This window comes from Cetorhinus maximus, chromosome 2 (genome assembly GCF_964194155.1).
Source record: "Cetorhinus maximus chromosome 2, sCetMax3.hap1.1, whole genome shotgun sequence".
In the NCBI taxonomy this organism is placed as follows: Eukaryota; Metazoa; Chordata; class Chondrichthyes; order Lamniformes; family Cetorhinidae; genus Cetorhinus; species Cetorhinus maximus.
Genome location: NC_135880.1, coordinates 44,286,463 through 44,430,641, shown reverse-complemented (window position 1 = coordinate 44,430,641; position 144,179 = coordinate 44,286,463). Strand labels below are relative to the sequence as shown.

General features: G+C 44.4%; 1 protein-coding gene across 1 annotated transcript; it reads right to left on the bottom strand.

The window, feature by feature from the left end:
- Window positions 1-23,784: 23,784 nt before the first annotated feature.
- On the bottom strand, window positions 23,785-97,012 carry znf366 (zinc finger protein 366). Its single transcript, XM_078564136.1, has 5 exons — window positions 96,892-97,012; window positions 67,290-68,589; window positions 48,039-48,230; window positions 34,090-34,264; window positions 23,785-26,015 (listed from the first exon to the last, which is right to left on the bottom strand). The coding sequence occupies exons 2-5, from the start codon at window positions 68,565-68,567 to the stop codon at window positions 25,549-25,551; spliced, it is 2,112 nt and encodes a 703-aa protein (XP_078420262.1). The 5' UTR covers window positions 68,568-68,589; window positions 96,892-97,012; the 3' UTR covers window positions 23,785-25,548.
- Between the last annotated feature and the right edge of the window lie 47,167 nt (window positions 97,013-144,179).

The window sequence follows — 144,179 nt, the reverse complement described above, 5'->3', positions numbered from 1 at the left end:
GCCTTGTGTCCAGCTTCCCTCAGGGTAGGCAGTGATCCTCGAGATAAGCCCATTTTCTGCTTTTGGGACATGGAGCCAGGGATCAGCTGGAGGATTTGATTATTGTTTTTGGACAGCAGCCAGAACCCACAGTTGCTGCAGCACTGGCTGAGTTTTTCCTCCCTGCTTCCAAATACATGCCCTTCCAGGGAATGGGCTTACACCAGAGGTATGATCAAACCATTCAAATGATTGGGTTCACCAAATTCATCCATGCTCAGGTTTGAACAGGCAGATTGACCACATATTTTGTGTGTGTGTTTATGTTTGTGTGTTTGTGAGTGTATGTGTGTTTGAGTGTATGTAGATGTGTGTTTATGTGGGTGTGGGTTTGCGTGTGTATCTGGGTTTGGGTGTGCATGTGGGTGTGGGTTTGTGTGGGTGTGGGCTTGCACGTGTGAGTGTGTATATGCATGAGTGAGTGTGTGTTTGTGTGGTGGTTTACTGCGTGTGGATGTGTAAGTAGGTGCAGGTGTGGTTGTGGGTTTGCTCATGTGAGTGTATAAATGTGTGTTTGTGGGTGTGGATGTGTGTGTGTGTGGGTGGGTTTGTACGTGTGAGTTTGTGTGTGTATATGTATTTGTGTGGATGGGAGTGTCTGTGTGTGTATGTGGGTATGTGTATATACATGGGTTTGTGTGTGTGAGTTTGTGCGGGTTTGCATTTCCGTGTATGTGCGGGTATGTGTGTTTGAGTGTGTGTGTATTTGGGTTTATGTGGGTGCGGGTTTGTGCATGTGAGTGTGTGTGTGTGTGTGTGTGTGGGTTTGGGTGTGTGGATGTGTGCGTGTATGAGAGTGTGGGTATGAGTTTGTGCATGTGAGTGTCTGGGTGTGTGTGTGGAGATGTATCTGTGTGGGTATGTATGGGCATGTGTGTGTGTCATTTGTGCATGAATGTTGATTCTGGAAATATTTAATTAAAATTTCACCTTGTACACAAACTTTCTGTGAGCAGGTCAGCAGAACTGAAACATCTAATTTTTGCAGCTTGTATCTGTGATTTGAGCAATTGCTGTGCCATGTCCCATTGTATTCTTATAATCCCTCTTTTTCCATGTCGGTCATTCTTGTGTGAACTCAGTCCCTCGGGGAAACGAGGGTAGAGTTTTCAATTCCGCTTCCTTTCCTTTGTTTGAAGAAATAAGGGAACTCAGCTGCAAGTTGCGCAGAGAAAAAGGAATTTAAAAAGTCCAGAAAATGGTCAATCTCCTTGTTTCACATTGTGCATGTAGCAAAGAGGAAATAGTGAGGAGTGCTGATACAGAGCCTCGTGGGATTGAATCCGGTCACTCCCAGTTAACAAAGAGGCGTATCTTCCTCCTCACATGCTCCAATCTTCTCTTTGTCAGATTACAAACACTGCTATGTCTATTATTTGTTGATGAATCTGGTTCTGCTATTTTTTCAACAGCAGTGATTCTTTTATAAAAATAAAAATACCTGGAAAAACTCAGCAGGTCTGACAGCATCTGCGGAGAGGAACACAGTTAACGTTTCGAGTTCGCATGACTCTTCAACAGAACTAAGGAAAAATAGAAATGAGGTGAAATATAAGATGGTTTAAGGGGGGGGGGGTGGGACAGGTAGAGCGGGATAGAGGGCCAGTGATAGGTGGAGATAGCCAAAAGCTGTCATAGGCAAAAGGCCAAAGAGGTGTTGAAGGTGGTGATATTATCTAAGGAATGTGATAATAGGTGACATTAAGGGTAGAAAGCAGGATGAGCAAGGTACAGATAGCCTTAGTGGGGGTGGGGTGGGGGGAAGGGATTGAAATAGGCTAAAAGGTAGAGATAAAACAATGGATGGAAATACATTTAAAAATAATGGAAATAGGTGGGAAAAGAAAAATCTATATAAATTATTGGAAAAAAGGGGGATCAGAAAGGGGGTGGGGATGGAAGAGAGAGCTCATGATCTAAAATTGTTGAACTCAATATTCAGTCCGGAAGGCTGTAAAGTGCCAAGTCGGTAGATGAGGTGCTGTTCCTCCAGTTTGTGCTGAGCTTCACTGGAACAATGCAGCAGGTCAAGGATGCACATGTGGGCATGAGAGCAGGGTGGAGTGTTGAAATGGCAAGCGACAGGGAGGTCTGGGTCAAGCTTGCGGACAGACCAAAAGTGTTCTGCAAAGCGGTCACCCAGTCTGCGTTTGGTCTCTCCAATGTAGAGGAAACCGCATTGGGAGCAGCAAATGCAGTAGACTAAATTGAGGGAAGTACAAGTGAAGCGCTGCTTCACTTGAAAGGAGTGTTTGGGCCCTTGGATGGTGAGGAGAGGGGAAGTAAAGGGGCAGGTGTTGCACCTTCTGCGGTTGCATGGGAAGGTGCTGTGGGAGGGGGTTGAGGTGTAGGGGGTGCTGGAGGAGTGGACCAGGGTGTCCCGAAGGGAACGATCCCTGCGGAATGCCACCGGGGTGGGGGGGGGGTGAAGGGAAGATGTGTTTGGTGGTGGCATCATGCTGGAGTTGGCGGAAATGGCAGAGGATGATCCTTGAATGCGGAGGCTGGTGGGGTGATAAGTGAGGACAAGCGGGACCCTATCATGGTTCTGGGAGGGAGAGGAAGGTGTGAGGGCGGATGCGCAGGAGATGGGCCGGACACGGTTGAGGGCCCTGTCAACCACCGTGAATGGAAAACCTCGGTTAAGGAAGAAGGAGGACATGTCAGAGGAACTGTTTTTGAAAGTGGCATCATCAGAACAGATGCGATGGAGGCGAAGGAACTGAGAGAATGGGATGGAGTCCTTACAGGAAGCGGAGTGTCAGACCTGCTGAGTTTTTCCAGGTATTTTTGTTTTTGTTTTGGATTTCCAGCATCCGCAGTTTTTTGCTTTTATCTTAGTGATTCTTCTATATTGTTGTCAGCTTCACAATGCTGCAATAGAAATAGTTTTGTCAGCAGCAAGTATTAATAAATGACCCCTTAGAAAGAATGATAATTAATGGGAAAGGTCTGAAACAGAAATAGGTGGCCATTTTGGATCTGACCTTTCAATAGTTGCTGACCTGCAGAGAGCATCCTAACTTCCTTTCAGATACGAATCAGCCAGCTGTTTGTTTTTAGTTCATGTTTTCATATTCATGTCTTTCCTTTGTATTTTTGTATGCAAAGGAGATTTGTGCTGAGATAACTTGCTGTGTACAGTTGGCTCTGCTTATAATGATGTACACTTAATGAACTAAATCTAGAAATCAAAATCACTGCCTATTGTTTTAGGGTTAAAACAGGCAAATTCTTAAGTGGAAGCAACTGCAGTCACCATGATTGCACCTCTTTACACCTCCAGCTGTTCTTTCACGGTCTCACTGCTCCTTTTCCCCACAACTCTTCTTCCTCGTGATGGTGTCTATACAGTTAAAGGTGTTAATTATTAACTTATTACTCTCTCTTATGCTTTAAATTGATTGTTCGAAGCAACCTTAGCCATTGTGTGTAAAATTCCTCTGCAGCTTCTTACAAAATCCTAATCCAGTAACAACAGCCATGATATTTATTAGAGTGGGAGTTCTAATTGGGAAGCAGGGCTCAGATGTGATGGGGTGGGGGGAGGTGAAAGAGTTTCTGTTCACCAAAAGTTGTTGAGTTTTAACTCCATAGTGTGCACATTTTTTTTTAACAGGTTCCAGGCCCAGTGCCAAAAAGGCGTGGCCCCCTATCGGCAGGCAACAATGTACAGGAAACCAGAGCCCAGGAGCAAGCGTTTGAGGCAGAGATTGCAAGCAGGGGGTGGGTGCAGTGTGGCGTGGAGAGTCGGGGCAGGGGGTGGTTATGGCGGAGAATCAGAGAGCAGGGAGAAGTCGGGGATAATCATGGGGTTGGGGGGTTCGCTGATTGTGGGAGGGATCAATGATCGTGGGGAGGCATCGGCAATTGTGGGGAGTTAATGATTGTGAGTGAGGGGTTGTCTGATCATGAGTTAGGGTCAATTGCAGAGATTCACAACCCACTGAGAGAAGAATTCCTCCTCATCTCCATCTTAAATGGGTGACCTCTTTTCTCAAACTATGCCCCTTATTCTAGATTCGCACATGAGAGGAAACATCCTCTCAGGATCTACCCTGTCAAGGCCCCTCTGAATCTTATATGTTTCAATACAATCATCTCTCATCCTTCTAAACTCCAATGAGCATAGGCCCAACCTGCTCAACCTTTCCTCATAAGACAACCCCTTCATCATACGAATCAATCTAGTGAACATTCTCTGAATTGCCTTCAATAAGTAAGGAGACTAAAGTTGTACAGCGTACTCCAGGTGTGGTCTCATCAATGCCCAGTACAGTTCTCGTCTGCCTTTCAGGTTTCACTGAGACCTTGGGAAACCCAGGCAGGAAATGTTGAAGCTGGAAGAGGAATAAAATCTGAGGCACATAAACTTATTAAAATATTGAAATGAGCATCCACCTCCTGAGAGTGAGTTGATCATCCCCAATTCCCACCCTGTTCTGTCTCTGTTAAAACTGGAAGTGGACAGGTTCGAGGAGGGTTTCATTCGGATTTGAGAATTTTTACATTTAAACATCCCCCCTGACCCAAGCCAAGTGGGATTTAAAATTGCCTCCCCACCACCACCACGGACATGGTTAACTGCAGCTGAACATTATCCAATGCCCCTCTTTGGAAGTGGGGGTTATAATTCTACTCCCCCTACCACCCAGCCCCACCCCCAATGCTCCCCACCTCCACAACAAATCTATTGAGTGCAGACATTGTTCATTGCCAATTGCTTACTGATCCTCTGGTCTTTGCATAGATTCATACAATGATACAGAAAGAAAGAGACTATTTGGCCCATTGTGCCTGTGCTATCTCTCTGAAAGAACCACCAGTTAGTCCCACTCTCCTGCTCTTTCCCCATAATCAAAGTTATCCTTTTCCAGTTTACTTTACAATCTTAAATTGTATCAAGGAAGAGACCTGTCCACACACCAGTGTCTTTCCACTGCTCTTGTTCATGCATTTAAATGGCAGATTTGGGAGTAGAGTTTAACCTTTGCCAATGAGCAGAGAACTGGCAGCAGTGGATGGGCCGCCATTATACTCCCTGTTGGATTTTGTTTTGTATTTGATTTATTTGGAGTAAAATTGGGCAGGGTGTAGAATGTGCAGACCATCCACTATCACCAATTTACCACCTGGCAGTGAAGATTCAAATTTACCCCTTTGTGTTGATTCCTGATTTGACGTGATGGGGAAATGTCTCTTGCCGGACTTCCCTAAAGCAGCAGCTTTAATGCGCAAAACATGGCAGCACAAAGTGACTATAGACAACTCAGTTCTGACATTTCTTACTGTGGGCAAAATCAGTACAATATACTTCCCCTTTAAACAGAGCACAGTTCCCTTTTAATTCCTATATCCCACAAAAAATTGCTCCACAATTGTTTCACTGGTTTGACAATAGTCCTTCATTTCAAATGAGCAAACACAGGATACATTTAAAATGTAGTTAACAATGAGCTTTATCATTGATTTTATGTGCACAGAAGAATGTAAGATTAAGCAAAGATAACTCAACCCCAGCCGGTTTGCCCTGCCATTCTTTCACTGACCACATGTCATCTCCCTCCTTCCTCTGCTTCCTTCAACGAAAGAACTGATTATTTAACCTTTTCAATGCAAGCCTTGCAGTGCATCAACAAGTTTAGAAGGCAGAAATGCTTGTATTTACATAGTAACTTTCAGGACCTCAGTACATCCCAAAGGCTTCACAGTCTTCATTGACTGAAGTACCTTTGTATATGGATGACGGGGGCCTCGCCCACTGGTTAGAAAACTGGTTGGAACCCTGTGCCGCTTCCATGGGGGAGGCCTGATAAAATCAAGTGCCTGTCAGGCACTTAACTGGCCAGTGTCAGTCCTTTGCTGGTATTTAGGGCCCCGGGGGGGTCGGGGGTCGGGGGTGGGGGGTGTGTGGCTGCGGATTGCCTTAGCCAATACTAATTCTGAATAAATTGCTTGACTTTCAAGACAGTGAATGTTATTTAGTTTGATAGGGTGGAAGATGGAGAAAATATTTCTATTTGCGGGGGAGACCAAAATGAAAGGAAAACATGAATATAAGATAATCACTGATCACTTCAGTAGGGAATCTAGGAGAAAGTTATTTAGCCAAAGAATGGTTAGAATGTGGAACTTGCTACCAGAAGGAGTAGTTGAGATAATAGCATGGATGCATTTAAGGGTAAGTTAGATAAGCACATGAGGGAGGAAAGAATAGAAAGATATGTTGACAGGTGTTGAAGGGTGCTGGACACCATTTGGTAGGTCTTAATGAAGCCTTTGTAGTCTTAAGTAGGTTAGCTGTATGTATGTATTAACTACAAGAACAGTAAAGGGTTCAAACTAGGAGCTGTCTCCATGTTTGCTTGTGCACAAGGCTCCGTCCAAAGCTAGACTGACCCCTAGGTGCAGGTCATGTAGTCTCTTACATCACTGTATGGGCAATACTTTAGTCAGTCCCACGTTAACCCTATATGTGCCAGATCCTTATACTACAATAGGAAGGGAAGCTGTGGCATAGCGGTATTGTCACTGGACTAGTATTCCAGAGTCTCTGGGGGCCCAGGTTTGAATCCCACCACCACGGCAGAAATAAAAATCTGGAATTAAAAGTCTAATGATGACCATGAAACCATTGCCAATTGTTGTAAAAACCCATCTGGTTCACTAATGTCCATTAGGGAAGGAAATCTGCCGGTCTGGCCTACATGAGATCCCAGACCCAAAGCAATGTGGTTGACTCTTAAGTGCCCTCTGAACAAGGGCAATTAGGGATGGGCAAAAAATGCTGGCCTAGCCAGTGACGCCCGCATCCAATGAATAAAAAAGGTTGAAGAATGGCGGAAGGAGACTCAACATAAATGCTGGCATGGGCCAAATGTCCAGTTGCTGAGCTGTAGATTCAATGTAACTCGATGTAAGAGATGGATTTTTCTCCATCTTGCTGGATTTGGTGCAGATTGCGCAACAAATTTCTGCCAACTGCCCAGAAGCTTTTCATGTGCAGCTGCATCTTTATTAATAATGAATGAGGAACTTTAGTATTTGACATGCTCGTTACAAATCAAAGTGCTGAGATAGACATTGCGCAGTCTTTTGGTTTTATAAAGTCTAAAGAACTGACTTTTTTTTGAGTAGTCTGATAAAATTTATAAAATGTACTAAACAGGGTGCAGTCACTGTGTACCTTAACATATAAGTATCAAAATCCTTTGCCCATTTATTTAAAAAATTGCATGTAAACAAAAATAGGTTATTAAATATGCCAAAGGGACATTACAAAAAGGATTAAAGAGTGGTATAGCAGCAAGAGTAAAGCTTTTCCAAGTTAGAAGCCAGAAACTGATTAAAGGTCACCCAGAGAGATTCAGCAGGTCAGGTTAAGTCTGAGGGTCAGGATATGACTGAAATAGCAAATAGATGCTTTTGTTGGAAATTTCCTTAGAGGCTCGCCCAATTGGCTGCCGTTGGGCTTAAGATCAACAGAAGCCATGTTTACTTGTGTATCCAGGAATTTAGCCGATTGTCCATCACAATTATTTCCAGGGCAAGGGGAAAGAAAAGAACTTTAATTCAATTCCAAGTCTCAGCCTGAATGGCAGGAGAGATGCCACAATTGGCCTCAGTACTCGGAGCTCAGGAAGTGAAAGCTGACCAGAGTTCCAATTCTGGTTATTATCTAGCAGCTCTTAATGAAAGTGCAGCTTGACATTCTGCAAGGGCAGGAGCTAATTAATTCCCTTGTGATGCCTCTGTGTTCAAATAGATCGGTGTTACCAAATGTCAAGGCTTAACTCAAATTTCATACTGGAATAATGGTTACTTGGATGCCATTCTGAAGGTTCCCAGCATAGGGATCGAAATAATCTCAGGGATACAATTGCCTACGTACGGGTCAGAGGTGTGGGCACCTGCCTCATCAGCCTGGACCAGGAGAAGGCCTTTAACAGAATATCGCCACCTACCTGATGGATGTGCTCTCCAATATGAGAATTGGGGAAGGGATCCAACTGCTCCACAGAAACATCAGTAGCACAGTTTCGATCAACGGGTGGGAATTAGAAAGCTTTCCAATTAAATCTGGAGTCAGGCAGGGCTGCCCTCTCTCCCATGTCCTGTTTGTGTGTTGCATAGAGCCCTTTGCTAAATCCATCAAGAAGGATTTGAGCATAAGGGGAGTGATGATCTCAGGCATTGGAGGCACTCAGGTCAAAGCCCCCCTGTACATGGGCGACATCACTGTTCTCTGCCCGGATCTACTGTCGGTGCGCAGACTGATGAACATCAGTGACCAGTTCGAACTGGCCTCGGGAGCCAAGGTAAATTACAGCAAGAGCGAAGCCATGTTCTTTGGAAACTGGGCTGACTGTTCCTTTGTCCCCTTCAATGTCAGGCCAGATTGCCTGAAATTTCTGGGAATATGGTTTGGAGAGGCCAGGGCATGTGCTAGAAACTGGAAGGAGCGATTAGCTCTGGTCAAACAAAAACTGGGCATGTGGTAGCGACGTTCCCTCTCCATCGCAGATAAGAACCTGGTCACCAGGTGTGAAGCACTCTCGGTGTTGCTGTGCGTGGCGCAGGTCTGGCCCATTCCTTACTCCTTCTCCGTGTCGATCACCCAATCCATGTTTTGTTTTATCTGGAGGTCAAAAATGGACCGTGTTCGCAGGGTACCATGTACAAACCTCTAGATAAAGGGAGGGAAAAAAATGCCCAACATCGGCTTCACCCTAATGGCTACCTTTGTGTGTGGCTGCATCAAGCTGTGCGTAGACCCCTAGTATGCAAACACTAAGTATCACTACGTGCTGAGGTCTACCTGTACCCAGCGTTGTGAAGAATACCTGCCGTGGAACGCTCCAAGTAGTTGGACTGTGCCGTACCACATGCCCCTCATGGAAAGATTTATGCAGAGAAACACCTTTGACCACAAATTCATCAGGCAGTGACTACATCTGCACGTAACGTCCTAGAGGCCCTGCGAGAAAAGGAGATGGTGGATCCTGTCGCACAGTTCCCTGAGCAGACTGTCAAAGTCATTTGGCAGAATGCCTCATCGTCAGAATTTTCAAACAAGCACAAAGATTTAGCTTGGTGGTAGCAAGTAAGGCCCTCCCTCTCAGATCCTTCCTACACATTTGGAGTCTCACCCCCTCTGCACGTTGCCCTCAAGGTGGCTGTGGTGAGGAAGATACCATTGTCCACCTCCTCCTGAAGTGTGCCTTTGCAGAGAAGGTCTGGAGAGAGATGCAATGGTTTTTGTTGAGGTTTATCCTGAGCAGCTCCATGATGCAGGACTCTGTACTCAACGGGCTGTTCCCAACGAGACAAACATCAACTGCGGATGGAGGATCATCAACTCACAGTATCACAGTATTTTCATAATGCAGAAGGAGGCCATTTGGCCCATTGAATCTGTACTGGCTCTTTGAAAGAGCATTCTACCTAGTCCCACTCTCTGGCCTTATCCCCGTAACCATTTTCTCTTTTCAGGTAGCAATCCAATTCCCTTTTGAATACCTCAATCGAACCTGCCTCCACCACCCTTTCAGGAAGTTTGTTCCAGACTCCAAACAAAAAAATTTTCCTCACATCACATTTACTCCTTTTGCCAATTATTTTGAATCTGTGCCCTCTAGTTCTTGATGTTCTCTTGAGTGGGACCAATTTCTCACTATTTACCCTGTCCATACCCCTCAGGATCGTAAATACCTCTATCAAGTCTCCTCTCAGCCTTCTTTTCTCCGAGGAAAACAGTCCCAACCTCTCCAATCTATCCTCACAGCTACAGTCTTCATCCCGGGAGTCATTCTTGTGAATCTCCTCTGTACTCTCTCCAATGTCTTCACATCCTTCCTTAAGTATGGCACCTAGAACTAGACGCATTACTACAGATTTGGCCTAACTAGTGTCTTATTGAAGTTTAACATGACCTCCTTACTCTTGTACTCAATGCCCCTATTAATAAAGCCTAAGATACTATGGGCTGCATCTTCCGGTTGGCGAGCAGAGGGCGGGGCCCGCTCGCCGACATGCAAAATGATGCAGGGTGACGTCGGGCGTCTGTCCCGACATCACCCCACGTCACTTAGATTTCGGGTTCGGCAGGCGTGCAGCTGACTCGGTGGCGTGCCTGCTGAACTGTCAATGGCCACTTAAGGCCTTTAAACGGGTAATTAAGCTAATTAAAGGACCTGCTCGTCCAACCTTAAGGTTGGTGGTCAGGCGAGGAGGCCAGGCAGCCTTTAGAAAAAACAGGAAACCTCATCCACGGGCGGGATGAGGTTTCATGTAGGCTTTAAAATGTTTATGAAATATTGAAATCAAAGAAATTGACATGTCCCAGCTCATGTGACAGTGTCACATGAGGGGACATGTCAAGAATTTCTTTTCCACATTTCCACAAATTTTTAAAGCTTCCAGCAATCCCTCTGAGGCGGCACTTTGCCTCAGGGGGATCTGTGCGCTCCTTTGCGCTCATGCGTGAAAGAGCACACTCCTGGCTCAGGGAATCCCCCCGCCGCCCGCACAGAGAGCACACAGTCCTTAATTGGCCCGCCCACGTAAAATGGTGGCGTGCCCCCTACTGGGGGCACCAATCGGGAACCCGCCCACCCACGCCCGCTCCTGCACATCCCCCCCGATGGGGGGAAAATGTTGCCCTATATGCTTTATTAACTGCTATCTCAACATGCCCTGCCACCTTTCATGACCTATGTACATATACACCGAGGTCCCTCTGTTCTTACACCTCCTTTAGAGTTTCTCCCTTTATTTTATACTGTCTCATTATATTTTTCCTACCAAAATGAATCACCTCACACTTCTCTGCTTTGAACTTCACCTGCCACTTGTCTGCCCAATCCACCAACATGTCTGTGTCCTTTTGAAGTTCAAGACTATCCCCATCACAGTTGACAACATTTCCAATCTTCGTATCATCTGCAAATTTTGAAAACATGCCTTGCACATCACAGCCTAGGTCATTAATTTATATCAGGAAGAGCAAAGGTCCCAACACTCATCCCTTGGGAGCTCCACTACAAATTTTCCTCCAACCTGAAAAACATCATTTATCACTACTCTCTGTTTCCTGTCACTCAGCCAATTTCTTATCCAAGTACCTACTTTCCCTTTTATTCCATGAGGTAGAATTTTGCTCACAAGTCTGTCATGTGGCACTGTTTCATATGCCTTTTGAAAATCCAGATACACCACAGCAAGTGTTTCCCTTATCAACCTTCTCTGTTACCTCCTCAAAAAACTCCGAGTTAGTTAAACGTGATTTTCCCTTGATGAACCCATGCTGGCTTTCCTTAATGATCCTGCACTTGTCTAAGTGATTATTGATTTTATCCTGTATTATAGTTTCCAGGGGTCTCTTTGCCACTGAAGCCAAACTGACTGACTTGTGGTTGCCAGCTTTATTCTTGCACCTCTTTTTGAACAAGGTGTAACATTCGCAGTTCTCCAGTCCTCTGGCACCTCCCCTGTGTCTAAGGAAGACTGGAAGATTATCACAGGTGTCTCTGAAATTTCCACACTCGCTTCCCTCAGTACCGTTGGATGCATCTCATCCGGTCCTGGTACCTTACCTATTTTAAGTAAAGATAGCCTTTCCAATTGTCACGATTCACTGGGGATAGTGCGCTTAATATCAAGCCCCACTGTTCCCTGAGCCATGACAAATATGAAATGTTTGATCAAACCAGCAGATTGCGCCAATTCTACCTAACTGTTTAATTTAGGTTAACAGAATAGGAGCACCAGGGTTGTAAACTTAATAAGTAAATAACTGTTTATTGAAAAAACTTGTTAACCAGTGGTAAAAGAAAGAAATATGAACTGCTAATTTCTAACTCTATAACCTAAACTCTTCTTAAATCCCTATACACACACACACACAAGACACATAAGACACACAAAAACATGGATTTTAAGGGTGGGATAAAATAGTTCAATCACACCAATTCCGGAGTGCAGGATTCGATGGGTTGATTTTGATCGATGTCTTCCAAATTCCATTCGGTTCTTGTTGATGACATGAGGTGGTCTTCCAGCACTTTCATTATTTAGTTCACTGGTTGAGCACTTGCCTTTCAATGTCTCTAACAGTGATTTTCCCCTTTGTCTCTTGACAGGGGTTTTCAGAGAGAGAGCAAATTATAGAGTTATGAGAAGCAAAAGCCAGCTAGTTATTATTGTGGAATTACTGGAATCTTCCACACACAGGAGAAAGAGGTTTTAGGCCTTGATACTTTCAGGCTAGGAGCTTTCCTGCTGCACTGCTTCTCGCACAAAACCTGGTCACCTGGTTCGGAGCCAATTAAAACGTTGTTGCCAGGCAGCTCCCTTGGTCCAGGGTTCCTTTCCAGCACCAACCTGTCTTTCAAGGCACACTCTGTTCCAGGACTGCAACATTGTATATATCTCTCATCCCGTTCCCATGGACATGTCTTTCAACCTGCAGCCACTGTAATTTTAATCCCCAGTCCAACAGAAAATAAAAAGATATCTTCTTTATAACAGTCCAACAGAAATAACAAGATATGTTCCTTATGCAACACCTCCTCCTTCTCCATTGTAAGTTTTTCTATTGTACCAGTAACCTCCTCTTTCACCTCCGTCTGGGTAGCAAGTTTTTCCTTTGTTAAGACAGATGCAAAGTACTCATTCAACACTCTGCTATTTCTCCAGACTCAACATGCAAGTCCCCTTTTTTGTCCCTAATTGGCACTACTCTTTCTTTTACCACCCTTTTATCATTTACATGCTTATATTGGGATTCCCTTTTATGTTCGCTGCCAGCCTCTTTTCATGCCCTCTCCTTGCTATTCTTATTTAGTTTCTTCACTTCCCCTCTGGTCCTTCTATATTCAGCCTGTTTCTCCATTGTATTTTCTACCTGACATCTGTCATACGCGCAGTTCTTCCTTTTCACCTTTACCTCTATCTCTCTCGTCATCCAGGGCACTCTGGATTTATTTGTCCTATCTTTCCCCTTGAAGGGAATATACCTTAACATTGCCTGCAATACTTTTTCTTTGAAGGTGGCCCATTCTTCAGCCACTGTCTTTTCTGCCAACATTTGATTCCAACTCTCTTGAATCAGATGCATTCTCATCCCATTGAAGTTGGCTTTCCCCCAATTAATTATTACCTGGAAAAACTCAGCAAGTCTGGCAGCATCGGTGGAGAAGAAATCAGTCAACGTTTCGAGCCCTCATGGCCCTTCAGCAGAACTGAAGCATAGTTTCAACAAGGGAGAAATATAAATTGGTTTAAGGTGGGTGGGGGGGAAGAGACACATTGAGGGTGTGGTGTGAGCAGATAATCAAAAGATGTCAGAGACAAAAGGGTCAAAGAGGTGTTGAAGGTGGTGGTCTTTGTCTGAGAAAAGTGCTAATTAAGAATGCAAGACAGGATATTCAAAGTACAGCTCTAGTGGGGGTGGGGTGGAAAGACTAAAGGTTTTAGTTTTAGATTTAAAAATAATGGAAATAGGTGCGGAAAGAAGAATCTATATAAATTATTGAAAAAAAAGGCGGGTGGGGGGGGGAAAAGAAACGGGGTGGGGATGGGGGGAGGGGGAGTTTAAGATCTAAAGTTGTTGAATTCAATATTCAGCCCAGAAGGCTGTAAAGTGCCTAGTCGGAAGATGAGGTGCTGTTCCTCCAGTTTGCGTTGGGCTTCACTGGAACAATGCAGCAAGCCAAGGACAGACATGTGGGCAAGAGAACAGGGTGGAGTGTTAAAATGGCAAGCGACAGGGAGGTTTGGGTCTTTCTTGCGGACAGACCGCAGGTGTTCCGCAAAACGGTCGCCCAGTTTGCGTTTGGTCTCTCCAATGTAGAGGAGACCGCATTGGGAGCAACGAATGCAGTAGACTAAGTTAGGGGAAATGCAAGTGAAATGCTGCTTCACTTGAAAGGAATGTTTGGGCCCTTGGACGGTGAGGAGAGAGGAAGTGAAGGGGCAGGTGTTGCATCTTCTGCGTGGGCATGGGGAGGTGCCATAAGTGGGGGTTGAGGAGTAGGGAGTGATGGAGGAGTGGACCAGGGTGTCCCGGAGGGAACGATCCCTACGGAATGCCGTCAAGGGGGGTGAAGGGAAGATGTGTTTGGTGGTGGCATCATGCTGGAGTTGGCGGAAATGGCGGAGGATGATCCTTTGAATGCGGAGGCTGGTGGGGTGATAAGTGAGGACAAGGGGGACCCTATCATGTTTCTGGGAAGGAGGAGAAGGCGTGAGGGAGGATGCGCGGGATATGGGCCGGACACGGTTGAGGGCCCTGTCAACGACCGTGGATGGAAAACCTCGGTTAAGGAAGAAGGAGGACATGTCAGAGGAGCTGTTTTTGAAGGTAGCGTCATCAGAACAGATGCGACGGAGGCGAAGGAACTGAGAGAATGGGATGGAGTCTTTACAGGAAGCGGGGTGTGAGGAGCTGTAGTCGAGGTAGCTGTGGGAGTCGGTAGGCTTGTAATGGATATTGGTGGACAGTCTATCATCAGAAATTGAGACAGAGAGGTCAAGGAAGGGAAGAGAAGTGTCAGAGATGGACCATGTGAAGATGATGGAGGGGTGGAGATTGGAAGCAAAATTAATAAATTTTTCCAGGTCCCGACGAGAGCATGAAGCAGCACCGAAGTAATCATCGATGTACCGGAGAAAGAGTTGTGGGAGGGGGCCGGAGTAGGACTGGAACAAGGAATGTTCCACATACCCCATAAAGAGACAGGCATAGCTGGGGCCAGGATCACCTATGGATCGGGGCTTCTTCACCAGGAGGATCCTGTTGAAGGCGTGCGGCTTCCAAGCTACGGAGATCTTCACCCTGCACGACTCCCGCAAAGGCGGTTATTTTGACGTCACGTTCAAGCGGGTGGCAGACTGCGTCCGGCTCCTGAGGGTGTTCGAGGAGAAGAGAGACCTGCCGGAGATGAAGATCCTGACGGCGGAGCCGCACTTCTCTCTGCCGTTGCAACGGGAACGTGAGGTGATGGTGCATGTGTACAACCCCTTCGTCCCTGTCGCCGACGTGGTCACCTTCCTCACCAGGTACTTCGATAAGGTGGGGAGCGGCACCGAGATTCGAGACGACTTGGGGATCTGGACAGGCAAACGCCTGTTTAAGGTCACGCTAAAGACCGATGGTAAGGGAGCCATTTTCCACCCTCCCTCCAGTTTCGCTATCGGGGGAAACCGTGGCTACCTGGTCTACGCTGGGCAACCCAAGCATTGTCGCTCATGCGGCAAGGCTGGTCATGTGGCGGCCAACTGCAGCGCCTCCCTCTGCAAGATCTGCAAACAGGAAGGGCACCAGACAAAAGACTGCAAACAGGCCAAGTGCTGCAACCTGTGTGGCGAGGCAAGTCACCTCTACAGGACCTGCCCCAAACGCTGCCGTACTTACGCACAGGCAGCCAAAGCCGACCAGGGGGAAGCAGAAGAAAGGTTCCGTGTCACTCCAACCACCAAGGCCCCCAGGGAGCTCAACGGGACAAAGGAGGACACAGAGAGAGACAAGGTGGAGAAAGAGATTGAGGCAACAGAGAGCCAATCAACAGCACTACCCCCTGAACCTCCCAGTCCTCAGGACAGCGAATCAATGGAGGAGGAGGCAGCAGTGGAAAAGCAGCAGGGGGAGTGGCGGACGGTGAAGAACAAGAAAAGTAAGAGGGAGCGAAGAAGAAGCAAAGGCGTTTCCCAGAGAAGCGGCAAGAGGCGTCTCCCATCCGACACGGATGACAAGGGCAGCAGCTCTTCGGATGATGAAGTGCCAGAGCGGCACCGACAGAAGAGGCGGCAAAGCTCCAGGGCGTTGGAGGACGAGACACCCGAGCTCCAGAAAATTGGAGACAACAAGGAGACCAGCGCACCCCAACTTTGCCTGCAACCTGAGGAGGCCAGTGCACCACAGCCCCTGGAATCTGGGAGCAGTGAGGCAATCATCGCACCCCAGCTCCAGGAAGCCGGGAACAGCGACACCCCAGAGGGGGTGAGTTTTGGAGAAGCTTCTCCAGCAAAGGTCATCTCAAAACCCGCTCTCTACGTGAACCTCCAGATGCCACCGGAGCAGAACACGGCCAAGGAGATCTACCTCAGCCCATCCAAAGTGAAGGAATTTGAGCTCACTACGGGTATGAAGGAGCAGACTAAAGGTCTGGGACTCTCAGAGACAGTGGGTTTGGTAGGAGAATAAATGCTTTAAAATGGGTTTAAAGATTGTATCCATAAATGTGCGTAGCATTAAATCTACTACGCGATGTGTTGCGACCTTGGACTACCTAGCCAAGGTCAAAGCTGACCTGTTGTTTCTGCAGGAGTGTGCGATACCGCACCTCAGCTCCTACAGGCAATGGTCACGATGGTGGTCCCACGGGCCATCGATCTGGTCGGGCGGAAACGACTCTCGTTCCTCCGGCCTGGGTATTCTGCTGCGGGGAGGCAACTTCACCGTCTCCGAGGTCAAGGAGGTGGTGGGCGGGCGACTCCTCGTAGCAGACGTAATGTACAAGAACGCTCCACTCCGGTTAATTAACGTGTATGGCCCGGCACAAGGGGCTGAGCGGCTGGAGGTTTTTCAGCAGCTCCCACTGCTGCTGGCGACCTCCAGGCCGGTCATTCTGGGCGGGGACTTCAACTGCATCATCGATGCGGCTGGACGATCCGGCAGGGCCGGAAGCAGATTGGACGCTACGTCCAGATCCCTGATGGAAACAGTTAAGGATGCCAAGCTGCACGACGTCTTCAGCAACCCTGCAGACGGAGCGCAGCGTAGATACACCTGGTCGCGGCCAGACGGGTCCATTCGTTCCAGGATAGACTTCCTGTTTGTGTCCCGTGCATTCACAGTCAGATCCACCGAGGTCAAGCCGGTGTTCTTCTCTGACCACTGCCTCCTACTGGCGGACTGCCACTTGGAGAAGGACCTGAGGGTGGGCAGGGGGGCATGGAAGCTAAATGTGCAACTGCTGACCCCAGAGAACATTGAGGAGCTCAAGAGGGATTACAAAGGTTGGAGAACCGTGAAACCCCTCTTTGAGTCCCTGACACACTGGTGGGAAGTGATCAAGGGAAGCATCAAGAGGTTTTTCATCCGCAAAGGCACCCAGAAAGCTAGAAAGGAACAGAGGGAAATGTCCCGACTCCAGAAAAAGATGCAGAATCTGCTCCGGCTGCAGTCGATGGGGGTCGATGTCAAGGAGGAGCTCCAAGAGGTGAAGGGCCAGCAAGCCTCGCACTTTGCCTCGGAGGCCTCCAAGATCATCTTCCGTTCCAGGGTCCGCTCCGTGGAGCAGGATGAGACGTGCTCACGTTTCTTCTTCCAAAAGGTACACAGAGAGCGCTCTGTGATCAGCAGCCTGAAGGCTATGCCTGTCTCTTTATGGGGTATGTGGAACATTCCTTGTTCCAGTCCTACTCCGGCCCCCTCCCACAACTCTTTCTCCGGTACATCGATGATTACTTCGGTGCTGCTTCATGCTCTCGTCGGGACCTGGAAAAATTTATTAATTTTGCTTCCAATCTCCACCCCTCCATCATCTTCACATGGTCCATCTCTGACACTTCTCTTCCCTTCCTTGACCTCTCTGTCTCAATTTCTGATGATAGACTGTCCACCAATATCCATTACAAGCCTACCGACTCCCACAGCTACCTCGACTACAGCTCCTCACACCCCGCTTCCTGTAAAGACTCCATCCCATTCTCTCAGTTCCTTCGCCTCCGTCGCATCTGTTCTGATGACGCTACCTTCAAAAACAGCTCCTCTGACATGTCCTCCTTCTTCCTTAACCGAGGTTTTCCATCCACGGTCGTTGACAGGGCCCTCAACCGTGTCCGGCCCATATCCCGCGCATCCTCCCTCACGCCTTCTCCTCCTTCCCAGAAACATGATAGGGTCCCCCTTGTCCTCACTTATCACCCCACCAGCCTCCGCATTCAAAGGATCATCCTCCGCCATTTCCGCCAACTCCAGCATGATGCCACCACCAAACACATCTTCCCTTCACCCCCCTTGACGGCATTCCGTAGGGATCGTTCCCTCCGGGACACCCTGGTCCACTCCTCCATCACCCCCTACTCCTCAACCCCCACTTATGGCACCTCCCCATGCCCACGCAGAAGATGCAACACCTGCCCCTTCACTTCCTCTCTCCTCACCGTCCAAGGGCCCAAACATTCCTTTCAAGTGAAGCAGCATTTCACTTGCATTTCCCCTAACTTAGTCTACTGCATTCGTTGCTCCCAATGCGGTCTCCTCTACATTGGAGAGACCAAACGCAAACTGGGCGACCGTTTTGCGGAACACCTGCGGTCTGTCCGCAAGAAAGACCCAAACCTCCCTGTCGCTTGCCATTTTAACACTCCACCCTGTTCTCTTGCCCACATGTCTGTCCTTGGCTTGCTGCATTGTTCCAGTGAAGCCCAACGCAAACTGGAGGAACAGCACCTCATCTTCCGACTAGGCACTTTACAGCCTTCTGGGCTGAATATTGAATTCAACAACTTTAGATCTTAAACTCCCCCTCCCCCCATCCCCACCCCGTTTCTTTTCCCCCCCCCACCCGCCTTTTTTTTCAATAATTTACATAGATTCTTCTTTCCGCACCTATTTCCATTATTTTTAAATCTAAAACTAAAACCTTTAGTCTTTCCACCCCACCCCCACTAGAGCTGTACTTTGAATATCCTGTCTTGCATTCTTAATTAGCACTTTTCTCAGACAAAGACCACCACCTTCAACACCTCTTTGACCCTTTTGTCTCTGACATCTTTTGATTATCTGCTCACACCACACCCTCAATGTGTCTCTTCCCCCCCACCCACCTTAAACCAATTTATATTTCTCCCTTGTTGAAACTATGCTTCAGTTCTGCTGAAGGGCCATGAGGGCTCGAAACGTTGACTGATTTCTTCTCCACCGATGCTGCCAGACTTGCTGAGTTTTTCCAGGTAATTCTGTTTTTATTTTGTTTTGGATTTCCAGCATCCGCAGTAGCTTTTAGCTTTTTGTTTTTACCCCAATTAATTATCCCTGGTCTGGATTGTTCTCTGTCCTTTTCCCTGATTAACCTAAACTTTATGATACAATGGTCACTGGACCCTAGAGGCTCGCCCACTGATATTTGATCCACTTGGGCCAACTCACTCCCCAGAACCAGGTCCAAAACTGCATGTCCTCTTGTTGGACTGGAAACATAGGGCAGAATTTTCCTCTTGGCGTGCAGGGGTGGGCCCTGCACGCCGACATGTAAAATGATGCGTGGTGATGTCAGGCGAGTGTACCGATGTCACTGTGTGCCATCGCAATATTTTGATGGGCGGGCACGCGATGATCTCTGATGCGCGCCCGCCATTAATTAACCAGCCACTTAAGAACCTTGAGGCATCAATTGACGGCGATTTTTCGGGGCCCATACGATCTTCAGGTCATCGCATGGGTGCAACGGGCAGGCGGGTAGGACACATTTGTATAAACCTCATCCACGGGCAGGATTAGAGGGGTCAGAGGGGTTGTGAATACGCTCAGTCAGATATTTAATTTGGCAAGTTACTTATACTTGCCCATGTGATCAGAAATACTTCAAAACTCATGCCAGCTGCTTGGACAGGACGCAAAACCTTCAGGTCAGCCCTCTACAGTGAAGATCCTTTTTGGGGCCTGCATGTTTCAGGAAGCCTTCACTTAGCCTGGGAATGGGAGTTGTGCTGTCCACTGGAGGCACTTCCTCTGAGGAAGAAGGGAGGGCCAGAAAGGGGAAGAGGCCAGGATTGCACATTCATCCTCCAGGGGAGCCACCTTTGGGAGGACAGGCGCAGGCACAAGGATGCACGGCCAAGAGGTAGACCAAAGCGGAAGGGGCCGCAGAAGATGCCACTATCCTGCTGCCAGGGTATACAGGCAGCTAAGCAGCTACCTCAAATTTGTCTGAGTTGCAGTGCCAAAGGAGGCTCCATCTCTCAAGGGAGACAGTCAACTCTATCTGTCAGATGTTAGGCTCTGAGATCTCTGCTAACTGTATAGGCATGCCTGTGGTTCTGAAGGTCACAGCTGCCCTCAACTTCTATGCCTCTGGCTCCTACCAGGGGTCGGTGGGTGATCTTTGCGGTGTCTCCCAATCAGCTGTCTAGCAGGTTACAGATGCTCTATTCAGATGTGCATTGACCTTCATCCTCTACCGGGGTGAGCCCGGTGCCTTCGTCAATAGGAAGAGCTTCCACTCCATGAACGTGCAGATAGTGTGTGATCACAGGATGCAGATTCTGCAAATCTGTGCAAGGTACCCAGGCAGCTCCCACAACACCTACATCCTCAGACACTTCCAGGTACGGGGGCTCTTCAGTGCTCCAGCCCGGCTGGATGGATGGCTGTTGGGTGACAAGGGCTATCCCCTCAGAAGGTGACTCATGACGCCTCTTCACCATCCAAGAACAGAAGCTGAGCAGCGCTACAATAGGAGCCATGTCTCCACAAGGGCAGTGGTGAAGAGAACCATCGGTCATCTCAAGATGCGCTTCTGATACCTGGACCGCTCAGGCGTTGCACTCCAGTACCCCCCAGATCATGTGTCGCTGATAGTGGTTGCATGCTGCACTCTCCACAATCTTGCACTGGAAAGGGGCGACACTGGAGAAGAAGGTGTAAGACACAGTGGCTGCGGCTGCACACGATGAATCCAGCAGTGAGTCTGAGGATGAGCACGCACAGGAAAATGCTGAGGGGGTAGACACTGACCCGGGCATACTCCAGGGAGGCAGGGACACCTGGGAGGCTTTAGTCCAATGAACCTTCAGCTAAAACACCACAGATGAACCTCCAACAAAAGCCTGTGCTGCAAGCTCCATACTCGATAAGTGAGTGCTAAATCTGCCTGGATAGGAACATTAACTAACGGCCTTGTCAATAAAGCTCAGTGTGACACAACTCCCTCATAACATCATGGGTAACCATCCACCTGCAGAGGAAAAGAGTCACCCTCAGCCATGGTCACATGTCTAAATTTAATGATATAACAAAATGAACTTAAGGAAACAAAATGACAAAGGTGTTAAACAGCACACCAACTAATCATGATCTTATTGCGGGGCAACACAAAAGCAACAGTGAGAAACCCGTGGTGTGCCTAAGGTGCCTTAAATTTACACTTTCAGGTGCTATGTCTAGGTGCTCTCCCCTTGCTGGCACTGGCACCTGAGACAGCCTGCTCACTGCGCTGCCCTGTTGGCCTCGATGACCTTGGCGGTCGTCCTCTAGCCCTTGGAGCCTGTGCTGGCCCCGCCTGGGAGGGAGTGGCCAGTCCCAGAACTGGCACCTCCCCAGTTGTCGCAGCCTCATTGGATGCAACGGTCACTGGCAGAGGGGTGGAGGAGCTGCTGCCCTCATCCAGAGCGCCCTGAGAGGAGCTTGCAGAGACGATAGGCAGCTGCTGCGCCGACGTGAGGTAAAGACGGCAGATTCCCTTCCCTAAAGGACATTGGTGAATCAGATGGGTTTTTACAACAAATGACAATGGTTTCATCATTAGACTTTTAATTCTAGTTTTTTTATTGAGCTCAAATTCTACCATCTTTGAACCTGGGTCCGCAGAGCATTACCCTGGCTCTCTGGGTTACCAGTCCAATGACAATACCACTACACCACTGCCTCCCCTTAGTGCCCCTGCTAGCAAAGATCTATCAACGTCAGATTTAAAATTACGCAAGCATCTACTGCTTTTTATGCCAGAGAATTCTACATTTTTACAACCCTTTGTGTGAAGTGCTTCTAACTTCTCTCTTGAATTGCCTAGTTCCGGTTTTAAGTTATGTCACCTCATCCTAGACTCCCAAATCAGCAGAAAAAGTTTATCCTTCCAAAGTCCTAAAAGCCTCTATCAATCACCCAGTAACCATCTATATCCTAGGGAATTCAAGGCTAGTTTATGTGCTCTCTCCTCATAATTTAATCCTTGGAACTATGTTTTAGCTGAACCCCAGGTACTAGCTTGACTCAGTTGGTAGTACTCTTATTTCTGAATGTGGATTTAAGTACAATTCTGAAGACTTGAGCACATTAAGTAGGTTGGCAATGTGTACAGTAGCGAGAAAGTGCTGCATCTTGGGGCTCTGTTCTTTGAATGAGATGTTAAGCAGTCTGCTTATGTATGTGGAAGTCTAGGCAGCCCAGCCTCAAACTCCCTTGCTGGCCACTATCAAAGGTTGAACTAGACTGCTGGCAACCTCCTAACTGACCCAAAGCTGAGCTCTTTACTCCATACCTTCTCTGTGTCAAAGACTGCCTACATCCACCTTTATAATATCAGCCATATCCAGGATGAAGGTATTCAATATGGTCAATGTAGAGAAATTATTTCCTCGAGGGGGTGAGTCCATAACAAGGAGGAGCTAAACCATTTAAGGAGTGAAATCAGGAGGCATTTTTTCACACAAAGTAGCAAAATTAATTAACTCTCTTCCCCAAAAGTCTGTGGGGAGTTAAATTCTCGAGACTGAGACTGACAGATTTTTGTTTAATAAGTTATCAAGGAATATAGAGCAAGGGCAGGTAAATGGAATTGAGGTACAAGTCAACCATGATCTAATTGAATGGTGGAACAGACTTAAGGGGCTGAATGGCCCACTGCTGTTCCTGTTTTCCTTTGTTCTAGAAAGAACATTTGAACCATCTTCGCGCAAACCCATTAAAGATGCAAGTTTGTACATTCCACCTCAGAAACCGTGAAGCCAAATGCCAGCTTAAAATAACCTGGTGTGGAGCAACACTGACGCATTGCGAGCACCCTATCTACTTTGGAGTCACCCTTGACAGATGCCTCACCTTCAAGAACCACATCGAAAAGACAAAGGCAAAAGTGAGCGCATAAAACAACATCCTGACTAAGCCCACTAACACTAAATGGGGAGCAAGCTCGAAAACATTGCGAACCAGTGCACTTGCTCTTTGTTATTCCACTGCCGAATACGCCTGCCCTACATGGGAAAGATCTACTCGTGCTAAGAAGATGGATGCCGTTCTGAATGCAAGCTGCCGACTTATCACAGGTTGTTTAAAACCAACAAACGCCAACAGCCTATATATCCTGGCGGGTATCGCTCCCCCTGATATAAGAAGAACGGTAGCCAGCAAGAAAGAGCGACTCCGTCAAACATCAGATAAGAGGCATCCTCTACATGGTCATACACCTACACCCAGCCGCCTAAAGTCAAGGAAGAGCTTCATGAACAGTGTTGTTCCATTACAATCAACCCCATCTGAAGCCCGCATCGCCTTGTGGAAAGACTGGCTCGCCAGTCTCGAACAACCCCCAGCGATGGAAATTCTACTGGATGAAAGCCTTCCCCCAGGAGCTAATTGCAACTGGGCAACCTGGAAGTACCTTAACAGACTTAGGACTGGTGTAGGTCGTTCAAAGGCGTCACTAAGCAAATGGGGATATACAACCAGCCCGACAACTTGTGAATGTGGAACTGAGCCACAGACTATGCAACATCTCCTGCAATGTCTATCGCTAGGGGAACCCTGCACTGTTGCAGATCTTGCCGAATTCAACAACAAGGTGCAAAAATGTGTCCAGTTCTGGCTGGGCCATGTATAGACTGTCCGTGGACATGATAAGAAGAAGAAGAAGAACTGGAAACAATTAAAGCTATTGAATAAGTCCACTGAATTGCTGCTCCTTTATTTTACAATGTAGCACATTACTTTCTGCTTAGCAAGATATTCAGGAACACACGATGCATCTTGCATATTTTTATTGGGTATCTATTATGAATATTATGAAACAGAGTACATGTAACAATTAGGAATATAGATCATAATTATTTTATTAATTAACTTGAAAACGTGCTGGAAATGTTAGTCTTACCAAAATTGAAAAATGAGTGCAAAGGGGAGGGTACAATTTTGTAGCATTGATATGCACATCAATTGTTGATGAAAAATTAATACAAGCAGTTGGTCAACGCTCAACACTACATGTATTCCATATTGGTCCTTTACTATATGTACTTTAAACTTTAGAATAACACTGGATAACAATGATTTCCAACACATATAACCAGTATTTTTAAAAGAATTTTATGAATGAGTGCATGATTAAATGACAGAATATTGTGCTAATACTCTGTGAGCAAATGCTTTATATTTACATTTCTACCTAATTTTCTATACCCTTTTCTACCATTTCAATCATGATTGTTATCTTTTAATCATCTTTTTAAAGCTCTGAATTTATGTTAACAGGCGTCAGCATGATCTCCTACACCAGTAGATTCAAGCAATGGATGTGCTTTCATTAGAGAAGTACACACATTTTCCCCACCCCCTCCCAAAATGGATCTCTTCAGTATTATGAGGTACGGCTAAAAAGCAACTAATTTTATTTCATGTCGAAATGGCAGATTTCAAGCACAAGCCAGCACCGGAACTCAGATATTCAGCTGTGATGTGAGGCCGTCATTCCTGAGAATCTAAGTCAGTGTTTACTCCAGGATGACTTGAATTATATGTAGGAGTTTAAACAAGTGGTCTTCAAGTCTTCACAAGGACTAAATAAAAAGACAAACCGCAAGACATTCATGTATCTCACAAAAGAGCATTCTTTTGTTTCTTTATCTTACTTCAGATCAGACACAGATGACAAGCATATGAGATTTTCTATTTCATTGAAAACCCACGATTACTTTATTATTACATATTTTCTCCATTTGTAGTTGGTTTGTAATAGTTCCGGCATTGCCTCATACTTCAGCAAATGTATTTTATTACTTAAAAAAACTTTGCATGCATTGGATAAATACCAAGGAAGGTTTTCACTGGAGGACACAATTTAAATTTAAACTTCAAATCTAGAAAATATACCAGAGAAATATACCAAAATGTGTCTTGCTAATATCTGATTAGTAATTACAACGACAAGTATATTTAAAATAAGCACTTGAAATTATATCTGGAGAAATAGTAATAATAATTTGCATATTTAACATTGGACAAACTTGCAGCAAACCTGCACATTTTCTATCCTTATTGACACGGCAAACAAAGTGCTCTCTTCATATCCCTGTAGTGACACAGGCTAGATACAATCTTCATAAACGTGCAGTGAATAGAATCAGTTGTTTTATTCAAGTCCCACTGTTCAACAGACAAGAATTGAGGATGGCATATTCTTCCTTACGCTTGCCAAGCAGATAGTTTGACTATTGATGATACACCAAAATATGCAGCTTTGTGTAGTTGTGAGGGCTTTATATGAGTTGTCAGTTCCACTGGTTGCAATTTGACAGAAGGGCAAGTTGAGAAGATGTGGCACTGTGATCAGAGAGGGTCCAAGCCAATGGACCGCATAATCTAAATAAATATTAATTTTGCAAGCTAAAGCTACTATGCAGCTCATATTTCTGATGTCCCAAATCAATAATCCACACTCTGTTTACAGCATTCCTATTTCTTTCAGAATTTTAAATCAATATAGTGGTTGCATTTTATCACCCTTGAGTTTTTCACACTGGGCTACACCTCCTGTCAAGACAAAAGTCCTTGTAGTTTTCATTCATATCAAATAGATAGTGCAGAGCAGCAGTGCTATGTTTGTCAGTTACAGTTCCATTCTGTAGAAATTTTCCATGAGCCATCAAGTCTTCATCTTCGTCATTTATCACTCCCTCTTTGTCCTGCTCTTCATTGTCTGAGTCTCTGAAGTCTTGAATCAGTCTTCCTGGTTTCTGGGATAGGTCTTCTGGCATATATATTTTGTCTGCTCTGCAATACATATCAGGGCTGTATTGGTCTATTGTGTAGTAATTGTCATCGTCTTCTTCTTGACAAGAGCTCCCCTTGGCACTCTCCCCATCAGACTGGGATGATGTTTTTATTCTGCTCTTTTGGGAAAGGTCAAAGGGCTCTTCCTGCTCAAAATTGCTCATTAGATTATTCTGTACAATTCCGATCCGCCCTCTCCGCCTGAAGCCTAAAATTTAGGTACAGCAACATGATCATCAGTCAAGACATCCCACAAAATGTTTTATATGGTTCTGTTAAACATGGTAGATAATAATTATACTCTAATATTGAATTAAATATTTATGTCTTTTAAGTATTTAAAATTAATGCTTCAGATTGCCACTTGTTAAAATTTTGAAACACAAAATAATTATTGTACATAATACATCATAGTGTATTATTAGGGTGACCCTCATTGACTATATTTTCTATGTCTCTTTTTATTAATTTTCCTAAGGCCCCAGATCATTGTTGTAGGGGCAGAGCAGGGATGATGGGATGGGTGGGGTGTAGAGATAGGGAGGCAGCTGACAGCGAGGAGACACAAGGCTGCCTTTTGTAGTCTAGAAGCATCTTTTCTCCTCCTGGCCCTCAAGATGCCAAAAGTTAAAAAATAAAACGATTATAGGTTTATAAACCATGAACACTGGAAACCTGAATTTAAAGACTGTCCGTTAGTCACCACCTGACAGAAAAAAAAGTTAGGATAATGTTTCAGATGCAGATTCTTCCCCACCTGAAACATTAATGGAAAAAAGGTTAACCTAGTTTAAATTTCTGTTTTCTGCTCATCATTCACTATGTGGGGGAAGCAAAGCAGAGAAGCATATCAAAAACAAATAGCAATACATTTAGCAGGTTTCGATTGAACGAACGTTAAAGGTTTTTTTATTTACGCCCATTGTTTCAAAATGTTTTTGCCCTTGTGACCTACTCTTTGAGTACAGGATTTGATTGTTTTATTTACCTATCTCAGGGTCACAGCTAGTACAAATATATTCATTCACAACTGGAACAAAAGGGAATAAAGTGCTATAAATAATAGGGCACATGAGCTTGAGTGTTTGATGTTAATCTCTCTTTGTCGTGACACTACAGGCCTGCTGGAAATAGTTTAACCTGTCAAATTATTTCATCCCCTCTGGTCTATATTCTGAGTAGAATGCAGTTTTGATTTATTTATTGCTCTGACTTATTTAGTCGGCCAGGATAATTGTATTTTATAATGTTTTATTCCAAAAGATGCCAACAGATTATTGATAAGAAAGTAACAGCCAACTTTGTTCTGGTCAGGGTCAGTACATGGTTTATACTGCCAGGGTCAATATTAGTTACCGACACTTTCTAATTCACAGCATAGGCACTCTTAATAGTCAGGAGCTTTGGAGAATAAGAAAGAAAAAGGCAGACAAGTGGTAATATTTTATATGTAGATATTAATTAACTAACCAACCATTAATCAGATTTAAGTATTCACTATTTAATTGTCAGCAACAAATCTTATGAAGTTACTTACACAAAATTTTGCTGATAAATAAGTAATTGCAGCCAATATGTGCCACCTTTCTATATCTCCATTACCTGGCACCTTTCCTTTCTCTATCTTCCCATTTTTGTGTACCTATTCATTCCTTTTTGTTAAAATTTTAGCAATGTTAACATGGAAACTGCTCTATGCTTTATTCATTCCTGCAAGGAGGTTATATACCAAGAGGACCAAATATTCCACATCATACAATGGTCCTCTGTAGCAGGTATGTCGGGAAGATGTAATCCATGGAAGGAAGTAGGCTAGGCTTAAATAGCAAAGATGTGAGGGTAAATTTTACAGGATAACCTTTGAGCATTTGAAAATATTTACACAGAAAGCTTCCTCAGGAGAATAAATGGGTGGACTAGACTACACCATGAGATAAGTTGCATGTTATGAAAGGAGTGTCTTTTCTTAATGAAACCTTTTTGCATGTGTTATCTAGATTTCACTGAAGACTTTTCCCATTCAGGTTTCTTGCTTTATCAGTCTCCAGTCTGTTGCCACCTAAGTATGCTTCATGTCAACTTTTTAAAATGTATTCTTTTATGAGATGTGGGTATTGCTGGCAAGGCCAGCATTTGCTGCCTATCCCTAAATGGCCTTGATTTGAGTGGCTTGCTAGGCCATTTCATTAAACCGGTCACATGTAGGCCAGACAAGGATAGCAGATTTCCTTCCCTAAGGGGCATTAGTGAACCAGATGGATTCTTATGACAGTTGACAATAATTTCATAGTCAGCCATTATTAATAAGACTAGCTTTTAATTCCAGAATTTATTAATTGAAGTTGAATTCCACCAGCTGTTGTTGTGGGATTTGAACCCATGTTCCCAGAGCATTAGCCTGGACCCCTGTATTACTAGCCCAGTAACACCACTACATCACTGTCTTCCCCCATGTTCCTCCCTATCTCAAGTTGGTTTGTCCTTTTTGACTACTGGCTAACTTTTGGACATTTTGGCCTATTTTCTCACTTCTACAACTGATTTCTGACTTCTGTTTTCATCTGAATTTTTCTACAGTAATGAGTGGTCTGGCTGGGGTTACTTTTGAGGTGGAAGTAACAAAGAAGATAGGAGAGAAAGAGGAACAACTGGGACAAGACGGAGGAGGAGTGCATTGCACAGGAGGTCATATTAGGTAGGCAACCTTTCAGGATTGGCTGGGAGTCTCCAGGAATTGAAAATCAATCTCCAAGTGTCCAATCCTGGAGAAAAATCATAGGGACATTAAAAAAGATTTTTTTTGTCATTTTCTTTGAACATTTCTCTTCACCAGATATAAAAAATATTGAAAATTGCGGGGGGAAAGGCTGTTTGGTTGACAGTCAAGCACCATCCAATTGAGTATTAAGTCTTTCTGTTTTCTAATTGATGTAGAAATTATGTACATCACAGGATTGATGTGCTGGAGACTATTGGCTGGAGCATGGGGGCAAGTCATGTGATGAAACCTCCAGGAATACATTTAATCACAGTTGGCAACCCTAGGTCATATCCACAGAAGGTCTTTTGCTATCTGAAATTCACTGAAGAGCAATGTCTCAGGCACCTTTGCTTTGTTATTCCTGAGCTATATCAGTTACTGTAGTCTCAATCTGAGCCTCAAACCAGGACACTCATCGACACACAATGCTTCTGCTGCCTGGACCATTTGGCAGAGGCTTTGCAGTACAGTCCTGATCTAGATTTGTGGTTGTCTGTTGCATGTTGCATAGCTTTGCTGTCATGAGGGGCCAGCCGATTCTAGCATCTAGGCAACAGGATGTGCAGCAGGAGGAGGAATAGGAGCAGGAGATGGAGGGGGAGAATGAGCAGCAGCTTGAAGAGCAGGAGCAACATTGATCATTGTGTGCCTAGCTCTCAGAGAGAAGTGCACACTGGACCATTTCATTTCAACCATCTCTTCCATTACCAACACGCTAAAAGTCCATAATCCTTACTCATCCTGCTGCCCTTAAAGCCACCATCCAATTGCCCTCCTTCAGCTCAACCTTTAGGAGCTTGGCCTCACTTCACTACAAACGAAAGCATCAACACCGAATTCAGAACAAAAAACAAATTTATCCAACATCTCAATTCCATCTGTGTAGTTAATGGAAATGCAACCCTTTAGTGCCTGTTTTTCATTTTCATTTACGTACCCTAGTGCCCCTAGAACCAACATTATGTTCAGATTCTGCATTTCTTGGGCAACCCCAGTTATAGTAAGTTCAATAAACTTCCATTGTGATTATACTTCTGTTCACTTATTTTCATAGCATTTTCAGTGGTTGTTTATAGCATAATCCTGGAATTATATTTGCACCCATTACATTACATTTCCAAAACAAAAATAAAAATATCTGGAAAAACTCAGCAGGTCTGGCAGCATCTGCGGAGAGGAACACAGTTAACGTTTCGAGTCCGTATGACTCTTCTACAGAACTAAGTAAAAATAGAAAAGAGGTGAAATATAAGCTGGTTGGGGGTGGGGGGGAGGGTGGGGGGGTGGGACAGGTAGAGCTGGATAGAGGGCCAGTGATAGGTGGAGATAGCCAAAAGATGTCAGAGACAAAAGGACAAAGAGGTGTTGAAGGTGGTGATATTAGCTAAGGAATGTGATAATTAAGGGTAGAAAGCAGGACGAGCAAGGTACAGATAGCCTTAGTGGGGGTGGGGTGAAGGGAAGGGATCGAAATAGGCTAAAAGGTAGAGATAAAACAATGGATGGAAATACATTTAAAAATAATGGAAATAGGTGGGAAAAGAAAAATCTATATAAATTATTGGAAAAAAAAGGGGGGATCAGAAAGGGGGTGGGGAAGGAGGAGAGAGTTTATGATCTAAAATTGTTGAACTCAATATTCAGTCTGGAAGGCTGTAAAGTGCCTAGTCGGAAGTTGAGGTGCTGTTCCTCCAGTTTGCGCTGAGCTTCACTGGAACAATGCAGCAGGCCAAGGACGGACATGTGGGCATGAGAGCAGGGTGGAGGGTTGAAATGGCAAGCGACAGGGAGGTCTGGGTCATGCTTGCGGACATACCAAAGGTGTTCCGCAAAGTGGTCACCCAGTCTGCATTTGGTCTCTCCAATGTAGAGGAATCCGCATTGGGAGCAACGAATGCAGTAGACTAAATTGAGGGAAGTGCAAGTGAAATGCTGCTTCACTTGAAAGGAGTGTTTGGGTCTTTGAACGGTGAGGAGAGGGGAAGTAAAGGGGCAGGTGTTGCACCTTCTGCGGTTGCATGGGAAGGTGCCGTGGGAGGGGGTTGAGGTGTAGAGGATGATGGAGGAGTGGACCAGGGTGTCCCGGAGGGAATGATCCCTGCGGAATGCTGCTGGGGGGGGTGAAGGTAAGATGTGTTTGGTGGTGGTGGCATCATGCTGGAGTTGGTGGAAATGGCGAAGGATGATCCTTTGAATGCGGAGGCTGGTGGGGTGATAAGTGAGGACAAGGGGGACCATATCATGGTTCCGGGAGGGAGAGGAAGGTGTGAAGGCGGATGCGTGGGAGATGGGCCGGACACGGTTGAGGGCCCTGTCAACCACTGTGGGTGGAAAACCTCGGTTAAGGAAGAAGGAAGACATGTCAGAGGAACTGTTTTTGAAAGTGGCATCATCAGAACAGATGCGACGGAGGCGAAAGAACTGAGAGAATGGGATGGAGTCCTTACAGGAAGCAGGGTGTGAGGAGCTGTAGTCGAGGTAGCTGTGGGAGTTGGTAGGCTTGTAATGAATATTGGTGGACAGTCTATCACCAGAAATTGAGACAGAGAGGTCAAGGAAGGGAAGGGAACTGTCAGAGATGGACCATGTGAAAATGATGGAGGGGTGGAAATTGGAAGCAAAATTAATAAATTTTTCCAGGTCCCGACGAGAGCATGAAGCAGCACCGAAGTAATCATCGATGTACCGGAGAAAGAGTTGTGGGAGGGGGCTGGAGTAGGACTGGAACAAGGAATGTTCCACATACCCCATAAAGAGACAGGCATAACTGGGGCCCATGCGGGTACCCATAGCCACACCTTTTATTTGGAGGAAGTGAGAGGAGTTTAAGGAGATATTGTTCAGTGTGAGAACAAGTTCAGCCAGACGGAGGAGAGTAGTGGTGGATGGGGATTCCATCCTCAGTCTCCCAACCTCGGATGGCCCACTTCTACCTCCTACCCAAAATCCACAAACAGGACTGTCCCGGCAGACCGATCATGTCAGCCTGTTCTGCCCCACGAAACTCATTTCTTGCTATCTTGACTCCATTCTCTCTCCAGTTGTCCAGTCCCTTCCCACCTACATCCGTGATTCCTCTGACACCCTACATCATATCAACAATTTCCAGTTCCCTGGCCCCAATCGCCTCCCCTTCACCATGGACGTCCAATCCCTCTACACCTCCATCCCTCACCGCTTCATCCTCGAACAGAGGCCCGAACAATCCCCATCCACCACTGCTCTCCTCCGTCTGGCTGAACTTGTTCTCACACTGAACAATTTCTCCTTAAACTCCTCTCACTTCCTCCAAATAAAAGGTGTGGCTATGGGTACCCACATGGGCCCCAGCTATGCCTGTCTCTTTATGGGGTATGTGGAACATTCCTTGTTCCAGTCCTACTCCAGCCCCCTCCCACAACTCTTTCTCCGGTACATCGATGATTACTTCGGTGCTGCTTCGCGCTCTCGTCTGGACCTGGAAAAATTAATTAAATTTGTTTCCAATTTCCACTCCTCCATCATTTTCACATGGTCCATCTCTGACAGTTCCCTTCCCTTCCTTGACCTCTCTGTCTCAATTTCTGGTGATAGACTATCCACCAATATTCATTACAGGCCGGCCGACTCCCACAGCTACCTCGCCTACAGCTCCTCACACCCCGCTTCCTGTAAGGACTCCATCCCATTCTCTCAGTTCCTTCGCCTCCGTCGCATCTGTTCTGATGATGCCACTTTCAAAAACAGTTCCTCTGACATATCTTCCTTCTTCCTTAACCGAGGTTTTCCACCCATGGTCATTGACAGGGCCCTCAACCGTGTCCGGCTCATCTCCTGCGCATCCACCCTCACACCTTCCTCTCCCTCCCAGAACCATGATGTGGTCCCCCTTGTCCTTGCTTATCACCCCACCAACCTCCGCATTCAAAGGATCATCCTCCGCCATTTCCACCAACTCCAGCATGATGCCAACACCAAACACATCTTCCCTTCACCCCCCCAGCGGCATTCCGCAGGGATCATTCCCTCCAGGACACCCTGGTCCACTCCTCCATCAGCTCCTACACCTCAACCCCCTCCCATGGCATCTTCCCATGTAACCGCAGAAGGTGCAACATCTGCCCCTTTACTTCCCCTCTTCTCACTGTTCAAGGGCCCAAACACTCCTTTCAAGTGAAGCAGCATTTCACTTGCACTTCCCTCAATTTAGTCTACTGCATTTGTTGCTTCCAATGCGGTTTCCTCTACATTGGAGAGACAAAACGCAGATTGGGTGACCGCTTTGCAGAACACCTTCGGTCTGTCCGCAAGCATGACCCAGACCTCCCTGTCGCTTGCCATTTCAACACTCCACCCTGCTCTCATGCCCACATGTCCGTCCTTGGCCTGCTGCATTGTTCCAGTGAAGCTCAGCGCACACTGGAGGAACAGCACCTCATCTTCCGACTAGGCACTTTACAACCTTCCGGACTGAATATTGAGTTCAACAATTTTAGATCATGAACTCTGTCCTCCATCCCCACCCCCTTTCTGATCCCCCTTTTTTTTCCCCAATAATTTATATAGATATTTCTTTTCCCACCTATTTCCATTATTTTTAAATGTATTTCCATCCATTGTTTTATCTCTACCTTTTAGCCTATTTCGATCCCTTCCCTTCACCCCACCCCACCTTCATTAGGGCTATCTGTACCTTGCTTGTCCTGCTTTCTACCCTTAATTAGCACATTCCTTAGCTAATATCACCACCTTCAACACCTCTTTGTCCTTTTGTCTATGACATCTTTTGGCTATCTCCACCTATCACTGGCCCTCTATCCTGCTCTACCTGTCCCCCCCACCCCCCCACCCCCCCAACCAGCTTATATTTCACCTCTTTTCTATTTTTACTTAGTTCTGTAGAAGAGTCATACGGACTCGAAACGTTAACTGTGTTCCTCTCCGCAGATGCTGCCAGACCTGCTGAGTTTTTCCAGGTATTTTTATTTTTGTTTTGGATTTCCAGCATCTGCAGTTTTTTGCTTTTACATTACATTTCCAGCCAGACTATCTGACTGAAAGGCTTAACTTGTAGGGTTTTCTCCTTTTACCTCCCAGGCGCCCGTGGCGTATAGAAATAATAGGATAGAAAAGAAGTATAGAAAGATTTTTAAAAATTCTTTCCAACTGCTTCAGTAATGAAAGAGCTCATTAGGTAGCATGGCAACCCTTCAGTTCATTGTGGAATCTTCAGATAGCTGGAGGGAAAAGAGAAAAAAGGAGGAGACGAGGAAAAGAACGAAACAGAGAGAGGCGTAGAGAGACAAAGGGAAGAGAAACAAAGCAGGAGAAAGAGGAAAAAGAGGGAAGGGAAAAGAGGGAAGAAACGGGAACTAAAAAAGGAGAGAAAACACAGAAGGGAAGAGACAATACAAGGAAGCAGAGAGGAGAGAGCTTCAAAATATTCAATGCACCGAATCATTCAGATCAAAACCTTTTTCTGATATGAGGTTACCACATTCTGAAAAGAAAAATCTTTATTTCATTAAAACTGCGTTCTTACTTTGTGAATCATGCCCTCCATCCATGACTCCATGTTTAACCTTCATATGACGGGTAAGATTTCCCTTCAGGGTAAATTTGCTGGGACAATATAGACATTTGAATGGTTTGCTGTCAGAGTGCAGGTGCATGTGTCCCATCAAATTGTGCATCCGGTTGAACTCCTTCCCACACAACTGTCGATAAAGATGAAAAACAATTTTAATTAGATTGAATTATTAATATCTAAGAAAGCAGAATTCTATTGAGATGTTAAACAAGATGTGAACAGATTTAGGACTGGAGAATGCCACAAAAAAATTTGCTATGGCTTAATTAAAACGCCAAGTTTTTTTGCAACAAGTGTTGCTGTCGCTACACCTCAATATTTTCAAAAGAATTTGTAAACTGTCAGCAGTAAAGCGTTACACTAGACCTGTGGAACTCTCTCCCAGATAGATTTGTTGCCTGGTATTCTGAACTGTGTACACAATAAGTTAAATGCTTTCTACTACAGCAGAATTGATTCCAAGCTACCGGGCCCCCAAGAAACACGAAAAGTAAAAAGGATTTCTGAACTATGCAGTGGAAAATCTAATGAGGAACTGAATGTGCCTTTCATGGAAGAAAGAAAAATGAAGGCTTGTCTGAGAATTTGCCCAAATAATGTAGCAATGGGCGGAATTTGCCCTCTCCCGTGATGGGTTTGCTGGTGGGGGGGCATTCAATTGGGCAGGAGGGTGACTGGGTGGGGACCCAGCCATCTTCCCATCTCCACCCCGAATAAGTCCGTGCCAGAAAGGCTTGTGGACGGTCTTCCAGCCCTGCCCCCAATTGAGGCCCTCAAGTGGCTATGAATGCCCACTTAAGAGGTTGATCCAGCCATCGCTGGTATTCATCCAGCATGGAGAGGGTAGCCACCATGTGGGCAAGCCCAACATGCAAACACACTTCCAGGCTTCAGGGGTGAGGTCCCTCGTTCAAAGGCACTGAGTGCCTAATTGAGGGACTGGGCATTGGGAAGTGGTGGGGAGGGGGACTCTGAAAGCCAACCCCTTGCCCTTGCTGCCAACCCCCATCCTCATCCCCACCTTGCGACCTCCATTCTGCTATCCCTCACCTGTGGCCTGGGTCTGGGAGGTGTCATACCAGCAGCAGTCACTGCCTTCTTAGCGGTGCTGCTGTTCAATAGAGCTGCTGAACTCTGATTGGCTGGCAGCTCTTGACGGGCGGGACTTCTGACCTTGGGTCCTAGATCCCAGGGAAGGCCTGCTGCTGTCTAATTAAGTGCCTGAGTGGCACTTGATGCAGTGGGCTTTCTCGAAAATAGGTGACATGGGGCTCTTGTTGGCTTTCCAACTGGTGAGCAAGACCCCTGTCACCTCCATTAAATTCAGCCCAATATGGGCTGGGATTTTCTGGCCCTGTCACAGGCGGGACCTGCCATGGGTGAGGTGGCGCCCCAGCCAGAAGTCCTTTGCATTGGGGCAGGACTGGACAATCCCAGTGGTGGGCGGGTGCAGAAAATCCCGCCCATGATGTCTGAATGATGGTGTAAACAAGTAATTGGTGACTAATTTCTGGCTTTTCCATAAGCTTCACACTGACACATGTTAAAACTCCTGGATATATCTATCTATTTATCTACATATCTAACAGGTGATCTATTAATTTATATATCCTTATAATATCTATCAATACATCTGTATGTCTGTTGATCTATCTTTGCCTGTCTTCCTATTTCTCTCCCTATTAGGCTGAACGTAGGCTGCACCATAAATGAAGGAAAATGTGGCGGGGAAACTGACTGCCAAATGCCTCTCCCTCAGAGTGCCATCAAGAATTTCCCTCCCTTGCAGGAAGGAACTTGGTTGTCCAACACTTGACCACTCCACTGCTTTTAAAGAACATTGATGGTGGGTGGGCAGACAAATAATCAAATTTCTTTGCCATAAGACTATAAGACGTAGGAGCAGAGGTAGGCCATTCAGCCCATCAAGTCTGCTCTGCCATTCAATGAGATCATGGCTGATCTGATAATCCTCAACTCCACTTTCCTGCCTTTTCCTCATAACCCTTGATTCCCTTACTAATTAAAAATCTTTCTATCTCAGTCTTGAATATATTTAACAACCCAGCCTCTACAGCCCCCTGTGGTAAAGAATTCCACAGATTAACTACCCTCTGAGAGAAGAAATTCCTCCTCGTCTCTGTCTTAAATGGGCGACCCCTTACTCTGAGATTGTCCTCTGGTCCCAGACTCTCCCGCAAGGGGAAACAACCTCTCAGCATTTACCCTGTCAAGACCCCTAAGAATCTTGTATGTTTCAATAAGGTCCCCTCTCATTCTTCTAAATTCCAATGAGTACAGGCCCAACTTTACCCAACCTCTCCTCATAAGAAAATCCCTCCATTCCCAGGATCAACCTAGTGAACCTTCTCTGGACTGCCTCCAATGCCAGTATATCTTTTCTTAGATAAGGGAACCAAAACTGTTCACAGTATTCTAGATGTGGTATAACTAGTGCCTTGTATAGTTTTAGCAAGACTTCCCTATTTTTATACTCCATTCCCTTTGAAATAAAGGCCAACATTCCATTTGCCTTCTCTATTACCTGTTGAACTTGTATGTTAGCTTTTTGGGATTCATGCACAAGGACTCCCAAATCCTTCTGTGCTAAAGCCTTCTGCAGTTTTTCTCCATTTAAATAATATTCAGCTCCTCTATTCTTCATGCCAAAGTGCATAATCTCACATTTTCCCACATTATATTCATTCTGCCAAGTTTTTGCCGCCTGTCTTAAGTGTTATCAATCCAAAGAGAGGGATCAATCTACATCCTGGGATGGCAGCAGAAAGCTTGTTAATGGCAATTTTGGGAATGGGCCCAATAGTAGACACTTTTGCCTCTCTTCTGCCCAATTGCTTTTTTGTTATAGGCATTAAATTAAACTTCAATGGATACTTTCAGGTCCCTTCTTCACTCCTTTAATTTCCATTTGGAGGGTTTTTTCACCCTTTATTGGTGCTTCAGGAGGTGTGATTTCCCTGACTGTCTTTGGCAGAGATCTTACCAACAGCCTGGTACTTCTAATGAGCTGTGACCCAGGAAAATGGACATAGCAAGTTGGGCCAAGAAACAGAAATTCTGACCAGCCAACCTGCAGCAGCAAACTTGCCCTGGAGGGAGCTTAAGCTCATATCCCAACTTGTGTGTTGTAGATAGAGAGACATAGAAAAATCAGCTGAGGGCCCCAGGCAAGATGGAAGTGGTTTGCACATGGTCTCCAGGCTATGTTGCGAGTATCATTGTCCAAGTTATTGTGTGAGAAGAGAAAAGCAAACATGTCAGCTGAAATATTACTAACTGCTATGTAGCTTTTAGTTGCTGCTGCAATTTATTGATTTAAAAATGCTTTGAAACTACATGTCAAGCTCCCAATCTTCAGCTCTTCAAGTAGAGGCACTGAGAAGAATCAGGAACTTTTCCATATATCAGAGATTAGTCACCAGATATTGCACTTGATCACCTCCTACTGGTTGGTTAGCATTAACAAAAGACCTCATACAGAGGGAGAAAGTACTAATATATTACCGAGGAACTCAGTCTTGAGGACCATAAAGCTCAGACATTACTAAACCCTTGAACCTTGCTTTGAAGTTACTTTCTGAAATGATGCAATTTTCTCAATAAATGTAATTATCAATAGTTTAAGTGCCATTTTAACCATCTTCAGTCAATAATCCAGTTTCAATGTATATGATTTTACCATTCACAGTAAGAGGTAAATATCAAACTTCTAAATATAGTCCAAAGTCCCAAAGTTTAAAATCTCTGGAGTAGGAGGTTATGAAACAATGCTGCTTTCCACACTATGAATTCTTTTGGAGAGATTTCCGTGTTCTCAAAGAGAGAGGGAGCAAGTCTGTACACCGTCCAAAAGGACCGTGAGAAAACAGGAAGTTTTAAGGAGTACAAGAGAAAGCGAGATGAAATCTATTTGCAGAAAGTTCCCTGGGGACATGAAACTATTGTTAAGCAGGCAGTCAGTGCAGCGATATCCTTCCTTCTGCTGAAGAGGAGCTTCATGCCAAAAGGCATCTATCTGGTCACTGTTTTAACCCCTACTAGAATCAGACACAAGTCTTAGCCTATCTTCATTCATTATTTAATCAGCTGATTACATTTTAGTCTCAAGTCTAAATTGATGTTAACTGTCAAACTTATAGGTATACATTTAAGAATCCTCAGAATGTTGTTAATCCATTATCCCTTCTAACCTATAAAGTGCATTTTCTGTTGTGCAACACAGCCATTACTAATTTTGTACTGGTTTTCTAATGCTGAATAATTATTGCAGCAATGGAAGATAGATGAAATATATATTAACTGCAGTACCGTCAGCATAAGTAAAACATTGTAAATAGCATCTCAACTTGCCATTGATGTAAGGATTTAAAAATATGCTTTGTTTGTCCCTTTTAGTTTTTACTCATTAGCTCATCAGGTGAATATTGTAGATTAACTAAAAATTTTCATTTTTTTTTAGCTCAATGCTACCCTTATTTCCAGACTTCTTTTCAAAAAAGATACTTATGTCCTCAAAATGGTTGAGAAGAATGGGACTCCGTCACAGTAATGAGAAAATGATGGCACAGCTTCCTGATCTTGCTCCCAAGTGGCTCATTTTTGGAGGGGGTTGGTAATCTTCTCGTGTTCTGGCCTATATGTTCCTTTAAATCCAGTGCTCTGTATGCTCGGAACATAATATGCCTACTATTTTGTCAAGCCTGGAGTTAAATTGTTCTGTGAGATATTAGCATACTATTATGAATGGTTTAATGTGTTTATATGTTAATATTGCACGGCGTGATTTCACCCCATCAGCTGGGTACTGGTCAGTTCTCTGCTTGCGAAAGGTATTGCATTGGGCAGTTGATAAGTGGCTGATCATTAATAAGTTCCCACGTTGTTCTGTCTGTTCCTTCTTTACTAAGTAATTAGAATTGTAATGCTTGCCTTGTGATATGCTCTTGGACTTTCTCCACTTTATATCGCCGTCTGCTATGATAGCCTCAAGGCATCTATTGTTATTTTGCACAGATATTACTTTTATTATCCTCCATTGTAAATGTTTATGCTGTTTTCGTGTATATGAAATCTTCCTCACAGGGTGAGATTGTGATAATAATTTGTTTAGTTCATATATATTGAAAGGCAATTTTGAGTTTCATGCACCATGTGATCCATTTGAGTGCAAGAAGCAAAACTTTGGAATTAAATTCAGGCTGGCTCTGAATTTTTAAAAGTATGTGAAAAGCAGTTCTATAAAAGATTTGAGCAAATTTTAAAAAGCTATCTGCGGAAAGCAACAATCTTCTAAGCATGCAGTCAGGCCTCAGAAGTTTTGCAAATACAAGCATCAAGACCATCCAACTTTTGATTTCTTTCTGCATGTTAAATGCCTCATGTCATCAGTGTGCCTGGCTCACCAGAAAACAAATCTACTTTTGGAAAGTGTATTTAGAATCAGTTATGCATTTAGTTAATGAATGATATATTGACGATTATTTGTGTCGTTCAGCTGCCTGAGTTGCAATAAGGTTAATGTTGGTAGCCTCAGCCACTGTTCATTTCACCACACCCTCATCATCACACCTATCGACAATTTCTATCAATCATGACGCATACCTAACATTCATAGCTTTGCCTCACCTTCGCACACTTAGCACCGCTGGAAGCCTTGCATCCACATGGACCCACATCTCACAGCTTACAAACATGCCAGCTATTCAACCATGACAACCAAGCAGATCGCATGGCACTCACTGATACTTCCCACTCTCTTGCAGAAAATGGTTGCACACTACTGGAGGCAGCTGGAGCCAACCTGAAAGGGAGATGGAGCTGTCATTGGAATGACTATTGTTGAGGCTGTGGCCAGTGGCAGGGCTGAAACTATTGAAGATGGTGGTATTTTCATACCCAATCCTCCTTTTCACATCCCATTTCACCTTCATCCCATACTCTCTTCTGAATTAAAAGCTGCATATCATGTAGGTATGCACCTCCAGCTTTCCCCTATTCCTCTCACCACAACCTTATACTGTGCCTTTCTCATTTCAGATACCCAAAAGGTGCCACCTGGCCAGAAAGTGGAGGAACACCAAGAAAAGAGTGATGATGAAGGCATCATTACTCAATCTCACAGTCACAGGCACCAGCTCAGTTATTGACATTGCACATATATTGGAGAATAGATTACAGGTCAGATGGTCAGAGACCGGGCCTTACTGTATTGCAGCCAGAGAAATGGGGAAAGGTAGTGTAGGTGCCAGTTCACCAGAGGGTGAGGTGGCATGTGGGTTCTGCTATAGAAGGGTATTGATGGGGTAACCTAAAAAAAAAGCTGATGGAAATTTAGAATGCTTGATGCATTGGGAAACCTGCGAGAAATTGTGTAATCAATGTTAAGGAGCATGGAGAGTCCAACACCAACATGGCCCAGGGCACTGTGCAGAGCTTGGAGCCCATTTCTTTCCAGCATGGAAACGGTGGCCAATTCTGTTTGCACACTTGTGGATCCAACCATGATGCAGCATGTGATGACTCATGTGGCAACATCGATTGCAGCACAAGCAGCAGCTTCCCGATGTCTGAGTGCTGTCGTACACTCAAACCTCTGTCCGCTTGTTTTCATGGAAGTTCAGACTGCTGCCATCATGATTGCGGATGCCAGTGCTCCAAGGGACGTGCAGGCTCTCACAGCAGTCCAGCAATCTGTCCTCCAGCAGATTACGAGCATTGCTGAGGTGCTGTCCCAGGAGGGGAGCAGTGGCACCGTGGAGCACAAACCTGCTGCCCTCCCTCAGGATGACAGCGCTTGTCCTCCCACTCTGCCATTCCCCCTTGCTGTCCCCTGCCAGCCAGCCAGCCCAGACTGCTGCTGCTCATACTGAAATGGTGCAGTCCACACTTAGGCCTCGCAGGCTCAGAGCTGCTCGAGGTTACCATCCAAGGCCATCCACCAAGCCATGCTGCAGTCATTGGGGTAGCACTGCGTAGGAGCACTAGGACAGGCAAAGGCACGTTGAAGGCAGGTACTAAGGGGGATACACAAGTGTGAATAGCTTATGTCTGAGTGCAATATGGTACGTTCCCATTTATAAATTTGGTTTGGAATGTTTATTTTGTGGTAGCTTTTATTTCTGCATGGTGGCCATGCGGACGTGTGATGGTCAGTGACAGAGGGAAGGTAAGGTGCTTGACTGTTGATGAATGGGAATTGGGGTTGCAGTTCCTGGTATCACATGTGAGTGAGCTCTTCACAACCTGGGCAGAAAGGGGCTGCCAAGGTTGCCTCTTCCCTTCATCCTTCTCAGCTGCTTACCATATAGCTGGTGGCAAGGATTGTCTCCTTATGATGTGCAGAAGTTGTGCAGCATGCTGCAAACCACCATGAGTCTTGGCACCCTCTGCCAAGTACTATAGGGCCCCTCCAGTATGGTCCAGGCAGCGGAAACGTTCTTTCAGCATGCCGATGATCTGCTCTATCACCTCTCATATGGTAACATGGCTTTCATTGCTTGCATGCTGTGTATGTGCGCATGGGTTACGCATCAGAGTCATCAGCCATGTGGTCAGCAGATAACCCTTGCTGCCCAGTAGACACGCATTGATTTGCCGTAGTAATTCAAATGCAGAGCAGAATGGACTGCCACAGAATTGGGCATCCTGAGCGCTGCCAGAATGTTGGATATTAAATTCACTGCCTATGCTCACACACTGGCTGGATGTTGAGGAAGTGGAATCCCTGCCAGTTTCAGCATTGGGCAGAGTTGACACGAGGTGCCCGCAAAGCAATGTGGGTATAGTCAATGACACTTGCACCATGGGGAAGCCTGAAATCGTAGCAAAGCTATGTGCTCACTTCACCTGCTTCACTCTGGCAATAGAGAATGAAATGAAGTCTCAGTGACCTCTCTTACACAACAATGTTGCAGAAATCTTCAGCTCCAGCCTAGAAATGCGTTTGCATAAAAGTTAATTAACCTGGTCACCATCACAGCCATTGGCAATGCAGTCTTTGCCCTGCTCTGAGGTTACAATTGAGGATATATCATAGAATCATAGAATGGTTACACACAGAAGGAGGCTATTCAGCCCATTGTTTCTGTGCTGGATCTCTGGAAGTGCAACTGACTTAGTCTCACTCCCTGTAGCTCTGCAAAACCTTTCTTTTCTGATAATTATCCAATTCTCTTTTGAAAGCTTCGATTGAATCTGCCTCCATCACACTCTCAAGCGGTGTATTCCAGATTCTAACCACATGCTGCATAAAAATGTTTCTCCTCAAGTCCTTGTTGCTTCTTTTACCCATCTTCTTAAATCAGTTTCTTCTGGTTCTGGATCCTTCCACCAAAGGGAACAATTTTTCTCTATCTACTATGTCCAGACCCCTCACGATTTTTAACACCTCTATCAAATCTCCTCTTAATTTTCTCTTCTCCAAGGAGAACAGCCCCAGCTTCTCCAACCTATACATGTAATTGAAGTTCCTCATTCAATGAACCGTTCACTTGAATCTTTTCTGCACCCTCGCCAATACCTTTACATTCTTCCTAAAGTGTGGTGCCCAGAACTGGACATAATGGCCGGGATTTAATGTGGGCAATGGAAGAGCTCATCCAGCTGTTGGAGAACTGGTGGGAGCTCCATGTCACTTTTCTTCAGGAGGCCCAAAGCTATTACATTCCGTGAACCTGTCTATGTCCTTTTGAAATTTAACAATATCATCCTCAAGGTTCACAATGCTTCCAAGTTTTGTATCATCCACAAATTTTGAAATTGTGCCTTGTACACCCAAGTCTAGGTCATTAATATATCAAGAAAAGTAGGTATCCTAATACCAACTCCTGGGAAACCCCACTGCTTATCTCCCTCCAGTCCAAACAGCAGCTATTCACAACCTCACTAATATAAAAGAGTATCACTGAAAAAAGGTGTTACTCCATTAAAGACACGTTTCTCATGGAGCCCAACAAAGATTTTTGAGAAAGCTGAGCCTGGAGGGGACCCCATGGCAACACCATATATTTGGGCATACCTGACATCACTAAAACTGAACTCAACTGCGCGAGTTGCCAAGTTCATAATTTCAATGAATACTGATTCATGCAATGGTGGTGGGTGTAGATCGCCTTGATATAGTGTTGTAGTGCAAGCATCCATGGCTTCCTTTAGGGGAACATTGGTGAATAGGCTAGCAATATCAAATGTGCACATGGACACATCATAGCTTTCGATGCAAGTCCTATATGGCCTTTGCAAATGTGATGGAATCGTTCACCATATATGTAGAAAACTTGCTCAAAACTGGTTGTAACAATTTGCCCAATCATTTGACCAATTAATGTTGTGCAGAACTGGTCATAGATGAGATAGGACGTAAAGGGACATCACTTTTGTGTGTCTTGGGCGGCCCATACCTACGCGGATGTAACGAGCCGTGAAGACGCAGTAGCTCATCACTCTTACACAATTTAGCAAGTGTATTTTTTTAGCTTACTATCAAGCAAGGCTGTCTGGTCATGTTGAGACCTGCCACTTACTCAACAGTTTTGAGCATGTTTTCCACATACACGGTGAAGCATTCCTTCACATTTGCGAAGGCCATATAGGACTTGTATATAATAGGTGAAGCTAGCCATTTCATGCTGCTACTCTGTAGTAGCAACACATGTGATATTCACCACTAACAGGTTGCTGCCATTGAGCCAAAAAGACATTCTACCTATCACCCAAATGAGTAGTGTGGTATATGAATTTCAGAGCCGATGTGATGCTAGGTATGTAAGCCATACGTCCCAAAGATTGGAGGATCATATCAAACAGCCTATCCCAGCCACTGTTCGCAACGGACAAGATATACACCGTACCCAACCAGCCCATGCTCGCAAAACTCAAAACACAGTGTCCATCATTAGACGTGATTCTGCAATTGGACAACATTTGCTAAGATCTTCAGTGTGCTAAGAATTACGCTGACAACCAATTTAAGATTGTCAGTCAGCCTCGCAGTGTGGTGCATATGCATGTACTGGAATCTACACATATTAATACTCAGGGCCCTATTCTATGCAGACAGAAAAAACATGTACATACATTGTGCTTGTTTCAGCTAAATAAAATAAGTGACAGCCATTCACTGACTCATTCCGCAGAGCAATGCCTTTACCAGTCAGGGTCAAGCTGCCTGGTTTAAATTTCAAACAATGCTTGGCAGTTAACTGTCAGTCACCATCGCTGGTGCATTCTCCATGGCAACGCCTCTACCAGTCAGAGTCCACTTGCCAAGCAATCAGCACTGTCTTCTCAGACAGTATAAATTGTTGTTTTCCTCTTATATTGGAATTCTTGTGAAGTGCCCTGATGGGTGTAAGATGAAAAGCTTTGACATGTCTTTTTTTTCAGCAATACTCAAGTTCTGTACTACCAAATGACTATTTAATATAAAAGAAAAATACTACAGATGCTGGAGATCTGAAATAAAAACAGAAAGTGCTGGAAAAACTCAGCAGGTCTATTAGCATCTGTACAGAGAGAAACAGTTAATATTTTGAGTCCAATATGACTCATAAGAAATGTTAATTCTGTTTCTCTCTCCACAGGTGCTGTCAAACCTGCTGAGTTTTTCCAGCGCTTTGTTTTTAATTCACAACTACTCTCTGTTTTCTGTCACTCAACCAATTACATATCCATGCCACTATTGTTCCTTTGATTCCATGGCTCTAACTTTGCTGACAAGCCTGTTATGTAGCACTTTACCTAATGCCTTTAGATGCTCATGTACACCACATCAACCACGCTACCCTCATCAATCCTGTTTTACCTCATCTAAAAATGCAAGCATGTTAGCTAAACACGATTTGCCTTTAACAAATCCATGTTGGCTGTCCTTAATCAATCCACATTTGTCCCAGTGACTCTTAATGATGTCCTGAAATATCATTTCTAGAAGCTTTCCTACCATCAAGGTTAAACTGTTTGGCCTGTAGTTGCTGAGCTTATCCTTACATACTTTTTTGAAGAAGGGTGCAACATTTGAAATTCTCCAGTCCTCTGGCACCATCCCTGTGTCAAAGGAGGAATGGAAGATTTTGGCCAGTGTACCCATAATTTCACCTTTACTCCCTCAGTATCCCTGAATACATCTCATCCGGTCCTGGTGACTTATTAACTTTAAGTACCACCAGCCTTTCTAACAGCCCATCCAATATCTGAATTACCTCCTCTTTCACTATGACTTGGGTAGCATCATCTTCCTGGACAGATGCAAAGTATTTAGTACCTCAGCCCTGCATTCATGTTTAAATCCTCCTTTAGGCCCCTTATAGACCCAACTCCTACTTTTACCATCCTTTTACTATTTATATGCCCATCAAAGACATTTGGATTCCTTTTCATGTTAGCTGCCAATCTCTTCTCATACTTCTTTTATTTGTTATTTTCTCTTACCCTCTGCACTTTCTATATTCATCCTGCTTCTATTTGTATTATTCACCTAACATCTGTCAAATGTACCCTTCTTCTGTTTCAGCTTACTCTCTATTGCTTTCATTTTCCAGTGAGCTCTGGGGTTGTTTGCCCTAACTTTACACCACATGGAAATGTACTTTGACTACACCTGAACTGTCTCCTCTTTAAAGGCAGCTCATTGTTCAGTTACAGTTTTTGTTGCCAATCCTTGATTCCAATTTACCAGGGCCAGATCTATTCTAACCCCATTGATGTTGGCCCTCCCCTAATTAATTATTTTTACTCTAGGTTCATCCTTGTCCTTTTCCAGAGTCAACCTAAATGTTATGAATGCTTTGGACACTGTTACCTAATTGTTACCCTACTGACACCAGATTCACTTGACCCATCTCTGAACCAGATCCAACAATGCCTCTTTTCTCATTAGACTGGAAACCTACTGATGTAGAAAATTCTCCTCAACGCACGCCAAAATCTCTTGCTCCTCTCTTCCCTTTACACTGTTACCTTCCCAGTCTATTTGAGGATAATTATTACTGTATCATTCTTGCACCTCTCTATAATTTTTTGCAAATTTAGCCCTCTATGTTTTTCCCATTAGTTGGTGGACTATGGAATACACTCAGCAATGTTATGATACCGCTATTGTTTCTTATCTCCAATCAAATATTCTGCCCCTGACCCCTCTCTCTCCAGCACTGTAATGTTCTCCTTAATCAATACTGCCACCCCTCCTCCTTTCTTTCTGTCCCTACCTTTCCTGACCACCTTCTATCTTGGAATATTTAATACCTAGTCCTGCCCTTTTTTGAACCAGGTCTCCACTACAGCCACAACATCATATTTCCACCTTTCTATTGCACCACTTTACCACACTCCATGCATAAACATATATGCACAGTAAAGCTAATTTACACCTTATTATATTCCCTCTTACCCTGACCCTCCCAATATCTTATTATTTCCTATTCTAGTACTATCTGTCACTCCCAATTCTCTGTGCACCTTGGTATTCTTCTCTAATATTACCTCATGGTTCCCACAATCCTGCCAAGTAAGTTTAAACCCTCCTGAACAGCACTAACAAATCACCCACAAAGACGTTTGTCCTGGCTCTGGTCCAGTGCAACCCATCCAGCCTGTGCAGGTCACACCCCCCCCCAAAACTGGTCCCAATGTCTCAGGAATCTAAAGCCTTCCCTCCTCCGCCGAATCTCCAGCCACTTATTCATCTGCTCTATCCTCCTATTTCTGTACTCACTTGTCGAGATTCAGAGTTGGTCTCTGGGGACCCTGGGTAGCTATGACCTCCTGTTGAGAGCCCTTCTCTCCCTCCTTCTCCTCCTCCCTCTTCTAACTGCCTATGGGTGCACTCACATATGGCAGCAGCATCTGATTTGTGCAGGAGTTTAGAACTCAGTAAAAAGTATCTCAGGACCTGCCAAACCACCCCCTGGAGATGCTTGCAGCTTGAAATAATGATAGAAAGCACTAAACACTTGTAAAATTGCATAATCAGCCAAAAAAAAACAACCAGCAACTAGTTCATTATTCCTTTAAATAGTGTTGGTGGGGTGTAGGTGCATGTGGGAGGGGCGGGCGGTGGTTCCTTCCTGCTGTTGAATGCATTTATAACTACCTGAGGTTAAGAGAGTGCATTGGCTGGTGCGTTGCATTCCCGAATGGCAGCATTGGCATCAAATCAGCGTTGCATGAGGTTTGGGGTTTTGATCTGTCCGCTTTGCTTACTTCTGGCAGACCAGTGACCTGATCAAGATGGCATCCAGTGCAACTCATGGCATGTGTGCATTGGACGCCATTTTGGTCCCCGAGTGGCACCCCCAACGCCCAAGCGACAGGCGCTACCCTGCCCAATTTTGTGCCCATGTAGTCCAGTTCTGGCATATGCCTCTGATTATCATCCTCCCAACCATCTGACTCCTCCTTAAAACAAGAGACTGAAATTAGTAACTCAGCAGAGTGGGATATCAAACCTGGACAACAGCACTCCTGAACACTTCAGATTAATGCTGCTAAAGAGAGGCCACCCTCTGCCATCTTTTTTCTAATATCCCTCACTTATGGCACACCTAGCTTTAGCAGTTTAATCTTATGACCCTGCCTAATGTGGCAAGTCACTTTATATCATATTGCGTAAACTATAGGTGATAATAATATTCCATTTTATTGGCCACATTTAGTCCTTTGCATTATAAGTTCCTATTAAGATCTAATGATGACATTTCTGTGCTGTTGGGCTTTGTGTAAAATGTTTGACATACTTATTGCTGACATTCAAATCTAATGATTTGAGCTCTGTGTGCAACTTGAAAATTGGATTATTGCTATCAAATTACTGCCATGACATAATTATAGCTAGTGCAACATTCAGAGGAAACAGCCTGTAGCCTGCACAACTAATTAATACAAACCTTGCATTTGAAAGGTTTGATGTCAGAGTGGACGATCATGTGCGCCTTCAGTGTTTGTTTCTGCACAAAGCTTTTCAAGCAAAGGTGACACTGGTAAGCCCGAATGTTGGTGTGAATAAGGACATGGCGTTTCATGTTTGCCAGCAATGTAAACTCACGTCCACAGATTCCACATTTATGCTCCTTCACACCCTGAAACAAGAAACAAAAAGGGGAAACAGTTTATTGCAGGAATTCCCCTGATGGATCTCATTTTGTACTTTCAAATACATGGATACTATGTAATTTTCCAATCTTGTTGACTCTGAAAAATTGATTTCAAATCTAAACCACAAAGAAGAAGTGAAAGGCAGAAAATGCTTCTGTTTAGTTCTTCTTTCTCCACTCTTTTTCTAAAGGCACTGACACATGAAGCAGTACAGTTCCAATAGTGCCCTTGCATATCTCTCCCAATGATTACTCTTCATGCCGTGAGTCCAGCCCCAAGGGCTTGCTATTATGTCCTGGTCCACACTGTACCTCCAATGTTATTTCTGGAGGGGGATACAAAATAGAGTGGAACCTAGGTTTGCTTTGACTGTGGACAAGTGATTGGGAAATTCCAGTGGATAGGGTGGGGTGCAGGAGGACAGATCTTCCACCTGGCCTTTTATGTTAAGGAGGGTGAGTTCCTAGTCTGCCTTTTGAAATTCAGCCCAGTCACAACCTGATATGCCCAGTAGACCCTTGCCTGCTGAGAGCTGGTGTAGGTTCTATTATCATCTTCCCAAACACTCCAACTTCATTGCCAGCGGTGGTATCAATCTCACTTCTGTCAGAAGATTGTCAATTCAAGTCTGACTTCAAAGACCTGAACACACAGCCTTGCCTAAGAGGCCAGTGCAGTGCTGCACTGTCAGAGGTGCTGTCTTTCAGATGAGGTGTTAACCTGAGGCTGCCCACTCAGGTTGTTGTAAAAGTTCCTATGGCACAATTCAAAAAGAGCGAGAGCTTTCCCCTGATGTCCTGGTTGATACTTACCTCTCAATTAACACCACCAAAACAGATTCTCTGGTTATAAATCTCATTGCTGGTTTGTGCGACCTTGCTGCGCGCAATTTGGCTTCCATGTTTCCCCACCTTATAACAGTGACTATGCATCAAAAACTTGGAATTGTCTGTAAAAACAATTCAGGGAATCATAAAAGGTGCTATATAAATTCACATTCTTTCTTTAAAATATTTAAAGGAATCAATTCCCTTGAAAAATTGTACAATTGTTCCTGTGGATTGATATTAACATGGCTCTGATTGAAACCACATATTCCAAAATGAGAGGCAACATTATTTCAAACTGCATTTATTAAGCAATTAAAAATGGGCTTGAATGACTGCATTCAGAAATTGGTGTCTAAGCCTCAGGTCTGCCAGAACCCTGACGTCTGTGTTTCTTACAAATTGACTAAAACCAACCAGATGGAGCAGATGTCCATTCTAATGCTAAAAGATCAAATCTTGGTTTGGAAGAATTTGACAGTAAGTCCCTTGCCAGAACTGCTCTGCTGTGTATGAGGGACATGGATCCACGTTGACATTAGTGATTTCTGTCAGTGTGGGCATCACTATTTTTTCTGTCCCAAACATCCTAATGATCTTGGCCCTGCAATTTAGAACAGGGTTGGCATTCAAAGAAAGGCAACTGGAAGACCTGTTCTGCCTTCAGTCAGCAATGGAGCAGGGCACTCAGATTTTCAGTGGGTCCTATGGATAGCGTTATAACTGGGCCTGATTTAATCACCTAATTTTCAGTCACTCTATCATTGGTAATTTTGAGAATAATTCAGAATCACAGAACTGTTACAGCGCAAAAGAAGGCAATTCAGCCCATTGTGTCTGCACCGGCTCTCTGTTCGTTCTCTCAGGTCCAACCCCAACATTGTCATCAAACCCGCTGACAAGGGTGGTGCTGTTGTTGTCTGGCGCACTGACCTCTACCTCGTGGAGGCTGAGCGTCAACTCGCAGACACTTCCTTCTACCTCTCCCTGGACCATGACCCCACCACTGAACATCAAGCCATTGTTTCCAGGACTGTCACTGACCTCATCTCCTCTGGAGATCTTCCTCCCACAGCTTCCAACCTGATAGTCGCCCAACCTCGGACAGCCCGCTTCTACCTCCTACCCAAAATCCACAAACAGAACTGTCCCGGCAGACCGATCGTGTCAGCCTGTTCCTGCCCCACGGAACTCATTTCTCGTTATCTTGACTCCCTTCTCTCTCCCCTTGTCCAGTCCCTTCCCACCTACATCCATGATTCCTATGACACCTTACGTCACATCAATAATTTCCAGTTCCCTGGCCCCAGCCGCTTCCTCTTCACCATGGACGTCCAATCCCTCTACACCTCCATCCCCCACCAGAATGATCTGAGGGCCCTTAGCTTCTTCCTTGAACAGAGGCCCGAACAATCCCCATCCACCACTACTCTCCTCCGTCTGGCTGAACTTGTTCTCACACTGAACAATTTCTCCTTTAACTCCTCTCACTTCCTCCAAATAAAAGGTGTGGCTATGGGTACCCGCATGGGCCCCAGCTATGCCTGTCTCTTTATGGGGTATGTGGAACATTCCTTGTTCCAGTCCTACTCCGGCCCCTCCCACAACTCTTTCTCCGGTACATCGATGATTACTTCGGTGCTGCTTCATGCTCTCGTCGGGACCTGGAAAAATTTATTAATTTTGCTTCCAATCTCTACCCCTCCATCATTTTCACATGGTCCATCTCTGACACTTCCCTTCCCTTCCTTGACCTCTCTGTCTCAATTTCTGGTGATACACTGTCCACCAATATCCATTACAAGCCTACCGACTCCCACAGCTACCTCGACTACAGCTCCTCACACCCTTCCTGTAAGGACTCCATCTCATTCTCTCAGTTCCTTCGCCTCTGTCGCATCTGTTCTGATGATGCTACCTTCAAAAACAGTTCCTCTGACATGTCCTCCTTCTTCCTTAACCGAGGTTTTCCACCCACGGTCGTTGACCGGCTCATCTCCCGCGCATCTGCCCTCACGCCTTCTCCTCCCTCCCAGAACCATGATATGGTCCCCCTTGTCCTCACTTATCACCCCACCAGCCTCCGCATTCAAAGGATCATCCTCCGCCATTTCTGCCAACTCCAGCATGTTGCCACCACCAACCACATCTTCCCTTCACCCCCCCTGGCGGCATTCCGTAGGGATTGTTCCCTCCGGGACACCCTAGTCCACTCTTCCATCACCCCCTACTCCTCAACCCCCACCTATGGCACCTCCCCATGCCCACGCAAAAGATGCAACACCTGCCCCTTCACTTCCTCTCTCCTCACCGTCCAAGGGCCCAAACACTCCATTCAAGTGAAGCAGCATTTCACTTGCATTTCCCCTAACTTAGTCTACTGCATTCATTGCTCCCAATGCAGTCTCCTCTAGATTGGATAGACCAAACGTAAACTGGGCGACCGCTTTGCAGAACAGCTGCGGTCTGTCCGCAAGAAAGACCCAAACCTCCCTGTCGCTTGCCATTTTAACACTCCACCCTGCTCTCTTGCCCACATGTCTGTCCTTGGCTTGCTGCATTGTTCCAGTGAAGCCCAACGCAAACTGAAGGAACAGCACCTCATCTTCCGACTAGGCACTTTATAGCCTTCTGGACTGAATATTGAATTCAACAACTTTAGATCTTGAACTCCCTCGTCCATCCCCACCCCCTTTCCATTTCTTCCCCCTCCCTTTTGATTTTTCCAATAATTTATATAGATTTTTCTTTTCCCACCTATTTCCATTATTTTTAAATCTATACCTTTAATGCCCTGTTAGTCTTTCCACCCCACCCCCACTAGAGCTGTACCTTGAGTGTCCTGCCATCCATTCTTAATTAGCACATTCGTTTAGATAATATCACCACCTTCAACACCACTTTGTTCCTTTGTCTGTGACATCTTTTGATTAGCTGCTCCTATCACTGCTTGCTTGTCCCTACAACCACCCCCCCACCCCCCAACTTCTCTCCACCTCCCCCCCCCACACCCCACCTTAAACCAGCTTATATTTCACCCCTCACCTAATATTACTCAGTTCTGTTGAAGGGTCATGAGGACTCGAAACGTTAACTCTTTTCTTCTCCGCTAATGCTGCCAGACCTGCTGAGTTTTTCCAGGTAATTCTGTTTTTGTTTTGGATTTCCAGCATCCGCAGTTTTCTGTTTTTATCTCTGTAGGAGTAATTTATCTAGTGCCACTCTCCCGCTTTCTCCCTGTAGCCCTGCACATTCTTCCTTTTCAGATAACAATCCAATTCCTCTTAAATGCCTCAGTTGTACCTGCCTCCACCACACTCTCAGGGAGCACATTCCAGACCCTAACCACTCACTGCATGAAAAAGATTTTCCTCATGTTTCCATTGCTTCTTTTGCCAGTTACCTAAAATCAACCCTTGTTCTCGATCCTTCCACCAATGGGAACATTTTTTCCCTATCTATTCTGTCCAGACCCCTCATTATTTTGAATACAAATCTCCTCTCCACCTTCCCTTTACCAAGAAAAATAGTTCCAACCTCTCCATTCTATCTACGTAACTGAAGCTCTTCATCCCTGGAACCATTCTCGTGAATCTTTTCTGAACTCTCTCTAGTGTCTTCACATCCTTCCTAAAGTATGGCACCCAGGACGGGATGCAATATTCCAGTTGAGGCCAAACCAGTGTTCTATACAAGTTCAACAGAACCTCCTTGCCTTTGAACTCTATGTCCCTATTAATAAAGCCTAGGATGCTGTATGCTTTACTAACCACTCTCTCAACCTGTCCTGCCACCTTCAATTATTTATGCACATATACCCCCAGATCCCTCTGCTCTTGCACCCCCTTTAAAATTTCGCCCTTTATTTTATATTATCTTATGCATTCTTCTAAGCAAAATGAATCACTTCACATCTCTGTGCATTTAATTTCATCTGCCACCTGTCTGCCCACTCCACCAATTTTTCTATGTCCTTTTGAAGCTCTACACTGTCCTCCTTACAGTTCACAATGCTTCCAAGCTTCATATTGTCTACAAATTTTGAAATTGTGCCCTGTACACCAAGGTCTGGGTCATTAATATATATCACGAAGAGCAAGGGCCCCAGTACCAACCCCTGAGGAACTCCAAATCTTCCTCCAGCCTGAAAAACATCTATTAGCCACTACTCCCTGTTTCCTATCACTACATCAATTTCGTATCATGTTGCTACTGTCCTTTGTATTCCATGAGCTATAACTTTGCTCACAAGTCTGTTGTGCGGCACTTTATTAAATGCTTTCTGGAAATTCGTGTACACCACATCAACAATATTACCCTTAACAACCTTCTCTGTTATCTCATCAACATCTCCAGCAAGTTAGTTAAACACAATTTACTATTAATAACAGAAATGGTTTTCTGTAATTAACCTGCAAATGCCCAAGTAATTATTAGTTTTGTCCTAAGTTATCATTTCATGAAGCTTCCCCACCACTGAAGTTAAACTAACTGCCCTGTAGTTACTGGACTTATCTTTACACCCTTTTTTCGAACAAGGGTATAATATTTGCAATTCTCCAGCCCTCTGGCACCACTCCTAGAGTTTAAGGAAGACTGAAAAATTATGGCCAGTGTCTCTGCAATTTCCACTCTCACTTCCCTCAGCATCCTTGTAGATGGTGGACAGGCTTTGGGGAGTCAGGAGATAAGTTCCTCACTGCAGGATTCCTAGCCTCTGATCTGCTCTTGTAGCCACAGTATTTATATGGCTAGTCCAGTTCAGTTTCTGGTCAATGGTAACCCCCAGGATGTTGACAGTGGGGGATTCCGTGATGGTAATGCCATTGAATGTCAAGGAGCGATGGTTAGATTCTCTCTTGTTGGGAATTGTCATTGCTTGGCACTTGTGTGGCGTGAATGTTACTTGTCAGCCCAAGCCTGGATATTGTCCAGGTCTTGCTACATTTGGACATGGACTGTTTTAGTATCTGAGGAGTTGTGAATGATGCTGAACATTGTGCAACTGAAGATGGTTGGCCTATGACACTACCCTGAGGAGCTCCTGCAGTGATGTCCTGGAAATAAGACCTCCAACAACCACAACCATCTTCTTTTGTTCTAGGAATCAGGCATATTTCTCCTTTTAACACTCTTGTACTATTTATATGGCTATGGAAAACTTTGGATTCCCTTTTATATTAGCTGCCAGTCTCTTTTCATGCTCTTTCTTTGCTTCACATTTGCTTTTTCACTTCCCCTTTGAACCTTCTATTTTCAGCCAGGTTCACAGTTGTATTGTCCACCGGACATCTGTCATAAGCACACCTTTTCTTCTTTATCTTAATTTCTATCTCTTTTGTCATCCAGGAAGCTCTGGATTTGTTTGCCCTGCCTTTCCACTTCGAGGGAACATACCTTGTTTGTGTTCAAACTATCTCTTCTCTAGAGGCAGCCCATTGTTCAATTACCATTTTGCCTGCCAACCTTTGATTCCACTTGATCTGGGCCATTCTTATCCCATTGAAACTTGCTTTCAATTAAATCCAGTTAAATTATTCTTATTCCAGATTGCTCCTTGTCCTTTTCCATAACCAATCTAATCCTTATTATACAATGATCACTGTCTCCTAACATGTTCTCCTACTGACACTTGATCCATTTAGCCCACCTCATTCCCAAGAACCAGGTCTAGCAGTACCTCCTTTCTTGGACTGGAAATGTATTGCTGTAGTAAATTTTCCTGATCCCACACTGGAAACTCTTGTCCCTCTCTGCCCTAGCTACTATCAGTCTATATTCAGATAATTAAAGCCTCCCATTACTCGATATTTCTTGCACCTCTCTGTAGTTTCCTTGCAAATTTGTTCTTCTACATCTTTCCCACTGGTTGGTGGCCTATAGGCTATACCAAGCAATGTAATTTCACCTTTCTTGTTCCTCAGCTCTAGCCAAATACATCCTGTCCCTCACCCCTCTGGGACATCCTCTCTCTCCACCAGTGCAATGTTATCCTTAATCAATACTGCAACCCCTTCCCCTTTCCTTCCTTTCCTATCTTTCCTGAACATCTTGTATCCAGGAATATTAAATTCCCAGTCCTGCCCTTCTGTGAGCCAGGTCTCTGTTATAGCCAAAACATCATATTTTCACATGGCAATCTGTGCCAGTAACTCACCGATCTTATTTACCATAGTCCGTGCATTCACATACATGCACAGTAACCCTAATTAAAACGTTATTACTTTCTCCTGTACTCTGGTGCTACCTGATAACTTACGACTTCCTCTTCGTCCACACCTACCTAATATGGAACTATTCCCTTCCCTAGCATTCTAACTTTATGCACCTTATTCCTCTTTTCTACTTCTATGTGCTAGCGCTTATCCCCTGACAATTTAGGTTAAACCCACCTTAACCAAACTAGTGAATCTCCTTGTGAGGACATTGGTCCCAGTCCTGTTGAGGTGCAACCTATCCCTTTTGAATAGGTGCTTTTTGCCCCACAACTGGTCCCAATGCCCTCCAAAAATTGCATTTTTATAGCACTTTTCAAGACAACTGGACATCTCAAAGCACCAGGGATACTTCTGCTTTTATTCAAAAAAGTGCCATGGGATCTTTTACATCCACCCAAGCAAGTTTAACACATTAACTGAAAGACAGTGCAGTACTCCCTCAGTACTGCACTGTCAGCCTTGTGCTCAAGCCCTAGAGTGGAACTTGAACCCAAAACATTGTGACATGGAGACAAGGGTGCTACCAACTGAGTCATGGCTGGCACTGGTTAAATTTTCCCCTACCTAGTTGATTATAATGACACTAGTAGCTGAGATTGGATAACACAGCATGGACTGGTGAATGAATTCTGGGCTCTCTTTGTTTACATGCTCAGTCCTATACAGGGCATACATTATAATGCATATTTAGAAGTGTATAGGAAAACCGGGTGTTATAATAGCCCTAAAAATGACTGAATATTGCTCTGCACAAATCTTCTCAACTCTTAAACAGTCTGGGAAGGGAAATATGACTATTGAAATTGAAGGTTAGATATTATTCTTTTATCAAGATTAAGACTATTCTATTATGTGAAAGCACTCAAACAAATTCCAATTCAGTCTCCACATGTCCTTGGCCTGATTAAAGAATTCAAACATTACATACAATCCAGTAACTCTGCAAATCATTCCCAACTGTGTCCTCAATTGCTGCAATATAAAAACTTTGCATATAGCAGAGACACTGGTGTCATTTTAGCATCATATCCTTTAAAAAAATTATGATTGCACACATCAATGTTAATAAAAATGGCAGTGATTTTCTTTTTCCAAAACTGTCATTTTGGTACTTTAGTAAGTAATACAGTACTAAGGAATACCCATACTCTTGAACAATCTTGTATGATTTTTCCTTATTTGAAATGCTCCTTCCTTTAGCAGGCACTAACAGTGCATTCTCACTGTTTGTTTGGTGTTGATGCAAAGCAGTTTCAGCTGCTTAACAAGGTTAAATTGTGGAGTATAAACTAGGGGTTTCGGGAGTCCTGGGAGATGGGAGTCTTGAGCCTGCCATTGCTAACAGAGGAATCAGCTCAGCAATTTTACTGGAGTTGGCCTCCTAGTTAGTTGTCTCCAGGCTCACCATTCAAATAAGGGCAGGGTCTCGATGCTGCCAACCCAATTACACATTGAGGTGGGCACAGCTGAGGCAGCTTGGGGATCGCAAGGAGGCACCCTTGGACAGGTAAATGCAAAATAAAAGTCAAGAGGGGCCAATTTGGCAGGCCCTTTCAGATTGCCCACTGGGGCCACGGATGTAGCCTTCCCCTGCCTGAGGCCCACTCTTTGGGACATGGAGTCACTGTTGGCCCCCTGGATGGCAACAGGGAGATCGCCGCTGTGATGCGGAAGGTGGGTGGCTGCTCCACCGCCAGGAAAATACCAGCAGGCCTTGAAAATCACTCTTAATAATATTTCTAATTATATAAATGCGTTGCCCACTTCCATTGGATGAGTGGCTGCATTGTGCTGGGAGCTGTCTGAATTGGCCCTCGTTATTTTCCCAGCACCCCCAACTCCCACCTCCCAGCTTGCCAGGCCCAGCCTGCCCAAGGCGTCAAAGCCCAAACTCCTTATGAAGCAAAGCCTAAGAGACTCCTTCATCCAGGGATTGAATATTACACCATCGTCCAGAGAAGTGTCAGTTCTTTTTTCTTTCCGGGAGTGGGACATGAACCCACAACCTTCTGACTCAAAGGCGAGGGTGCTATGAACTGAGCCACAGCTGACACCTCCCCTTAAAAATTCTTTCGAGTTATCAACAGTCACAGATTGCAACTCTTTCGAGTACAATCACAGTTCTTGGTTTCCGGGAGTGGGACATGAACCCACAACCCTCTGATTCAAAGGCGAGGGTGCTATGAACTGAGCCACAGCGGACTCCTTCATCCAGGGATTTTCACTCTGCTTCACTCTAACTTTGGATTCAAACTTCAGTTGCACTTTAACTGTACTGCTAAATGTTGCACTAACAGTATAGTCAGAGTATGATTGAATCACAAAAGGAAAAATGGCCTGAATTTTTGCGGAGATGGCGGGCCAGCCACCACCAGCTGAAAACTCGGAGGGGAGATGAGACAGCTTCCAGTAGCCCAAGATGCCACAACCAGATTTTACAGTCGACATGCAGTCAATGGTCTGAGGTCATGGCTTCCGATCAGATGTGAGAGGATGTTCCGCCTCTTTCCTGGCCAGCAGCTTTCCACTCCCAGCAGTGCCATGGGGAGCAGTGGCCACTCCTAGGATTGCAGTTAGTCTCCAATGAGGAGCAGCACTGGAGGACGGACTGAAAGGTAAGTCAGGGCGGCCTAGCCCCGGACAGTCAGGCAGGTCTTAAAAGAGAGTGGGGGCTTGATCGGGAAGCTGGGGTTGGGACAAGTGTGGGTGGCCTTTTCTGCTGGGGCAGGCCTCTTTTGGGCACAGGGTTCCCGAACAGGAGGGATTCCCCCTCTCTCTGCTTTGCCATGTGATATGGCACCCCTCACTGATGGTAAATTGATAGCGGCGGTGGGACAAGGCCCTTAAGTAGCCATTAAGGGCTTTAATTGGCCAAAGGGCAGGTGAGCCACCCAAAACCTACCTCACCCCTCCCAGCAGAGGTGGGTAGAGGACAGAAATAGTGCCTCTGCTGTTCCACCCTATTTTACACTTACTCACACTTGACAGTCTACTACTGGAAGGAGGGATGCATGGGGTTGGAGTGGGGGGTTGGTGGCGGTGGGTCGTGTAAAATTCCGGCCAATGAAAAAATTCCATAGAACCCAACTTTAAAAAAGGAAATTCTCAAGATATGGGTATTGCTAGCAAGGCCAGCCAGTATTTGTTGCCCGTTCCTAGTTGCAGGCGAGGTGGTGGGGAGCCTTCTTCTCGAACCAAAGGCACTCCCACAGTGTTCTCAGAGAGAGAGCTCCTGGATTTTGACCCAGCGACAATGAAGGAATGATGCTATATGTCCAAGTCAGGATTGTGTGTGCCTTAGAAGAGAATTTAGGGATGTTGGTGTTCCTATGTATCTGTTGCTCTTATCCATCTCAATAGTGGAGGTTGAGAGTTTGAGAGGGACTGTTGAACAAGCCTACACACATTGCCGTAATGCTCCCTGTGCATAGTAGACACTGTAACCATGGTGCACCAGTGGTGAAGAAGGCAGATGTTTACAGCGGTGGATGGACTGCTGATCCAGCGGGCTGCTTTGTCCTGGATGGTTTTGAGCTGCTTTGGTGCTGTTTAAATTGCATCTATCCAGACAAGTGGAGAGTATTCCATCACACTCCTGACTTGTGCCTGTAGGTAGTTGAGAGGCTTTGAGGAGTCAGAAGGTGAGCCAATCACTGCAAAATTTCTAGCCTCTGACCTGCTGCAATAGCCAAGGCATTTATATAGCTGATTCAGTTGAATTTCTGGTCAACGGGGACCTCAGAATGTTGGTTGTGGGGGAATTGTCAACGGTAATGTCATGGGAAGATGGTTAGACTCTCTCTTGGAAATGGTCATTGACTGGCTCTTGCCTAGTGTGAATATTACTTGGCCTTTATCAGCCAAGCCTGGATGATGTGCTGTCTCATTTAAGTCCATATTAAAGTTTTGCATAAATATGAAGGAAGAAATCATAAAATAATACAGCACAGAAGGAGGCCATTCAGCCCATCATGTCTGTACTATCTCTTTGGAGGGGCCTTTCAATTAGTCCTACAATCTAGCTCTTGCCCCATAGCCCTTTTTCAAGTATATAACCAATTCCCTTTTGGAAGTAAGAGAGGAGAGGAGGGTAATATCTCCATGTTGTATTTGTAGTGATTTAGTATAGTGTTCTATTTAGGGTAGCAGTATCTAACAACATTAATTTAACTGGTTCCATAATTTTGTCTGTATGGAATTACACCAGAAATTAAAGAAATACGCAAATGATGTTGGGAACTGAAGCCTCTAAAGAACTTGTAATGAACAGCAAAAAGCAAAACAATTTTAAGACATCTCACTACCAGCTGCTTTCCTCTTCCTGCTGCGAACTTACCAGAGGTGCAATGTTCGTTCTATCTACCAAGCTTGCAGGCATGTTTATATCCTGTCCTCTTTCAGTCAACTTCCTCAACTTTTCTTTTGTCAATTGCTGGTAGCTATAACCCTCTGGAGAGAAAGCAGCACCAATCTCCAGGGGTTAACTACAAGGGGCGGGGTCCCTTCCTGTTGTGTTTAAGTATGTTTAGTAGTAGCTTGAACAAAAAAACAATCTACGGCAATCTCTTTGAGCTGCACTGTTCTGCTTTCTAAACTGGGGAGGAAATGATGAATGTAGCAGGTTATCAGTCAGGAGAGGGCACATAAGGAAAGAACATTCCTTTTTTTTTACATAATTTCTTTTCAATTTAAAAGAGCAGTAAGGATCTTAATATTAAAGATAACATTGTATGATTTATTTCCATTAACCTATCTCTCTTCAAATATAAATATGGGTTTGAGAATCAAGATTTAATTAATGGGAAAATCGTTATAGACTCAGTAAATGTTGAGCATGCTGATTAATTCCTTTAAATGTTGTTGGCATCCTTCCATCTACGAGAACTGGTGGACACGCAGCAAACAAGTCATTTAGGTGTGGGGGGGGGGGGCCTTCATTTTGGCTACCTTTGCTGATGGCTGTGAAGGCCAATCCTCGAGAAGCAGGTTCTACCACAAGTGGCACACATGAAGCTGCCACATGATGTGGGTTGTTGTTTTTGGCGTTGGCACCTGTTGCCAAGCTGCAGTAGCCACTGGTATTCATGGCAGTGCACACCAGCCCACAGGAGGTGTCGCCATTTCCCTCTTTCGCCAGCTAGTGACTCCCAGGTGTGATAGTCGATGTTAAGAGCCTTCATGTCACACTTACAAGTATCCTTGAAGTGGAGCCTTGGAGTCCCCACTGGTCATCTGGCTCCAGCCACCTCAGCATACAGAAGGTCCTTGGGTATGTGGTCACTTCCCATCTTGTGGAAGTGCCCGATCCACCAAAGTCGCCTGTGTTTGATTAGTGCCAACACACCTAGAAGCTCTGCCTTTGAGAGGACACTACATCCGTGATTTTGCCCTGCCAGGACAATGCACCACAGACAGAAAAGGTAGAAATTATTGAGCTTCTTTTCCTGGTGAGTCGCCCATGTTTTACAGCCATGCAGAATGTGCTGAGAACACAGGCCTTATAAATCATCAGTTTGGTCCCAAGTGTCAGTCAGGTGTTATCCCATGCGTGTTTTGTGAGTCGGTCAAAGGTGGTAACTGTTTTCCCTATGCATGTATTGAGCTCTGCATCAAGGGACAGATCTATTAAATAAGAGATGGATAAATATCTGGTAGCTAGTGGGACTGGTAATTATAGAGGAAGGTAATGGACTGAGCTAGTCAATACACCACAGGACATAATGGTCTATTGTTGCTGGGAAAGGATGGGGTTTCCTTCTGTTGGGTAAAGATCAGAGTTTGAATAATGGAGATTATTGGGATTGGTAAATATTATAGAGCTTCTGTTTCCTAACTTTTGGGGATCAGCTCTGAAGAAGAGTCAGATGAAATTGCAGCGCTAACTCTGTTTCTCTCTCCACAGATGCTGCTAGGCCTGCTGAGTTGGTCCAGCATTTTCTGTTTTTATTTAAGATTTCCAGCATCCGCAGTATTTTGCTTTTATCTTATGGTATAAGGATGATGTTTGAATGAAGTGGGGTTCAATGGTTGAATGATTTTTGTCATCCTATGTTGTCACGCAATGCCTTAGTGTTAATGTTTCTTTCATCCAGAAAAACTGTCCAGATTCTGATTGATGTCTCTTGTATTCTCACTTCTGATGTGCTTTTACTGTTCACAAAACAGAAGTATCATGAGTCATTGGCCATGAAGATGCTCCATTCCAGCCTGTTGGTATGAGTATAGCAGAATGGGTGCCATGGTATCTGGGTCAAGGGTCAACTTATTTGCATGAATTTGGCCAAAATGAGTGTGTCTTGGGCACATGCTGCATCAAAGAGGGTAGAAAATAGTCACCGAGGGGATCAGTGATTAGCCCTCTCCTGAAGTGCCAAATAAGACAGCCACTCTGCCTAAGTAAATTAAGATTTGCTGGGATCTTTCAGGACAGGATTCAAGCTCCTCTTCCAGTCTTTCAGCCTCACACTGTGTTCATCCTGGTATCCAGCTGAAGCTGAGAAAATCCCTGGCATGGAAAATCCCTCCCCTCAGCCCCAGTCCCTTCAATGTCATGAACCTGCTTTGGAACATATGGGTGATCTACCTTTCCCAGGACCCATGTAGGTTTGATCCTTAGTGGCAGGATTTCCGGAACTTGCCAGAATTTTCCCATCCAGTAGGCCTTCAGTGCCTGATTTTCTCCGGGACCTGCCATTTGGGCCTGAGAATTCCCAAGGGGGCCAGCAGCAGGTGAAACCTGCATAATGCTCCAAATATTATTGAGGACTTTCAGGCTCGACACTTCAGTTTTCCTCGGCATTACAGTCATTCTCTGAGAATTAGCTCTTTTTGATCAGTATTGTTATCTTATGTTATTGCTCACAAAAGCCATTAAAATAGATATGCTAGAAAAGCATATGACAAGCCTCTCCACTGCCAGTGACAACAGAACCTCAGAAGGGAAGGCCAGGCAGCCCTGAAAAATGTCACTTTGACAACTAAAAGAAATACTATTATAAGGTACTGAAGAATAGTACATTCTGAATATGTACTGAATAGTACATTCATTGCCATGCACCATCCCATTATAGAAAATACCAAAATTCCTAGCAACATGTACACAATGTGCAATGCAGGGTTCTCATATGGCTATTATAAAACACTTTCAAAACAAAAAACAAAGCTCAAGAATGATGTGCAGTGCAGCATTGAGATACAATCTGAATTTGAACATCAGTTAAACTTTGGTATTTGAGCTTCTCTCAAATGATGACTTTCACCAGTCATCGTGCACGAAGAGAAAACTGACTGGAACAGGTCTCTTATTTTCCTGCTTAAGTTTACTTCAACGTGGCCAACTAAAGAGTGATGACAATAGTGCCCTTAATAACAAATATCTGAATTATGGAGAGCCATATTCCTAACTGAGAAGAATTGCATAGACATAACCTGACCAATGGAGGAAAGGAATTGGATTTGGGAAAAATTACAGCAAAATATTTGAAAAAGACAATTACCTTGTATTATATTCAACATTAATAAACAGAACGTATTACCAACAACTATTACATACCTTCTTGTTGTCGGGACACTAGCCTTTCTAATACTTTTAAATTAAGTACAAATTTCATAGAAATTGAAGTTATGTTTGCACAGATAGAACAGGTATGGCTACACAATTTTGTTGAAATTGAAAATATTATCACTGAAAATATGTTGCCCCCATTAAACCACCAGCAAGTGATCCAGGCACTACCCCTGGATCACAGCCATTAAAAACCTCTGCCACTGATCCTAGAGGCCTTTCAGTCATCATGGGTTTCCTTCTTTAAATCCAGTGAGAGGGTTCCTAAGACAATGGGACACTTCTAGGGTACCTGCCATACTGGAAAATCTGGTAACATGAGCTCGTTCAGAAGAGGGTGTTGGGCCCTTCCTAGAAATAACTCAATGGTGACCCCAGCTGTCCACGAGACAAAGGGGCCCACTTATGAATTTTTAAAAAAAATTTGCATTCTTTTCCAGGGTCCAGGCCTTGATTCCATCTTGGTCCCTAGATGGGCTCCACTTCCACCTCTCACCAAGGCACATCTGATCTGAATACCTGTCCTGACTATACCCTGAATCCCATCAAAGGCCCAGGACATAGGGAGTCTCCAAACCCGGGTTGGGGTAAACAGGTGGTACTCCACCTCCAACCCTCTTATGCTGATGGCCATGTTTGGAGATGGCAGAGGCTCCAATTCAAACAGATCAAAGGGGAAACTTGGGGGAAAACTATGATCCAGCGTAATTTGACTTTGGCATAGTTTACACTAGTGGCAGAATTTACAGCAGGAGTACTCTGAATGGAGGTGGTTTTCAGGAACCACCTCTTTTAATCAGTGCAGATAAAACCCAATTATTGTCCCTAAACAGGAGTCTAAATACTTGAGTTTTTGAAAACCAGGCATGGTGGCTTTTTGAATATAGTCACATAATGAGGGTAAAATTGCATGCTGAGGCTCCCAACATGGAGCTTCAGTCAATGAAAGCGGAATGGACAATTAAGCTGAGGTTTAGCAATCTTCATTCATAGTTTTAATGAACTGAATAGTGGTATTTGGACCACGAATGGAATATGTGAGATTTTGTAGTGTATGTGCATGTGTTTTGGAATGGGCATTGAGGCAGTTTGTGCTGGAGTGTGCCCCATTAGGACTATTTGTGCACAATTAGGTTTTAAATTTTTTTTGCCCACAACTATGCTGGACATGCAAGCTGATAACCATGCATCAAGGACAACAGGGCATCTGGGATCTTGGTGTGCAATGGCTCAAACAGGGTATCTCCTTAACCAATGAGATTAAGGGATTGAGATATAAACAGAGGAAGGACCAGAAGGAGGCTGAATTGGAATGGGTGAATTCAATGTCAAATGAGGTGCAGATGAGAAATAAAGAAAGGGAATCAAAGATTGCATTAAGAGAGAAGAAACAGACAAGAAAGGAAAAGTTTGATTTTTTTTACAAATTGAAGTTTTTAAAATCTTCTAAGACAATTCACAACTTCAAGGAACGAGACTCCATACAATTAATAATCTACTTTCCAGGCACAAGAGGTTGATTGGCAATTATTAACTTAATTGTCATTAAAAGGGTACTTAAGCTATTAAGAACTAGACTTAACTTTTTGGTTTGAATTTAATGAGCAATTGTTGTGCAATTTCAAGAAAATCACGGGGAGGTTATGCTGAGATGTTTTTGCGAAGCTAGTAGTGGAGTGATGCAAACAGGACAGCAACTTGTGGTGATTCACCATTCTCGGTATCTCTTCCTCTCTACAAGTCGGTTGCTAACCAACTTTTGTATTAATAATGGCATGCAACGTTCAGATGTTCTTATTTCTCAGCAAAATCTGGCCCAATGTGTTGAAACATAATGGCCTGAATCTTCTGGTCGGTCTGCGGGGGTGGGCCCGGCTCACCGACGCTTAAAATGACACGCGGTGATGTCAGACATGCGACCCGATGTCACTGCGCGTCATTCCGATCTTCAGTTCGGCGGGCATGCACCGGAATCAGCTGCATGCCCGCCGAACTGTCAAAGGCCTATTAAGGCCATTTAAATAGCAATTAAAACAATTAACAGGGCTGCCCGTCCAACCTTAAGGTTGGCGGGAAGGCAAAGAGTCCAGGCAGCCTTCACATTTTTCATGAAACCTCATCCACGAGCGGGAGGAGGTTTCATGAAGGTTTTTAAACTTTAATAAAAATTTTTAATAAAATTCATAGACATGTCCCAGCTCATGTGACACTTTCACATGAGGGGACATGTCCGAATAATTTTTAAAAATCTTTTATTCACTTGTTCACAATGAAATTAAACTCCCTGAGGCAGCTCCGTGCCTCAGGGAGATTTCTGCACTCTTTCGCGCACATGGCGAAAAAGCGCAGGCCCTGACTCTCCCTCCTCCCCCCGCCCGCACAGGTAGCACTGAGCGTTTCTGGGTGCGCGTCACACTGGGCGGGCCTTAATTGGCCCGCCCATGTAAAATGGCGGCGCGCAGCTGATTGTGGGCGGCGATCGTCTGCGTGCCCTCCAGCTCCCACTCCCACTCCTGCTCAGCACCCCCCCAGCGGGGAGAAAATTCTCCCCTACATTGCAAAGGAGTAATGTGATTTTCAGCTATTAAAATATTTTTATAGTTACCTTTTACACAGGAATTTGTATTCAGTTGCTAGGAGACAGAACAATGCAGTTCAAGTTAGATAATTTACATTGAAAGCTGCTTGACTTCATGTAGCCTAATTCCAATTGTATTCAGTAAGTATCGGGGTCATTCTTACTGTATAAAGTTACAAGTTTATGGCTGTGCCTTAAATATGCTCTTGGGTGCTCTTGACTTTCCTAAGCAGTCTGAAAATCTTATGAGATGATTACAGTAGATTTCTGGACACTAATGACATCAAGGGGTATGGGGATAGTGGGGAAAAATGGCATAGAGTTGGTGATCAGACATGATCTGTTTGAACGTCAGAGCAGGCTTAATGGGCCGAATGGCCTACTCTTGCCCCTATGTTCCAGTAATAAAACTCATTATTTCACAGTGAGTGAGCATGCAGGTTGACAGTTATGCTTAGAATCATTTAGTTTAATCAGTCCAAGTTGTCTTCGCATAATAATACAAACCAATGAATAATATTTCCCCATATCCATAATTTAGCAAAATTACTTCTAACTTTCCTTCTCATGATAAACTGTTGAGTTTCACAAAAGCTATATTTCAAAGTTGCAATGACAAGCCACTGCAGTGCTCAAGCATAATAATGGACCAATGGAAGTCCATGATCGTCAAAGGCCTCTTAGGCCATGGTACCTGAAGGTGGAGGAGGATCCTTCAAAGCTTTGTCTAAAGTCTGACTGACTTTACAGCTTTTTCCAGATTTGACTTGACTGTCTGTGGCTCAGGGCTGGATTTGATGGAGGGGATGGAAGTCTCGCCCACAGGCTGGAGAGCCAGTGGGAATAAAGCGTTGCCACTTTTAGAAGAGGCCCGTTGAATTAAGTGCCACTCAGACACTTAACTGGGCAGTGGCGGGCCTTCCTCAGAATTAAGGACCCCGGGGCAGAGGTCCCGTCCCTCGGGAGCAATCAGCCAATCAGAGGTCAAGAGCTCTATTAAATGGCAGTGCTGCCAAGGAGGCTGTGGCTGCTGCCAGTACTACACCCGTCGAAGACCTAGCATTGTCACTGGATATCAGGCCACAGGTGAGTGATGGTGGGGAGGGTCACAGGGTGGAGTCTCTGGGTGGGGGGTTGTCAGCAAAGGTAGAGGGGTGGCTCTCAGTGGGCATACACCGTCCCAATGCTTGGTCCCTCAATTAGTCACTTAGTACCTTTGATTGAGGTAGCCCACACCTAGGAGCTTGCAAGCAACCCTAACAGGGTTTGCTTGTTGAGCTCCTCCCGTGGCAAACCCCCCAACGGTGACAGGATGAGGGATAAGGTCTTTAAGTGCTCATTAATTACCCGCTTAAGGGTCTCAATTGGCAGTGGGCAGGAAGGCATTCCACGGTCTTTGCCACCATGGATTTAATTAGGGTGGAGGTGGCTCCCTACCTGCCAGTCTCCCAGCTGATTAAATACCTCTCCAACTGCCAAACTCACCACGAGTGAGAGCATTAAATGCTGTCCTCTGTCTCTGTTCTTTAACCCTTGTCTTCTTAGCCCAAAATCCATTAACTTCCATGGAAAACAAAATCAGGCAGGGTGTGAAAGGGGCAGTATGCATTATTGCTCAAGACCAATTTCCCATTCCCCCTCATAGCTTAAACATGCTTCCCACATTTTTGCTTATTTAAAAAAATGATTCTAGTCAATTGTAAATATGAACATGATCGTTAAAAAAACTTTTCCTTAAGACAGAGTTCCTTGCAAAAGACAACCTGCTGAAGATTTCTATCTTATTAACTTTTCTGTCATAAACTTTGAGAGGTGTTCATGAAATTTCCCTTTTTTATTTCATACAAAATTCCTACCTTGTGAGTCAGGGAGTGCTGTTTGAGATGGTGGGGTTGAATGAATTCCATCCCACATTCAGTGCAGATATATGGACGGATATCTTTGTGTTTCATCATGTGATTTTGCAACTGACTTGGATATTGGAAAGTCTTGTCACATTCATCACAGCGATACAGTGTAGGACCGCGATGAGCTGTCAGATGTCTCTTTAACTGGGCTAGGGTAGGAAAGTCAAGTCCACACTCAACGCAAATGTTGTCTCGACCATTTTCATGCTTCGTTTCATGGGCTTTGAGCTCACTTGGATAAGCAAAACCCCTACCACAAATTCCACAATTATATGGCTTCACGTCACTATGTTGCATCATATGTCGCTTGAGGTGGCTGGTTTGGGTGAACGCTTTGTGGCAAACATGACATTTGTGAGGTCTGGTACCCTGATGTGTGAGCATATGAGTGTGCAGATGGCTCAGTTGCTTGAAGAGTTTCCCACATTGAGAACAAGCATGGGGTTTGATACCACTGTGTCCCAAAATATGTGTCACCAGGTTGTACTTGGAAGTGTATGACTTCTCACACATTCGGCACTGCCAGCGCTTTTGATTGCCACCTACATCAACATAGTAACTGTCATCAATTTGAATGTTAACATCGACTCGCTCAACCATGTTCTTCTTATCTTCTCGAATGGGGATACTGCCATTAAGGTTTCCTAGAGGACCATTGTGATGAAAAGGATATCTAAAATGCAGATTTGATGGTGCCATAACAAAAGGGAACATAAAGTCTGGAGGGACATTGGCAAAATATGATTGAGAAGGATGCATCATCAGAGGACTGGTAGGCCACATTAAATTCTGTTTAATAGACTCAGGTTTCAAGCCTGTGGTACCTTGGTGATCAAAGGTTCTGAATAATTGAAAACCTACATTACTTAAGTCTATCATTTGAGCCATGGGTTTTGGTGATGGTAATTCAACTTTGATGTCTTCAGGTTCATCCATATCTTTTGACAAGTCTTCTGACTGAACAGTATGAATTACTTTAGTGGGAGTGCTTTTCCTCTTACGAGATCCTCCTTCAGAGTTTGCAGTGAATCTTTCTATAGTTGCTGTAGATATGTCATTTGTAGAATATGTAATTGCTGATTCATAATCTCCAAAGCCTGCAAATTTGTTTGGTTTAATGGTCAGTGGGAGAGGCTGCATTCTGAAGTGTGGAGAAGTCTGTATTTCTTTCAAATCTCTGGAAATATGAATGTCGTCACTATATGGATCAGTGGCCTTGTTCTCCATTGATGTTGACTCAGCTTCTTTCCTTAAATTAGAGAAAACAACATAAAAAATAAAATTTGATGGTGAAATGGGTCTTCAGCTAGAGCACAAACGAGGCGATTGAAAAACAACAGCCTGTTTTCCACCCCGACAGCTTTCCTTTTCCATAGGATTTCTTATCCTGAGTGGGTGATCTTCCTCTTCCAAAAACATCACACGTCTGGGCATTCCCAATGGGAAACCCATTCACGGAGCTGGAAGAAGAAAACAGCAGCAGAGCTATTACTAGAAAGACTTGTGAAAGCCCAAGTAACAGCAGTAAAACAAAAAGAAAATTGAGGAAGAGCTGTTCTTTTAATTTTCCTATTAAGCCCTTTTATGTGGGTTTCTCCCTTTAGCTTATTCCAATCATGGACACTCATTATATGGAGGTGTGTGTACACCTGACACCATAAGAATGCAAAAGCTGGAAAAAGACACCAATGACATTGTGACATCACTTCCATGTCTCTAAAGTATTATTATAAAGTCAATTTCTGTAGAGGAAATGTGCATCATGTGTAAATGTGGCGAAGACCAGGCAGTGTTGTTCTCCGTCTTTTAACATCATGATCCTTGCATTGGTGCACATTGGGAATGACAAACAAAAAACTTGGGTAGACCAAGTCCAAAAAAACTTATAAATGGTGCTTTGAAGATCAGAAGCAGCTGAAGAAGTATTACCTTGTTTACCAGATCAGTGTAACCAGCAACGAGGGATAAATTGTAACCCTAACTTTAGAAAACAACAAATGAAATTCAGTTCAGGAAACTCAGAATGAAATAACCTGACTATTTATGGCCTCATGGTGCATCAAAGAACTGATTTTTATCCATTCCACGCATGAGACATATGCTGTAACCCACTGGTTAGGCTACCCTTGCTTTCAAAATTAGACTTGAACCATCTGAGTTTCAAGGTGGCACAATTCCAAATTTAATGTTTGAATAAATATGAGTAGTTAATAATGTTACATATTGCATGTACAATCAAGTCAATTTTATCAAAATATTTAATATTTTGTGATGTTCTTCCCATAATGCACAGAGCTTGAATGCATAATAACATCATTAAAGGTTTAAAAGTAGAGATTTGAGCTTCTGGAGGCAACATTCAAATGTGATCTGAGGCTTTGTACTTTGAAGTTAGTAATTTAAATAAATTGCTCCTGAAAAATACCCAAGGGAAAATCTGAAGCTATGTAAATGTAACATATACCACATTTTATTTAAAGATTGATTGTTCTTGTTTAACATGTGTGAATATATGAAAACCTAATTTCACAGTAGGAACTCATATACGGGGAGTCGGCTAATGAGAGGAAGTGTGCAAGTGATTGAAGATGACATCCCAACATGAACAAATTATCCTCTCTATCAACTCTTCATCTGCGAGTCCAATATAAAATGCTTTGGTGTGAAAGGAAATAAAATAAAGTGGATGGCAAACAATGTAATTATTTGCAATGTGGAAGTTCTTGCTCTTTTCCCTTAATTGATTACTTTTTACTTCTTCCCTTACCAATGACAGTCAGACATAGTTTTCCTGGCTCCTAGGACAAATCACAAGCTGAGTTCACCATTGAAAACAGCATGGCTATTTTGTCTAACACAATTGTGGATAAATTCAACTCATTTTCTCTGCTGCGTTCTGTGCCTGGTTGAAGAACACTCCCCTATATTTCCATCTATGGGTATCCTAGATGTCTGGGAATAGAATTGCAACACTCCATTGTCCAAGGTTTTTCCAGGAAGACCTTTTAAGAGTAGAATTCAACTTTGACAGACATGCAAAATGGATGGTAAGCAGATCTGTTGCCCATTATACACCCTACCTAATTTTTCACCATTCTGAGTCCTCACTGAAGTTGAATGTCATGCAACACAAAAGAGCAGCTTATCAATATTATATTATCATTTAAAAAAAATTATCTTATGGGATGTGGGCATCACTGACAAGGCCAACATTTGTTTCCCACATTTGTAACCCTTGAACTGAATGGCTTGCCAGGCCATTTCAGAAGGAAGTTAAGTCAAACATATTGTTGTGGGTCTGAAGTCACATGTAGACCAAACGGGTAAGGACAGCAGATTCCCCTCCCTAAAGGACATTAGTGAATCAGGTAGGTTTGTACAACAATCAATGATAGTTTCATGGTCACTTTTATGGAGACAGTTTCAATTCCAGATTTATTAATTGAATTTAAGTTCCATCAGCTGCCATGGTGGGATTTGTACCCATTCCCTCCCCCTCCCCCTTCCCCCCTCCCCCTTCCCCCCTCCCCCTTCCCCCCTCCCCCTTCCCCCCTCCCCCTTCCCCCCCTCCCCCTCCCCCCTCCCCCTTCCCCCTCCCCCTTCCCCCCTCCCTCTCCCCCTTCCCCTTCCCCCCTCCCCCTTCCCCTTCCCCTTCCCCCCTCCCCCTCCCCCATCCCCCCTCCCCCATCCCTTTCCCCCATCCCCTCCCCTTCCGTCCCCTTCCCTCTCCTTCCTCCCTCCATTCCCCTCCCTCCAGGAAAGTAGCCTGGGCCTCTGGACTACTAGTTCAGTGACATTACCACTACACCACCGTCTTGCCCAATATTATTTGAGGAAAATGAAATACACTCTGAAATACACTCTAAATATTTTTATTTTATAGAATATAGTTAGAAACTATAAATTCATAGAATGAAGATACTCTGAGCTATACACATAATTGCCACATTGCCACAAAACAGATCTGACAGACAATGATGTGTTCCTAACTGAAATGATAAGGTGCCATGTGGATCAGATTCGGCAGTGTTTGTCTACAGATGAATAGCAACTTGTTTGATACATTTAAAGGGAGAGGTGGCATGTATTAGATTACATTACATAAAGTGATAGAAGTAGGACCTACATGATTGCATCGTGCATACCAGGTATTGTAGCAATGTTAGTGATTGCTGCTGAAAATGGTAGGAGTTTGTCCATCCCATGCAAATGAACATTAAATCATTACCACTGATAACAGCAGGACCATTTAAATCTTGAAAGCTTCTATTAGGAACAGATGAAATGTGTATTAAAGTTTTTTCTTTTGACTTCATTCACTTCTTTTCTTACTTTAGAAATTATGCTTCTACACAAAAAGACTATTAAGTAGGGACTTGATTGTATAATTACAAATGTGTCAATTGGGATCCCAGATGGAACCATTCTGGTACAAATATTGGGTGCGAAACTTGGTGGGATAAAGTTTCTGCTTTGGGCGCAAAACTAGCTTGAAATGGCACTTAGATTGGAATTTAAGTTCTGCTATATCTAATTTTCATAATCACAAAAGTATAATCCTTAATGAACTGGTGCAGCCAGGCAGCAAAATAGAAAGTATTATTAATTCAGCTGAAAATGGGTTTATTATCAAATTAAACATTTGAAACAAGTGCCCAGTCCTCCAGCTGTGAATTACCTGGGGCAGAGTTTTGCCATTTGAGTCAGGGTCCCAACGTCTGGAGTTAAATACGGGGTGGCGGATTGCCCCAGATTTGCACTAAGTGCGGTAACAGGCAGGTAAAACCTTTAGCTGCAATGGCGGCTTTTCACACCATATTGTCCCAAACCCGTCGCATTCATTACGCTTTCACAGGAACCACACCGTTCCCATGGCGGGCAGGCTCTCATTCACCTGCCATGCCATCACCTCGCCGCTTCATTACGCCGGAATCCACATGTGAAGTGCAGCCGTGCGCACACCTCTCAGCATTTCCAGCCCAGGACTGCTGCACGGAAGACAGGATGGCCCCGAAAGGCTAAAAGACTGCAGCCCCCCCCCCCACTTCAGTGACATGTCCCTTGAGCGCCTTTTGAACACCATAGAGGCCCGCCATGATGACATCTAACCCCACTCTGGCCGTAGGTTGGGCAGCGGCATCACCAATCCAGCATAGGGAGTGGTGGCAGCGGTGGTCAATGCCAATGCCCTTCAAAAGAGGACAACTACCCAGTGCCACTGCAGGATGAATGGCCTCATTTGTTTTGCCAGGTTGAGTCACTCTTCTCATCACTCTCAACTCACACACTCACAAACCCATCACACATCCACAGGGATCTCACACCTCAACGGACAACACCATTAACTCTTACACAGCCTCACATCTCCATCAGGGTCATATCCTCGCGAGCTCGAGGCCTCATCCTGTCCATGGCTTCACTCACCACACAAACATTCCACACAGTCCCATGTGTCCTGCTCACACTCTCTCCATCTGTTTTCAGGAGAAACTGGCTCACAACAGCATGAAGAGGTCCCAGGCTGGGGGTGGAGTGGCCCACATTAGGCCCCTCACCCACTTTGAGGAGTGTGCCAACGTGCTGACTGGTGATGACATGGATTGTGCCTGCGGTAACGGTGAAGCCGGCAGCAAACACCCTTGTAAGGATCCTGCACCACATTATCCCTTTCTTAACGCAAATGTGAATGCTCTCTCTCCTGCTTTTGACTGTGCTGCCATGCACTACTCATCTCTACTTTGATTCACGGGGGGCTCTGCCAAGCAACTGACACCCTCATCCAGCCAGTCCCTCAGCTCCATCCAGGTCTGCACCTCCAGCCAAGAGGACACCTCCTCCATTGAAGAGCTGGAAATAAGTAGCCTGGAAGACCTTTCACAGCACTTACCCACACCCTCCACCAGTGCAGAGACACACACCTCGGTGGGACCTAGATCTAGAGCAAGCTTGGGTTCACAATCTGGTGATCACCGCATGGACACGTGTCCGCAATAGGAGGAGGCAGGGTTGGCTGAGGTCCCCGGCACTCGGAGGACTGCTGGGAAAGAGGCATCTGTGAGACCCGAGTCAGAAGATGAGCCTCTGGATTTGGGCTTCCAACTCATCGTGGAGAGTCAGCAGAAGGCGGGGGAAATTACACAGAGCTGTTGGAAGCCCTCAACAGAGTGGCATGCGAGTCAGAGGAATGTGTCCACCTGCTCTCTGATGAAGAGGTGCCCACTTCACTGTGGATATATGGAGGTCTCCATGGGAAGGATGGTGGACACCATGGAGACCCTGGTCCAGCAGAACGTGGAGATGCGTGTAGACCTGCACTCCATCACAGGAGCCATGGGTGAGTTCCTGCAGTGGCAACATGATAGGGAAATGGGGCACCTCAACATCCCTTTATGTGCTCCTTCCCATCAAGGGGTCAGACTGAGGCCCTCAGGCACCTGAAGGGAGGAGGAGCGGCAACTGGACATCCCTGGGTTATCCACTCAGGATTCTCAGAGGTTGTCCTCTCCCTATGAGCCTCTCAACCTCGTCCTCTGTTATCACAGAGGGAGCAGCTGGCCAACGAGTGATTCTGGAGGGAGAAGTTTGTGTGTGACAGGGCCTTTTGGAGCCTTGTGCAAGCACTCTCCCACACACGTGGATCCTTCATGTATCATATTCACATCAATGTCCTGAGCATTTTCAATGCTGTCTGCTGGGGTTCGCTTTCAGTTATCCATCTGAGCTGACCTGCATCTCTGCCCACCCAATGGTCACATTCCCATGCAGCACCTGATCTCGCCCACCATGACTGTCATTTCACTTTCCATTTTGACAGCCTGGTCCTGTTTCACTTTTTCATAAGCTCCCCCATCTTTTTCCCTCCCTCAGTCACCCATTCCCTTTCTTCCATCCCTGTTGACCCCTGCAGCATCACCTTCCACCTCCCCTCCGTGACTTGCCAGCCACAGCCCCCACCCTTCGGAGATGTCCAGCTGAAGGTGCACATTCCCTTCCTTCCCGAAAATCCCACTCCCATCCACATTCACCTCCCCAACCTTCTCCTTCCCACCCCCAGAGTCTGTGTCTGCCTCCGAGTCCCCACCAAACATCCTCATCGCCCCTTCTATTACTACCGTCGAACCCTCACCCTCCCATCCTACCACCTCACTCTGCCCTCGGTCATTCTCGCCATTCCCTCGTTTCACGCCCTCCCTCAGTTCACTCCCCGGGATGCAGTCATGGACTCGTCAAAGCCCTCCCTTGCACATTCACCTGGACATCCCCCCTCCGGACTCCTTCCACCCTCTGGACCCCTTCCCCCACCTCTCTCACTCCCCCACCTTGGTCCTCCTCCCAATGGACTCCACCCCCACTTAGTTCTTCCCCTTTCCTGACTCCTTCCTCCACCCTTGCTTCCTAATCCAGCCTTACTCCCTCCCCTCTCCACACTCCTTGCTCCCCCAGCGGACTCACTCCCCTCTCTGCACTCCTCACCCCCCTCCGAACTCCTTCCCTTACACCATCCACCCCTTTACACCTACCTCCCCAGTTGCTGTCTTCTCCCCTGTTACCACCTCCTCCCCCCATACCCCTTCGTATCTCGACATCTTAATTCCCACCCCCCGCCAACCTCACCCCATCCTGACACCTCTTACCACCCCAGTCGATCCTAGACCTTCCTATCCCACCTTCTGGTACATCTTCCTCTCCCAAATGCAACTGGACCTTCCTCTCCACCCCCTCGACCACCATCCATTGTGAGCAGACCCTCAACGGTGACTTTCCAACTTCCGTGGGCTGCTTCATAACAGAGCCATATTCATGAAAATCCACCCCACTCAGCACGCCATGGGCGTTCTTCCATTGTGCTGCTGCTGTCAGGCTCCAGCATCTTCTGCTCCTCGGATGTCTGCAATGTGAGCAAGGCCCTGGCGGTAAGTTCTGACTTCTGCACGTCACACTTGTCAAGACGTGTTCTGCACTGGCGTGCAATCACGCCCACATGGACGGACGATCCAGCGGTGGGGGGATGATTCCAGTGGGCTGGCCTTATAATGATATGCTGATGTATTACAATGAGGTTCCTGACGTCCGATGGTGGGGAACGCGGCCCACTATTGATGGGCTGAGCAGGTGATCGCAAATTGGTTTCATGACATTGTGAAATCGATTTTTGGCCTTCTCGCCATATTGCCCACTCACACTGCCGAGCACGCCTGATGCCAGCGGGCAAGGACGATTCCACCAGGAGTAGTGGGGGGGTGGGAGGGTCACTTCCCCGCACCATGTGGGAAACAGTTACCTGGCAGTGATTTTCCCTGAACAGGCCAATTAATGTTCAGAGGGTAGGATCACCATCCAAACGAGCTTTCAAAGCTGGAAGGCCAATAGGAAGATCTTCAGCACTCAAAAAGGAACTTATAGTTCAAGGAAGAGAGAGATCACGCCTCCATGGTGAGACACTTTCTCGCCAAGTGTTTAAACCTTTCAATTTAAAAATACAGTCAGCATCCAGGCCCCCATTGTGGAGGGGGAGCCCTGCCGCCACAGGAAAAAATGGCCCAGGGATGGGATGGTGCTGGCAAACCAATCCACATGGCCGGAGGCATGAATTTTCATGCCCGCCCACCTGACTACTTTGGTGGTCATTGGTGGTCATCTTCCAAGATTCTATAGATTCTGGAACAGTTCCTACAGATTGGAGGGTAGCTAATGTAACCCCACTATTTAAAAAGGGAGGTAGAGAGAAAACAGGGAATTATAGACCAGTCAGCATGTCGTCGGTAGTGGGGAAAATTCTAGAGTCCATTATTAAAGATTTAATAGCTGAGCACTTGGAAAACAGTGGCAGAATTGGACAGAGTCAGCATGGATTTACGAAAGGGAAATCATGCTTGACAAATCTATTAGAATTTTTCGAGGATGTAACCAGTAGAGTTGATGAGGAGGAGCCAGTGGATGTGGCTTATTTGGACTTTCAGAAGGCTTTCGACAAAGCCCCACATAAGAGATTGGCGTGTAAGATTAAAGCGCATGGGATTGGGGGTAGTGTATTGAGATGGATAGAAAACTGGTTGGCAGACAGGGAACAAAGAGTAGGAATAAATGGGTCTTTTTCCGAATGGCAGGCGGTGACTACTGGGGTACCGCAGGGATCGGTGCTGGGACCCCAGTTATTCACAATATATAATAATGATTTAGATGAGGGAACTAAATGTAATATCTCCAAATTTGCAGATGACACAAAGCTGGGTGGGAGAGTGAGCTGTGAGGAGGATGCAGAGATGCTTCAGTGTGATTTGGACAAGCTGAGTGAGTGGGCAAATGCATGGCAGATGTAGTATAATGTGGATAAATGTGAGGTTATCCACTTTGGTAGCAAAAACAGGAAGGCAGGTTATTATCTGAATGGCTATAAATTAAGAGAGGGGAATGTGCAACGAGACCTGGGTGCCCTCGTACACCAGTCGCTGAAGGTAAGCATGCAGGTGCAGCAGACGGTAAAGAAGGCAAATGGTGTGTTGGCCTTCATAGCCAGAGGATTCGAGTCCAGAAACAGGGATGTCTTGCTGCAATTGTACAGGACCTTGGTGAGACCACACTTGGAATATTGTGTGCAGTTTTGGTCTCATTAACTGAGGAAGGATGTACTTGCTATAGAGGGAGTGCAGCGAAGGTTTACCAGACTGATTCCTGGGATGGCAGGACTGACATATGAGGAGAGATTGAGTCAGTTAGGATTATGTTCGCTGGAGTTCAGAAGAATGAGGGGGGATCTCATAGAAACCTATAAAATTCTAACAGGACTAGACAGGGTAGATGCAGGAAGGATGTTCCCGATGGTGGGGGAATCCAGAACCAGGGGACACAATCTAAGGATACGGGGTAGACCATTTAGGACTGAGATGAGGAAAAATTTCTTCACCCAGAGAGTGGTGAGCCTGTGGAATTCGTTACCAAAGAAAGTAATTGAGGCCAAAACATTGTATGTTTTCAAGGAGTTAGATATAGCTCTTGAGGTGAAAGGGATCAAAGGATATGGGGAGAAAGCAGGAGCAGGCTATTGAGTTGGATGATCAGCTATGATCATAATGAATGGCGGAGCAGGCTCGAAGGGCCGAGTGGCCTACTCCTGCTCCTAGTTTCTATATTCTATGTACACATTTGCCCCCATTGGGGGGTCTAATAATCCTGCCTCACTTAAAATCACTTACAATGACTTTGAAAAAAATTTACTGAGCCATTTAAAAGTTTAATTGGTGTACATTAGTCAGTTTCTTAGGCCTGGATTTTCTGGCCCATGCGCAGCGGCTCTCTTTGTCGTGGATGCCACGCCATTTGAAGCAGCCAAAAGTCCACTGACTCCGCCAGGACCAGAAGATCCCCCCAGTGGGCGGGGCCAGAAAATCCCACCCTTAGTAAATTAAATATTTTTGCGATATGGGAAATCTTTTAAAATATGCTGATTGGTGCTTCTGCTAAGGATATGAATGCAATATTAAAATAGTGCAATCCTAACCTGTACAATCGGTGGAACCTCATAATTTTGACCTGGGGACTGGCCAGATTTTGGGCATGGCTCGCTTTGGGCGAATTGAATCTTGAGCCAGCATATAAGATCATGGAAAACATGGGTGGAAGTGGTTTTGGGCATATCTCACTTAGGTTTGAAATCCCCAATCTTTTACATTGGTTAGTTCAATTTTGCCAGGATAGCATTGACATTACACTTGCATAAACAAGCAGAAACTCAACCCAGGGTACTGTGTCATGTCTTTTATGAATAATTCTGGTGTCTACCTCTTGTTCTTGGAACGTGTTTCCCTAATAAGTGCCAGAAAATCAAATCCTCTTTCTAAAACATGCCTACAGATTTTCTGGGGAGATATCGATATGAAAAGGAGTAGATAAACACAGCTGTTGATTTCATCAGACTGAGAGAATTTTGGCAGTGAAAATGAAAGGACAAACTTGCATTCATATAGCACCTTATGTGACCTCAAGATGTCCAAAAGTGCTTTCCAGTTAATTACGTACTTTTGAAGTGTAGTCACTGTTGGATTTGTAGTATTGGGGGATCTGGCATATCAAGGGTTAATGTGGGATTGAGAAACAGCACCGCCCACAGTGTGATGTAAAGAGACACATGACTGGAGACTAGAGTTAGTTGTGGACTGGGCAGAGACCTGCGTAGAAGCAAGCATGGAGTTAGCTCGTAGCTTGGGCTATACCCTGTGTAGATGTACACAAGTTATGTGTTATCAATAAACACTTAATGTTCAACTATACTAGACTCAGAACCTCTTTGTGAGACCTACTCAACATACAACATACAACAGTAATGTTGCAGACAATTTATGCACAGCGAAATCCCTCCAGCAGCAATGAAATACATGAACTCTCTTCCTCAAAAGGTGGTGGAAGCAGGATCATTAAATATTTTTGAGGTAGAGGGAGATAGATTCTTGATAAGCAAGGGGTAAAAGGTTACCGGGGTAGGTGGGAATATGAAGTTGAGGTTACAATCAGATCAGCCATGATCTTATTGAATGGCGGAGCAGGCTTGAGGGGCTGAGTGGCCTACTCCTGCTCCTAGTTCGTTTGTATGTTCATATGTTATTGGGCAACAAGTTGCGTTCAGAGTTGCTCTGAGATCACTGTGGTTGGATTCGACTGTAGCACTTTGTGGGCTGTGGGTTTCACAAATCACAAGTGATTGTCATTCTAAGAGTCTTACGAAGGAAGTGGAAGAATAACAGATTTTTTATTTGGGTGTTTGAGAAGTATAACGGTGATCTGCTCAAGGGCAGCTCCTCTCCATGTCTCATGGTCCTGTGCTTTCATTTTCTGTTGCTTTTAAGAGCCACCTATCTTCAACTTCAATGATCAACATGCCTAAAGAAAACACAAGTCCTTTTCTCAAAATATCCTCTGCCTTTAAGCAGCCATTGTCTCCTTGGGATTCCAGCTCTTCTGCCATCTCCACCTAAAAGTTGCTGGTTCTGCTGTTGGCCATGGCTTGTAACACTGAGCATGGAACCCTTAGCTGGCCTGGGGGACTCTCAAAAGGGCAGGGAAAACCACTCACTGAGGTCTCAGATGACTCTGCTACCCTGGTTTTCGAAGACTGCATTGCAGATACAGCTTGCATAATATTTATCTAGTATCACCTCTTCTAAAAGTTCTTTAAGTGATAATAAACTGACTGTGAAAGTTTCTATATTTTGAGAGACATAAGATATAGTGAACTTGAGAAATGAGGGTCTCTTCACTACAGCTGAGAAGGCAAACATTGGCCTGATACATATATTAGACTTTGTAAACTTTCTGTGTCTAGAGATGCATGAGGCAGACAAAGCCCATGCTTATGCCTGTTTTTCATAGCTTGTTGGAAGGATTTGCAGGTTGATAATCAGCCTGTTTGACCATGTTATGAATACACCTCCCTTGGCCATCAAGTCCCGGGCCAGAATTTTACGCTGGTTGTGCGGGTGTGCGCCTGACCCAACAGCGTGTGGAATCACATGAGGAGACGTCGGGTGCATGTCTCGACACCATCGCGCACTTACACGATATCTCGCTCAGCGGGCGTGCTTCCAACTGCTGTGCACGCCCGCTGACAATTAAGCAGGCGATTAAGCCCATTATGGAAGCAATTGAAATTGTTTTTGTGTGGCTTGTCCACTTTTATGGTTGGAGGACAGACCAATCAGCCAGGCGGCCTTTATATTTTCGCTGAAACCTTGATCCAGGGCGGGATGAAATGTCCAGGGTGAAATATAATAAAAAGAGATATCTGGGGACTAATGTTTTTTTAGTTCTGCTGTCAGGTGCTGAATAGATACAGTTTGGTGCATTTTTTTTCTTGCCATTTAATCTGTCCAGGTCTGCAGCTCCCTGAGGCAGCTGCTCAGCAGCTGTCTGCCTTCAGGGAACTCGCTATAAGTGCCCACTGCACCCTGACTTTTGTTGGTGCCTGCCCTCTTCCCGCTGCCCCCCTCCCTCACTTGGCAGTGCTGAGGCTTTCTCAGCGCGTGTTTCACTCTGGCTGGCCATTAATCAGCCAACCAGCGTGAAATTGCATTCGGAGGCCGAATACATTTCACATCCCCTTCCGGGCCCACCGATCGTGCACGCCCGACAAACATAAGACTCAGGCCCTGGAGTGAGACTCATAACCAGAGCTTCTGTCTCAGAGGCAGGGGTGCTACCCATTGTGACACAGGGGCTCCCTGTTACAACTATTCAAGATTATAAAAGATTATGATAAGGTAAAAGTTAATAGATTATCTCCAATGTTTGGTGAGCCTGTAACGAGGGCACAAAGACAAAAACAACTAAAGGGAAAAAAATAGAAAAAATGCTTTACAATTTGAGGGAATGTGGAGCTATACAGAAACTTAATGAGACATCAGTTATCAAACTATAGGAAGAAAAGCAAGGCTTCAGAGAGCACACAATGCAAATTCACCATGGCGTTGCATTGTATTAGTGAAATGTATGTATCTAGCCATAGTCCTAGAGGACCATAAGACCCCTCTCTCCTTTAGAGAGACACATTTTGGCTATTCAGAGCTTGAGGGACACTACTTTGCAAGCATGGGGCAAGGGCTCCATGAATTACCAAAGCCAGCTCAGGGATTATTTGCACAGTCGGGATCATATGCTAGCCATCTAGCCAGCTGAGCTAACCAGACTTTTATTAGAGCAAGATAAATATTAGAAAAGACTTGAAAATGTGGAATTTTTAAAATAAAACACTACAGTGTGGCCTAGGTTACAGACCACGTCCAAAAGATGAAATGATAGTGATGATCCCACTGTGCCTTGTGACCCTAACACAATTTTCGTGGTGCATTCTAACTTATGAAGCAACATAAATTGTCTCTTTTATTAACACACATTCCTGAGAGCTGTGATGGAGTTATAGGCTTGAATCTTCTGGTTGGCGTACAGGGGTGGGCCCCACTCGCCGATGCATAAATTGACACGCGGTGATGTGGGGCGTACGTCACTACGCGTCATTCCGATTTTCAGTTCGGCGTGTGCGCACCAGAGTCAACTGCGCGCCCATCAAACTATCAAAGGCCTGTTAAGGCCATTTAAAAACCAATTGAAATCATTAACAGGGCTGCCTGTCCAACCTTAAGGTTGGCGGGCAGGCGAAGAGCCCAGGCGGCCTTCGCATTTCTCATGAAACCTCATCCACGGGCGGGATGAGGTTTCATGAAGGCTTTATAAATTAAATAAATTCTTTTATTGAAATACATAAACATATCCCAGCTCATGTGACACTGTCACATGAGGGGACATGTCTGAGTAATTTTTAAAAACCTTTTTTCCCTTTTTCATAATGAAATTAACCTCCATGAGGCAGCTCCGTGCCTCAGGGAGATTTCTGTGCTCTTTCGCGCGCATGTGGGCCTTAATTGGCCCATGCATGTAAAATGGCGATGCGCAGCCAATCCCGAGCGGCGGTCAGCTGCGCGCCCACTCCCGCCCAGCCCACACAACAGGGAGAAAATTCTCCCCATAGTGAATGACTGGGAAAACTCTATTAGAATTTTAGGGCCCCTAAATCAATGTAAAACACTTGTTCAGACAGTTAAGTGTCCAATTCTGAACACCATACTTAAGGAGGGACATGAAGGCTTTGGAGAGGGTATGGAAGAGATTTCCTGGCATGGTTCAGGAAGGCAATCTCAGAATGAAGAAGCAGGGGTTGTTCTCCTTGGAGCAGAGATGGCGAGAGGGGATTTGATACTGATGTTTAAAATTGTAAAGGATTCAAATAGAGTAAATAAAGAGCAATCATTTCCAGTGACTCGTGAATGACTAACCAGAGAGCTCAGATTGAAGGTGATTGGTAAACCAGAGACAACTTTTTTTTGACGCAGCGAGTAGTGAGAATATGAAATGTACTGCGTGATAGGGTGATGGATATAAATTCATTAGTAACCTTCAAAAGGGAATTGGATGAATACTTGAGGGAGAACAAAAATGTTGGGACATGGGAAGAGCAGAGGAGTGGGACTAATTGGATTAGTCTTCAAAAGAGCTGGTGCAGACTCGATGAGCCAAATAGCCCTCTGTGCCATCCAATAATGTGATTTTATGATTCGATAATTGAAGGACAGTTAGTTTAACAAATCAGAAATGGAAAAAAATGGAATTTTTAATTAAATATCTAGTCAAAAAGAAAATAACTAGGAAGCAGCTAACAGAAAAGGATTGTGCTTGAAAAAGCTGATTAAGTTATTTGGGGCAGATTAAGTGGATGGGTGCACATGACCTTTCAGAAAGCTTTTGATAAGGTATCACAGAGAAGACAATTAGAGCAGTGTATGTATAATGGAGCTGGGGAGAGGGCATGCAAACTATTATTAACTAATTAGAAGGGAAGAAACAGAAGAGGAGCTAAGAGCCTTTTCTCAGATGGCTGGAAGTGGATAGTGGTTTTCCACAGAGCCCCTTTCTGGGACCACATCTGTTCACTGTGAACAGCAATGACTTGGATACAGGGCTAGGCTAGTCGGGGGTGATGTTCAAATTTTGTATAATAAAAGAGTAGACAAAGGAAATAACTTTGTTCTCAGCCAGACTCTCCAAAGCTAAAATCATCTGTCTTGTCGAGCCTACCTCTCCTGTTAACAAATTGCACAATGTCATTGACAACAAAATGGTCACCTTCTGACTTTGTGCTGCTGTTGACAGGTCTCACCTTTGGTAGCATATATCGGAAATTCAGGCTAGTGCAATACATGCTTTTCTGATCATTCATTTAAAGGATTAGAAATAATCCAAATTTAAACTATGCACTACCACCAGGCAAGTGTGCACAATGATAACACATGTCAGAACATTATCTAGATCTAGAGTTATGGGGCAATCTGTTCCTCACATCTGAAGGAGAATGTATGACAGTAAGCAGATTGAAGGAACAGGGCAGAGCAAAAAGGGAAATACTTTGGGAAAGGGGTTTTACATTCTTGGAGCTGCATTGCAGAAAATGAAAGAAATACTGAGCACTGGGGAGTATAATCCTGCCACTGAAAAGGAAGTAGAGATTCCTTGCAAACAAGCAACCATCTACAAAGTGGTGATAGGGATGGTGAAGGCTTGCCCAGACATATGCCTCTACCACCCACCCCCACACACAATATTCCACCAATGTGCCTTCATTCAAGGCTCTCACAAGCCAATTGTCATCCTTGATGGTGAATTTAAGCAAAGTTAACGAATGAATTTGTACTCAACCTTTAATGACCTGGGAATTGCCAAAACCATCATGCCCTCTAGCTAAGCCTGCAGCAACAATGTGTCTCTCTCCTTCACCTGTATTTAACTCCCTCCTCTTATTGCTTTAATGTCTCTCTCCTCTTCCACTTCTGTTTTGCGCTTTCTCTCTTTCTTCATTTGCTGCCTTTTCTCTTTTCCTTTATTTCTGTTTCTCTCCCTCTCTCTCCAACAGTCCTGTTTCTCACCCTCTATCTGACTTTTATCTTTCATCTCCCTCACTGCTGCCTTTCTCTTCTTCCTTACTCTCATTTCATTCTCTCTTCCTTCAATTCCATGTTGCTCTCTCTTCCTCCATGGCCTGAATTTTGCGCTCGTCGGGCGCGCGCAATCGGCGGGCCTAGGAGTGGATGGGGAACGGGCCCCTGACCGCGATTTCACGCTGCCCGGCCAATTAACGGCCAGCCAGCATGAAACGCGCCCTGAGAAAGTCTCAGCGCTGCCAGTGGAGGCAGGAAGAGGGCGGGTGCCAATGTCACCACGGGTGACATCACCCCTGCCTCAGGGACCTCCAAATAATGGAAGAAAGCACAAAAATGTCCATGCAACACAATCAAGGCCCTGAAAACACACCTCACAAAAACGCTGTCCCCAGATATTTCTTTTTATTTTATATCCTAACGGAGATTTCATCCCGCCCTTGGATGATTAAAACGTGAATTCCACCCACCTGTTTTGCCCATGCAACGAGTTAAAAATTGCACGGGCAACGTAAAATCATGGTCAATAGGCTTTTTAGTGGCCTTAATTAGCCCTTGAATTGTCGGCTGGCATTGCTCCGACTCCTGCGCGCGCCCGCCCACCTCAATATTGCACGTGTGCGCGATGACGTCGGGATGCACGCCCGATGTCTTTTCGCGCCATTTTACATGCACTCTGGTCAGGCACGTGCCTGATCTCGGAATGCAAGATTCAGGCCCATGTCTGTCTCCTGACCTCTTCATCTCTCTGCTACTTCACTATTACCTTCCCGTCTTTCCTCTCTTACTTGCATCTTTTGCTCACCTCTCTAACTTCTCTTTCTCTGGTTTTAAACCTTTCCCTTTTTCCTCCTTTCTCTAAAAGGGTGGGTATTTTGAAAAATACAGCACTTTGAAACAGACAGTTAGGCTTTTGCCAAATACTCAGCAGGATTTTGAGAAATATTCAGCACGACCTCTTATTAAAGAGCATTAAATTAAAGGTTTGGGGCATAGGATCACAGGAATAGGAGTAGGCCATTAAACCTCAAGTCTGCTCTGCCACTCATTGAAATCATGGCTGATCTGTGGCCTAACTCCATATATCTGCCTTTGCCCCTTATCCTTTAGTATGTTTTCTTCCTCTGTGTGAGTGGCACAGTAATAGTCTGATGGTTTCCTTTAAAATAAAAGGTTACTTTTTTGTATCTCCATCTGGTCAGTTCAGGGCAAAATTGACTGAGCTCTGGGATCTACTACAGTTAGCTCTATATAGTTGGCTGTAAAACACCAGGGCTAAAATGAACACAGCAGCATTTAATGAAATTTAAGTTATGGCTTATGATGTATGCCAAAAACTGCAGATAGAATTCAGAGCTTGAAGGAATAAACAATACAATGGAGTGGATCTGCAGATAATACTGTCTAATTAGGACAATCTTAGCTCAGTGTCCTAAAGGTGTAAGGGCATGGGGTAACTTTACAATTAGCGCTGGTACTCGCAAGCAAGATTGTCACTTTGTATGAAAAAGTATGATTCTGATGATAAGTCCCAGACCTGAAATGTTAACAGTTTCTCTCTCCAAAGATGCTGCCAGACCTGCTGAACATTTCCAGCATTTCTGTTTTTATTTCAGATTTCCAGCATCCACCTTATGTATTATTGTGATTTTGTGTGCTTTGGTACCCCCTATTAATAGAGACATAATAATGTGAAAATCCCCCACTGTGTCACTGCAGTGCAGGTAAATCTGTGGCCATTCTTCTGGCATTAATTTGGGTATGGGCGAAAATGGATTATTCCTACCAAGAGTAGCAAGTTTTTTAAATTATATTTTAACAGGATTTTAAAAAAATAAAATAATAATAATGACACCAGATTACAGTTTTTTGATGACTGAAAATGTTGCGGTACAGGCCCAACAAACAATGAGCAATTTTAAATCACTTTCTGCTCTTCAATAACATTTTAAAAAATTCATTCTTGGATGTGGGCATCATGACAAGGCCAGTGTTTGTTTCCCACCCCTAATTGCCCTTAAACAGGTGGTGGTTAGCTTTCTACAACTGTGTGGCTCGCTAAGCCATTTCAGAGGGCAGTTAAGAGTCAGCCACATTGGTGTGAGTCTGCAGGCCAGACTGGGTAAGGATGGTAGATTTCTTCCCCTAAAGGACATTAGTGAACCAGAATCACAGAATCACACAGTGCAGAAGAGGCCCTTCGGCCCATCGAGTCTGCACCGACACGTGAGAAACACCTGACCTACCTACCTAATCCTATTTACCAGCACTTGACCCATAGCCTTGAATGTTATGACATGCCAAGTGCTCATCCAGGTATTTTTTAAAGGATGTGAGGCAACCCACCTCCACCACCCTCCCAGGCAGCGCATTCCAGACCGTCACCACCCTCTGGGTAAAAAAGTTTTTCCTCACATCCCCCCTAAACCTCCTGCCCCTCACCTTGAACTTATGTCATGACTGACCCTTCAACTAAAGGGAACAGCTGCTCCCTATCCACCCTGTCCACGCCCCTCATATTTTTGTACACCTCGATCAGGTCGCCCCTCAGTCTTCTCTGCTCCAACGAAAACAACCCAAGTCTATCCAACCTCTCTTCATAACTTCAATGTTTCATCCCAGGTAACATCCTGGTGAATCTCCTTTGCACCCCGTCCAGTGCAATCACATCCTTCCTATAATGTGGCGACCAGAACTGCACACAGTACTCCAGCTGTGGCCTCACCAAGATTCTATACAACGACAACATGAACTCCCTACTTTTGTAATCTATACCTCGATTGATAAAGGCAAGTGTCCCATATGCCTTTTTCACCACCCCACTAACATGCCCCTCCGCCTTCAGAGATCTATGGACACAAGTGCCAAGGTTTTCCTCAAAACTTCCTAGTGTCATGCTGTTCATTGAATACTTCCTTGTCAAATTACTCCTTCCAAAGTGTATCACCTCACACTTTTCAGGGTTAAAATCCATCTGCCACTTATCTGCCCATTTGACCATCCTGTCTATATCTTCCTGTAGCCCAAGACACTCAACCTCACTGTTAACCACCTGGCTAATCTTTGTGTCATCCGCAAACTTATTAATCCTACCCCCCACATAGTCATCTCTGTTGTTTATATAAATGACAAATAATAGGGGACCCAGCACAGATCCCTGTGGTATGCACTGGACACTGGCTTCCAATCACTGAAGTATCCTTCTGTCATCACCCTCTGTCTCTTACAACTAAGCCAATTTTGAATCCACCTCATTAAATTACCCTGTATCCCATGTGCATTTGCCTTCTTTATAAGTCTCCCATTTGGGACCTTGTCAAAGGCTTTGCTGAAATCCATATAAACTACATCAACTGCACTACCCTCATCCACACACCTGGTCACCTCCTCAAAAAATTCAATCAAATTTGTTAGGCATGGCCACCCTCTGACAAAGCCATGCTGACCATCCCTGATCAAATCTTGCCTCTCCAAGTGGAGATAGATCCTCTTCTTCAGAATTTTCTCCAATAGCTTCCCTACCACTGATGTGAGACTCACTGGCCTGTAGTTCCCTGGCTTATCTCCACAACCCTTCTTAAATAGCAGAATCACATTAGCTGTTCTCCAGTCCTCTGGCACCTCCCCTGTGGCCAGAGAGGAATTAGAAATTTGGGTCAGAGCCCCTGCGATCTCCTCCCTTGCCTCCCTCAGCAGTCTGGGACACAAATCATCTGGACCTGGAGAATTGTCCACTTTTAAGCCTGTCAACAACTCCAATACCTTGTCACTCCCGATATTAATTTGCTCAAGAACCTCGCAGTCTCTCTCCCTGAGTTCGATACCTTCATCCTCATTCTCTTGGGTGAAGGTGGATGTGAAGTATTCGTTCAACTCTCTACCGGTGTCCTCTGGCTCCACCCATAGATTGCCCCCTTGGTCCCTTATGGGCCCTACTCTTTCCCTGGTTATCCTCTTCCCATTGATATACTTATAGAGTATCTTGGGATTTTCCCTACTTTTACCAGCCAGAGCTTTCTCATATTCCCTCTTTGCTCTCCTAATTGCTTTCTTAAGCTCCACCCTGTACTTTCTGTACTCCACTAATGCCTCTGCTGATTTGCTTCCCTTGTACCTGCTAAAAGCCTCTCTTTTCCTTCTCATCGTATCCTGAATATCTCTGGTCATCCATGGTTCCCTGGGCTTGTTACTCCTTCCTATCACCCTAGAGGGAACATGTTGAGCCTGTACCCTCCCCATTCCCTTTTTGAACACCCCTCACTGCTCCTCTGTAGATTTCCCCACAAGTAGCTGTTCCCAGTCAACCTTGGCCAGATCCTGCCTTATTTTACTAAAATCCGCTCTCCCCCAATCCAAAACATTTTTTTGCAACTTTTCTATTTCTTTGTCCATAACAAGCTTAAATTGTACCATGTTGTGGTCGCTATCGCTAAAATGCTCCCCCACCACCACCTCAGCCACCTGTCCAGCTTCATTCCCCAGAAATAAGTCCAGCACTGCGCCGTCCCTTGTTGGACCCTCTACATATTGACCTAAAAAGTTCTCCTGTACACATTACAAGAAATCTACTCCATCCAAGCCCTTAACACTATGTCTATCCCAACTAATGTTGGGAAAGTTGAAATCACCTAATATAATTACCCTATTATTATTGTTTACACACCTCCGCAAATTGTGCACATATTTGCTCCTCAATTTCCTGTTGACTATCTGGGTGTCTATAATAAACACCTAACAATGTGGCTGCCCCTTTTTTATTCCAAAGCTCTACCCACAAAACTTCATTCGATGCCCCTCCAAGATATCATCTCTTCTTACTGCAGTAACGGACTCCTTAACTAATAATGCAATGCCTCCTCCTCTTTTACCCCTTCCCCTGAAGATTCTATATCCCGGAATGTTGAGCTGCCAATCCTGCCCCTCCCTCAATCACGTCTCAGTGATGACTACTATATCACAATTCCACATGTCAATCCTCACCCTTAACTCACCAGATGGGTTTTATGACAATTTGGTAGTTTCAAGATCACTTTTAATGAGACTAGCATTTTATTCCAGATTTATTAATTGAATACAAATTCTTGCAGGAACCATGGTGGGTTTTGAACTGAGGTCATTGGAGCATTAGTCTGGGTCTCTGGCAAGTAACGTTACCAGTATGTTACCATCCCCCTAAATGAATAAATCAATCCTTGTGGTCTTAAATTAAAAATTAGTTTCTATAAGATACCATTTTTTATTCATTCTCAGGATGGCAGCATCGCCGGCAAAGCCAGCTTTTATTACCCTTCTCTATTTGCCTTTAAGAAGGTAGTGGTTAGTTGCCTTCTTGAATCGTTGCCGTCCATGAAGTGTTGATATGCCCACAGGCTGTTAAGGATGACGTTCCAGGACTTTAACCCAGGGGCAGTGAAGAAATAGTTCCAAGTCAGAGTGGTGTTGCAGGTGACGGTGTTCCCATGTGTACTGCTGCCATTATCCTTCTTGGTGATAGATGTCAGGGGCTTGAAATGTGCTGTTGAACTAGGAGCCTTGGTGAGTTGCTGCAGTGTATCTTGTAGATGATACACACTGCTGCCACTGTGTGCCGGTGGTGGAGAGGATGAATGCTTAAGGTGTGGATGGGATGTTGATCAAGTGAGCTGCTTTGATTTGGATGGTGTCAGGTTTATTGAGTGTTGTTAGAGCTGCACTCATCTAGACAAGTGGAGACTATTCCATCACACTCCCGACTTGTGTCTTGTAGATGGTGGACAGACTTTGGGGAGTCTAGAGATGTGTTACTCTCTGCAGAATTGGCTCTTAGAGCCAAAGTATTTACGTGGCTGGTCCACTTAAATTTCTGGTCAATGGTAACCCTCAGAATGTTGATGGTTAACATCAACATTATGGGGGATTCAGCAATGGTAATGTTGTCCACTCAGTCAATAATTTTGTTTCAGGCTTTCTTAACAACTTACAAAAATGCCCGAACAAACATTTTAGATCATCTTACAGGGCAGGTTTTTCCGATCGGCAAACGGGGGTGGGGCCTGCTCGCTGATGCGTAAAATGATGTGGGGATACGTCGGGCATGCATCCCGATGTCACCACGCGTCATTTAGATTTTCAGTTCGGCGGGCGTACAGCCGAATCGGCTGCGCGCCCGCCAAACTGTCAACAGCCTGTTAAGACCATTAAAAAGTGAATTCACGTCATTGATAGACCTGTCCGTCCAATCTTAAGTTTGGTGGGCAGGCCAGGAGCCCAGGTGGGCCTCGTAAAAAGCACGAAACCTCATCCACTGGCGGGATGAGGTTTCATGAGGGTATTTAAATTTTAAAGAAAGCTTTCAATAAAAGTTATGGACGTGTCCCAACTCATATGACAGTGTCACATGAGGGGACATGACAGGGAAAAATTTTAAATATGTTCATTAAAATTTTTAAATGTGAGCCGATCTCCCTGATGCAGCACCTTGCCTCAGGGAGATCTGTGTGCTCTTTCACACGCATGCGCGCGATAGCGCACTCCCAGCTGAGGAAACCCCCACTCGCCCGCACAAGGAGCGCATAGCACTTCCTGGCAGACGTCACACTGGGTGGGCCTTAATTGGCCTGCCAACTTAAAACGGCTGCCCCCACCCCCCCCCCCACCGACCGGGGGCGCTGATCGGAAGGCCGCCTACCGGCGCCCTCTCCTGCACTTCCCCCCCTCAGTGGGGGGGAAAATGTTGCCCACTGAATCTTTTTTCGGTAAAACCACAGCATCGATTTATTCTGCTAAACTAGAAGACTTTGAAATTTCATACGGCTCTCTCTACACTATCAGCAAGATACCACTGACCTCCCACATTACTATTTACTCAGAGTGAATATGCAAACAGTTAAAAAACATCAGCTTTCTTTTTACTCAGTCACCATTAATATACCACTGGTTTTACATAACTTTCATTTTATAACACAAACCTTAATGTTTTTATCTCCATTCAACCAAAGGATATTAGTGCCAGGGAATACGATGCTTCAGCGCTTTCTACAAATTAATGTCAGAATCAATTCTTTCGAGTCAGGTACTACACAGGAAGATTCATGGTAATGCAGTTATTGCTTTGCCCAGTCTCAAAGAGCATCAAAAAACTGCAAAAGTGCTGGAAATAAATAATTTACATTTATATAGCCCCCTTCTCAACTTTAGGATGCTCTGAAGCATTTCACAGCCAACAAATAATTTTTGATGTACAGTCACTGTTGTAATGTGACAGCTAACTTTTCCCACAGCAAGCTCTCACAACTATCAAGTATCAAATATCAAGACAAATTAAACCACTTTTTAGCGATATTAGTTCAAGGATAAAAGTTAGCCAGGATGCCAGCTCTTTTTCAAATAGTGCCGTTACAATCCTTTACCTTTGCCTGAGAGGTGGGACCTTATTTAATTTTTCATCCAAAAGGCAGCACAATATTACATGGCCTATTCTCTGCAATGGGAGTTGAACCCACAACCTTCTGAGTGCAAAAATCTGGCAGATGGAGTTGTTCACTTTGGCAGGAAGAATAAAAAAGCTGAGTATTACTTAAACGAAGAACGACTGCAGAATTCTGAGGTGCAAAGGGATCGAAGTGTTCTGATGCTTGAGTCACAAAAAGTTAGTGTGCAGGTACAGCAAGTAATTAAGAGGTATAATGGAATGTTATCCTTTTTATGAGAGGAATTGAACATAAAAGTAAGGATGTTATGCTTCAGTTATACGGGACATTGATAAGACCATATCTCGAATATCGTGTGCAGTTTTGTTCTCCTTGTTTAAGGGAGGAAGTAAATGTGTTGGAGGCAGTTCAGGGGAGGTTTACGAGATTCATGCCTGGAATGATCGGATTGTCTTATGGGGAAAGATTGGATAGCCTGGGCTTATTTCCACTGGAGTTTAGAAGAGTGAGGATTGACTTGTTTGAAGCATATAAGGTGTTGACAAGGTGGGCATGGAAAGGAAGTTTCCTCTTATGGGTGAGTCCAGAACTAGAACTACTGTTTTAAAATTAGGGGTTGCCCTTTTAGAGATGAGGAGAATTATTTTCCCTCAGAGGGTTGTGTGACTTTGGAACTCTCTGCCTCAGAAAGCGGTGGAAACGGGGTCATTGAATGTTTTTAAGACCATAAGACATTAGGCCCTTCGGCCCATCGAGTCTGCTCTGCCATCCAATCGTGGCTGATAAGTTTCTCAACCCCATTCTCCTGCCTTCTCCCTGTAACCTTTGATCCCCTTACCAATCAAGAACCTATCTATCTTGGTCTTAAATACACTCAATGACTTGGCCACCACAGCCTGCTGTGGCAATGAATTCCATAGATTCACCACTCTCTGGCTAAAGAAGTTTCTCCTCATCTCTATTCTCCTCATCTTCTACCCTTTACTCTGAGGCTATGCCCTCGGGTCCTAGTCTCTCCTACTAATGGAAACATCTTCCCCACGTCCACTCTATCCAGGCCTTTCAGTATTCTGTAAGTTTTAATCCGATCCCCCCCTCATCCTTCTAAACTCCATTGAGTATAGACCCAGAGTCCTCAAACATTCCTCATATGTTAAGCCTTTCATTCCTGGGATCGTTCTCATGAACTTCCTCTGGACCCTCTCCAGGGCCAGCACATCCTTCCTGAGATATGGGGCCCAAAATTGCTCACAATATTCTAAATGTGGTCTGACTGGAGCCTTATAAAGCCTTAGCAGCACATCCGTGCTTTTATATTCTAGTCCTCTCGAATTAAATGTCAACACTGCATTTGCCTTCCTAACTACTGACTCAACCTGCAAGTTAACCTTAAGAGAATCCTGGACTAGGACTCCCAAGTCCCCTTGCACTCCAGATTTCTGAATTCTCTCCCCATTTAGAAAATAGTCTATGCCTCTATTCTTCCTACCAAAATGCATGACCTCACACTTCCCCACGTTGTATTCCATCTGCCACTTCTTTGCCCACTCTCCTAACCTGTCCAAATCCTTCTGCAGCCTCCCCACCTCCCCAATACTACCTGTCCCTCCACCTATCTTTGTATCATCTGCAAACTTAGCCAGAATGCCCTCAGTTCCTTCGTCTAGATCATTAATGTATAAAGTGAAAAGTTGTGGTCCCAACAATGTCCCCTGCGGAACTCCACTAGTCACCGGCCGCCATCCTGAGAAGGACCCCCTTATCCCCACTCTCTGCCTCCTGCCAGACAGCCAATCTTCTATCCATGCTAGTACCTTGCCTCTAACACCATGGGCTTTTATCTTGCTGAGCAGCCTCCTGTGCGGCACCTTGTCAAAGGCCTTCTGGAAGTCCAAGTAGATAACATCCATTGGCTCTCCTTTGTCTAACCTACTCGTTACCTCCTCAAAGAATTCTAACAGATTTGTCAGGCATGACCTCCCCTTGATGAAACCATGCTGACTTTGCCCTATTTTACCATGCACATCCAAGTATTCTGAAATCTCATCCTTAATAATGGACTCTAAAATCTTACCAACGACTGAGGTCAGGCTAATCGTCCTGTAATTTCCCGTCTTTTTCCGCCTCACTCCCCTCTTAAACAGGCAGAGGTAGATAGATTCTTCTTAGGTTAGGGAATCGAAGGTTATCGGGGTTAGATGGGAATGTGGAATTCGAAACACAAACAGATCAGCCATAATCTCATTGAATGGTGGAGCAGGCTCGAGGAGCCGAATGGCCTATTTTGTATGTTTGTAAAGGAAGAGTGCTATCACTGAGCTAACACTGAAAATTAAATGGAATCTGAAATAAAAACAGAAGTACTGGAAATATATATAAGAATATAATAAACAAGACAGGCGAAGAGTTTGGTTATAAGACTCTACACCCAAAACACTAACCTATCTTTTCTCTTTAGAGATGCTGACCAACATGTTGTGTATTTCAATCGTCGTTACCTCTGGACTGACTATTACAACACGTTTATAGCCGACCTCCCACACAACACCCTGCATAAACTTGAGGCTATCCAATACTCTGTGGCCCTTACTCAGCACCCCTATACTTGTTGACCTACATTGGCTCCCAGTTAAGCATTGCCTCTATTTTAAAATTCCTATCCTTGTTTTCAAATCCCACCGTAGCCTTGCTCCTTCCTACCTCTGTAATGTCCCCCAGCCTCGCAACCCTCTGAGATATCTGCGTTCATCAAGTTCTAGCCTCTTGAGCATCTCCAACTTTAATCGCTCCACAGAGATAAAAACAAAAAACTGCTGCGGATGCTGGAAATCCAAAACAAAAACAGAATTACCTGGAAAAACTCAGCAGGTCTGGCAGCATCGGCGGAGAAGATAAGAGTTGACGTTTCGAGTCCAATGACCCTTCAACAGAACAGTTCTGTTGAAGGGTCATTGGACTCGAAACGTCAACTCTTCTTCTCCACCGATGCTGCCAGACCTGCTGAGTTTTTCCAGGTAATTCTGTTTTTGTTTTTAATCGCTCCACCATTGGTGACCGTGTTTTTAGTCGCCTAGGCCCTAAGCTCTGGAATTCCTTCCCTAAACCTCTCGACCTCTCTGCCTCTCATTCCTCCTTTAAAATGCTCCTTAAAATCTACCCCTTGTAACAAAGCTTATGTGGCTCGGTGTCAATTTTTGATTTGTAGGGCTCTTGTGAAGTGCCTTGAGATGTTTTCATATACTAAAGGTGCTATATAAATAAAAGCTGCTGTTGTTTTCATCTGTTTTTATCCCACAAAAACATTCTTTTCTTCATCAGTATGAAGTTTCCATTTCCTATACCATTGTTATTTTGATCTATTAAAGGAAGATTGTCAAACCTTGCTGAATTGCCTATAATGAATTTTAAAACAAATGTAAGAAAAGTAGACAAAAGGATTTAATGTAACGCTGTTAACATATTCATCACTACCACACTGCAATTTCAACTCTTCCATTCCATGGAGCAACTAAACTTTCTCCCAGAGTGAGCTAGCTTTGAATTCAAGTTCCAGAGCTGAAAGGACAATGTGTTATCCCGCCAGTCCCAACAGAGTCTTTTTGCAGTTCATAATGTTGCCATTATTTTCTTTACGTGCTATTCGGTGGAAGTGCATTTGGAACATAAGGATTTAATTAGAGCTGATGTATTGAAATGCTAACCTTTCTTTCCCTGTGACACAAATATTGATGTCACAAGTAAGAACAGAAGAACTGAACAGAAGAATTAGGAGCAGCAGTGGGCCATTCGGCCCCACGAGCTGCTCTGCCATTCAATAAGATCGTGGCTGATCTGTTTGTGGCCTTAACTCCACTTTCCAATTATTACCAGTGCAGAACTTACAAAGTGCAATAAAGAACTTGCATTGAAAGACCACCTGATCAGGTCTCAGAAAATCATCCAAAGTGCTTCAAATGGAATGATGCACATTGTGGAGTTGGAGCTGTTTTAAAAAAATAAGATTGTGTAAGTGTGCTTATTCATTTAGAAATCATTGTCCTCATGAACCTCTCAGAGATGTTATTCCACTCAGATTCTTGACTGAAGCTGAGTGACTGAAGGCTGCCTAATTAGATTTATTGTGCAAAACCTATGTCAATACTTGTTTTGGTGTTGTGGAAATTTATGGACTAACACTCCAAAATATTGGAACTGCTGACAGTGGGTATTTCAGTGGAAATGTGTGAACGGTTCAGTAATGGATTGCTGAAATAGAGAAGTGAAACCAAGTAGGCTTCTCTGCTGGTTCAAACATTATACTCTTCACTAGCATAGGGGCAGGACTGTGCTTTTGTTGTTGCAGTTTTTTTTAAATTTCTCCCTGGGAATTTACCTTTATGTGCTGATGGAGGGATTCCCATCTTTAATACTTTTAGTTTCAGTTTGTCCTTCTGCATTTGAAGCATGACTATCTCACAGACTAATTCTTTCTGTTGTGCACCTTGGAGAATATCCTTATAATAATAATGTGTGTGTGTGATTTAGTTTAAAACTCCTCATAATTTTTCTTCTGTAAAGCATTGTCTCATGCAATTAGTTTGGTACCTGCAGCTGGAGAAGACATGGCTCTATTTTACACAACAATATCATATTTGACTTTGCAGCCTATTACCTGAGCGAAGATCCCAGATTATTTTCTGATCATTTTTGAACTTTGATTTTAAAAATTACTCCACGATTGCTAAACTATTAAAGGTAAAAAAGCAGCCTTTGGAAAAGAAAGAATGATTAAAACTGTTCAAATATGTGTTTTTTCCTCTTGAGCTTAATTATTGATGTATTATTATTTTTACTCGGTATGATTATTTGCACAGTGCAATGTGCAAATTTCAATCTGATTTCATGATTGCTATTTATCACATTGCATCAGTATTGTGTGACTCTGTGTAATGTTATTTGCTAGTGATACTTCTGTAGCACCATGTCAAAGGTAGGAAAATCTGATCATTCCAAATATTTTAGCAATATTTATCAAGTTGAATGTTCGTCTATTAAAATTATAATGGAGTAAATACCTTCAAATATGGTTTAATAGATATTATTCTGATGATTTATTTGAACTTTCAAATTAAGTAACGCATCAGTAAAATCTGAACTCATCAGTTTTTTGGGCGCATATAGTTCTACATTTTGAGTCACACACAAATTATTTAGTGTGCCGAACATAACCAATGACACCACTTCATTTTTAAACATGTGAAAAATACTCCTTTGAAGAACTAACGTAAAGCTCTGAGACTGAATGGGAAGGGAAGCCGTTCTGCTGAAAGTTTGAACATTTGTACATTTTGAGATCGAACTTTCTCAGAACAACGATAAACACACACGGCTGGGTGAGGACAGAATATCTATCACTGGTCACCCAGCACTTGTATTCATAACAACTTCCTATTTTTTTCTTTCTAAAAATATAGTAATCTTACAACCATAAATTACAAGTGGAGAAACTCTAATTAAACCAGTGAACAGCTTTGTAACATTGTATGTACCCTATGAGGTTTTAGATATTTGTAATTAATTGCATTCATTCAAGTATTACGTTATCTTAGACTAAAAATCATAAGGATATTACCTTTCAGTCAATTTACATGTCAAAAGCTCAAATCCACACTTCTCAGTGCAACTTACCAGCGAGTTTCCTTAATGTGTACAGAGCACACAACTGTCTACCTGCTTCTCACAGCTTCCACACATAGATTTGATTAAAAGAAGGAACTTATCGTGTCGGTGTTTGAAACTACCCAAGAAGGAGAACAGGAACAGAATTAATTCGTTCTTTTTTTTTACAGATGAGTACCTTCGGAAAAAAAGGAAGGAAGGGAGGGGAGAGGAAGCCAACAGCCCTTTGACTTCCTGCAAAAAAATAAGGAAACTCCAGATAGTCATCTTTCTCTGAGAAAAAAAAAAAGATTCATATGGAAACAACAAAAAAGGAAATTAGATAGAGGTTTGAACCTTCATTCCCAGCCTAGATTGGGGCACTGCTTGCATTCGGGGTGTGTTATTTTTATGAAAGATAAGTATTCAAGTGCAATCTACCAGATATTAGTCAACAGAAAACATTTTGTATTGCATTTCATACTCATGTCATTAGTTGTATACATATCACAAACTCAGTTTCATTTCAGCAGCATAAATCTATCATTCCAAATGAATAATATCATTTGAATTCAATAACATATAACAGGAATGTTGCTGCAATGCAGCATAAATATACCTATGTAAAAATAACGGGGGGGATTTTACGGCAGTGGGATTTGCGTCCCCGCTGAAGTCAATGGAGTTTAGAATGGCTTGCCGCATTTTACAGCCCCGTTCCCCCCTCCCCCCACGACGGGGTCGTAAAATTCTGGCCAACATGTTTAACCTTCATGCTGTTAGGACATAAAAGAAAGAAATAGGAGCAGGAGTAGGCCATTTAACCCCTTGAGCCTCACGATCGGGGTCTCAACTCTGCTTTCCTGCCTGCCCACCATAACCCCTGTAGATCTAAAATCTGTCTAACTCGGCCTTGAATATACTCAATGACCCAGCCTCCACTAATCTCTGGGAAAGAGAATTACAAAGATTAATGGCTCTCTGAGAGAAGAAATTCCTCCTCATCTCCACTTAAATGGGAGAACCCTTATTCTGACACTGCGCCCCCTAGTTCTAGGTTCCCCTATGAGGGGAAATATCCTCTCAGTATCTACCCTGTTATACCCCTTTCAGCATCTTATATGTTCCAATAAGATCACCTCTCATTCTTCTAAACTCCAACGAGTATAGACCCCAACCTGCTCAACCACTTCTGCATAAGACAACCCCTTCATTCCAAGAATACACCGAGTGAACATTCTCTGAGCTGCCTCCAATGCAAATATATCCCTTCTTAAATAATGAGAGAGTTACAGTATGCAATACACGAGGTGTGACCTCACCAGTGTCATGTACACTTGTAGCACGAACTCCCAATTTTTATACCAGATCACCCTTGTAATAAAGGCCAACATTCTATTTGTTGCGAAAATCTAGTTCATGGTTTATATGTTTTAGAATATAATTTTTAGTTTTAGGAATATATGTTTTAGAATATAATATTTAGTTTTAGGTTGGAGGTTGAAGTGTTAAATATAAGGCAAGTGGACAAATGGATGAGAAACTGGTAAAAACAGCTCTAATGTAAATGCAACTCAAACAAGTCTGGGTTTATTATGCTTAAAAAGCAATCTGTGTTTATCTTGCAAGGTCAGAGTTGATGGTGAAAAACTGAATGAAAAATCCATCTCTAAACTTATAGTGGAGCCAGGGAGTCTGGAGAAAGGATGGTAAAGCTCCATTAGCAATATAAATTATCCATATGGGCTGCAGAATCAAAAAGTTGTGTTGAAGGCAAAACATTTGTTTGCATCTCTGTTTAAACCATCCCAAAGCATGCCACGTTGTCACAGAAAACACAAGAATTAGGAGCAGGAATAGGCTAATCGGCTCCTTAAGTCAGCTCCACCATTTGATTAGATCAAGGCTGATCTGATTGTGCCCTCAACTCCACTTTTCTGTCTGCCCGCCATAATCCTTGACTCTCTTGTCGATCAATCTATCGAACTCAGCTTTGAATGTATTCAATGACCTAGCCTCCACTGCTCTCTGTGGAGGAGAGTTCCATAGACTAACAGCCCTGTGAGAGAAAAAAAATTCTCCTTATCTTGGTCTTAAATGGGAGAGCCCTTAATTTTAAACTGTGTACCCTAGTTCTCAACTCCTGCACAAGTGGAAACATCCTCTCAGTATCCCCTCAAGACCTTCTTATATGTTTCAATAAGATCACCTCTAATTCTTCTAAACTCTAATGGGTATAGGCCCGACCTGCTCAACGTTCCCTCATAAGCTAACCTCTCCATCTCAGGAAACAGTTGAGTGAACCTTCTCTGAACTGCTTCTAATGCAATTATATCCTTTCTTAAGTAAGGAGACCAAAACTGTAGACAATACTCCAGATGCGATCTCACTATAGCCCTGTACAGCTATAGCAACACTTCCCTACTTTTATACTCAATTCCCCTTGCAATTAACACCAACATTCCATTTGCCTTCCTAATCACTTGCTGTACCTGCGTACTAACTTTCTGTGATTTATGTACCAGGACACCCAGGGCTGTATCGCAGAGCTCTGCAGTCTCTCTCCATTTAGTAGTGTACTGCTTTTCTATCCTTCCTGCCAAAATGGACGAGTTCACATTTTCCCACATTATACTCCTTTGGCCAAATTGTTGCCCACTCACTTAACCCATCTAAATCCTTTTGTAGATTTCTTTATGTCCTCTTGACAACTTACTTTCCTACCTATCTTTGTGTCATGAGGAAATTTAGCTACCGTACATACATTTGGTCCTTTCACCCAAGTCATTGATCTAGATTGTAAATAGTTGAGGCCCCTGTACTGACTCCTGTGGTGCTCCACTAATTAGAGCTTGCCAACCCGTAAATTATTAATTTATTCTCTGTTCCCTCAATTCATGCTAATATGTTACCCCCTACACAAAGATAGTCTCTAGTAGTCCCTCGAAGGGAGGAGGATGCTTGCCATGAAGTACATCCCATGACAAGAACCTGCACGTGGAATCTTTTAATGTGGGGAGACTGTTCTGCTGCAGCTACCACACAGTTCTGGCTGACCAAGAGTCTCTCTCACCCTTACCGCCTGCCAGCAGTGTATTTGAAGGAACAGAGACAGTGATTCAGGGTGGAGCCTTGGTTAGAAGGTTCTATTGTTTAACTGATCTTTCTATGTTTGTTGACAAAAGGTGGCAGTTCAGTTTCTTGAGAGAAAAGCAGCTGGAGGATTTGCCTAGTGAAAGAAGTCTACAGTGTTCTCACAGAGCCTTCTGGCAGAAAGTGGCCAGCAGAGTGAGCTTGGAAAGCTGTAGGAAGGCAGTTGTGTATCTGCCAGTAACCCAAACAAGGAGTTGAGGTATCCACAACTGTGAGGTCTGTAAAGAAAAGGCGGAGGGTTGTGTAGGCAAAAAGCTAATGGAAGGCATGAATTACCCACTTCAGGCTCAACTGGCGGTGGGGCGGGAAGGCAGTCCACAAGACTTCCCACCATAGACTTAGTCAAGGCAGAAGTGGGAAGGCAGCAGGGTCCCCACCCAATTAAATGCCACCAAATTCACCTTGGGGGTGGGCACTAAATTCCACCCTTTGTGTCCTCCTCACAACTTGCTTTGTACCTATCTTTGTATTGTTAGCAAATTTGGCTACAAAACACATTGTCTCTTTATCCAGGTTATTTTATGAATTGTAAATAATGGAGGCCTCAGCACTGAACCCTGTGGCACCTACTAGTTACAGTTTGCCAAACTGAAAATGACCATTTATCCTAACTCTGTTTCCTGTTAGTTAACCAATCCTCTGTACATGCTAATATATTAACACCCAACCCCATGAGCTCTTATCTTACTCAGTCACCTTTTATATGGCGCCTTATCAAATACCTTTCGAAAATCCAAATACACTACATCCCCCTTTATCCACCCTGCTTATTATATCCTTAAAGAATTCTAATAAATTTGTCAAACATGATTTCCCTTTCATAAAATCATGTTGACTCTGCTTGATTGTATTATGATTTTCTAAATGTCCTGCTACTACTTCCTTATTAATGTATTCCTGCATTTTCTGCAGACATTAGGCTAACTGGCTTATAATTGCCTGCCTTCTGTCTCCCCCTTTCTTGAACAGGCGCATTACATTTGCAATTATCCAGTCAGCTGAGAGTTTTCCGGAATCTAGTGAATTTTGGGAGATTACAACCAACGTATCCATTAACTCTGCAGCCATTTCTTTTCACACCTTAGGATGCAGGCCATCAGGTCCAGCCTGTAGTCCCATTAGTTTTCCAAATACTTTTTCTCCAGTGGTTGTGATTGTTTTAGGTTCCTTCCTCCCTGTTTTCCCCTGATTTTCTATTATTCTTTGGAAATTTTAAATGTCTTCTACCAAAATTGAGATTCTTGACCCCAGAAAGTGATGGTGGGAATGAAACTAAACACTGATAGATTTGTTTAATAGGCCTAAAACGGTGTAACAAGACCCAAATTAGCAATTCAGAAAGCTGTACCCCATCTGCATGGACTTTGGGTCATTGTTAAATTAGTTGGGCATTTCTTTTAGGCGGCCACTCATTTTAGAATAGAAATAATTTAATTTGCTCTAGTCGGAGCTTGCAAAGCCAGGTCCTAACTGGTATTTCTGGGTCTTGGGCAGCCCCAACGAGCAGTCCTAGCATGGATATATTAAGTGAAATGATAGAAATCTGATTTCCTTATACCTTAAGTTATTATCTCCCTCAGCTGATGGAATGATGACCGTTGCCATCGGATAGACTTCAATGTTATTCCTGCTGAGTTTGTTGAAGGTTGTAGAATCATAGAAAGTTCCAGCACTGAAGGAGGCTATTCAGCACCCCCGACCCATTGTGCCCACACCCATTCTCTGTAAGAACAATTCAGCTGGTCCCACCCACCTGCCCTTTCCCTGTACCCTGCATTTGTTTTTCTTCAGGTGCTAATCTAATTCTCTTTTCACAGACCCAATCTTATCTGCCTCCATCACATTCACAGGTTGTGTATTCCAGATCCAAGCCACTCATTCCATAAAATGTTTTTTCTTTATGTCACTGTTGGTTTTTTGCCAATCACCTTATATCCATGTCCTATGGTTCTTGACCCTTCTGCCAAGGGGAACAGTTTCTCTCTATCTACTAGATTACTCATGATTTTGATCACCTCTATAAAATCTCCTCTCAACCTTCGCTTCTCCGGAGAACAGCCCCAGCTTATCCAATCCATCCATGTGACTGAAGTCCCTCACCCTTGGAACCATTCTCGTAAATCTTTTCTACACCTTTTCTAAAGCCTTCACATCTCTACGAAAGTGCAATGCCCAGAATTAGACATTTGAGGCCAAACCAGTGTTTTATAATGATTTACCATAATGCCCTTACTTTTGTGCCTCTATTTATAAAGACCAGGATCCGATATGCCATTCTAACCACTTTATCAACCTGCCCTGTCACCTTCGATGATCTGTGAGCACGTACCTCCAGGTGTTACTGTTTCTGCATCTCCTTAAGAATTGTGCCCTTATTCTATATTGCCTCCCCTCATTCTTCCTATCAAAATGTATCACTTCACACTTCTTTGCATTAAATTTCAGCTGCCACATGTCCAACGATTCCACTAGCCTGTCTATGTCCTGTTGAAGTTTATCACCATCCTCCTCACAGTATATCCCTTTCATGCCAACACTGAGTTAAATTAAAGGCAATGGGCAGAACCTCCCACGGAGGCAAGTTTAAAGGCAGGACTGGGAGCAAACTTGCAGATTAGGGCATCAGATCAACAGGCCAAAATGTTCATACCTCTGGACAATCTTGCTGGAGATGGAAGTGGCTACTCACCTGATAGCAGCAGGTAACCAATAATTAGCAGTTAGGAGGCTAATGAAGACAACCAGGAGGACTCTGCTGGAATCTTCCCGGCATCGGAGCAGCCTGCCGCTGAGGGCCATGCCCAGCATCTCCATGGAGATGGACTCCAGGCAACAGGCTCAATGCCCCAGTGATGGGCTGAGGGCAAGTATTCCCTCCACTCCAAAGGGCCTACTGACTTCGGCCCTCATGATTCATGAAATTGTTGCACCCCTCCAGTGGTTCAATGTTGAGGTGCCTTCGCACTCTCCTTTCCGCCTGAGCGATGTCCACCTCTCCTATTGGGGCTTCTGGCCTTCCAAAGCTATGGGCCCTCTGATTGGGCCTATGAGGGGTGGAGGTGGCCAATTAGAGGGTTGCCTCTATGTTGCACTCTATGTTGTAACAGGTGGACATGACCCTCAGATTATCAGGCTGGGGGCTCATATTTATCCCCAATGGAAGAGTAAGTTCAAAGGCGGTAAAATTCTGCCCAAAGTGTCCACACAGGACTACCTTGAGGTTTGCAAGGCCCTACAATAGTTTGCCTGTGGGCTTTGTTCTCCATCTCCTTATTCCAGAGTCTGATGAAGAAACATTGAAGGAATTGAGTCCCCGGAAAATGTGAAAGTTTCTATCTAGCATGTCAAACTGGAACATTTCCCTGTTTATTTATTTTTGATTTTGTCCACGGGCATAACATGATAAAGGAAAGGCTGCCCAAATATTTTCGGACCAAACCCAATTATTTCACTCACCGATCTTCCGGATGGGAACCTACTTCAATCCCAATGACTATGGGGCCAACAGAAGTAAATCTTTCTCTCTTACTCGCCCTCTATCTCTCTGTCTCTTTTGTCTGTAGTCCTCTTTGTCTCTGTTATTCTCTCTCTTTCTGTTGCCCTCTTGGTCTGCTGTCCATCATCTTTCTATTACTGTCTCTTTGTCCATCACTTTTTACATTGATCTCCATCTCTTCATTTTTGCTACTCTCCCTTCTTATCCTTTCCCCTCTAATTTCCCTCTTTCTCTTTTTTATTGTCCTTCTCCCTCCATTTCTGCTTCTCTTCCACTGTCACTCTCTATCTTTCTCTCTGTTTCTCTACTTCCCTCTTTCTCTAACCACCCAACTTTCTCTCTCTGTCAGTCTTTTCTCTTTCTTCATCTTTTTTTTCCCTTTCTTCTTAAGGCTGAAACTCCTGTTTTCAAAAGTTATACAAAAAAGCTTTACACAGCAGTGTTTCTTTTCGGCTGCTCCTGGGCTTCTGTTTCTCTTTTACTCTCCACTTTGTGTTTTTATTCTCCCAACCTTTGTTATTTTCTTCATTGTTACAATATCCCTTCCTCTTTCTCCCTGTGTTTCCCTCTCCTGGTGCTTTCCACATTACTTACATGATCTCTCTCAATTGTATTCTTTCCTTTCAACGATCTTCAGGTTATAACCCTTTCCTCCAGTGAACTGGTGCCCTGAACTTACAGGGATAAATTTTGCAAGTAGAGTCTCACATGTTGAGAGTCAAAGTTATGAGCATCCCTTAACTAACAAGGTGGCCGATGATCTCTACCATTGTTGTCTATGGTAGCTGAAAGATACCTAAGGATCTTTTATCCTTTGAGTTTTTTTTCATGTGCCTTCTTCCTAAATTCATAAAATCCTCTCCATTTAGTGCTGCAAGATAACCAGATAATGATTTAACATACTATGTCATGCCACAGCTTGTTGGAACCTCAATGCCTAATGTCACTTGTGATCCTCATTTTGCATCCAGGAAGCTAACAATGATTATCACCGCCCCCCACCGATTTGCTCACAGCTCACGTTTGCAATTATATTAATCATTCTTTCTAAATTATTTTCAGTTTTTTGTCTTGCACACTGGGGTTAGCGCAGGTGAGAAATAAACACAAGATCATAAGTTCCAATATCGGACCCCTACAATCTTCTGGTGAATGAACTTTATCAAACGCAGTTAAGCCTAGATTGTCCTATTGGGTTGACCCAACCTTTGAGTGCAAATTGAGCAGCCGCAAATGAAATGCAGGGCAAGTTTCTGCCGTGTAAAATCTCCACTCGTTTTTCCTCATCTGAATTTCCCATGTATGGGGGAAAGCGGTGGACTGGGATGAATACCATATACCCCGGAAGCCACTGCCCATCCATTAAAGGTTTTCTTGTGGGGCCCGGGTGAACACCCCTGCCCCTCTTGGCAAAAGGCATTCTGCAAAATGTAAGAAGGTTACACTTACCTGGATCTCATCTGGTTCTGGATCCTGATCCTGGCAGCTCTGGCCTAGCATGGAATCCAATGTTACTCCCCAGCTCAGGCCTGAGGTCAAAATGGCAATTGACCAGATAGGGACAGGAATATTAGTTGGTATATTCCTGGCACTGTTAACCTGCAACCTTTCCCCCACACCAAACCCCACTGCTCTGCGCCCCCACCCCCTGCAAGCTGCCTGGTTACTACTGGAAAAAGGTGTAAAAAGTGATTCCTTAAGTTATTGATATAAATTAGAAAAAGATGCCTTTGGGCATCCCATTCAGTAATCCTTGATCCCCCACCCCCATCATAACTCCTCAAGCATGTACCCATCAAATGTACCCTTCAGCCAGTTTTCTTCCTGTAGCCAAGTTTTACCCCAAATCACAACAATTTTAAGATTAATTAATTGTCTTTCATGTGGAACTTTCCCAAAAGCCTTTTGGAAGTCTAGATTCAACATTGTAGGGCACACATTTCCTCAAAGAAGTTAAGATGTTTGGTCACACAGGACCTTTCCTTTCTTTATCCAGGATCACTTCTGTTATTAAAGCAGACAATCCTCAATTTTACACCTGATAAGCCATATCATTACCATATCATTACTTTACCTGGCAACCTCCCAGTGAACTGGGGGTGTGGGTGGGGCCTCCTCTTTGGGCACTCCCTAGCCTACAAAAGGGTGTCCATAATAGGGAAGGTTGCCCTAGGGTCAACCAATTAATTGGCTGCTGCTGACAAGATGCATCCCTGGGTCTCGCAGACCACCAAAGTGGGGTTGCAACCCACTTTTGGGCCTACCGAGGGGACCTTCGACAGAATAACAAAATCCAGCCCAGTGCTGAGCATGTGCATGCTGATGTTATGAATGTAAGGCACGTGCATCTCGTGGCTCAATTTGCAGAATGAAGAACAGATATTTTTTACGGATCCTCCAACCTGCAAAAAATCTGGACCTTTATAGGAACATAGGAAATAGGAGTAGCAGTAGGCCATTCGGCCCCTCCACCCTGCTCTGCTATTCAACTAGATCGTGGCTGACTTTCTATCTCAATGCCATTTTCCCATGCTATCCCCGTATCCCTTAACATCTTTAATGCCTATCAATCTCTGTCTTGAACATAAACAAAAACAAAAATACCTGGAAAAACTCAGCAGGTCTGACAGCATCTGTGGAGAGGGATACAGTTGACGTTTCGAGTCTGTTAATGTCCCCATTAGCACATCCTTTAGATAATATCACCACCGTCTACACCCCTTTGTCCTTTTGTCTATGACTTCTTTGGCAGTCTCTTCTTGGCCTCCACCTATCACTGGCCCCCTATCGAGCTCTCCTGTCCCACCCCCTTCTACCAACTTATATTTCATCTCATTTCTATATTTCTTAGTTCTGATGAAGGGTCATACGGACTCGAAATGTCAACTGTATCCCTCTCCGCAGATGCCGTCAGACCTGCTGAGTTTTTCCAGGTATTTTTGTTTTTGTTCTAGATTTCCAGCATCTGCAGTATTTTGCTTTTATCTGTCTTGAACATACTCACTGACTGAGCCTCAACAGCCCTTTGGGGTAGAGAATTCCAAAGATTCACCACCCCCTGGGTGAAGAAATTCCTTCTCAACTCAGTCTTAAATTGCCTACCTCTTGAATTGAAATTGTGTCCCCTGGTTCTAGACACCCCAGCCAGGGAAAGCAATTGTGGAAATCAACAAAAAAGATGACTTTAATGATCCTAAATTCCTCAATTTTTGTATACATTTGTCTGTGTGCAGAGTAGAGGGAGAATTTCAAGTAGAAATTGCTGTAAATGATCATAGGCTGCCGTGGATCAGATCTTACTTGCCAAACAATTCCCCGTTTGTATTAATAATGTGAGTTCTTTCAGTTATGATGATCCACAGGCAACTGTATGAATTTTGAAATCATTTTCTTTGATGTTGGACAGCCAGGAAGGAATTTCCCAGTTCGTGGGAGTGACTATCAAAGACAATCTGAACTGGATTGGCCTATCTTGGATTTAAAAGCAGCCTCAGCTTTACTTTCCTCCTCTCTTAAATTTTGCGTGATTCGAAAAGCCTGTGGAACTCACTTTGCATTTTCATGCGATGTAAGGTGATGATTTTGAAGGCCACTGTATTGCACTCCTCTCATAGGGTAAAAAACTGAGTCGTCTGTTGGTTGTATGTAAAGCAAACCATCTCACAACAGCAATGGGGAAAGCCAGATTTCACATCAACACAAGTCTGCACTGAGGTGGATTCATGAGGAGGCTGATACTGAATCATCTGGGCAGGTACGTTTAATTTGTTTTTACTTATCTTCATTGTGAAACCAAGAGGTACAGTAGTGTTGTTCCCACCTCTTTTCAAATCCGTGGGTTCCTGTTAGCCACTGCTCACCCTCACCCGGATTGCCATGCCTCCACCCCACCCCTGGATTCACCTAATGATCATGGGCGACACCTGAGACAGTTGATCCTGCTCCCCTCTCCCACCAGGATTGGCAAGCTGCCTTTGGAGCTGCTCTAGTTATGCTCCATTTTCAGGGCTTGCACCCACAACTCACCACCCCCCTCCCCTCCCCCGGCCACCGCAACAACATACATACATTTCCACTTTCTTTTAAAAGTTGATTGATTTTATCCCAGTAGGAAGTGAGGACAGGAAATCTCCTCCTCTGCTGTTCTCGGACTGACTGGGAAGTGTGTAAGAATGGCTTGTGATGATTCAGCTTTGATATTCCCTCTTGCTCTTGGGGAAGTGCTTGTCCACAGCTTGGTAATTTTCTTGATGTCTTGCCAAAATCTGGAACTTGGGTTGGGAATCATGCCCACAAATCTGAGTCATACTGTTTTACTGCGTTGGGTTGGTAGACAAAGTTTCAATGCCATTGGGTGGTATGTTTATATCTATAGCAACTGGCGATAGCACAAGATTTATGTTTAAAAACACCATCTCATAGTTATTTTTTGCCTTGTACTGCCCAACAAGGGCACATGGACTGTATGCTGATCTGGCTGGTGCATCGGAGTGTCCTTACAATGACATGCTCTGTGAGATTCCTTCACTCTGTGGCAGAATCTCAACTGAATGGACACAGACGCAACGAGGGAGGGGGATAGAGGGTTGGCAACCCATTTGCCATTGTAGTGGGTTTTACCGAATCTTGTTAACCACTGCAGTAGCATTCCGCTTCCCATTTTCCAGTCTATAGCAGAGGGCAGCTGGAATGGTATGGATAAAAGAATAAATCAAAAAAAATGTGTTAGTCAAAGGAAGGATTTCTAGTTAAAGGAACCCCTGCTGGTGTCAAAATGACTGGACTGTACATTGATTCCTGTGGCTTCAGCAATCACAGGAATGGAGAGGAGACCTGGGAAGGCTGCCCCCTGGGTCTTGGACTCTTACTGGGAGGTCCTGCTGTAGGATCTGAAAGACTGAAGTGAGGTGATGTTTGCCAAGGACGAGAGAAAGAGGCCGGTCTCTCAAACCAAGTTGGTGTAGATGGATGGAATTAGCTGAGGAAGTGAGCAGCAGAAGTGTGGTCCCAGTTGAACCTGAAGAAAATGCCCCAAGAGGACCAAGGACCTCAGGAAGATAGGAATGGTGAGTGACAAAGTACTTCCAGGTGCCAAGCCCCATACTTTGACTTTCCCAGCATTCTTCTGCACAATATTCCTCAGAACAACCTTGTAGCTTCATTCATTTCTCTCTCTCTCCAGGCACTTCCTCACATCCCCCTCTGAATGGCCAACACTCACAGAAACCCTCATCTTTGTGCCACCTCACACCCATGCCTCACAGTCAACCTCCACAAATACTGTCCTTCCCTCCTCTCCATGTAATTCATTTCTCACACTCACAACTCTGCTTTCTCTCCTTGCAGGAGAAAATCAAAAAGAGGGGAGATGGTGGCGTAGTGGTACTGTCACTGAACTAATAATCCCAGAGGCCCAGGCGAATGCTCTGGGGGCAAGGTTTCAAATCCCACCACAGCAGCTGGTGGAAATCTGGGCCAGGGTCTTTAGGTCAGCAAGTGGGGGTGGGGCTTGCTCACCAACATGTAAAATGATGCATGATGGCATCGGGCAGAATGTCACCCTGTGTCACTTCAATTTTCAGGTCGGCAGGGGCACAGCCAATTCAGCTGGACGCCCGCCGACCTTTCAACAGCCTATTGAGGCCATTGACAAACTTATTAACATCATTAATGGACCTGCCTGTCCAACCTGGCGGGCTTCAGAAAAAGCACAAAACCTCATCCATGGCTGGGATGAGGTTTCATGAGGGTTTTTAAAAATTTAATAAATGTTTGATTTAAAGTGATGGACACGTCCCAACTCATTTGACAGTGTCACATGAGGGGACATGTCAGGGAATTTTTGTTTATGTACATTTACCATTTTTGAATTTGGTGCCGATCTCCCTGAGGCAGCACTTAGCCTCAGGGAGGTAAGTGCGTTTTTTCACTCGCATGTGCGAAAGAGTGCACTATCGGCTCAGGGAATCCCCCCCCCACCCCCCCCCAAACCGCACAAGGAGCGCATCATAGCGCTTCCTGGTGGATGTCACGCTGGGCGGGACTTAATTGGCCCTCTCACGTGAAATGGCGGCGCGCCCCTGATTGGGGGCACCGATTGGAGGCGCACCTGCATGCACCCGCTCCTGCACTTCCCCCTCCCGAATGGGGGGGGGGAATTCTTCCCAGGAATATAAAGCTAGTCTCAGTAATTGTGACCATGACAACCATTGCCGATTGTCGTAAAAACCCATCTGGTTCACTAATGCCCTTTAGGGAAGGAAATCTGCCGTCTTTACCTGGTCTGGCCTACATGTGACTCCTGACCCACAGCAATGTGGTTGACTCTCGACTTTCTTCTGAAACGGCCTAGCAAGCCACTCAGTTCAAAAGCAATTAGGGATGGGCAACAAATGCTGGCCTTGCCCGTGATGCCCACATCCCACGAAAGAACATATTAAAAAAAGAACGCAGAGCTTCAGGGAGAGGCAGAGGAAAGGGGGTGCGGGGAGGGTGACTTTCCAGTGATAGCCACTGGCAATGCATGCCCTCCTGATCCACTGGGAAGGAAGCCCTGTTCCAGGAGGCTGCAGATGTCAGCAATGACCTGCCATGAAAACCTGAGCCTTCTGAGACATTGGTGTTCACAAATGTCGGGAAAGCTGATTGTATGCCTGTAGACCCTATGTCTCCTCCTTTCAGCTGGATCTCTGTGTCCAACCCCTCTGTCCTGGGAAGTGGAATGTAGCTGAGGAGAAGGCAGTTTGCTGCTGGTATTGCTGCTTCTCTTGTTCCTCATCAGAGGTGAAAGAGCTGCATTAACTACTCCCATGCTGCAGTGAAGCTGGCAGCAGGAAAGTGAAGATCAAGTTAAGTGGACCCCAAGATTGGTTAAATGACTTCCAAGAAATTGGAAATCAGCTGTCAAGCATTGAAAGAAATGCTGGGAGCAGTATCTCAACTAGGCATGGCTGCAGCTGTACAGTTTCACTGTTTGAAGGCTTCCCAGCCTGCCAGTTTCACTGAAGAAGCACTCCCTACTGTGTTCTCACCTGGTTGACCCTGGCAAGTTGCAAAAAGCTTGGGAAGGCCATGCACCAGCTGTTAAAGTCAGGGCTAAGTTCAAAGTTAATTACTGTTTTGCATATTGTAATGCCTTACCCGACACCTGCGTGGGGGAGAGGGTCTTAGAAATTAGGAATGTGTGTAGGAGATATATGGATAATATTATTTTGGAATAAGGTAGAGGATTAGATTGATATTGTAAGTTTTGTTTTACTAGAATGCATATTTTGATCATTGACAATTACCCCAAGTGCAGGGGAATCAATAACCCAGGAGACTGGGCTTGGCCAGGTAGTGCCACTGCAATAGAGGGAAAAGTAACTGAATAGTTGTCTAAATAAACAACCATATCATAAGCAGAAACAGAAAATGCTGGAAAAACTCAGCAGGTCAAGCAGCATCTGTGGAGAGAGAAAGAGAGTTAACGTTTCGAGTCCGTAAGACCCTTCTTCAGAACAGCTTTTATAACCATATCATAAAGATGTGTTGGAGTTGTCTTTTAGTGTTGTTTAACAAAATAATTGTAAAAAGCCTGTTAACCACTGTGTACAAATGAGATCAGGTGTTTTTGTAAATATGGTGCATGATGCTATGGTAAAATAATTTGATAAAGGGGCAGAACAGTCAGACTGGATGGCTGGCCTATGAGCTGCTCTAAGCATAAATAACTGATAACAGATAGGAACAAACAATGGGGATGTTGATGGAGTAAGTTTGAAGGCCTTTGTGTCCCTCAAGAACTATAAAACTGATCAGGAAAATAGCACAGAATCGATCATGAGAAAACAATCCTTAACATGCTCTAAGGGTATGATTAGGGTGGGATTCTCTCCATAGTTTGAACAAAGAACTTGATATACTATTGGACGCCATCTATTACAGGGGGAGTTCTGTAGGACAATGAGGCCTTGTTAATCATGAACCCCCAGATCCACCCTGAAAAAAGATGTAAAGGATAAGGAATTGAATGGTTCCGGTGCAGCAGGGGGTGAAGAGCAGGACTCTCAAGAGTGGATCCATACTGACTACAGCCTAACACTCTTGGATAGTTTGAAAGATCTTGGGGAAGAAAAGAGAAAGGAAGAGAAGAGTTATTCACACATGCCAGTCATTCTGCCTGACTTGGATCAGTACTCACTCCTTGTCATGGTTTTATGTTTTTGCTGTATAACTGAAGTGTTATATCCCATCTTCTACTCAGATGAGATTCAGCATACTCACCATTTTGGTTGCAGTCAATCCTGTTTTTCAAAGATGAAAAGATAATGGAGATTCCCTTTTCACCTGCAAACCTGCCTGAGTGAAACCCAGAAGTGGGTGGGATCATGCCATGGTTCTGACCAATGCCACTTTTTGGGGTTTTAACCTCCTGCCTGCACCAGAACCCACCTCCCCTTTGCAGTTAAAATTCTACCCTCTATGTCTTCCATTTGTTTCAGTCAGGTAACTTTGCTTTGAATAGATGCTTTCCCTCTGCAAAATCTCAGCTGTGCACATTTACCATATCTGACTGACAAACATTGTTTTCAACAGGGTCCACAGTGTAAAATCTAATAAATCTAAGCAAAGTATTACCAACAATGAAAGTAATGGATCATTGCACTGAAAAACCTCTGAAACCACAGGAACACAGGTGACACAATTCATATGAGAACAATTAAGAAATGGGTAACTTCACCATTTGGGAGTTTGAGACCTTAGCCCCACACTAACTATTCAATGCGAACACCACATTGTATATCACAAAGGTCATTTAGTTTTTAGCTTTAATGAATCATGTCTATGTCCCTGATAAAATAGATAAAATCATCCAAAGCCCCATGGCACCTGGCGGCTTCTGATAATTTGCCCACTGCAGGCATTGCTGACAGCGTAGGGTTTTGGAAGATTTTGAATATTGTTTTGATTTGACACATATGTATGGTAGGTCAGTGCAGCAATCTCTTCTTCCCTCGTTTTTATTTTATATATATATGTGGTCTAACAACAGATTAAAGCAGCTAGGAAGAAGAACAGATGTCTCAAAATCCACCCTGGTAATTGCTGGGTGAATAGAATGCTTTGTGAGCAAAATAAAAGTTTTAAATGAAGAAATAGCTAGAAACACATAAATTAGTTTGTGGAGAGATAGGGCAGGACAACATATCACTGCAAAATGAAAGATAAGCAAAGTTTAATGGAGGCAGAAAAAGGAGGTGGGCGAAGGAAAAATGAAGAAATTAGGCGATATTCCAGGCACAGACAGGAAGTTAAACATGTAATCTCTCCGAGAGGCAAAGATCATTAGATGATACAAACTATCATGTGAGCCAGAAAGAAGCATTAATGAAATTAAAGACATAAAGAAACAAAAGGACATGCAGACAGCTAAGGCAGTAGAGGGGATCTAGGGATCTTCAGCATTTAAAAGTTTCCATTTTTTGCAGAAATTACCTACAGGCACCAGACATCTCATAGCTCAGTGCTTGTTCCCAATTACCTGCAGCAAAATGATTCCCATAGCCCACTGCATGCTCCCAGTATCTCCGTTCAGCAGTGATGGTCAACTCTATGGGGGCAATTGTTCCAGTCTGCACTGGTAAGGAATCTCATCCATTCCCCATACAGATCAGAAATGGAAGCATATGTTCTTCAGGATTTTCTAACCACTAATTTTAAACTTCCCTGTGCAAGACATGGAAATCATACTATAACATCAACGATGAGAAGGGTACTTAGTTACTTGTTTTTCTTTTGCTGTTTTTATGTTAAGTAGATATTAGTAAAGTCACTAACGTTCTGCATACACAATATTTGTGGGAGAATGTGGAAGTACAATAAGTTTGTTAGCATATTATACATATGTCAGTCGTATTAAAAACTTACTTACAGACCTAGGGGATAGAAGTTCATCTCATGCAAAGGTGCAAAATGGGTTTTTGGGTTGTCCGCCCATAATTGGTAGCATCTGATATTTAATTCCATTGGCTGTAATGGAACTGTCTATCAGGTACTGCATATAACAAGTGGCCAACTCAATACTGTCCATTTTGCACCATTGCCTGAGATGACTTTCTACCCATTGGCATTTTGGTGGCAGGAGCTCCTGGGCAGGGCATTCAAAGGCCAACCTACCTGTTCTAGGATAAATATCGGGATGTACTGAGCTATTCTTTGTGATGGAGCCTATCTTGTTGTATGGCCTCGTACTTCTCAACATGGGTTAAGGTTTAACATCACTCGTTCCAATATACTTGTTGTGACTGCAGGAGAATGCATCCTTTCAAGGCAACAGGACCGCATTCAAAGCTTATGCTGTGTGATTTATTTTGAGCAAAACAAGCAAGAAATTGGCCTTCCTACTTTTGGTGCATCCAAGTCATCAGCCTGAAGTTTGTTGTTGATGCCAAGTAGTATTTCTAGGGGTGAAGGAATTAAGATGGAATTTGTAACAAGAAAGCAAAGGGGAAATATCTCAATGATACACCTATGAGGCACCTTGGGATGCTTTTCTATGTTAATGGTGCTAATAATTGCAAATAAACCACGTTCTGATATTTCAAAGCTTTTGCTTTTCCATGGAATGATTTTTGTTTCTCTTCATCCCAAGCATTATCTTTACTTGACTAGTACTAGCAGACTCATGTATGTTTTACTCATGTAAGGCTGCTCACTGTCTGCTAATAGTTCACCCTGAGCTGTTTCCTTGGCAATTTTCTGTCGGTGGTGGTTTGCCATTGCCTTCCATTCTCAGGGGTAGGGTGAAGAGGCAGCCGGAGCTGGAATCAAATATATTTTGTTGGTGTTATTAAATCCACACACTGGCCTTCTAGTTAACTGATTTAACAGGCCCCCATATCAGTAGACTATTCTTTCACAATTACTGGAGGTGCACATTGAAGAGCACCCCAGGAAGAGTGATCACAGTTTCGTACAATTTAGACTAGTTATGGAGAAGGACAAAGAACCTTAACTTAAGGAGTGTTAACTTTAGCAAACTGAAGATGGGCTTGGCCTGGTTAAATCTGAGTCACTTGGTAGGCAGAAACGTAATGGAACATGGACTGTCTTTATAAAGGGGAGATGATTCAGGAACAGCCTAGATACATGTCTACAGGGGGAAAGGGAGGACAATCAGAACCAGAGCTCCCTGGATGACAACAGAGTTAGAGAGTAGGGTGAAGCAGAAGAGGGTTAATACGACAGATGTCAGATAATGCAACGAGCGATCAGGCTTAAGATTAAAAAGTACAGAGGAAAAGTGAAAAAGGAAAATAAGAGAGGCAAAGAGAATAGATGGGCAGAAAACATAAAGGGGAATTCAAGGATCTTCTATATAAAGGGTCCACAACCTTTTTGCTTCTGAGGATGAAATCTTGTGAAGCTCCCGGGAGTGGGAAACAAGGTGGATGGGGGTCTTAACTGCGAAGGAGGTGAAATGTCAGCTTCCCAGCGACAGGATGAAAGGTTACATGAAAGATTAAATGTGGATCGTGGTTCCTGATGACAATGCATACTCATTAAAACACATGCTCGGCAGATAAATTGTACGTTTGTGAATTTGCATAAACTACCATTAAATTCTTGGGACACATCATACAACAAAAAGACAGAACGGTAGGTCCTCCAAAAGCGAAAGCTATCAGTGACTTTCCATAACCAAAGTGTGTTACTAATGTCCAGAGATTCCTTGGAATGGTCACTCTGGTTCGGAAGTTAGCTACAATCACTGAACCTTTGAGAGACCTCTTGCAAAAAGGCCAGCAGTGGATTAGGGGTATCGAGCAAACCAATGCATTTCAGAAAATAAAGGAAAAGCTCATCTCTTCAGACATGCTGGCGCATTATAATCCCGGATTGCCCACGGTGGTGGCTGCCGACGCATCCTCAACAGGCCTTGGAGCTGTACTTGCTCAGGCCCAGGAGGATGGTAAAAGAAATCCAGTCTACTTTGTTTCTAGGGCATTAACTGAAACAGAACAGAACTATGTAACTATAGAGAAAGAAGTATTTGCAGTAACCTGGGCATCGGTTTATTTGATGGGATTGCAATTTAAAATCAAGACAGACCATAAACCGTTGGTCACCCTCCTGAATTCCACAGAAATTGTCGAAATGCCTCTACACAAACAGTGTTTCAGACTCAGGATGATACTTTATTATACAGCTGCATATGTGCTAGGCAAAATGCAGATCACAGCAGACACATTATCTAGTGCTACAGGAAACAGGAATCAAGCAGTAACCCAAGACTATTTCTTACTTCAGAGGTAGGAGCATTTTTATCAGTCATAACAAACTCTCTACCAACCTCTGAGAAAAAACTACAAAAAGCAGGAAAGCACAAAAGGAAGGTGTGGAATGTACTTATGTTTGGAAATTTTGTCAAGAAGGTTGGTCAAAATATAGCCCGCACAATCAGCTCTTACAAAAGTACCACAGAGGAAGCATCTAATGATAGTGGACAATCTTCTAGTATTTAACCATAGACTAGTAACACCCAAGGCTATGAGGGAGGAGGTTCTTCATAGAATCCATGGTCACTTGGGAATAGTGAAGTGTAGAGTTCGTGCACAACAATCTGTGTGGTGGCCAGGAATTTCAAAAGCAATTGAGGACTTCATATTGTCATACCATACTTGTGCAATTAATATCCAAACACCGACAGAACCTTTATTACCATCTAGTTTTTCAGACAGGCCTTGGAAAAGGTTGGGACTAAATCTCTTTGACTTTAAAAGAAAAGCATACCTAATCACAGTGGATTATTATTCAAGGTGGTGAGAGGCGACAAGACTCCACAGTGTGACAGCTGAAACAGTGATAAGAGCATTAAAGAATATATTTTCAACTCATGGGCTTCCGAACAAAATTGTTTTGGACAATGGTCCACAGTTCATGATGAATACTTCAAGAAATTTGCAAAAGACTGTGGAATTTATCATGTTACTAGTTCTCCTCTTCACAGGCCAATGGAGAGGCAGAGAGAGTGGTGAAAACCATTAAAACGCTAATGACTAAGAATAGTGATTGGCATTTAGCCTTGCTGAATTATAGAGCGACACCATTAAGTAACAACCTTTCACCAGCAGAGTTGCTTATGGGCTGAAGGTTGAAAACGTAGATTCCATTGTTGAAGCAGAACTTAAAACCAAACATTACATCAGACGACCATGAAAGTAAGAAATATAGAGAACAATCAAACACAAAAACAGAAGAACTGGTATAACTCTAGGCATAGCGTAAATACTTTAGGAAAGTTAGTACCAGGTCAGACTGAATAGATCAGATATTGAAAGTCTGAAGGCAAAGTCCTTAAACAAACAGACCAACCTAGTTCCTATCTTGTTCAATCTCCATTTGGAACATTCAGGAGAAACAGGAATTCTCTAACTGGGGTAGGCAATGACACAGTGGTATTGTCACTGGACTAGTAATCCAGAGACTCGGGGTAATGCTCTGGAGCTGGGTTTGAAATCATGGCAGCTGGTGGAATTTGAATTCAATAAAAAAAAAGGTATCTGGAATTGAAAGTCTAATGATGACCATGAAACCATTGTCGTAAAAACCCATCTGGTTCAGTAATGCCCTTTAAGGAGGGAGGGAAATCTAACATGCTTGCTATCATGAAACACTAAGGGGCAAAAAAACGGGGACCCCCAAACTGCAGTGGTGATGTTGGGAATGGCATTAAACAGGAAATTAGAGACGCATGCAATAAAGGAATATCTGGTAATTATGGGTGACTTTAATCTGCATATAGTTTGGGCAAATCAAATTAGTAACAATACCATAGAGGAGGAATTCCTGGAGTGTATACAGGATGATTTTCTGGACCAATACGTTGAGGAATGAACTAGAGAACAAGCCATCCTATACTGGGTATTGTGTAATGAGAAAGGAATAATTGGCAATCTAGTTGTGCAAGGCCCCTTGGGAATGAGCGACCATAGAACATAAGAACATAACATAGAACATAAGAACATAAGAACTAGGAGCAGGAGTAGGCAATTGAGCCCCTCGAGCCTGCCCCGCCATTCATTACGATCATGGCTGATCTCATTTTGGCCTCAACTCCAATTTCCCGCCCTCTCCCCATTACCTTTCAACCCATTACTAATTAAAAATCTGTCTATCTCCTCCTTAAATTTATTCAGCGTCCCGGCATCCACTGCATTCTGAGGTAGTGAATTCCACAGATTCATGACCCTTTGAGAAAAGTAATTCCTCCTCATCTCTGATTTAAATCTACCACCCCTTAGCCTAAAACTATGGCCCCTTGTTCTAGAATGCCCCAGAAGGGGAAACATCCACTCCACGTCTATTTTGTCTATCCCCTTTAGCATCTTATATACCTCAATTAGATCTCCTCTCATCCTTCTAAACTCTAGCGAGTATAGGCCTAAACTGCTCAATCTGCTAGAATTCTTCATCAAGATGGAGAGTGACATTGTTGATTCTGAGACTAGGGTCCTGAATCTTAATAAAGGAAACTACGATGGTATGAGAGGCGAGTTGGCTATGATGGATTGGGAAACGTTACTTGAAGGGATGACTGTGGATAGGCGATGGCAAACGTTCAAAGAGCGCATAGATTAACTGCAACAATTGTTTATTCCTGTCTGGCGCAAAAGTAAAATAGGAAAGGTGGCCAAACCATGGCTTACAAGGGAAATTAGAGATAGTATTAGATCTAAGGAAGAGGCATACAAATTGGCCAGAAAAAACAACAGACCTGAGGATTGGGAGCACTTTAGAATTCAGCAAAGGAGGACCAAGGGATTAATTAAGAAGGGGAAAATAGAGTACGAGAGTAACCTTGCAGGAAACATAAAAACTGACTGTAAAAGTTTCTATAGAGGAAAAGATTGGTGACGACAAATGTAGGTCCCTTACAGTCTGAAACAGGGGAATTTATAATGGGGAACAAAGAAATGGCTGACCAACTAAATACATACTTTGGTTCTGTCTTCACAAAGGAGGACACAAATAACATACCAGAAATGTTGGGGAACACAGGGTTTAGTGAGAGGGAGGAACTGAAAGAAATCAGTATTAGTAGGGAAATGGTGTTGGAGAAATTGATGGGATTGAAAGCCAATAAATCCTCAGGGCCTGATAATCTACATCCCAGAGTACTTAAGGAAATGGCCCTAGAAATAGTGTATGCATTGATGGTCATCTTCGAGATTCTATAGACTCTGGAACAGTTCCTGCAGGTTGGAGGGTAGCTAATGTAACCCCACTATTTAAAAAGGGAGGTAGAGAGAAAACTGGGAACTATAGACCAGTCAGCCTGACGTCAGTAGTGGGGAAAATTCTAGAGTCCATTATAAAAGATTTAATAGCTGAGCACTTGGAAAACAGTGGCAGAATCGGACAGAGTCAGCATGGATTTACGAAAGGGAAATCGTGCTTGATAAATCTACTGGAATTTTTCGAGGATGTAACTAGCAGAGTTGATGAGGGGGAGCCAGTGGATGTGGTTTATTTGGACTTTCAGAAGGCTTTCGACAAAGTCCCACATAAGAGATTGGCGTGTAAAATTAAAGCGGATGGGATTGGGGGTAGTATATTGAGATGGATAGAAAACTGGTTGGCAGACAGGAAACAAAGAGTAGGAATAAACGGGTCTTTTTCCGAATGGCAGGCAGTGACTAGTGGGGTACCGCAGGGATCGGTGCTGGGACTCCAGCTATTCACAATATATATTAATGATTTAGATGAGGGAACTAAATGTAATATCTCCAAATTTACTCTTGAGACAAAGCTGGGTGGGAGGGTGAGCTGTGAGGAGGATGCAGAGATGCTTCAGTGTGATTTGGACAAGCTGAGTGAGTGGGCAAATGCATGGCAGATGTAATCTTATGTGGATAAATGTGAGGTTATCCACTTTGGTAGCAAAACAGGAAGGCAGGTTATTATCTGAATGGCTATAAATTGAGAGAGGGGGATGTGCAATGAGACCTGGGTATTCTCGTATACCAGTCGCTGAAGGTAAGCATGCAGGTGCAGCAGGCGATAAAGAAGGCAAATGGTATATTGGCCTTCAAAACGAGAGGATTCGAGTACAGGAGCAGGGATGTCTTGCTGCAATTATACAGGGCCTTGGTGAGATCACACTTGGAATATTGTGTGCAGTTTTGGTCTCCTTATCTGAGGAAGGATGTTCTTGCTATAGAGGGAGTGCAGCGAAGGTTTACCAGACTGATTCCTAGGATGGCGGGACTGACATATGAGGAGAGATTGAGTCGGTTAGGATTATATTCGCTGGAGTTCAGAAGAATGAGGGAGCATCTCATAGAAACCTATAAAATTTTAACAGGATTAGACAGGGTAGATGCAGGAAGGATGTTCCCGATGGTGGGGGAGTCCAGAACCAGGGGTCACAGTCTGAAGATACGGGGTAGACCAATTAGGACTGAGATGGGGAGAAATCTTTTCACCCAGAGAGTGGTGAGCCTGTGGAATTCACTACCACAGAAAGTAGTTGAGGCCAAAACATTCTGTGTTTTCAAGAAGGAGTTAGATATAGCTCTTAGGGTGAAAGGGATCAAAGGATGTGTGGGGAAAGCGGGAGCAGGCTATTGAGCTGGATGATCAGCCATGATCACAATGAATGGCAGAGCAGGCTCAAAGGGCCGAATGGCCTGCTCCTGCTCCTATTTTCTATGTTTCTATGTTTACCTGGTCTGGCCTACAAGTGACTCCAGATCCACAGCAATGTGGCTGACTCTTGAATGGCCTAGCAAGCCACTCTGTTGTATCAAACCATTATCAAGCCTAAAAAAAGGAGTGAAACTGGATGGACCACCGGGCATCGACTTAGGCACTGCAAACTCAGCCTTGTTGACTCTGCAAAGTCCTGCTTACTGACATCTGGGGGCTTGTGCAAAAATTGGGAGAGCTCTCTCACAGACTAGTCAAGCAACAACCTGACATGGTCAAACTCTTGGAATCGTACTTTACGGATAATGTCCTAGACACCACCATCATCATCCCTGTGTATGTCCTGTCCCACTGGCAGGACAGACCCAGAAGAGGTGGCGGCACAGTGATATATAGTTGGGACAGAGTTGCCCCGTGAGTCTTCAGCATCATCTTTGGACCCCACAAAGAATCATGGCATCAGGTCAAACATGGGCAAGGAAACCTCCTGCTGATTACCACGTACCGTCCCCCCTCAGGATTCATCAGGACCCATAGCCTTTGCAGTATCCAGCGCCTTCAGCTGTTTCTTGATATCACTTGGAATGAATCAAATTGGTTGAAGATTGGCATCTCTGATGCTGGGGACCTCCGAAGGAGGCCGAGATGGAACATACACTCGGCACTTCTGGCTGAAGATTTTTGCAAATGCTTCAGTCTTATCTTTTGCACTGATGTGCTGGGCTCCCCCATCACTGAGGATGAATCATGTAGCACTGAGAATGGCAAAGGCGCAGAATGTACTCTGGGTGGAGGACTTTAATGTCCATCACCTAGAGTATCTCAGTAGCAAAAATTGGGAGAGCTACTGACCGAGCTGACAGAGCCCTAAATGACATAGCTGTTAGACTGAGTCTGTGGCAGGTGGTGAGGAAACCAACAAGAGGGAAAAACATACTTGACCTCATCCTCACCAAACTGCCTGCTGCAGATACATCTGTCCATGACAGTATCGGTAGTGATCACTTGTGGTCCTTGTGGAGACAAAGTTCCATCTACACATTGAGGATACCCTCCATTGTGTTATGTGGCACTACCACTGTGCGAAGTGGGATAGATTTAGCAACTCAAGACTGGGCATCATGAAGTCCTGTGGGCCATGAGCAGCTGCAGAATTGTGCTCAACCAGAATCTGTAGCCTCATGGTTCAACATATCCCCCACTCTACCATTACCACCAAGCCAGGGGATCAACCCTGGTTCAATGAAGAGTGCAGAAGGCCATGCCAGGAACATCACCAGGCATACCTCAAAATGAGGTGTCAATCTGGTGAAGCTACAACTCAGGGCTACTTGCTTGCCAAACAGCATAAGCAGCAAGCGATAGACAGAGCTAAGCAATTCCACAACCGACGGATCAGATCTAAGCTCTGCAGTCCTGCCACATCCAGTCGTGAATGGTGATGGACAATTAAACAACCCATTGAAGGAGGAAGCTCCACAAATATCCCCATCCTCAATGATGGAGGAGCCCAGCACATCAGCATAAAAGATAAGGCTGAAGCATTTGCAACAATCTTCAACCAGAAGGGCCGAGCGGATGATCTATTTTGGCTTCCTTCTGAGGCCTCTAGCCAAAGATGCAATCTTCAACCAATTCGATTCACTCCACGTGATATCAAGAAACGGCTGAAGGCACTGGATACTGCAAAGGCTACAGGTCCTGACAATATTCAGGCAGTAGTACTGAAGACTTTTGTTTCTGTACTTGCCGCGCCCCTAGCCAAACTGTTCCAGTACAGCTCCAACACTGGCAGCTACCTGGCAATTTGGAAAATTGCCCAGGTATGCCTTGTGCACAAGAAGCAGGACAAATCCAATCTGGCCAATCATCACCCCATTAGTCTAATCTTGCTCATCAGTAAAGTGATGGAAGGAGTCATCAACAGTGCCATCAAGTGACACTTCCTTGAAAATAACCTGCTCACTGACACCAAGTTTGGGTTCTGCCAGGATCACTTAGCTCCTGACCTCATTACAGCCTTGGTTCAAGCATGGACAAAAGATCTGACCACCAGAGGTGAGTTGAGAGTGACTGCCCTTGACATCAAGACAGCATTTAACCAAATGTGGTATCAAGGATTCCTAGCAAAACTGGAGTCAATGGGAATCAGGAGGAAAACTCTCCGCTGGTTGGAGTCATACCTAGCACAGAAGAAGATGGTTGAGGTTGTTAAAAGTCAGTCATCTCAGCTCCAGGACATCACTGCAGGAGTTCCTCAGGGTAGTGTCCTCGCTGCAACCATCTTCAGCAGCTTCATCAATGACCTTCCTTCATCATATTTCTGGAGTTTTGGGAGTAAAGGAGTTTTTGAAGAAACACGCTGCAGTTAGACTTAAATCACTCACGGGTAGTGGGAAATCTTCTAGATCCAGAAGAGGCCACAAGTTACCTGAAGAGAGATCCAAATGGTATATAAAGTGTAAAGCAAGCCACAAACTAGGCTGAGTGTGATTGAGGGAAGGTCAAATTTGACTGACGGAGAGCATAGCGTCAGAGTCGGAGTGTCCAGGGATATAATTGCGTACAGATGGAAGAGGTGGCCAGAGACCAGGTTGAAGAGGGAGTTGGCCGCAGTGCGGTGGGTGGAGACCAGGATGGTACACAGTAGTGGGCTTCCATTGGTCCACAATCATCAAATCAGGAAGGAGAGCAAAATAGTCTGTGCTGACCAGATCTTTGTCTGCCCTACTTCACTTCGGCTCCATCACTGAATTTCCACAGGTACAATGGGCATCTAATTGCACACAAGTAGCTTTGACACTACTCCCTGGGAACAGCCAGACACATTCACAAACCAAAAGGGGCTTCATGCCATCAGTGTGCAGGTGGTATGTGATTACTAAAAGTGAATCCTGCAGGTGTGTGCTCACTTCCCAGGGAGCTCTCATGACTCTTACATTCTCAGTAGCTCTCAGACGCCACAGCCATTTGCTCCTCCTGCACAACTTCAGTGTTGGCTCCTCAGTGACAGGGGATACCCTTAAATGATCTGGCTCGTGACATCTATGTGTATCCCACAAAGCCCAGAAGAGGAGAGGTATAATGCCACTCATGCCTCAATAAGGGCAACAATAGAACAGGCTATTGGAAGGCTGAAGATGAGGTTCCACTGCCTGAACCACTCAGGTCAGAGCACTGCAGTACGCACCACGGAGAGCCTCACGGATCATTGTGGTCTGCTGCATCCTACACAACCTCACACACCAAGAGGAATTGCCAACCAGGGAGATGGAGGAGCTGGATTCATCCTCAGATGAGGATGAAGAGGAAAAATCAAAATACCATGAGGTGATTCATGGTGCTGCTTCAGCTGCAAATGCCAGGGCAATGGAGTGACATGCCAGAGATACCCATAAGACCCTCATTCATTGCCATTTCAGCCAGGGTGAGGCCTCTGCAAGATCTTTTGATCTCCTCCTCACGAGATATTGCTGTAGAAATGCCACCATAGCTGACAAACTTGCTCCAGACCAACCTACAGGCTCACAACCTCTGGCAACCAACTGGGAAAGGCTTCAGGCTCTTGGAATGATAAAGCACATATGCATGGTCTCATCAAAGCCTCACACAGTTTTCACTTAGAAAGAGTTTCAAAATGACTCAGTAACACATGCCCAGATACTGGCAAGGTCTGGCTAAGAACTATATGCATTCACCTGCAAAATATGGGATGCCTTTGCTGCAGACGGTGCTGAGACAACAGCTTCAGAGGGGTGACAAGGGAGTGAGCAACATATGCTGGCTTGCCAGAAAGGTTTCAATCCCCCAACCTAACAAAGGTTGACAAACATAGAAAGCGCCATATGTCAAGAGCTCAGATTTGCCACTATTTTGGAGGCTCAACAAAAACTAGTGTGTCCATAATCTCCATCTCAGCCATCATTGAGTTTCAGTGAAGTACCAACCCTTAAAAACCCAGTCTGCTTTCAAAAGTCCCAACAACATGACCAAAGTGCTCAAAACTATATAGCTACATATAAGCTTACAATATCATAGAATGATTGGACATCGGTGCCATCCTTTGTGTCATTAGAAGGTTTTTACCACTATGCTTTAGTGCAACCTCAACATCTGCGGCTGAGGTTGAGGCAGCTTGCTGAATGCTATACCCTGTTGCCTGAGGTGATCTTAGCAGCCATCCTCTGGTGGCCTGAGGTCTAGAGGGCTCCAGCTTGCTGAGAGTCTTCTGCACAGGTGGCCTCACCTCCAGGAAGCACTGGGGTCACTGGCAGAGGGGAGGAGCAATGGCAACTCACCCTTGGAGCGCCCCAAGATGATGCCCCCGAGGCAGGTTGCGTGATGGCACCTTCCTGATTCCTGGAAGAAAAGGGCCACTAGGAGGGAGGTTAAGCTGCCTCGCAGCCCCCCAACCCCCCCCCCCCCCCCCCCCCCCCAAACACACCCCCGCCCCTCACCTAGCCAATGAGGTATAGAGTCTATGGTCGGAACAATGGAATGCAGGTCTGAGCACATATTCTGGCAGTGACTTAGTGTTCTGCTAGACCTCGGTCTCCATTGCATCACCGACCTCTCTATAGAGGAAGCCATGTGCTCACATGGCAAAGCCATGACAGAACCCACAGCTTGGATAGACTCCTCCATCGTTCACTCAATGTTGCACATAGCCTAAGCATCTCTGCCAGATGTTCCCCTGTCCACATATTCGATCTGGTGCTGAGGCCTAGAACCCAAACTGCAAACTGGAATCCCACTCCACTCGCACATTTACATTATGCCATCATAAGTGTCACTTTGCAGTGACTACATCATGCCACTTACCCATCCAGTATTGGGCCTAGTTTCGGTTGTGGGCCCCACAGCAGCTAACCTCCACTGCAACCTCTGTTCATGTGCCTCGGTCAGGTGGGAGCTTCTGCTGCTGCCATCACTGGGAAACAGGAACCCTCCAACGCTCCCAGACGGCTTGGAGGAGAACCTGCAGGGAGGCATTGCTAAACCGTGAGGCCAGTCATTCTCTGCGTTGAGCCATGTGCCCATCTGACAGCAGGTGATTGGGATTCACAGATGGAGAGGGGGTGGCAGAATATCCAGGGATCCAAGATGGCATATAAAGTATCATATATTAGGCTTATTAGCAAAATTAAAGCACTTGGGATAAAAAGGGCAGCAGCAACATGAATAAAACATTGATTAGGGATAGAGAAGAGCTGCGGTGAATAGCTTTTTTACAAATGGGGCGGGGGGTGCATTCCCCAAGGTCAGTAGCTGAATCATTGCTGTTTTTGATGCACATTATGGCTTGTATTTGGGGTACAAGGCACAATTTCAAAATTTGCAGATGATACATAACTTGGAAATTTGGTGAGGAAGATAGGAATAGACCTCAAGAAGGCACTGGTGGAATGGATGGACACATGGCAGATGAAATTCAATACAGAAAAGTGAGGCAGTACATTTAGGGAGGAAAAATGAGTAAAGACCACACAATTTTAAAGAGGGTGCAAGAACAAAGGGGTTCTGGGAGTGTTTGCGCGTAAATCTCTGAAGGTGGCTGGACAGGTTAACAAAGCATATAGTATCTTGGGATTTGGAAATAGAGGCATAGACTACAAAAGTCACAAAGTTATGCTAAAGCTCAACACCAGTTGGTGTCTTCTATCCAATCCTGGGCAAGAAGATTTTGAAAAATGTCAAGAAGAGATTCATTAGAATAGTTCCAGGGATGAGGGATTACGGTTAAGCGGAGAGACTGGAGAAGCTGGAGTTGTTCTCTTTATAGCAGAGGAGGCAATGAGGAGATTTGATAGAGAAAAGAGGAACATAATTTTTTCCACGAGTGGTTAGAATTTGGAATGCACTGCCTGACTGGATGATGGATACAAATTTATTAGCAGTCTTTGAAAGGGAATTGGATAAATATTTAAAGGAGAAAACAATTGCAGGGATATGGGGAAGAGCAGAGGAGTGGGATTAATTGGATTGCTCGTTGAAAGATCTGGCACAGATTTGATGGGTCGAATGGCTCCTTCTGTTTTGTACTGTCCTATGATTGTAGTTCAGTCTTTACTCTGGAGCTGTACCTTTAGTTGATTTGAGGTTTGTGGCTGTTAACATATCAATAGTTTTAATCCCCACTGTTTCCTGAATGAGTATTTACTAACTGTGACTCCACTGCTGCAGAGGCTATGCCAAGCTTTCCAATTCTCACTAGACCTTTGAACCACTGTTCCGTGGCTGTTGACATTAAAAACAAACTCATTTAATTAGGCTCACTTGAATTGTGTCTTTTCTGGGCAGACACACAACAAATTGCATGGAAGTTATTCAGAGCCCAGATGAGTGAATGTTAAAAACAAAGCTATGGAGAGGAAGTATACCAATTCTGGTTGTGTGCCTTCTTTCTTCAGAATAGACCTTACTAAGAGAAAATGGAGAACAGGATTGAGTCTTAAAGTTCAGACAACCAGGTAATGAAGGATAGAACAAGAGCCTGGTCTTTACGCATGTACATTTTAATTTACAGCATCACATATTCACCCAGGTCAGTTTCAGTGTCCTCTATAGAAAGGATCACGAGTGACTTCCCAGTTACTGTCCACCACCTGAATACAATTGATATATAATTAACATTTGAGTACCTAAAGAAAGAGTAGAATGTCCAAGAATTACAGTACTGCAGAAACTTGCTGAGAGTTAAAGACAGAAATCCCCAAATTCCTGAGGCAGAATTTTACACTGATCAGGCAGGCGTGTGCTTGACCCGATCCAGTGTGAAATTGCGTGAGATGACTTTGGACGAGCATCCCAACATCATCCCGCACTCGCGCGCTATTTCGGTTGGTGGGCGCGCACAGAAGTCGGAAGTGCGACAATTAGGAGGCCAATTAAGGTCATTAGCAATGCAATTGTCTTTAATTTTATGTTGCCTGTTCAACCTTATGATTGGCAGACGGGCGAATCAGCCAGGCGGCCTTTACATTTTTCATGAAACCTCATCCAAAGATGGGATGATGTTTCCGTGATGAAATGAAATAAAAATAAAATTCAGTGGACAGCATTTTCATCATGTATGTTTTCAGGCGCCTGATTGGGATGCTTGGACATTTTATATTTTGCTCTTCGAAACTTTATTTTTGATTTTTCAGGTCTTCAGCTCCTTGAGGCAGCTCTCTGCCTTCAGGAAGCTTCCTGTCAGCTCTGGCCCGCGCCCGCCAGCCAGCGTGAAACCGTGGTCGGGGGGCCGATCGTGGTCGGCGGTCCGTTTCCTGCCAATCCCGGGCTGGCCGAACATGTTCGCCCACCGACCTAAAAATTCTGCCCCTGGATTGGAGGAGTGGAAATGAAGATTTCCACTTGCCGGAGGCCAAACATTTGAGCAGAATCCAGTCCCACTCTGATCTAAGAAAGGAGACTTTAAAAGCATCTAATTTGAATATTAGAATTGGAAAACACCAAAAAAACTTTGTGCCAAACATACAATCTTTCATGCCTGTGGGGGTTATTACAAGCTGATGAGTCAAAAACTGTTTGGCAATTTGCCTTAAATGTCAAATCCTCTCAAATGAATTTGAACCCTGCAGGCATTTGATAGGAACTGCAAAATGTTATGAAGTTTCTGGTAATAAATTGTAGACAAATCTGGTAAATCTGCTCTGGATCACTTTTTTACCCCTTCGGCTATGGTACTGAAAATGGTTTATATTCTGTTTTTATTTACCAAGGTTTCTCCTCACCACAAGTTCAGAATCCAGCTAAACAGTCGGGGAAATAAGCAAATGAAAACAAATCACATCCCACAGGGAGAGGGAAAATTGTCATGCAGGCCACCTGCTATTGACCCAGAAGTCAATTTTTGGGAAGGGAGATCTGAAAGGTAGAGGAATTAACGTTCAATCTTGGAAACAGTTACACATCAAGCAATTCAAATGTTTACCAACATTCTGTACAATAAAATTAATCTAAAAAAATCAAACCCGCACAATTTATTCCCTTTTTACTTCAGAAGTTTTAACATCCAAACTTGAAAATGCTTTTGCCACCTTTCACTGTAAGTATGGAGATTGCTAAAGAGTGCAGAGGGATTAGCACCACCATTAATTCAGCACTTTATCAAGTCAACAATTTTTTGTTTACTTATGTGAGCCAGTACTAAATTGTTACGAACCTGTATAAATCCCACCGGAATAGTGAATACTAATAGGGTTCATATTTCCTGAGTCAGTTATTTGCATAATTAATAGTTTGAGCTGCAGATTTGAGCAGGTGTGGAGAGCACACTAATAGTGGGAGCAGAAAATTGAGTTCAAGTGAGACTTCAAGGGATGGGGAAAGACTTAAAAAGCACTTCATCCTATTAGCAGTCTTTTGGACTAAAGGAACAAAGAGTTAAGAAATCACTGGGAAAATGAAAGGAAAGAAAACCTCATCTAGGGATGGTAGCTTAATGAACAGCCCACCACCTCACCTCCTGAAATGAAGGTGGTGCTGCAAGAAGTAGTTGCTAAGAGGCAGTCTCATCCTGCACTGTTCCATCATATCTTCCTCTAGAATCCACGTTAGTGTGCTCTCCACGCCTGCTCAAATCTGCACCTCAAACTATTAATTATGCAAATAACTGACTTAGGAAATATGAACCCTAGTAGTACTTCACTATTCCGGTCAGATTTATACAGGTTCTTAACAATTTAGTACTGACTCACATAAGTAGACAAAAAATTGTTGACTTGATAAAGCAACTGAATTAATGGTGGTGCTAATCCCTCTGCACTCTTTAGCAATCTCCATGTTTACAGGTTTACAGTGAAAGGTGGCAAAAGCATTTTCAAGTTTGGGTGTTAAAACTTTTCAGCATGCCTGAAATTAAGTGATGATAATGAGTCTGCAGCGATCACTAAAATCGCTGTGCAAGTGTTATACTACATTAACAGCAAGTGTCTTTACAGATTCTTGCACAGATCTGGTTGTCCCCTCACCTGTAAATACAGTTTCCCTTGGTTGTCACCAGGTATATGCACTATCTTGGCAGATGCAGTTAATCCTGTTTTCCAGTATAATGATTAGGCAGTCCTTCACGCGGATTTTAGCCCACTGTTGGAACCTACCTGGAGATTTGGAGCCTCCATGTGCAAAATGAAGTACGTTCAATCCATCTGTAGAGGTGGGAGTACTGGTGCCGGCTGATGGGCACAGAACACCAGCTGTACAAACTGTTTGAGATTCCTTCATTGGTCCTCTTCTTCCTTCAAGCATGTCAGATGTGGAATTCCTATTAGGAAACCCAGAAAAGGTGTTGGGAGTGAGTTACCTTTGAATAACTATTAGACTTTCTTCTGCTATCCCATCCAAAGTTAGCAACAGAAACATTGATCAAGAAAGTTTATTGCTGCCTCCCTGACCAACCTCTTCCCCAATGTCTAGTGGAACTTCTGGTTGCCCATTCCTGCCCATTGTGTGCAACTGCTGGCAAGAAGGCAGGCAGGGTTGGGTGCCTGGCCCATTTCCCTCCTGTACCCTTGCTTAATACTGCTCCCTTTAGGCCCATCAAGAAAATCCTGGTGTTAGTCCTTCGGGGTACTGGTAAGGCTCTAGATGGTGGGTGAGGACACAAGAGTATTTTTTTAATAATCATACATTTGATGTGAGTGCCACTGACGAGGTCAGCATTTGTTTCCCACCCCTAATTGCTTTTGAGAAGCTGGTGGTGAGATGACTTCTTGAACCACCACCGTTCTTGTGGTATAAGTACACCTGCAGTGCTGTTAGGAAGGGAGTTCCAGGATTTTGACCCAGTGACAATGAAGGAAAGGCAATATAGTTCCAAGTCAGGCTAGTCTGTGACTTGGAGGGAAATTTGCAGGTGGTGGTGTCCCCATGGCCAGAATATAACACTCGTTGGGCAGGCGCGGGATGAGGTTTCCAACAGCAAATAAAAATAAAATTAAAATGTTAACATTTCATTAATAACATTTCTCTGCTTATGTGACAGAGTTACATGAGGAGACATGTTTTATAACATTTTAAAAATCTTTAGTTTTAATGTTGTAAACTCTTCATCCCCCTGAGGCGGCGCTGTGCTTCAGGGAGCTTTTCCAGCGTGCACCCGTACACATGCGTGAACTTGCACTCTCACCCTCCGCCCCACCCCACACAGGCAGCGCTGCCGCACACGTTTCACGCTGGGCGGGCTTTAATTGACCCACCCAGTGTGAAATCGCTGCCCTGCTCCAATTGTCCCCACCCGCCCCCACCGAGCCCACCTGACGAGGGAAAAATCCTCCCCCAAGTCTCTGCTCCCCTTGTTTTTTTACATGGTTTGGGAGATTCTGTCTAAGACACCCTTGACAAGTTGCCGCAGTGCATCTTGTAGATTGCACACATTGTTGCTACTGTGTGCTGGTGGTGGGGGCAGTGAATGTTTAATGTGATTGATTGGATCGCGATCAAATGGGCTGCTTTGTCCTGGACGGTGTTGAATTTCTTGAGTGTTGTTGCAGCTGCATCCATCCCAGCAAGCGGTGAGTGTTTCATCACTTTCCTGACTTGTGATTTGTAGATGATGGACATGATTTGGGAAGTCAGGAGATGAGTTACTTGCTTCAAAATTCCTAGCCTCTGACCTGCTCCGGTAGCCAGACTATGACTGACCCAGTTAAGATTCTAGTCAATGGTAACACTTAGGATGTTGATGGTGGGGGATTTCAGTGATGGTAATGGCAAGGGGCAATGGTCATTGACTGGCACTTCTGTGGCACTAATGTTACTTGCCACTTTTCAGCCCAAGCCTGGATATTGTCAGCCTAAGCCGTAATGTTGCCCAGGTCTTGCTGAATATGGGCATGAACTGCTTCATTATCTGAGGAATTACAATTCAACAACTTGCTGAAGGCACAATGAACTATGCCATCACTCACCCACCAGCACTCTAACACTCAGGAGTGCCTGCACACACATGGACGCAAGCACGCATGCATGCACGCAGGCATACACACACACACGCACGCATACACGCACGCATACACGCACACATACCTCTCCTTGCCTCCACGAACCTACAGTTATTCGGTTCTGGCAGGTGCATCACCCAAACACAGACACATAGTCGCTGACCTTCTTCCCTCTGACTTACAGGTGAAGATGGCTCAAAATAGGTTGGAGAGGCAGGTGATGGTTGGAGCACCAAGGATTCATCCCACCCGCGTCCTTCAACAGATGGTCCTGACCATCCTGTGCAGCAATGCCATGGAACCAGTGGCACCCTGCACTGCTGAAACCACCCAGAATGATGGTGAGTTGCTACCTTACGCACCTTCTCCGCAAACTCATAAGCCTCATCCTGAAAGGTACCATGAAACTGCAAATAGAGTTTCACCATGGGCATTCTGCTTTCCTTCTCACCCTCACTTCACTCACCCTTACACTTACCCTCCTCTCACGCTTTTGTGCTTTCAGGTAGTCAAGAGCTGCTTGCTGCTCCCCCCCTGCAGCCTCATATGGACAGGTGCGAGCAGGAAGTGAGCTCGGAGGAAGAAGCTTTCCCACCAATCGTTTGGGCCACTACCATCTCAACAAAATCCAGCCTGTAGAGTAGCTTTGTCACCTCCCAGATGCTGCTGGTGATCTGCGTCATGCTGCTAATGTCATCAGCTGCCGCCTGGAAGGAACCAAGTGCAAAGAAGATGGTGATATTCACTGGTACTGGGAGGCATGTCCTTACTCTAGTTTGAAGTTCTAGGTCTTCAGGAAGGAGGTGACACAACTCCATTACTACCTCCTTAGCGAGGCAAAGCCTCCTGAGGTGTTGTTCCTGGCTCATCCCAATGTAGGAATGATGCTCCAGGAAGACCCGCTTGGGTTAGGACATTCTAAGGAGAACCCTCCTTTTCCTCCCTCCTCAAAGAGATTCCCCTCTCTGCCTGTTCCTCTGCCTGTCCTGCTCATGTTGCAGAGCAAGTGTCACTGCAACTATTGCGCCCATAATTATCAAAGGCTATAATTCGCTCAACCTGTGGTGAGCAGAAGACTTAAGAGTTCCCCCAGCAACTCCCCACAGTGCTTCCACTAACTTGGCCTCAGCACAAGCACCTCAGCTGCAACTTGTTGAATGGTCCTTTAAATAGCCCCAAAACAGGCCTTATCTTTCTTCCTAATGTTTGTTGTTATAGCAGTGAAGAAGTGCAGTGTTCTCGACATTCATTTTGAATTTAAGTATTCGTGCATTGCATCCATCTGGTGATGTCATGATCTCACTCCTTCAGCCTCTTTGCGGGCATATAGATGATGCACCTGTGTGTATGTGTCACACCAGTTACCTCACTGTGCAGGCCGCACACAGCAGAACCTACACTTCAACTCTGCAGGTAGGCCTGCGTACAGCCACTGCCAGTTCTATATGTATTATATATGTATTATATATATCATATATATATATATATAGATATAGCACAATATATATGTAGAAGCTAGAATGCAGTATTGTGTCCTTCTAACAGCTTACTTTCTTTCCTTGCTTTGTATCATCAGCACACTTGGATAAGTTACACCTGGTTTCTTCATCTAAGTCATTAATCATTAATATGGATTATAAAAATCTGATCAAGCACTGATCCATGCAACAATCTGCTATTAACAGCCCGCCAACCTGAAAATGATCTGTTCATTCCCAGTTTTCTCTCCTTTGACCACAACCCCATGAATCCTTATCATGTTTCGCAACCTTATCAAACGCCTTTTGAAAATCCAAATATACTACATCCACGGTTTCCCCTTTGTCTATCCTGCCAGTTACATCGTCAAAAAACTTTACTCATCGTTTGTCAAGTGGGAGGCAATAATCCTAACCAGTACTCAAATTGACGGAACCCAGAAACAGAGCCACATTCACCAGAGCTCAAAGTGAAGGTTTAAGTTAAGCGCACTGTCTGATTTAGGCTGGGGCAATCAGTCTAAATAAAAACCACTCTCATCCTCTCTTGCAGCTCCAACATTAGCCTCTGCTGAAGCTGTACATATTCAGTTGTAATCCAGCATGAACTGGCCTACAATTGACCTTATGTTACTCAAAATATATCCAAGACATATGTTAAATGACAAAAAAATGGCTTTGTTCCATGTGTATATTTGGATGAATTCCTATTTGTTGCCCTGAGGCCTCAGTGAATTTCTAGATTACACAATGTACAGAAACCTTTTTTTGGTGTTTCAGAAACTGCCCTTTGGGGTTCTGAGAATCTTCATTTCTTGGGGGAGTTAGTGCAGGGATGTTCCAATTTAATCCTTTTATTAGGGAAACAAGGGAAAATAAATGGAAATTTAATGAAGACCAGGCCAGCTGGATTCATATGAGACAATTTTTAGAAGTGACTAGCAAAGTCAGCCATGTTGTTGTCACTTATTTTAAAGATTAATTGGAAATGGGGGTTGTAGCATAAAGGGTTAACAGATGGGGTATGCTAATGAATGGCGTAGATGATGATGTACCACTGACACGAGTCAGTCATGTATTAGACTCGAGAGAGAGAGAGAGAGAGAGAGGTTGGAATCATGCTTAAGAGCTACATGCCTTCTCTGTAACCTCTTCAGATGTAGTACTAATAAAACAACTATTAAGACTATGTCTACAGTCGGTCTAAGAGCCAAGTCCATAAAACCATAAGATGTGGGAGCAGAATTAGGCCATTTGGCTCATCAAGTCTGCCCTGCCATTCAATGAGATTATGGCTGATCTAATAATCCTCAACTCCACTTTCCTGCCTTTTCCCCATAACCCTTGATTCCCTTACTGATTAAAAATCTGTCTATCTCAGCCTTGAATATGCTTAACGACCCAGCCTCTGCGATAAAGAATTCACTACCCTCAGAGAGAAGAAATTCCTCCTCATCTCTGTCTTAAATGGGTGACACCTTACTCTGAGATTATGCCCTCTGGTCCTAGACTCTCCCACAAGGGGAAACAACCTCTCAGCATCTTCCCTTCAAGCTCCCTAAGAATCTTATATGTTTCAATAATGTCACTTCTCATTCTTCTAAACTCCAATGAGTACAGGCCCAACCTACTCAACCTCTCCTCATAAGAAAATCCCTCCATACCCGGGATCAACCTAGTGAACCTTCTCTGGAATGCCTCCAATGCCAGTATATCTTTCCTTAGAAAAGGGGACCAAAACTGTTCACAGTATTCTAAATGTGGGCTAACTAGTGCCCTGTATAGTTTCAGCAAGACTTCACTATTTTTATACTCCATTCCCTTTGAAATAAATGCCAACATTCCATTTGCCTGTTGAACTTGTATGCTAGCTTTTGGGGATTCATGCACGAGGACCCCCAAATCTTTCTCTGCTGCAGCTTTCTGTAGTCTTTCCCCATTTAAATAATATTTAGCTCCTCTATTCTTCCTGCCAAAGTGCATAACCTCACATTTTCCCACATTATATTCCATCTGTCAAGTTTTTGCCCACTCACTTAACCTGTCTATATCCCTCTGTAGACTCCTTGTGTCATCCTCACCACGTGCCTTCCCACCTATTTTTGTGTCATCTGCAAGCTCGGTGATCATACATTCACTTCCCTCATCCAAGTCATTAATATGTATTGTAAACAATTGTGGCCCCAGAGTTGATCCCTGTGGCATTCCACTAGTTACAGGTTGTCATCCCAAAAATGCCCCACTTATCCCAACTCTCTGCCTTCTATTAGTTAGCCAATCCTCTATCCATGCTAATAAACTACCCTAAACACTATAGGCCCCTATCTTAATAAGTAGCCTTATGTGCAGTACCTTATCGAACACCTTTTGGAATACCAAATATATTACATCGACTGTTCCCATTTATCTACCCTGCTTGTTACTTCCTCAAAGAATTCTAATAAATTTGTCAGGCATAATTTCCCCTTCATGAAGCCATGCTGACTCTGCTTGATTATATTGTGCATTTCTAAATGCTCTGCTATTACGTCCTTTATAAACTCTAGCATTTTCCCAATGACAGATGTTAAGCTAACTAGCCTATAGTTACCTATTTTTTGTCTCCCTCCCTATTTGAATTAGGGTGTTACATTGGCTGTTCTCCAATCCTCTGGGACTTTTCCTGAATCTAAGGATTCTTGGAAGATTACTACGAGTGCATCCACTATCTGTGCAGCTACTTCCTTTAGTATTCTAAGATGCAACCCATCAGGTCCAAGGGACTTATTGGCCTTTAACCCCATTAGTTTCTCTAGTACTTTTTCTCTAGTGATAGTTATTGTATGTATTTTCTCCTCCCCACCTTTTGCCCCTTGATTATTTATTATTTTTGGAATGCTATTAGTGTTTTCTACCGTGAAGACTGAAGCAAAGTATTTATTCAACTCCTCTGCCATTTTCTGGTTCCCCAATTTCCTCCAACTCATTCTCCAAGAGGCCTATGTTCACTTTGGTCTCCCTGTTCCTTTTCATATGCTTAATGAAGCCCCTACAGCCTGATTTTATATCACGTGCTAGTTTACCCTCAAAGTTTATTTTCTCCCTCATTATTTTTTGGTCACCTTTTGTTGGTTTTTAAAACTTTCCCAATCCTCTGGCTTACCACTAAACTTTGCCACATTGTATGTTTTTTCTTTCAATTTGATACTATCCCTAACTACCTTAGTTATGGTTGATTTATCCCATTCCTAGAATCCTTCTTCCTCACTGGGATATATCTTTGTTGTGAGTCATAAATTATTTTCTTAAACATCTGCCATTGTTCATCAACCATCTTTTCTGCTAACTCCTTTCCCAGTCCACTCCAGCCAATTCTGCCCTCTTTCCTTTGTAATTACCACTATTTAAGTTTAGCACAGTTGTTTCCGACCCAAGTTTCTCACGCTCAAATGAATGCTAAACTCTACTATGTTATGATCACTGTTTCCAAGGGATCTTTTACTCTGATCATTTATTAAACCTGCCTCATTACACATTACCAGATCCAAAATAGCCTGATCCCTGGTTGGATCTACAAACATACTGTTCTAGGAAAGTGCCCCAAATACACACTATGAATTCTTGCTGATGGCTACCTCTGCCAATTTGATTTTCCCAATCTAGATGAAGATTAGAGTCACCCATGACTAATGTACTGCTTTAAGCCTTGAATCCTATACAGAAGGACCCAATCTCAGAACATGGTGGCAACTTTGGAGACACTGATGTAAAAGTCATCAGTGTTATCGAAGGAACCGCAAAGTGAAGAAACCTTTGAAAGCAACTTGAGAAATTTCAGCAGACAAAGAAGGCACACTGAAGAGAGGTAACGATTACCCTTCACCTATCAGACATCATGTTACAAGGTCCTGGCAGTACAGACCTTCCAATCAGAGGCAGCATTATTGCAGCTATCAGCTACGGGGACTAACAGATCGTTGATTCTCTCAATGTTCTTCACAATCAATGTACATCCCTACTGAGTGGCAATGTTAGCATACTTCCAGGAAACTTAGAAAAACCAGATGTGTTCATCATTTGAACGACTCTGTCTTTCATGCAACAATCTTCATCCTTTTACTTAGAAGCAGTGGAAATTCAGCCTTCAGAAGCTGAGGAAATTTATACACTTAGCAGTAACTTCCTTTCTTTCACAGACCCACCATCCACTAGACCCAGGGCAGACAAGGAAGTTATGACTCCCTCAGTTCTTTACTAAGTAAGGTCAGAGCTGAACGATTCAGAAGGCACTGCAGCAGATGCTGGCCATCCCCACGAGGACCTACTGGATCTGAATGAGCTCTTCCTAGAGAGTGATGAGGAAGAATCTCTTACAGTACTGAGTGATATCTTTGGAGGTTGAGGTCCTAGAGAAGAAATCATCTTTCCCATTGATGGCTGCACCTTATGAAGACTCTGCTGTCTTTTTAGAAGAATCAGCTGTGGTTTTAGTGACCGAGCAGCATTCAGATCTTAGTGCCACTGAATCTACTTATGTATTGCTTATTTTATCTCCTGTTGTCCATGAAGAGTTTTCCAGAGACAGTGCTTTGCCTGAGTCCAGGTCAGAGTCCAGAGAGGATCTCACCACTAAAGAGCTGATACCTTCCCAGGGTATACAATCATGGCTGATCTGATTGTGGCCTCAACTCCACATTCCACCTATCCCCAATAACATTTGACCCCCTTGTTAATCAAGTCTCTATCTTTCTCTGCCTTAAAACTATTCATTGAGTCTGCCTCCACCGCTCCCTGGGGAAGAGAGTTCCAAAGATTCATATCCCAGAGCTGATTTTCCACAGGAAATTCCTCTCACTACACAAGATGGTGCTGCCTTGTCACAATTTTATCAGCAATTCTTCCCATTACCCATAGTGGAGCGACCTCATACAGAGAGAGTGTGGCTCTCTTAACCAGTGCCTACAGAAGGTAAACAGTCCTCCCGAAAAATCATTCGGAAATCATCTCTTCTTTTCCTGACAGTCTTACAAGAAGTTGGCTGTTTTATCCTTCAATCATCTAACTTCATTGAAACCTTAGCCCTTTCAGTCTTTGATACAGCAATTGATGATGTAGTTGTGACAGTCTTCCCAGGAGTTGAAGATCATCCCTCTTCTGAGGCTTCTTCCCAGAGCCCTTTGAAGGGGCAACAAGTTCCTCAGAGTGTTTTGAGTTCTTCTCTTCTAGTGCCTGAGGATCCAAAGATCCATTCTCTTCAGTCTTCTCTTTTGAATCAGTCTTTCGTTCCAAAGTCTTCATTGTCCTTGCAGTTCAGTCATCCTGAAACCTACATTCAGCTTCCCAGCAATGCTGGTAAAGTGTTGTCCTATTCTGCAGATGATGATACCCTACAAGATGCTGAAGATAGCTCTCATGTCTCCAAGACATCTTCCTTAAGGGCCAAAAACACTGTAGGTGATTGAATCCCACAGGACTGTGACCTGGGGAGTTGGAGCTGAGTAGAATTAATCGTTGCAAAAAGGGAGTTACAGAATAGTAATGTAAATAATTAAAGACATAAGGCGGAATCATGCCAAATTTGCACTAAGTGCAATAGCGGGCAGGAAAAATAACGTTTTACCCACCGGCCACGATGGCGGTTTGTCTCACCGTATCGTCCCAATCCCACCTCATTAATCATGCATTCCTGAGAAACATGCCGTTTTGCTGGTGGGTAGCCTCTGACCTGCCCGCCATGCCATCACCAAGCCACTTCATCACACTGGGTGCCACATTTAAAGTACAGCAGAGTGCACGCCGCTCTACGTCCAGCCCAGGACTGCTGCACAGAAGACATGACCCGAAAGGCAAGACGACTGCAGCACCCCGGTTTAGTGACATGTCCTTCGAGTGCCTTTTGGATGCTTTGGTGGCCCTCCATGATGTCCTTTAAAACCCCCCTCTGGGTGAAGACCAGCAAGCAAAGTCATGAATCCAACATGGAAGGCAATGGCAGCGGTGGTCAGTGCCAACGCCCTGCAAAAGAGGACAGCCACCAGTGCCAAAAGAGGATGAATGATCTCCTCCGTTCTGCCAGGGTAACTCACTCTTCTCATCACACTCAACCCACACACTCACAAACCCATTACACATCCACAGGGATCTCACACATTGCCAGTTCAAGGGGCATCACTCTCTCCCAAACACCTTCATTGTCCTCAACCTGTTCATAGGATCACTCACATGCCAGGCATACTTATCAACTGGCCTGGCAGGCGTCCTGCTTACACTCTCTCCATCTCTACTCAACAAAAGGGAGATGTCACAGACTGGTGGAGGAATGCCTGAAATCAAGGTCCTCGTGAACTTTGAAAATGGAGTCAAACAGCTGACTGGCGTCGATCTGGACCATTCCTGTGCTGACAGTGGGGCCGGTGACGCTCAGACAAGTGAGGATCCAGCAGTGCAATATCTATCAGACAACTATGCTGTGAGCGATTTGTCCTGTTTCACAGGCAACTGCCACGCACTAATTATCTCTCCTTGCTTTCGCAGGCACATCTGGGAAACAGCCGAGCGAGTCCATGACCCAGGTCCTTGGCTGCAGCCCTGAAGACACCTCAAAGGAGGAATCTGCTGAAACCCTCATTGAAGACCTGGCACAGTGCTTGCCCACAGCCTCCACCAACGCAGAGACAAACACCTCGGTTGGACCAAGCTTTTGAGACCATAAGGCCATAAGGCGTAGGAGCAGAAGTAGGCCATTCACCCCATCGAGTCTGTTCCGCCATTCAATGAGATCATGGCTTATCTGATAATCCTCAAATCCACGCCCCTGCCTTTACCCCATAACCCTTGATTCCTTTACTGATTAAAAATCTGTCTATCTCAGCCTTGAATATACCTAATGACCCAGCATCTCCAGCCCTCTGCGGTAAAGAATTCCACAGATTCACTACCCTCGGAGAGAAGGAATTCCTTCTCATCTCTGTCTTAAATGGGCAACTCCTTACTCTGAGATTATGCCCTCTGGTCCTAGACCCTCCCACAAGGGGAAACAACCTCTCAGCATCTACCCTATCAAGTCCCCTAAGAATCTTATATATTTCAATAAGGTCGCCTCTCGTTCTTCTAAACTCCAATGAGTACAGGCCCAACCTACTCAACCTCTCCTCATAAGAAAATCCCTCCATACCCAGGATCAACCTGGTGAACCTTCTCTGGACTGCCCCCAATGCCAGTATCTTTCCTTAGAACTTGTATGCTAGCTTTTTGTGATTCATGCACGAAGACCCCCAAATCCCTCTGTGCTGCAGCTTTCTGCAGTCTTTCTCTATTTAAATAATATTCAGCTCCTCTGTTCTTCCTACCAAAGTGCATAACCTTACATTTTCCCACATTATATTCCGTCTGTCAAGTTTTTGCCCGCCACTTAACGGTCTATATCCCTCTGTAGACACTTTGTGTCATCCTCACCACTTGCCTTCCCACCTATTTTTGGGTCATCCACAAACTTGGTGATAGTACATTCACTTCCCTCATTGAAGTCATTAATATATTGTGTAACTAATTGAGGCCCCAGCACTGATCCCTGTAGCACTCCACTAATTACAGGTTGCCATCTCAAAAATGCCCCACTTATCCCAACTCTCTGTCTTCTATTAGTTAGCCAATCCTCTATCCATGCTAATATACTATCCCCAAAACCATGGGCTCCTATCTTATTAAGTAGCCTTACGTGTGGTACCTTATCTAACACCTTTTGGAAATGCAAATATATTACATCTACTAGTTCCCCTTTATCTATCCTGCTTGTTACCTCCTCGAAGAATTCTAATAAATTTATCAGACATGATTTCCCCTTCATGAAGCCATGTTGACTCTGCTTGATTAGATTATGTATTTCTAAATGCTCTGCTATTGCATCCTTTATAATAGATTCAAATATTTTCGCAGTGACAGATGTTAAGCTAACTGGCCTATAACTGGCCTATAGTTACCTGTTTCTTGTCTTGCTCCCTTTTTGAATAAGGGTGTTACATTGGAGTGTTATCCAATCCTCTGGGACTTTTTCTCTAGTGTTAGTTATTGTATTTATTTCCTCCCCTTGATTACTTAGTATTGGAATACAATTAGTGTCTTCTACTTTGAAGATTGAAGCAAAGTATTTATTCAATTCCTCTGCCATTTCCTGGTTCCCCATTATTATTTCCCCAGCCTCATTCTGAAGGGGCCCATGTTCACTTTGGTCACTCTCTCCTTTTTATATATTTAAAGAAGCTCTTACTGTCTGTTTTTATATTACTTGTTAGTTTACCCTCAAAGTTTATGTTCCCCCTCTTTATTATTTATTTTGGTCATCTTTTGTTAGTTTTTACAACTTTCCCAATCCCTGGCTTACCACTAATCTTTGCCACATTGTATGTTTTTTCTTTCAGTTTGATACTGTCCTTAACTTCCTTGGTTAACCATGATTGGTTTATCCCCTTCCTTGAATCCTTCTTCCTCACTGGGATATATCTTTGTTGTGAGTCATGAATTATTTTCTTAAACATTTGCCATTGTTTATCAACCTTTTTTTTTCTGCTAAAATCCTATCCCAGACCAGTCCAGCCAGCTCTGCCCTCATTCCTTTGTAATTACCCTTATTTAAGTTTAGCACATTTGTTTCCGACCCAAGTTTCTCACTCTCAAATTGAATGTTAAATTTTACCATATTTTGCTCACTGTTTCCTAGGGTATCTTTTACTCTGAGATCATTTATTCAACCTGCCTCATTACACGTTACCAGATCCAAAATAGCCTGATCCCTGTTTGGATCCACAACATATTGTTCTAGGAAGCTGTCCTAGTAGTCTCGGGGCAGCAGGGACTTGTCATGTTTCCAGCATTTGGTGGACTGTTGGAGACCAGGAATCTGCTGAGTCAGCATCAAATGAGGAGCCTCTGGACTCGGTCATATCCTAGTTGCTGGAGCTGCAAAAGCAAGCTCGGGAACATAATGAAGGGATGTCTACAGCACTGCTCAGATTGCAAGGCAAGATGGAGGAGTCCGTCCACCTTCAGTCTGAGGTGATGGTGCTGGCATGCCAACGCGCCGGGGTCAGCATTGGTAGGATGGCACCCGCCATGGATACCTTGGTCCAGGACATCTGTTGTGCACTGATGCGTGGGCTGAACTCCATTGCTGATGTTCTATTTGGCCTCCAACAATGTCAAAGCGAGAGGAGTACAGGGCAGCTTGATCTCACTCCAGCTTTCCCTTCTCCTCAAGGAGTCAGCCAGAGGCCCTCAGGCAACCACAGGGAGGTTGATCAACAGGTGCACACCCCAGGGCCATCCACCCAGGTGACTTTGAGAGTGTCTGACTCATTTGAATCTCCTCTTGTGACCCCAACAGCTACAGGTCCACAAGCCTAGGAGGGTACCACTGCCACACAGTAGGACCCTGAAAGCAGGCCATAGCCCTCCAGGTCTTGGTCCTCCAGAAGATGCCCATCAAGGTCATCACAAACAGGGTGTAGCAGTCAGCAGGCTGACTCCACCTCAGCTGTGGATGTCAGGAGAGCACCAAGACATAGTGGCAGGGTTAGGAAGGTTAAGAGATGTAGTTGCACCCCCTGGTAATGGGTGTTAATCACTTGTACATAATGTTCACTTTGTAAATAAACTCCCAAGAAAGTCTCCTTGCCTATGGTTCCTTGTTCTGATGAGCAGTGTTCATGTCTTTCAGATGTGAAATCTTGGTCCCTGCACAAGATAAAGGCAGGTGCCTCAGTTCAGGGCCTCTTCCCTATGCTTTGTGCAACCTTCCCAGCACAATGACTATTTTTTTATTCGTTCATGGGATATGGGTGTCGCTGACTAGGCCACCATTTATTGCCCATCCCTAATATGCCTTGCTTACAGTAGAGGGTTCAAGTTACAAAGGATGCCATAGGATTAGCACAAGTTAAAGTTTCCCCACTGCATCTCCATGATATGACTCTGTTCACAGTACGCGAGCAAACTGCCCTCAGCCAGACAATCACACGAGATATGTGAAGATCTATGGAGTGTCCTCATTGCATGTCATCATCATCCTCTTGGAATGTAGGAAATATGGGCATCTGCTGCGTCTCCATGACAGGAGCCTTATCACAGAGGGTATGTGCGCTGCCATCGGCCAGACTGGAGTCAAACGTTCACAGATACAATGTGAGGATCTATGGAGTGTCCCTACTGCATGTCGTCATCATTTGCATGAATCTAGCAGCTATAAGGACCTCCCGAGTGAGCCTCGCTTGTCTGGCCAGTGTGAGGGCCCCATTGCTGTCATCGTTGCCTTCAAGGACCTCCTCACCCTCATCCCCGTCGACGCCCTCCTCATCAGAGGAGACATGCAGCTCCTCCACCTCTTCCTCAGCCAGCTCCTCTCCCCTTTGCAGCACCAGGTTGTAAAGGGCACAGCAGGTGATGACAGTGCATGACACCCTCTGTGGACTGTATTGCAGGGCTCCACCAGACCAGTCCAGGCACCAGAACCTCATTTTCAGTATCCCAATGGTTTGCTCCACCAAGGTGCAAGTTGCAGCATGGGCCCCCTCTCTGCTGCAGTCTGAGGCCACTGCATGGGCGTTATCAGCCACTTCCTCTGCGGTTAGCCCTTGTCCTCGAGGACCCAACCCTGAAGCTTCTGTGGACCCTGGAAGATGTCAGGGATCTGAGACCTGCTGAGAATGTAGGAGTCGTGGACACTCCCTGGGAACCAAGCGCAGACCTGCAGGATGCATTCCTGGTGGTCGCACACCAGCTGAACATTCAGTGAGTGAAAGCCCTTGCGAAGAATGTAGTTTACCGCTTGTTGCAATGGAGATCTGCACACCATGTGAGTGCAGCTGAGGGCACCCTGCACCTGTGGAAAACCTGAGCACTCTTGCAGCCTGACTTTCCTGATTCCGGGCGAAATGTACAAAGTTATGTGCCTTCGTGAAGATGGTGTTCATGACCTCAAGGATACATTTGTGTATGGAGGCTTGCGATATCCCACAGAGATCTGCTGTGGAGCCCTGAAAGGAACCACTGGCATAAAAATTGAGCGCCATTGTCACTTTTACGGCCACGGGCAATGGATACCCTCTATGTCCCCATGGCGCCAAATCCTGCAGCAGGTGGCAGATGTGACCGACCAGTTCCCTAGACATATACAGTCTTCGGTGACACTGGTTCTCGGTCATCTGCAACAATGGAAAGTGCAGTCTATAGACTCTGGGTCCAGCTATGTGCCGACCAGCAACGGCTCGCTGTGGCTCTTCAGTGGCATGTGCAGAAGCCCCAGCTGCCGCTTCTTCCTGAGGGTGCTGCTCCACCCTCAGGCAGGCACCTCTGTCACTCTTTTCTCCTTTGTCTCCACTCTCCATAGGCCATGAGGCATACAGCTAGATCACCAGGCTTCATGCTCATGATGTACTCCTCCTGCAGGATGAAAGAGAGAAATGTGTGGATTAGTTTGGGTATTCTAAGAACTTCTCTTGGTTAAGTCTGAAGGCCCCTTAATGCATTCCAGAGGGTGCTGGCCACCACTTGGATGGTCAGAGTTTAGTGCGCTGCATGGCA

Excerpts from the sequence above, each read along its gene's own strand:
- znf366 (XM_078564136.1), bottom strand. The coding sequence starts at position 68,567 with ATGGAGAACAAGGCCACTGATCCATATAGTGACGACATTCATATTTCC. Across the intron at positions 48,231-67,289 it reads AGCACTCCCTGACTCACAAG|GGTGTGAAGGAGCATAAATG; the intron begins GTAGGAATTTTG and ends TTCTTGTTTCAG. Across the intron at positions 34,265-48,038 it reads TCAAACCTTTCAAATGCAAG|TTGTGTGGGAAGGAGTTCAA; the intron begins GTTTGTATTAAT and ends CTTTATCGACAG.